We start from the raw sequence: 125,289 nt of genomic DNA on the forward strand, positions 1-125,289 counted from the left end.
AAGCTGCTTAACAGACCTTATGTTTCAAGATTCAATAAAAATATCTCAGCACAAGACTATAAGGAATAGCATTCAAGTCATAAGTCATAAAGTCAAACCTCAACCACATTGACATAATAGGAGAATAACCAAATAACAACAGTGATAACATCTATATCAGCTAAATGGAAGCAGAACACCTGTTTGTGTATGGGTGTGGGGAAGATATGATTTTTCTTATTATTTATCTATCAAGAATGATACAACCAGAGTTCATGTATGTATGTATGTATGAATGGATGGATGCATTTTCTTACTCCATTTGCTATAATGGGAACTCTCCTCATTCGAGGTAATAGAGTTTAATTTACTCTAATATTGGTGATAATTTGATTCAGACTGTTATTGAAGATTTGAAGCAGATCCAAAAAAAAAAAAAAAAAAGTAAAAAAAAATGTAATTTCTATAAAGAATTAGATTTGTTTCTGTGAGTGACTTTTTAATACTGTTCAAAAATATACATTTGAAAGTACTGTATATTGCTTTTTCTGTTTTTTCAAGAAACAGATGAATAATAAGAAGAATAAGAATCAAAATAACATCACAAAATTGTACACAAATCCAGGAATGAAACTGTAAACCTTACATAATTTGTCTTTGGGGTGACTATGTGAGGTCCAGAACTATTTCAAGAGATATTCCCTTTCTTTCAAATAATTCTCTGAGTAAATAAACAAATAAAAAAAAGCATAGCCGAGTAATATAGATGTTATAAATAGTAATAACTGTGGAGCAGAGGAGATGGTGAGGGAACAATATCACAATATGAGAGATACAACCAGTGATGACTAGATGACTAACCCTGCTTGTTGCAGTAGATGTATTTATTTTTCTAACCCGGTCAGACTGTTCCCTCCAACTCAAACTCTCATCTGCAATAATTCCCAGGAATTTTAGACTTAATACTAGAGGCATCTCAATAAGACTCGATTGAAATTTTAAATAAAGCCTTGGTTTGATTTGTTGCTATTGTAAATGAAAGAGAGAATTTCTTTTTTTTCTCGCAATTCCTAATGATATTTTCACCTGAATGCATTCTGAGAGCACCTGTAGAGATCACAAACAACCCAAAAAAAAATAAACAATAGTACATGATATAATTGAAATATCAACAATAAACAGTTATTCATAACATTTATTATTATACTTATGATATTGTTCTCACTCTATTTATATTTCTTTTAACCCTTGTATGGTTTTAGGGTCTTTAGGACCCGTTTTCACTTTTGTGTGTGTGTGTGTGTGTGTGTGTGTGTGTGTGTGTGTGTGTGTGTGTGTGTGTATGTGTGTGTGTGTGCGCGTGTGTGTGTGTGTGTGTGTGTGTGTGTGTGTGTGTGTTTGTGTGTGTGTGTGTGTGTGTGTGTGTGTGTGAGTGTGAGCCCACAGACCCGAACACCACACCAGGGTTAATAACATGTCTGTAATATTGAGTTATTTCCTTTGGTACATGTCACTGCTTTGAGGATTTATCAAAATATTCTGGTGTTTCTTTGTATGCAAGTTTTTTTGGTCCTGTTTGTGTTATTATGTTAACCCTTTTTGATTATTTTAACCTATTTCTAAAAAACCTTGTATTCCTGAGTTGCAATGTAATGTTTTTAGTGTTCAAAGCAGTTAAGTTTGTTTTACTTTTTGAAAACTTCTCCTTCATGGAGTGAGTTTGGTTTGAAGGCAACGAGGGGTGTGTCCTCTGCAAGCTTATTGAAGACAAGATATTTGAGGTATATTTAATTAAAATGATGGTTACACAATGGAGCCCCGAGGAACTCCAAATTTAAAGAAAATTCTCAAAATGAAAGTACCACAAAATCAGGCAGAACCTGCTGTCAAATGAAAACAAATAATCAAAAATATTGTGGAAATCATTTCAACCAGGGAGATGACCTTGCTACCTAGAGGTCCTTTAGATTTTCTGATTGTATGTAGCCTTTAACCGTCACGTAAAATATCACTTTTCAATGTACACATTGTTGAACAATTAAAAGTCAATTTTTTTTTCAAGCCTTGTTCAAGTGTTCAGGTGGAGGCTTTTTTTAACCGCGTCAAAAACAATTATGAATTTGAAGTGACATGATTCTTCACAAGGTTTCAAAAAAAATCTGCTTTTTTTATTTCGTAAAAAGAAGAGGCAAAAGCAGATGGACCATTAAAACAATGAAAATCAACCACATACAACAATCTAATAACTTAATCTGACATTATATTATATTATATTATCTTGGTAAAGTAGATGATGATATTAACACGATAAAGATGTGTATTAATTAGGTAATTATTTTGTTGTGTTATTACAGAGTAGTTGAAACTAATTTCCTTATTGTATATGTAATTCATTTTATTTCCTTTTTAATTCCTCTTCCCTCAGCCGCAGGCAATCTTCAATCTTTGTAGTTACTGCTAACAGTTAAGACAATTCATTTCATTATATTTCTTATTCTTCCTCCTTTCTACTTTTATCTATTACTGTTATGTTTTTTACTTGAAACTCTGGCACAACAATTTCCTTCGGGATTAATAAAGTTGTTCTCATCTCATCTCACGTATGTATGTATGTATGTATGCATAGATAGATAGATGCATTATCAAACATATTCTAGTCATAGCTAGCCATTAAAAAGAATGCGTTTAACGCCTGAACATCTTGCAGCCAAGCTGCAAGATGTTCAGGCGTGTTTAATGACAAATCATGATCTATATTAATTTTATGGAAGCTTCATCCTCACACTCATGAACAGAAAATGGAAAAGTCTTGCTGCATCCTGCTGACCCCGGATGACCTTGGAGATGCCGCGATGCGTTTTATTTTGAAAGGGCTCGAAATCATCACACAGATGCTGCGCAGAACGATGTTACAGCATCCACGGCTGAAGGGGAGGCCCGCGTGCGTGCGTGTGCGCGCCACAGTCGTCTCTTTTGCTCTCTGTTGCACACGCACACACACACACACTGAACTTTTTCCTACACACGAAACCACGTGTAGGGTTTCAACCCCGGCGGTGACGGACAGCAGTTTGGACCAATCACAATGCGGGAATCCCTCCGTCCTCCGCGGGTCAAGGTTTCAGCAAGCCAATGGGAGAGGAAGAGCGGGGCGGGCGCGCAACGCGGAGGCGTGCCCTACGCCACAAAATCACCACAGCCCGGATCCAGGGTAACTTGTGAAAAGTTGCGGCAAAGAGGCGGCGTATCTTCACGACGCGCTGCGGTCTCTCACACCAACGAACCCCCGCCTCCTCCGGCTGCTGCTCGGCTTCAGGATGCAGGAGAGCCGTGTCCCCCGTCTGCTGCTGGCGCTGCTCTGCACCGGACTGACGGGTGAGTCCCGACCCCGACCCCGCAGCTTTGTCTCCCGCAGATGTAGGTCAGCCCAAGTCCCCCGGTGCGAGACTCAAACCGGCTGCGGGGGGTGGGGGTGGGGGATCCGGAGCACCGGTACCGCCGCCCTCCTCGGAACTTTTCTTCCCACCCTTTCTCTCCCGGAGTTGCAGCGGCTCCGACGCAGACGGGTCGCACCCTCCTCCTGTCCCTCCCCGCTCCCGTCCCACCTTTTGACCCCCGGTTGTCCCCCCTCTTCCAGCCCAGTCCGCGATGGAGACGGACGAAGTGGTCCCCCTGCTGCTGTCCGGCCAGGAGGCGCACCTGCCCCGCCGGCTGCGGCGCCGCGCCCCGGGGGAAGGGACCCCCGACCCCCCGCGGTACATCGTTCTGTCACTTCCCGCGTTCGGGGGGGAGCTGTACCTGAATGTGACGCGGGACGACGCGTTCCTGTCGCGGAACTTCGCGGTGGAGGAGCGGCGCGGCGAGGTGCGGCGCCCGGGCCCGCACCGGGACCCGGACCGGCGCTGCTTCTTCTCCGGATCCGTCCTCAACCACACCGACTCGCTGGCGTCCCTGAACACCTGCGGTGGCCTGGTAACACCCCCTTTCCCACCCCCCTTCACACACACACACACACACACACACACACACACACACACACACACGCACACGCACACGCATACCCTCCCCTTCATGGTTTCATGTGTTTCAGGATCCCAACCCGGCCTGTCAGATAAGCCCAGAGAGTTAATCTCTTTAAAGTTAGCGGGTTAATCCTGGTTCTCTCAAACCCCACTCCTGCTCCGGACCCCCTGGTCGAAGCCCACTAATCTGCAAAGCCACCTCCTCAAGTCACTCTCACGTCCAGGTATATTATATCCCCGAACTGCCATGAAACACGAGAGAAAACACATTCAGATCAAACTTGGTGAATACTTTTTTGGAAAGTTTGAAACTTATATTTTTACCTTTTTCACACGCAGACACCCAAACTGCTTTCAAAAAGGGGTCTCTTTGTATGAAACATCTTAGAGTTCTCTATCTGGTCCCATTTTGATGTATCAAGGGCTTTTTTTTTTTAAGGACCTCCAATTGTTTTGGCAGTTGTTCAGCAAAAGCAATAGAGCATGAGAAGACAATATGGCTTTGGTAAAACCAGGGAGAAGAATTCTCCCTCCACGTACTGACATATTTTTAATGGCCACAGAGATCAGCACTGTCAACTGTGTGGCCTCTGTTAGAAGGTACCTTATCACCAGCTCCTCCACAGTGCCTTTGTATGTTATTATCTGAAACAGCACTTGGAAGTGCCTCTGAACTCTGCGCTGCTCTCTAGTGGATGATTGCTTAACAACCACGACAACGTAAAGTATTTGTGGGAAGTATGTGGGCACTTTGACCAAGTTTAAAACACACGGACCCATTAGCATGAGCATAAATGAACACTACAGAGATGATTGACTGTGATCCGGCGATTTATTCAGATGACGGAGCAACTTAATGTACCCCATTTTCTGCACTATAAGGCGCACCGGATTATAAGGCGCACCTTCAATGAATGGCCTGTTTTAAAACTGTTTTCATATATAGGACGCACTGCATTATAAGGTGCATAGAATAGAAACCACTGTAGTGGCTGGGGTTGCGTTATGCATCCACTAGATGAAGCTGCACCAAAGGGAATGTCAGCAAAATAGTCAGATAAGTCAGTCAAACTTTATTAATAGAGTACAAACCAACGTTCTTACAACTCTGTTCACTCTTAAAATAAGTTGGTGCATTCACAGTAAGGTACTGTACGTAACGGTTGCTCTTTTCGGTATTAGCGCTGTTGCCTTCATTGAAAACAATGTTTTTCCATCGTCATTTTTTACAGTTCAAAGCTTTTCATTAAACCGAAAGTACCAAGAAGGCCCGCCTCTAAATTCATTGATGTTCATCTCGCTAGCTAGCGCTGTTGCCGTCATTCGAATAGTGACTGTAGAGATGCTTCTACTTGCTACTCTCTGTTCAACAAGTTAGAGTTTGTCCTCCAACTGTGGCCATCTCACTTTGTTTCCTCTGAAACTCTGTTTAGTCTTCCTTACTTGGTCATCCTGTTGCTTCCTCGTCTTCAGTGCCTTTGATTCATTAATGTTGAATTTTCTCGCTGCTGCTCTATTCCTGTGTTCTACTGCGTGACTGATCGCCTTTTAGTTTGAATTCTGCGTCATAAGAGTGTCTCTCAAAAGGTGCCATTTTGGGGTCTTTATACACACACAAGTGGTGTGGGACTGGAATTCCCCTTTACCGTTTTTACTGTTGCTACTTCGGCGACGCCCCCTGACTACGGTAACCATAATTAAATTATATAAGGCGCATCGGATTATAAGGCGCACTATCATTTTTTGAGAAAATGATAGGCTTTAGGTGCGCCTTATAGTGCGGAAAATACGGAAACACATTTTCTGCAGTTTGTACTGTGAAGAAGCTCCTTGTCAAGTACCTCCAGATCCTTTCTTCATATGGTTTTTACAGCTGGGGATGGGGGGGGTTATCTGTCTCTTACCGTCTCATGATCCCTGTGTCCTCATATTCGGACATTGTTCAGTCCTTCTGTATCTGCTCAATGCTCCAGTAAGTGTGTGTGTGTGTGTGTGTATGTGTGTGTGTGTGTGCGTGTATATATATGTGTGTACAACAAACTAATAACTTCTTCTGATATTACATTAACATGATAAAGTAGAAAAATGTGTATTATTAGGGTAATTATTCTGTCATGTTATTACATGACAGTGGTTGAAAGTGGTTGAAACTAATTTCCTTATTGTATATGTGTGTGTGTGTGTGTGTGTGTGTGTGTGTGTGTGTGTGTGTGTGTGTGTGTGTGTGTGTGTGTGTGTGTGTGTGTGACATAATTTGATAAGAAGCTTTGACCCACCAAAATTCATGTACCCATTTGGGATATAATCACATTGGTGCTTAAATTTCCAGGTAATCATGTGTGATGCTACATATTCCTGCTGGATGGGGCTGAGACAGAGATGAAGATTTTGAAAGCTTAGAATTAATCTTAATTGCCCGGAGAACTTTGCAAGTACAAACAGAACTAAAGTTCAGGAGGCGGAGGGGAGACGGGTCCCATCCTTTGAAATATCAAATGAAATGGGAACAATTCTTTTGAAATACCTTTGAAAAGGTGTCTGGGCTCAAGTTTGCGCGAATCAGTGTAAATTACTCTGTTCAGACTCTTAAAAGGACAATTGAAATTACACCCACCCCCACCCCACCTCACAGGCCTGTAGGGCCCTTTAACTATCCAGATGTGAGCTGTATCCCTTACGGGAAATATGGACCAGTTAGTGGAGACAATCTGCAGACATGCTCGTGTGCATTTTTAGGAGGGACTACTTTCTTTAGACAACAGAGTCAGATGATCATCTTCAGTAATCTGGCAACGGTTTCTGGAAGGAGACCTTTTTTGGCACTTTGGGTCTTCTGTAAGACAAGCTCCAGAGTCTGTTGTTAGGGAAGGGGTGTGTGAAATTTAAGTGTGAATGGATCTGTTGCAACAGGGTGGATGATGCCTTCAAAGAGCCAGATCAGACTCAGTTGATATTAACTCAAATACCGTCCATTCATTCTTCACTTGTGGCTTTAGGTTGGGTTCCTTTTGTCTCCAGCCATCAAGAACCAAAACCCTTTCAGTTTTTTTCATCCGTTCAGTCAATCAACCAATTTAGCAAGCAACTTTTCATGCAACATAAGGCAGCAAAGGGAACACAAACAGTTCCAACTTTCAGTTAAATAATGAAAACAGTTAGAATAACAACAGGATATTAATAACAGGAACTGAGGAAACGCTTCTGTAAGTCATACATTTACAATGAGGAAACACCGGAGGCAGGATAAAAAAAGAAAATAATGGAAAAGAGCGAGTTAAGAAACAAACAAAAGATACGTATTTAAAAAAAACAGGGGGATTAATATGTCTGACAACACAGCATTGGAATAAAACCCAATAAAACACCAGATGGAAAGTGTGTCCTCACAGTGCACCCCCTGACCTCTGACCCCCAGCCCCAGAAACAAACTACAGAAAGTATGTCTCTTTTTGCTGCCAGGGAGGATGTCCGTCATGGGCTAGGTTATTTGGATGATGTAAAACGGCAACCTGAGAAGAAGTTCCCGCCCTTATCATAGGCTGCACGGTGATGCAGGGTTACCGAAACTGACTGAAAACTAAAAAAGCTTTTAAAAAGTCTGATAAAATGTCAAGAATCCAGTTCGACTGAGCAAGAGACGAACGATAAATGTGCAGCTGCTTGGCTTCAAAGAAGTTTAAAATTAGCGCTAAGTGGTTTAAAAATATGCTTATGTTTGCCTTCAGATGAGCATATAATTCACATGGCACAGGCTAGACTTTGTTAAGATTAGCAAACATTAGGTTTAAATAAGCAATTCAATGATATTGAAAAAGAAAACCTATTTAATTGGCTTATAATTGGTGAAACCATCCAGTCTTCAACCCAGTATGAATATTCCTGATAATAAGAATAAGATCAGTAAATGTAAGAAAATTTGAAACAATTGTTAAATTGGCAGAATATTGAAAATAAAGTTTGAATTCTTCCTGAGGGCGACGTTGGCAGGTTGTTTGCAAACCCCGGAATGGTTGTGGAAACCATCCAGTTAATTTGTTGATGTTTAATTAAAAAGCAGCATGAGGTCACAGTTGGAGGAGCTGCCATCCCCTAGAGGTTGGGGGTCCCGGGCCACAATCCAGCCATCCCGCTGCTTAATCTGTCCCCTGCTCATTAAAGGGGAGCCTGACTACGTACCAGCTGAAAGCACATGAGCTCTGTAATGGAGTGCTGACATTATGGTGGAGATGACAGCAATGCGTTGCTCTGGCAGGAAATGATGCAAACGTGCGACGTCAGCGGCCACGGCCTCAGCCAGTTTCAAAACGAACCAGACCAAAAAAAAAAAAACAACCCAAAAGCAAATAGAAAGGCCCCTTGAGCCTCACATGCCTCTGTCTGCGTTTTGTCTCCACCTTCTGCAGCTGCAGGAAGTCTTTCTGTCTGAGTCTGGGGTCTTTGGGGGGTCCGGGGCAAAATGTTGAAATTTTAATCAGAAATACCCAACTGCATCGCTGTGAAATAATAGGTTAAATACTGTGAGTATTTTAAAATATATTTATTTGTTTCTTAATTTAAAAAAATATTCATCACTGTTTTATTTGCTATCATATTTAAGACCGTAAGATTTTTTTTTTTGTAAGTTTTTAAATAATAATTCATTTCAGGTATAAAAGTTTATATTTGTCTCAGGATCTTTGAAACCAGTTACAAAAATGTATGTTTTTAAAAGATTCATTAAATAGCTGTATCTTTCTCTCTCTCTCTTTCTCTATATTTATTTATAAAAAATATATATATATACATCTATTTTTATATCGATAAAGTCTGACTTCATCTGTATAACTTCACATACCTGTTTAACACATGATAAACACTTTACATCACACTTTAATCTTTAATGTGCTTTTCCTTTTTCCTTTCTTGCTTATATCACTGTACAGTATAGTACAGTAAAATTAATACATGCTTTTGTCATATTTTGCTGCTCTCTGATATTCCAGTATGTGTACACTGGATTTCCACAGTCAGTGTTCAATATGCTATGTTAATCTGGTAAATTTAGATAGATAAATAAATTAATAAATAAATAAATACTCATGTTGCTGGTCTCATGTAGTGGGAGATTTTCTCAAGCTCGGTCCTAAATGGTCTTGCGTTTCTAATGTAGTTCCCCCCTGAGAGATGATAACGAGGAACAAACAGAAGTAAGGTACTTGAGGGGTTAATAGAGATGGAAGCAAGACGTGTGATATGTATATGTTTGTCCAAGGCTACTGTTTGTGTAGGATCAACGGTCCTTTTGCAGCATATATGAGATGTCAGACACTGAAGGACAAACACAAGGACATCAAATCAATGTTGTTAATGAACAGTGTTTGTGTTCTGTGCTAGATCAATGATGATGATGATGATTATTATTTTTAATATCATCATTATTATTATTATTGTTATTGTTAATTCAGAAATTATAACCTCTGGCTGGTGACATTGGGGCTCTCACATAAAAAATCTATTTTTGTAAATGAATTAAAAAGTAAATTTCTTATCCTTTTTTTTTCTTCATTTTTTCAAATGAAATTCAAGTTGTTACCAGTCATTTAAGTTTATCTCATATTTTCATTTAGCTTGTTTATTTTTATATTTATTTTCCCTGTAACTTTAGCAGTTTTTCAATGCAGTAATTTTTTTCTTTGAACAGCTTCTTTCTCTGGATACTGAAAATCTCTATCTATCTATCTATCTATCTATCTATCTATCTATCTATCTATCTATCTATCTATCTATCTATCTATCTATCTATCTATCTGTCTGTCTGTCTGTCTGTCTGTCTGTCTGTCTGTCTGTCTGTCTGTCTGTCTGTCTGTCTGTCTGTCTGTCTGTCTGTCTATTCTTGTTTTTGCCTTTGTGAATATCCAAAATGTTAATTGAAGAAGCCTGGATTTGACCAGTGTTTATTGATTTAGGTTTTCTCCAACTGTGTGTTTTCACTGTGTGTGTGTGTGTGTGTGTGTGTGTGTGTGTGTGTGTGTGTGTGTGTGTGTATTTTTAGACTGTGTTCCTGTGAGCTGTGGCTCTCTGGTAGCGTGGGCCTTGCTGGTTTTATGGTTTTGCACTGGTGCCTGCCAGCTTTTAGCACCGGCACTGGTTTTTAGTGACGTATTGAAGTATTGGTGGTCGGAGGCTGAGATCAACCTGGAGAATGTCGGAGTGATCCGTTGACCCTGTGTCCAGGCGTCGGTTATTCCGTCCTCCCAGAATTTCCGACCCCCCCCCCCCACACACACACACACACACACTCACACACACACACACACACACACAAACACCCACAGACACACACGCCCACTTATGTTTGATCTAAAGTCTGACACAAGGTGTGACCCGTCTGTATTTGCCCAGCCTTAATTAACACACTCAAACCTCACACACACACACACACACACACACACACACACATATGCATACACTGCAAGGCGCCTTTAGGCTCAGTGTAAAAGTATGTCTGGCTGTGAGCCAGACATTCTTTCAATCTTTTTATTTTGACCTCGGTGTATTGTTCTGCCCATAAAAGTCAAATGGTTTAAATTCGTGCCGCCTGATTTGAGGAACCCAGCGCACCCCGGGTGAGGGAATGAAAATCTACTACAGTGATTATTACTCATCTATTACGTGAAAAGTGCTTTCAGCTTCAATGAAGATGATAACAAAAGCTTCAAGTGTATATATTGTAACATATCTTATTGGCTAGTGAAGAAGCTGCGTTTTTCCTCAGCCCAACATTTGAGTTTAGCTCAAAAGCCACCTTCCCTCTCCTGGTTACGGATAACATCACCGTTCCAATGATTGTTTTTTTTTTGTGGGGGGGGGGTTATTGCTCCAAGTTTGCAAACAGAAAGACTTGCTCCAACGCAGGTGCAAAGAGAGTATCAATTCTAGGACCTCAGATTGTAGTTTCAACAGGGAAGGAACGTTTTACACACACACACACACACACACACGAACAAATACACACACACACACACTTTCACACGTTTTCACAAACTCTGGCTAACTGTCAAATCTCCCCCCATGTAACTGGATCAAGTCACATTTTTTTGTCCTGTGCCCCAGGGTTTTCGCACCCCACGCTGTGACCACACGTTGCGATCCTAAACCTGAAAATCCCCATGATTTACATCGGCGAGCCTCGCTCTCACAGATTTCCATGTGTCTTCTTCAGTTAACTGCCGGCGCCTCCTCCTCTTCCTTCTCCTCCTCCTCGAGGTCGCGCACCGACACTTCCATTCGCTTTTAATGGACTTGTTAAATTAGCAGCTTGTGTTTGGCTTCGGCTCAACCGCCAGCACCTGCTTGGCGCTGGCAGAGCTCTCTCCCTCCAGGTTCAATCGGCGCTGCCGTTGTTTTTCGGGAGGAAAGCCTGGAAGCACCCTTCCTTGTTTCGGGTCTTCACACCGACGTCTCGCACCTGGATGCAACTAAACCATTTCTTGTTTCAGCGCCATCATATTTTAGAGAAGGAGGAGGTTTCTGAAAACCTCTGTTATCTAGATGGAGTGTCATCATTGTATAAATTTACAAAGTTTTAAAGTTCAACATACCTTTTCTACTCAATGGGGAGTTTGTCATAATTAGATAATTTTCCTAAGGGTCCTAAAGGATTAATAAAGACAATAATAAAGCACATTATGAACGTGGTGTGACTTAGTCAAGGATTCTGATGCAATTCAGTGTGTGAATCTAGAAAGGTCGACCGCAAAAAATTGACATGTAAGCAGTTCGTTATAGCTATTACACACTAAAATAAGCACATTGACCTCATACAAGGACATTATATTTCAGATCCTTATGGAAAGCAAATAACACCAATTGTAAATCTGCCGAGACACTGAACAGTCGTATCTTTAACCCCTTAACTTTTTCAATTTGCCGATTTTGCTAAACAGAAGTGCTTCTACGCACTAAAATAAACCCACTCTCCTCACATAAGGCTACTTTAGGATGGTTGGGTTTTTCAGACTTGAATAGTGAGCAAACCTTAAAATAGTGAGCAAACCTTAAAATGCCTTTTTTTTTTTCCGTCGCCGATATAAACCTGCCGCTCGGAGCTGGTAACCCTTCCGCAAGGACAGCAGCTCCATGCCGCAGCATCCTGTCGGCTGCACATGCTTTATAAATAGCCTCAGTGAAACCGTGAAACTTCCTGTACCCGTTGTGTGGCATGACCCTGCGAAAAGGCGGCGTCTCATCTCAAAAGGCACGAGAAAAACGGCAGTGAACGCGGAGAAAGTGGGTCATTCCGGCAGCGGGCGTTCTTCACCGCAGCAGGATCTCATCATGAAACTATTCAATTTAATTCCTAATGAAGTCAGATGGAAAAAATGGCAATGCAATTGAAGTGAAAGATTTTTAGTCTGAAAGGGAAAGAGGAAAATGAACCTTAAGGTTACGGCTTTCAAAACTATTTCGGCCTCGTCCTGCATCCTCCCTTCACGTGAGGAGTGAAGCGGAGTCTTTCCTGAATTTTACCGTTGCAATCGTTAAAAGATAAAGGAATTCTTGTTTTTTGATATTAATTATTATTGTGATTTTTCCATTTTACCGGTCACTTTCTTGGAACTGGATCCTTTTTTTGATGATACAGTTTCTCAATTATTAATTCCACACTTAATTGCCGTGTATTCAAGGTACTTCCTAGATGTTGAGTTACTGCGCGCTCCTTTCCACAAACACCAAGATGTTTGAATCAAACTGAGAATCATGTTTATTTCTAAGTTTTGTGTTTTTAAAACTTTTTAAGGCATGAAACACAGGCGGCCAGCAAGTTTGTGAATCACTGCCACGAAATGAAGGAAAAAAAAACAAGTGGTCTTGGTTGAAAGACCTACAATCCCGGAATACTTTGCAAACTGCTCCACTAAACAACCAGGCAGGGCAGCGTCATGCAATGGGATGTAGTTTCACTTATGATAATGTTAAGAAATGTTAGCTGGTCAACACAATCACCACCGTCACCCCTCAGAGGTGCTGTTCTTCTTTAGGATTGTGGGTGATGTAGTACTCCTCCAATTTCTTCAATAGAATAGATTTCTGTCTTGGGATAGAGGAACCTTTGGCTCCTGCAGGGTAAAATACCATTGTTTGATGGTGGGGAAACCCGTGAAGCGTCTGACGTGGATAGGTTGGACTTTAAGGCTCACAACAAGCATCCCGATGGAGAAGAAGGGGAATTTTTTTTATTTCCCTGCCAGAGTTAGAGTTCAGCTGCATGACAGTAACATTTCCCCCTGATGTAACTAAGAAATACTCAGTAAAAGTGCTATTCATGTCAGTAGATTGAGATTCCTCAGTTGAGGAAACTCCAGGAGTTTATTGGAATGAATAATAACTGGCTTTTTATTATATGACAGTTCAATCCTGAAAGAAAAACCCCACAGGAAGTAAGAGAACCCCTTCCTCTAATTAACGATGACAAACAGCCAACATGCCAGCAGGACGGACGTCAACCAGATCCCCGTCTGTCAGCAGGAAGAACAGCTGCCTGTGTCGACCTGCTGCAGGGGGTGAAACCCCACCGATGCCAAACACACACACACATACACACAAGTGTGCGCGCACACCTTGCTTCCAGTTATTACGGGTGTATTTATATGTGCTTCAGTTTCTGAAGTTCACAGTTGTGATTAGTGGATAGAGTTGAAACTGTTCATTATGACCGATATTCCTACTGCGTCATTTCGGTAACTTCTTGGTTTTCTCCACAAAACTATTTTGTTCCAGTGATGGAAAGAGTTGTTTTTTGCAGCTCACATTGCAAGTAAGGTGTGTCACAAGATTCATGAAATAAAGTCATAATTTCATATCAGTCCAGTAGCTATTACGAGGGTGAAGTCATTGCTTTATTTCCCTTGTATTTTGACTTTATTCTAATGATACGATTTTATTTTGTTGATACTGTGACATTTTTCATTTAATATTATGATTTTATTCTCGTAATATTATCACATTATTATCATGCTATTATGACATTGATTCTGGTTACAGTTTATGGTAACGGTTCTTCTTATGGGCCTTTTATTATGACCTTATTCTATTTGATAAAGAAGAATATATGTATATATTGGTCTCTTTGTGTGAACCTGAAACTAATAGACTGCTATCAATAAGGAGAAAACCTTGTTGATATGATGTATCACCAAGCTGGCTCTTTGACTTTAACTTTCAGTGTTTTATTAAACTATAAGAGATATTTTGGAAGGTGCTTCTTCCAGTGAAAAACTCAAATGACGCAGTGACGGAGTAACCCGATCGCTGCTCTGTCAGTTGACAACATTCGGCTGCTTTTTTTTCCGCACTGGTTGGCGAACTGGAGCTAAAGAAAGGCCAACTGTCGCCCCACGTCTCCTGTGTCAGGAACGTATACTTGAACACAACGCAGACGCTTAATTCCCCCAAATAGGTGCAACTCTACGTACCAAGTGGCGCTAACAAGGGATTTAATCATCATTCCTTTCTTCACATTTATTCTGATATCATCTGCATGTTACTATCACTTCTTGAAGTACTGGGGTGTTACTTCTGAAAATTATTTCTTGAGGATACTCAATATTAATTTCACAATCTATATGTACCTATATATATATTTATATGAATGTGTATATATATATATATATATATTATTATATTTATAAAATATGTCAATTTTTTTTTTTTTAGGTTTTCATTTCTTTCCCACATATTGTGCAGCTTTTAGCCAATTTTAAGATATTTTCTTGTAATTTTATTCAAAGTGTGTGTGTGTATATGTGTTTATGTGTGTAGTTCAGCTGATGTGTCCGTGTGTGCTCAGTTGCTCTGGTGTGAAAATCGTTCCCATGAATGACAGTCCTCATTTTCCTCCTCATCGGCTCGGTTGGAGGGGAAGATTACTTTCAACAAAGGGCAACTTAACGTTGCCACGGTGACATTCTCTTGTCCCAGAAAGTGCGTACAGTGATGTGTTTGCTGAGGTGCTGTGAATCACTTTTTTGATGACAGGAGGATGCTGCAGAGTCGCACACACACACACACACACACACACACACACACACCTCTCAGTCTCTTTTGTCAGGAGTGTCTCTCTGTCTCCCCTCATCGCACCTCCATCTGTCTCTGGTCTTTCTCAGACCGGCCTGATCCAGATCGGAGAGCACAACCTGTTCATCCACCCGCTGGAGGAGCATCCCCTGTCACAGTCTTTTTCCGGACTCAAGCACCGGCTGCTCCGTCAGCGCCGCTCCGCCGAGGGTGGTCCTGCCCTGCCGGACACAGACCGGCCCAGATACTGCGGGACAGCGCAAGGTGAGTAGAGTTACATGACTCCACCCTCAGGGCAGATGGTGTTAAATGATGCTGACTGTTTGAATGGACTGATGCTATCAATTCTACACGCCATGCTACAGTTGGCGCTGGACTATGAATGCACTACTGTCGTGTAACTCCATACAGTGACGAAAAGAGGGCAAAGCTTGAGCAGTTCACAGAAGTGCTTTTGGAAAGCCACCAGCACATTGCTCATGAAATGACCTTCACGCGGTCTCCTCAGAGCTGATGGGGTTTCTCTTTGTTTCCGTGGCAATGGAAAATTATCAGGGTAAAAGATGATTTGTTTCCAGTTTAGTCCTCCCCCCTGTCCTTGTTTTGCGTCTATCATTAGTATTAGCAATATGTTATCTTCCAATGGTATACTTTATGCTTGCTGCTGCACCCCCCCCCCACCTCCAGCTGGAAGACCATACTGCCAGTAGGTGTGGTGATGTGGAAACACAAGTTCTCATTTTTTTTTTCACATCAGAGCAACAACAGTGGCAACCGGGGGAATGGGAGCTCGGCAGGCGGAGCTCAGGCCTGGGGTTTTGAAATCCTACCCTCAGGTTAGAACCACGTGAAACCAATGATCCCTGATCCTGTTTTATTCAACTCAGTGCTTTCCTTAAAGGTCACCTCGAAGTACAGGCCGTATTGCGTGTACTCGCCCCGGTCCAGAAGGCATTGGCTCCATATGCGCTCTAAGACCAGGAAATATAGTTGAGTCAGCAACCTTTTTAGATTTATACCTTTTTTATTTTTTTTCTTCGTGCCTCCATTCATTTTTTTGGTGTGCCCTTGTAAGGCCTGGAGGGGAATTCCTTCAAATTTGGCACACACGGGGGGTGGTGAGGTTGGGAATGCCTCTCTTGCTCCCTCTCACACTCTCCCTACTGCACCCTCCATACAATAATCTAAGGGACAGGAGATAATCCATCCACTGATTTTATGTTGAGCAGAAAAAAACGATAACCGAGTGTCTTACGCGGTGATGAAATTCATGAGGTTAAAGGACAACCTATGTGCGACAGCGTAATGTCGAGAAAAGTTGCGCACACTTATTTTAACAGGAGGCGAGGACAGGTGGAAAGACTGAATGATGCAAGGGTGCAATGGAAGATGAGTCTTATTTAGTCAGAGGTCAGAAACCTCCTTTAAATATTCTTTATTTAATATAGATTTTTGATCGTTTTCATTTAAATCCATCATTGATATTTTCAGCTGATCCTTACACAACAAAGCCTTAACTGTCGACATTCAGTATTTTCCCGACATTCATTCACTACATGTTAGTTTGAAAGGATACGGTGGTGCAGTGTTTAGCGCTTCTACCTCACAGAAGGCAAAGACGGTCACTGGTTTGGTTCCAGCAGGTGTGGAATTTGCATGTTCTCTCCGTGTCTGTGTGGGTTTCCTCCTGGGTTTACCGGTTTCCTCCCACACTCCAGAAACATTCAGTAGGTTCATTGTAGACTCTAAATTGCCCATTGACAGCTGGGATAGGCTCCCGCACCCCTGCGGACCCTGACTGCAGGATAAGTGGTTTAAAGATATTGAATGAATGACCCACTATCAACATGCTCAGAATGAACCCGAGTGGTATTACGGCGGACAGATCGTCGCATGTAGTTGCACCGTTCCAGGTATGAATAGTCGCACCATCCCCTCGCCTCCCACTTGAATGGAACAGTCCAACTGAGCCGAGTAAATCACAGGTCTGCGCGCTTTACACTGCAGCATTTTACTGCAATGTGGCCCGCTTTCATCTTCATTCAGCCCCAGTGTGTAGGAATGCAGATGTTTCCTTATTTAATGTGTATCTCCCCTCTGCACTACTCTTGTTGGAACCTGCTGAGTCTCTCACTGTAAAAAAAAAAAAAAAGGAAAGAAATCCAGCCAACCACCTCTCTGCTCTTTTACATTAATAATGTGCATATTTTCCCGACCGACGGAGCGTCTTTGCCAAGATTATAGATTTTTGAAGTGGAAGGAATTCGCAGCGAGGCTTTTCTTTTCTTTTCTTTTTACTTTCTTAAAGCTGGTCATCAAAATCTTAACAGAATAGCTTCTGAGACACTCGGGAGGAAGGTCAGAGAGCAGCGTCCTATTAGCATTTAGTAAAGAAGCCGCATACGAGACGTGGATATAAACTGACTGCAGAGATGGGGGTTCAAAATGGAAAAAAAAAGAAAACCCCATCCTGTACAGTGACCAGTCTTGACACCTCCAGTGATCATTTGGTCTGGCGGCTGATCTTTTGGCGTGAGAAAAATCAGACACGCAATCACCGACTTGGTTAGTTCATTTTGGCTGATCTGATGGGCGGCGCCGAATCCTCCTGATCACGGTCAACGAAACCCTCGCCTGTGTAACACATATATGTATATTAACGTCTCCTGATGCTCGAATGGTGTTCTGGTGCCTATAGGCTCTTACTCCCGGGCCATAACCGCTGTTGCCACTAGATGGCATTTATCTCTGATTGCACGGATGTGCTCGTTCGTCTTAGGAGGACCAGAGTAAAAAAAAAAAAGTTTTGGGTATTAAATGTAATCTTGTGGACAAACAGTGGGATGAAAACACGTCCCTCCGCCGCGATGCGTTCAGGCTCAGGTTAGCCGTGAGTACAGCTGACAGTAAGTCGGCGGCGATTGTTGAGTCGTTCTGATCGTAGTTGCAAATCTAGAAGCCGCCGGCGCGCCAGGAAGATGTCGGCCCGCTGCCTAGAAGGACAGCGTCAGCAGCAAACTGTTGCCAGATCACCCCCCTCCTCCGCCCGCTCCCCCGATGTCGGGGACCCCGCCTTGTGGTATCAATTCAAGCCGTCTCGCACATTGCATGTACTTCCCCCACGCGGTCATTAACTGGAGCTGCTTGACCTTGAGACGGAGCTGCGTCCCTGAAAGTTACATAACACGGGGGCCGGCTGAAGACCACCAGCACTTTACCGACCTGTATAAATAAATTCCTTCCATATGTTCATAACTGGGTCATACGCATAATTGAAACCTCTTCTTTGGAAGGGAAAAAGGGGAAACTGTCTGAGTGCGTGTTGCCTTTCCCTCCTGCCTTCTCTCCTCGCAGCCGTTAAACAAAAGGTTTAACAGTTTTTTTTTCTTTCGAGATTTTTTTTTCCTCCCAAACACTCTCTTGTAGTATTTGTACCTTAAACCCCGGACACGTTCTTTATCTCAATTCTGCAAAAAGGAGTTGGCTCAGCTCTTCTTCAGTTCTACAGGAGGATGGGGTGTCCACTTTCAGGATGAGGGTGGGGCATGTTACTAACCGGTAATAAGTATTTAACAACGCAGCCAATGAGTGGCGAAAATACTTCGGATTGGGATTGATAATTAATCAACCGTGTAGATTTGAGGACACCGTCGTAACGTCCGATGCACTGCTCTGGGTCCATTTATTTGGTCTTTCTTTGCCGGTCGAGGCAGTCCAGTGGGTGAGTGTGAGGGTCAGCAACATGGAAGCACTGAGATGCGTCGCCATCTTTGACATCATGTGACCTCCTGCTGGTTTACGATGAAATCCCAGATTCTGATTCGGACTCCCGTCTTCACGCTGTCTCACTTGGCGGCGACCATCACCACTCGGTTTGTCCCTTGCGTGTGTTCGGACGAAGAAGCAGTCAATGTGTAGGTAGGAAGGAAGGAAGGAAGGAAGGAAGGAAGGAAGGAAGGAAGGAAGGAAGGTGTCACCTGATGTCCTGCGGAAAGAAGCAGGCGGGAAATAGACAGATTTACTACATTCTTTCCTCTGGACTCACGTCTGTCCCCTTCAGCCAAACCTCCTCTCCTCCTCTTCCTCTCTCCTCTGCTCTCTATATCTCTCTCTCCACTCCTGCTAACCCTCTCCTCTCTTCTTTGTCTAATTTTTCACTCCTTTTTCTCTCCTTCCCTCTCTCTCTCTCTCTCCCTCCTCTTCCTCCATCTCCCTCCCATTTCCTCCCTCCAACCGCAGGCTCTCAGGAGAGGGATGCGGACCCAGGCAGACTTTATATCCATTTAGAATCGGCGTCACGTTCCAGAGGAATTCACAACATGACAATCCCTCCCTCCTACATTCTTGCAGCAGCAGCAGCAGCAGCAGCAGCAACAGCATCAGTGGCGGCGGCGTTGGCTCCTCCGTCTGCCCAGATGGACGGATGTGTGTCAGATTGCATAGGAGGAAGAGCGGGACGCTCCTATGTGTGTCACCCAGTGACCTTCCACTGCATTTTCATAGAAAAGGCCACAGCTTGGCGCGAGCGGATTTCATGGAAAAAAAACAACAAAAAAATAAAAATCTGGTCTCGTCACTAGATTTCGTTGTAGACGCTTTGTGTTTGCTGTCACAGCAGGTGGACAGATGGACTTGGGGAACTGCATTCATGTATTATTGCACTTTATTAACAGAGAAAAACACTGACTTCACGTAAGAAATTGCTAATTTATGTGAAGTCATTAAATTGATTGTATGTGTGTGTGTGTCTGCTGTACAGAAGGGCTTACCCCGGCGCACACTCAATTAAAAGTTCTGATTTTGTATAAGCAGGTGCCTCCAGCCAATCTTAATACGGGCGTTGAAATAGTCTGTCACCTCTGACGGAGCAGTGTTTATTACTACATAATTAATGCTTGATTAATGAAAGCCGGCCAATGCAGGGCTCGCTGAGGGGAAATTTCCAAGATTCCTGGGCAACGGATGGGTTCACCAGCCCTCTCAGTTTCGACAACGGGCATTGTGAAGATGAACATTAATTTCTGTTTAATTTAGGTAGGATTCAACTTAACACATGTTCTTGGATGGCAAAAAAATGTGTTTATCAGTGCACCTCGCTTAGAGATAGACACCTAGCAAGTATCCTAGTTCGTAATTGTAATTACATAGTATTCAGAATCTAATACAGGGTTCCACTCTGTGCATAAGTGTGTTGCTCATAAAGAGAGTCCTCCAAATATGTAATAAAGTGTTTAGAAGTGGTAACCCATCGAAAACAAACAGCAGGCCGAGTTTTCTGATAGGAAAGGTGTTAAAATGTATTTTTTTTATTTTTTTATAAATGTATCTAATTTTGTTTCATAATCATCAATTTTTTTGGGAGATGCTTTGATAGAATATCTTTAAGGCCTGTTTGATGGGCAAGACATACGAAGTACTCGTTCTTCTGTCAAAAAACAAAGGTAACTGAAGGCAATTGTAACGTTCCAAAATACATTTCTAACATCAGGATGGAATCCGGCAGGTGGGCGACAGACGCCACCTTGTGGAGGAAATGTGAAAGACAAATAAAAGACGGCAAAAGAAAAACGTCAGTTGCTATAGTTGTGTTGTAAATACATGAAATAATAAATCTTTGTTGTGCAGCTATACTGGTGTAGCTATAAACCATCCATCGTCTACTGCTTATCCTACACCGGGTTGTGAGAAATGCTTGAGCCTATCCCAGCTGTCATTGGGCAAGAGGTGGGGTACACCCTGACCCCGTCAGCCATTCGTTGCACGGCCACATATAGAGACATGCAACAACTCGCTCTTTCCCACTATTTTAGGGTCTGCATGTTCTGCTGTATGTTTTTGGATTGTGGGAGGAACACATGCAGACACAGGGGAGGACAGGCAAACTCCTTAGAAAGGCTACCTGGCGGAATTGAACCAGGGACCTTCTTACTTTGATGCGGAAGTGCTAACCACTGCGCCACCGTACCGCTTGCTTCTTAATATTTTCCCTCAGATTTCCCCCTCCCCTCCCCTCCCACACACTTCCTTCACGTCCAAGTAGCATTTATTCGTGATGAGCTTCAGTAACATTTGCTCGAACATTTCCCGACAGCCGATGGCCAAAAAAGTTTAGCCGGGACCGCGGCAGGCGGGCTGGCGGGGTTGGAACCGTCATCAAAACTGGTTAAAATTTGAAATCTGCCGAAGATGCGGGCCACATTGAGGGAGAGTGGATGGTTGTATTCCGGTGTGTTTGCTTCCCAGCATTTGGCGGCAGCTGCGGCAGCAGCGAGAGCCCCAGATGACGGTATAACATCGGTCCTGCAGAGAGCTCTGGCAGGACTCAGGCATGTGGTCCGACCTGAAAACGATGGAGCAGATTCTCTGTGAAGGCTCGCCATGCACTGTTCTCTTCCCTCCAAAGAATTCTGACGTTTTTCGTCTCCGCTCGGCGGTCCGAGCGGAGTGTGAGGCGCGGCCTGACTAAGCTTTACAAAACTACCGCTTGTGCGAAAAGAATGCAGCCACCAGAGACTTTTAGATGATCGTTTGGACTGCGCTGGCCGGCTGACCTGCCGTTTTGCTTCTGCTAATGAAATTCTTGCCGCTTGAAAGGAGCCCGAGTCTCTTGCTAGGTTGTGCATTATAACTACATTATTACCATCATTCATATAATAAATTTTATATTCATTTTCAGCAACTACTTTCCACTTATAAAGCACATGCAAATTAAACTCAACATATATCAGTTGTGATACTGTGTTTCAAAAGTAAATGCCTCTCACACACTGGAGTGGATGCTCTCCAATGCACATTATCTACTAAAAGGATAAATGATTGGGAGGAATGTTCATGTCATGGTTTCATTAGAAACCGTTTGTGAATATAAATTTGTCGTCAGAGCTGCTGCTGGTGAGTTTCCTTATTTAAATCTTTTTCATCTGTAATTGGCTTGTCAGACTCCAACAGCGAGAGAGGGCTGGTTTATTTGAAGCCGTCGTGTTTCCCCATCAGGTCCGCTGACCTGCCACTACGCTAGGTTTTGCGCAGCTATGTTTGTCTCTTCGTGCTTTCAGCTTGGCATTTTGACACGGCCCGATTTAAATGGCTTGACTTGTTGGAAAGACTCCGAGCACCAGAGTGAAGGCATTTCACTAACACCCATCATAAATGGATGTTACTAAAAATATAGTTTTTGTACTTTTAATTCTTTCCTCGCTTCCCCAGATTCAGAAATGAGCCAATACCCGAAGACAGGCCAGTATGTACTGCATATTTATTAGAAAATGTTGCAAATTAGAAGGTCACTGGTTGACTTCCCATAGGGGGCCTTTATGTGTGGAATTTGCATGTCCTCCCTATGTCTGCGTAGGTTTCCTCCAGGTTCTCCTTCCACAATCAAAATCATTTTAGGAGGTTCATTGGAGACCTTCAATTTCTCAGAGGTGTGACTAAATGAGTGTATGGTTTCTCTGTCTCTATATGACGTGTAAATGACAGGGTGAATGTTTGTATGTTACTCTATGCAGCCCTGAGATGAATGGGCTCTCTGGTTTCCTCCCACAGTCCAAAAACATGCAAAAGGTTCATAGGAGACCCATATTTGCCCAGGTGTGTGAATGAGAGAGAGAAAGGTTGTATGTCTCTATATGACTTTGGAATGAGAGATTGACTAGTTGACTTGTGAATAAAAAGAGTGAGAAGTTGTATGTCTCTATATGTGTCCCTGCTTGACTGGCCGCTGGTCCGGGGTGAACCCTGCCTCTTAGCAGACGACAGCTAAGATAAGCTCCAGCAATGAATGTTGCAAATTTTGACTCAAAATCCACCCTCGTATGTCCCTGAATTACAAAGTAATGTTTCGAATGGACAGTAAAGTGTCTGCATAATTCATGATAATAATTATTAGTAATTGTCCGTGTTAAAAATGCAGCAAATCTATGGCAAAGCGTAGCCCCACGGGCTACACGTGTGACTGAAATACTCCAAATCCACATGTACCTCTAGTCAGTATCCATTATTACATGTGCTCTGCTCATTCTAGGATGTAACCTGGACCGGGACATCTGACTCAGGGCGGTCGAAACCAAGCGACCTTACATCCCTCCTCGGGCACCGAGGTACTGAAAGTGTCCTGGGCAGATAGACGGAGACACTGAGATTATGGCTTCATACATGTGTCTGAGGAACAGCACCACCTCTGGTGGCTCTGAGTGGCACCCACAGATGCGTGGACCCTCTTTCTCAAAGCGCTGAGCAGGCAGAGCGATTGTTCCCCCGCTGTGCTGCCGTTGGTTCTGCAGCTCAAAGGCCCATGTTATTTGTCTCGCTGTGACTCGAATCCACTCCTCCCTCTATTCGCAAGTTTTCCTCCTGCAAACATAGAGCTGCTCTCTGATCCCTGCAGGAGGAGCCTAGCGCCTCACCACCCCCACCATCCCCTATCCCAGCAGAGGGGAAAATCTACCAGCCATTAGTCAACAGGCCTTCCATTGTCCTCGCTTAACGTTTGCCTTTAAGTCATCAAAGTGTCTTCCCTGAAAATGATTTGAAGGCACTGAACAGCTGATACTAAAAACATGCTGCTCAAAGTGAGCAAGAAATTTTCTTGAAAACCGTCCTGAAGTGTCCAACTTCCATGCTGCAGTACTGCCACTACTTTGGCAGGACACAGTACTCTGTGAAGTACGCGGCTGGCTTTATTTTAGGCTGACCCCCACTGCTGGAATCTACATATGGTGAGACGATATAGGAATCCCCAATCATGTTTGTTTTTAAGTGAAATGGCCGTCAGTATAGCTTCCATAGCAGATAGGGCTCAGAGTTCCAGCACTCCTTGCACCCTCCACCAGAATGTGGAGACTCTCGGGCCGGCTCCGGCGTAAGGAATCAGGTTTGAAATGTAAGGTTTCCATAAGACATATTGGCAACAGTGTCTGGATTATTATGTCTGTTTGGCTTCCAAAGCACGGGGGGCCCCCCTTCCTGCTCCTTGATCGGGAGTTGGTGTCTCAGGCCAGACGTTGCCTTCCCTATAACAGAACCTCTATCAGTGGCTTTTGTTTGGGAACAAGGTGAATGTACATGCAGACCTAATGGATCCTCAGAGCAGTGACTTGTGGGCAAAGCCCGAGGCAGATAAATAAGAGGACTACAGGTAAGAACAATGGTGACGGTAAAAACCTCAATCCAATCCTTAAATGACCTGGATGTGGTTACCCATTCTATCCGACGTCTTCTCCCTATGTGGTGCAGTCCAACATGAGCAGTTAGTCTACTTGTGTTTTGACTCAGTGTGGGGTGTGTCACCGCTTCTTGCTGCTTCTCCTCCATGACCGGGAGAAAGGAGAAAAAAAAAGAAAAAGCTGAGAACATGTTTTGTTTTCACTTCAATCAGGGAAAAAAATAAATGGTTGTCAGTCATGGCTTCTATATCAGTAAATCCTTATAATAACATATTGGCCCATCTGTAATATCACAGCTCCTCACATACACAAAGCCCTCTGTCAGTGGGCTGCGGTGGGTAAAAGGGCATGTTAGGCTGCCGAGAAAGGAACACACGTGTCTTTGGAGGAGGCGATGACTGAAGTTAAGGAGGGAGGTTCCTGCTTTTTGTTTTTCAGACTGTAGAAACTAGCTCCTTTCGTTAAAAAGAAATGTTGCATTTGTTGCCGATTGCATACTGTTGCCGATTGCTTACACTAGGATGCTGTTGCAGTGTCTGAAAATGGAACAAAACGGAAACGGACTCCCCAAGATTTGAAAATGCCTCTATGTAGACAGTGAAAACTGAAACACTCTGAAAACAGGCACACACACAAAGGTTGCAGTCAATCGCAATGGAGAATGGATCGACCATAATAACAATGACGGAAACCACTGGCATTACTCCCAGTCTACAAGCTCTCTGAATTTACTCGTCCTTGTAGTTTATTCCACCTCATTATTGGCCCATTGAGACTCATGTTTGCTCGCACTTGTTGATGTTTACTCTTCCTATAGTAGCCTACTTGGTCTTTTATTGCACCGAGAATAGAAGAGTCCCTAAGAATGTGCGTGTTTTAATTCCTCACAAAATCACACCACCAACAACTTGCCTGGTGTGTGTAATAAAGGATTCCCGGTGTTCACTTGGACCTTGTGTGCTAAGATCATTTTCAAAATATTGCCATCTGAAGGAGACAGCATTTGAGATGGATGACTAAAATCAAAATGGAACATTGTCATGTAAACAGGGCCTTTATTTATGATGCAAGGCGACAAGATCCGGTGGCTACAGATGGTCCAGTTTCTCCAAATGTGAAATATTATGGGAGAAAAGTCAGACAAAGGCTGGTTGTTTCTTTCTGGCAAATAAGCTTCAATCAGATAACAAATCTACAAAGACAGAACACGCTAAAATGTCTTCAGAAGTATATATTCGGTGATGTTTCAAAGAATTTCCAAAGCGTGCTTGAGGTCATGTTTGCCTTGTTACAGTTTCAGGAGCGAGCTGGATGGTTGGCCATCTATCGGTCGTCAGGATTGTGTGTCCATCAGGTAGAAACCCAGGGAATACCACCATAGTTTGGCAACCGGCTAACGTTCACATCAACACCCAACATGGGTCCATCATAGTTCCACCCAAACTGAATGCAGTGTAATTCATTTTTTCTACCCAGGGGGGTATGGTGGTGACATCTAACCAACCTCATCATTTCAGCCCAAGACCCAAAGGGGTAAAGATCTGTGATAGTCATGTTCCATTTGTTATTTCCCTTCCTTGGTAGATCGGTCGTCCAAATGATCTGTAGAGCCCCTTGCCGACGGTCAGAGGTCAGACAATATCAGAGCATGGATTTGAATACGTTTGAGGAGCTAAAATAAGATAAGATAAGAACCCAACATCAGGGATAATACTAGACAACATAAAAGACCAATAAGGTTGAAAAATACACAACCAGAATGAAAGGACAATATAAATAGGGTGAGAACAGCAACGAATAAAAAAGAATAAAATAAATTAACAAAAATAGGCAGGATGTGTACCGGCTGGGACCAACAATGATAAAAAAGATAGCAGAGTTAGGGCAAGACATGTGGATGGGGGAAGTAGTTAATGGTGTAAGGTAGTGAGATTGTGGAAGCAGCATAGTTGCATCTCAGGCCGGTCAGAGTTGTGTGCCGTCCAGACTGCTGTTGTACAGTCTGATGGTCATGGGCACAAAAGAGCGTCTGAAACATTCAGTTCTGCACTGCGGTGGATGAACTGTTGGCTGGAAGAGCTGCCCATAAGCCACAGCTCATCATGCAGGGGGTGGGAAGTATTGTCCAGCATAGCTCCCAGTTGGTCCTTCACCCTCCCCACTGCCGCCGAAGATTAAGATTGTTCAGGTTCATTCCCACCACCAAGTGAGCTTTCCTCACTGTCTTGTTGAACCTATTGACCTCACCAGTCCTGGTGCCGCCCAACCATACCACCATACCTTTTGTGCTGGCTACCATAGACTGGTAGAAGGCCTTGCAGAGCCTGCAACAGATGCCAAATGACCTCAGTCTCATCAGGAAGAACATCCTGCTCTGATCCTTCCAGAGCAGGATCTAGAGTGCATCAGTGTTGTGTGAACAGTCCAATTTATTGTTAATGTGGACCCCAAGGTACTTGTAGGAGTCCACTATCTCCACCTCTTCACCCTGGATGGTGACTGGTACCTGTCTCCTCCCATTCTCCTTCTCACACAACCACCTCCTTGGTCTGGGCGATGTTGAGTAGGAGGTGGTTCTGGTTGCTCCACTCAACAAAACTCGTGATCAGACCTCTGTACTCCTCCTTGTAATCTTTGTTGATGCATCCACTGATGGAAGAGTCATCGGAGAACTTCCGAGGTGGCAGGAAGCGGAGTTGTACCGGAAGTTGGATGCGAAGAGGGTGAAGAGGAATGGAGACAGGACAGTACTTTGGGGCACTCCTGTGCTGCACGCCATGGCCTTGGAAACACAGCCATCCACCCTAACATATTGCGGCCGTCCTGTGAGTCTGTCCAGGATCCAGGCAGTGATGTCAGGGTGAAGTTGCATACTCAACAGCTTGTCCTTGAGGAGGATGGGTAGGACGCTGGGTTGGAGGAAGATGATTGCATCTGCCACACCCATGTGCTTCCTGTACACAAACTGCAGAGAGGCCAGGGAAGCAGGTAGCCAGTCTTTCAGGTGATGGACTACTGATCCTCAGTAGTGGCCATGTCTGTGCTTGGGGGGAAGGGATGGTGGTGGGGGGGGGGGGTGTCCGTGGCACTTGCAGATGGGCAGGGGAAGGGGGGACAGGTATTGGTTGCGTCCGCATTTGAGGTGATAGTGAGGCAGGGTGAGCAGGGGCTGTCCTTAGAAGCTGCTGCTGGTGGGGGCCGAGGATACAGCGGAGGTGTAAGGGGGTGAGGAAGAGGGGGGTGGGGGCGCAGAGCTCATTGGGGTGTCAAACCTATCGAAGATAAGGTTTAGCGCCACAGCAAAATCAGGGCCACCTTTGGCTCCAGGCATGGTTTTCCCACAGCCTGACATCTTCTTCACCTTCCTCTAAACCTCCCCTGTTTTAGCCTGCTCCATCTTCGACTCAACTTTCTCCTGATATTTCAGTTTTGCCTCCTTCATTTTCCTCTTCAGCTCCTTCTGGACAGCCCTGAGGGTCTGGTTGTCCTTAGCCATGAAGGCTGTCTTCTTGTTAAGAAGGCCTTGAATGTCCTTGATGATCCATGGCTTGTGGTTATTGAAACAACAGAACTTTTTTGATGGGGCTACGTGGTCCTCACAGAACTTGAAGTAGCCTGTTATGCAACGGGAGAGGCCCCAATGTCGTCACCAAAGTCCTTTTCAAAAAGGCTCCAATCGGTGACATCGAAGCACTCCTGCAATGCCTCCTCTGTGGCTTTGGACCACAGACAGGTGCTGGCCACCTGCAGCTTCACCACTGGTATGTAGGCAGTGTCCGAGAGTACCAGGTTTTGATCAGAGTTACCCAGAGGCGGAGACTTGTATGCATCCCTTAAGTTGGTATGCAGGAGGTCCAGGGTTTTCCCTCTTGTTGCACAGTCTACGTGGAGAAAACGGGAGTGAGTGGGGCGTGTTTGAAGTCCCTGCTGATCAGGATGAAAGCTCTGGGGTGGTGCGTCTGCACATCCCCGAACGCCGAGTGAATGATGTCACCGCTGCTGGCTGCGGCCGCAGACACAGGAACGTAGGTGAGCACCAGGAAGGAGTGTGAAAACTCACACAGGAGGTAGTAGGGGTAAAGTCCTACCACCAAAAGCTCCACATCATGGGTGCACCTTCATGGTGATATGACCGGAGTTGCACCATTTCCTGTTAACGTAGACGGCATTCCCTCCTCCTCTCTTCTTGCCGTGCCGCCCCCCCCCCGGTTTTCACCTGTACCCAGGTCTCAATGAAGCACAGCATGCTACAGTCCCTGTAGACACGTTGGCTGTCGATGAGGGCTGCCATTCCGTCGGTTTTGTTGGAGAGTGACCTCACATTCCCCGTGATGACCGAGGGCAGGAAGGGCTCACCTTCGCGACGGATTTTCTCCCCTGGCAGGTGCTCTGCCATAGCTCCTCTGGGATGTGCTCTGTGGGGAGTCTGGCTCCTTTTCTCATTTGGAGGAGTTCCTCTCGGGTGTATTTTATCATATTCCTCAGTGTTGGCAGGGGGGAACAGTGTGGCAAATAACACAGTGCACCGGAGAAACAGTATGTAGTCCCACCCATGGAAGAAGAGTGGACAGGTATTTAATAACTCGAGAAACTAAGGAAATAATAGGAGAGTAAAAAAATAATAGGAGCTGTTGTGCCATCTTCCAGTGCCATGAATAAATAAAATTAGTGGCCATGTTAAAAGACCAACAACCAGTTCCACTGAAAAGAGCAGACTGTGAAATTCTTTGTTGTGAAGCAACAGCAGAAGATCATGTGTTCTGCTTTAACCCACCAGCAATATATTTGAGTGACACTGCTGAACCTTGTCCTTCGTTGACCTCATGTTATCTAAGGAGATGCAGACTTTAGAAATAAAACTTTTATTTTTTTTCCCCCCTGAAAATCTGGAAGCTGCTTCTTGACAAACGGCCGAGGACCCGGCAGAAGTGGACTGAGTTGTTTACCTCGCATTCTTGGCCGGTTGTGATAAAGCGGTGTCAGTGGGAGACCACGCCGAGGGATATGGAATCCCTGCCACTTTCACCTTTTCTGACATTTTTATTTATCCAGTCCTTGCTATTTTCGATATGTGATCAATTTGATTCGCCTTTGTGTCTCCCTGCTTGCTCCGGCTGAGGTGTTGCTGCCACCCGTTTAAAGCCGGCTGTGGTTCTGTCCCATCCGGCCTCAGGGTTTGGATTTCAGCTAGTTAAATCTGCCTCACCGTAATTTACTTTTAAATACATATTTACTTCCAGCTGCTGAAATGCTACTGTCGTGAGCGACGAACGATGGCTTCCTTACTCCGAGATCCAAAAATCTAGATGCATTATTTGTTTTTGTTTTGTTTCATGGTCAAATGTCTCATTCCGTCTGCATATGTTTGATTGACGGATGAGGGAGGTGAGATGAGATAATTTTGATAGTAAATTGGGGGAAATGAGGGCAGAAGCCGCTATCTGACGTCTTCGTCGCCCTCCATGCTCGGCAGGAAAGAAGAAGGAGTGGAGGTTGAGAGTGGCTGACGAGGGCCGCGGGAAAAGAAATGTCATCCGCCTGCACGAGGCCTACACCGTGGAGACGGTGGTGGTGGCCGACTCCAACATGGTGCAGTACCATGGCGCCGAGGCGGCGCAGAGGTTCCTGCTGACCGTCATGAACATGGTAAGAACCTTCCGGATGTAATGACTTGTCAAAGTCCAGCTGTGAATAATACCATTTGCTCCATGCCACTGAGCCATGTGATCGGCCAGTTGGCGCCATCTTTTTTTTTTTTTTTTTCAGACAGAGATTTATTTGTTTTATTTCCCAGCTCCCGCCGTGTCTCTGATGAAGAAAATCTAAATGGATGTTCCCCGAGGCCGTTTTTGTGAAACGGCAGCGCATCCTGTTCGTCCTAAAGCCTAAACACTTCTGGCTGTTCTTAATTTTCCATATGACGTGAATTTTTCAAAGACCGTCATGCTGTCACGCACGGTTGAAACAATTACAGTTGCGCTTCACGCCAGATGTAACTTGTGCAGCGGAGCCCTCGATTAATAACAGCTTACATTTTCTTTCACGCATGTTCTGCTTTCTAACAGTGTTGTTACATGGCAACTGGTATCAAAGGCATTAGAGTGTGGTGACATGGACTTTCTTTATTTCACTCAGGGCTCTGTGCTGGAAATAACCCATAGCGGGGTGGGGGGGGCAAAGAAAATCACAAAATGCACCAATGAACTGTGACTGAAAGGGCAGAATTTCCCCCAGACCACGACGGCTTTATTCACATTTTCTCGGTTTCCACGGCACCAGGTGAAAGATGTCAACTGCAAGGGCGAAAGGGTCAAGCTAGTTAGTATCGACACGATCAGATCTGGGTTGGCTCCGTATTCGCCGCGTTGGATTAGCTAGCTGGATTACAGTAGGTCACAAGATCAGCCCACCACCTTAAATCAGCAAATCTGATTTACAGCTCGCACTACCATACACAATTATCGAGATGGATTACAATATTAGTCCGAAACTGCAGATCATCGCATGGGATTATCACGCCAGATTACCACTATAGGTCATAACACCATGTGACAGATTACCAATTAAGTAGTAGATCACCTAATCAGGCAGCCGCTCCACATCAGATCAACCAATCGAAATTACCACGCGGTACTGGACTCGCGACATAGATTAAGATAAGATAAGATAAGAACAACTTTATTAATCCCGAAGGAAATTGTTGTGCCAGAGTTACAGAAAATATATCAGTAATAAATAATAAAAAGAAAAAGGCAGAATTAGAAATAAAAATAAACTATAAAGTGTCTCAGTGAAACTATAAAGTGTCTTAGTAAACAAGTGATAAAACTATAAGTGTCTTAGTAACAAGTGAGGTAAGGAGTGCACAATAGTATGATAAAAGGAAAAATTGTAGTGTAGCTATTATGAAATGAAATATTGCACAGTTCTGAATATTGCACAGTGAAATGAAATATTGCACAGTTTTTGTTTTTTTTAGGTTAAAGATAGGTTTTTATGGTTTATGGTACGCCGCATAGCACAGCATAGCATTGTCAGATTATCAGTTTTCGGACCTTTTTTTTTTTAATTCACTCAAACGTTTGTTTTCAATCTAAACAAGCTCTGAATGAAAACCGTCTCTCTCTTTCTCTCTCAGGTCTACAACATGTTCCACCATCGTAGTCTTGGTGTCCGGATCAACATCCGCGTTACCAAGCTGGTGCTGCTTCACAGCCGCCCTGTAAGCTTGACGCCCACACTAACACACACACACACACATATGTACACACTTGTGCGCATGCACACACACACACACGCACACACACAGCCAGCTTGTGAGCCAGGTCACACTCTTCCACGTGGGGAGAAAGTCCATAAATATGCTCTGCCCTCAAGCAAACTCAATTTTTCATGATAAAATGATAAAGACACAATAAATTGAGTGAGATTAGAAAGGAATGATGCTTGATCATTATTGGTATTGATTTGTATAAAATGGGAAATCAAAAATCCTTAGCGGAATAGGTAAATGCTAATGCAGCTTCCTCCTGTTGGTTTTTAATATTCCTTGGAATTCAGGTTTGTAAAGCCAAACGCTGATGTCGTTCAGCCTCACCAGGGGGATGCAGACGGGAAAGGAGCAATTTTTAAAATCTATTAAAATCTAAAATCAGATTGCCTGTTGAAGCGCTCAGTGTGTATCTAGGACGCGTGGCTTCGAATGACGCACTTCCTGTGATCATTTCAGAACAAAGTCTACAAAGTTAAGGGATATTTTTTTGTATTTCTCAGCCAGGGTAGGAGGTCAAAGTCAGCTGTGCCTTAGCGAAGGCTGACATCCAGCAAACATGTTCAGCATCGTTCGGTTTTCTATGGGGACAGTTCACGTTCCAATGCACTGAGTGTGACAGCAGTCACAGGACCATGACATCGCCTTGGTTACAAAACTTGAATTTTTTTTTCCTCAAGGTTTCTTTAAATTCCAGACAGATTTGTCTTTTCTGGATGGTTTCAACCCAAACACTCACCCTCGGGCACCCGCTGTTGTCCTCTGCCCCCTTAGGAGAAGCTGAAGGTGGGCCACCAAGGCGAGCGCTCCCTGGAGTCCTTCTGTCAGTGGCAGTACCAGGAGTTCGGGGGGCCGCGCTACCTGGGGACAAACCATGTCCCCGGAGGAAGAGACGACATCCCGCCCGTGGACACGGCTGTGCTGGTCACCAGGTACCGAGCCCTATTCTGTGATTGATAGCTGAACGCTCCATGTTAGACCCCGCATCTCAACCATTGGCTTCATGTGATTGATTACCTTCCAGGGAATGGGTTTCTTTTCCCAAATACTAACCAGATACGCGGTAATTCATACGATTTTCCTCTGGATGAGATTTCCTTGGTGCAAGGATATGTACGGGGCCGGGGCGCTGAGTTGCGCGACCGTCCTCCAAACAGCTGGAAGCATTATCACGATGTTCAGCTTGTCTCGATTGGAGATGCGAATGAATGGTGAACTGTGCTGGCGGCGGCCACAGAAAAAAAAAAACTATGGCGCGTGATGCAAGGGGCCTTGCAATGTGAGCCTGATGGACCTGATGGTCCCCTGCCAGTGGGGCAGGTCAGACCGGGCCAGCTTCAGGTGAAGACACCTGAAATAATCTCTACTTTGTGCATTCTCCTACTGTAGACATGTAATTCTCTTTATCTGCTTTGATTTATGAATCCATCTCCCTTTATTTCTTAATGTCCCGTGGAGTTTTAAGTTGTAACGCCACCGTTACAACGACAGGAATTCCCCCTCTGGGGTTAATAAACTCTTATCTTATTAATTGGAGCTATCAATAACACTTCCCAAGATCATCGTCCAACCCCACTGGTGAACAACATCCGACACTGGTTGGATTTTTACATTTTTCATTTTCCCTTTTTGTAGCATGCTCATAAAGTTTATTGTTAAATTTTTACAAGCGGCTAACCGGCGCGGCTAAAGTTACGCTCTCCATCTTCTCTGCCATTCTCTCTTACGTGCATTTGTGCACTCTGGTACTCCTGAGGTACTGCAGCCGCAGGACCCTGCTTACTTGTCCATCCTCATGCTTCAGTTCCGACGAAGCAGCGTCGGACAGAGTGTATCACACTCTTAATATGGGACTAGTTATTATTATCTGGCGTACCTTAAGGTGGGGGGGGGCGGGCTGTGGACTGTGTGCTTGTTTGTTTGTGTGTGCGTTTGTGTGTGCGTAGGTGAAAGCAGTCCTTTCGTCCAAAGGAGTTGTCGTGTCAGTTGTCAGATTTTCCTGGTTGGAGAAGTGTGTTTCTACAATGGCCTATTTTGCTTCTGATGGTTATTCTGAACCTGATCCCCGGCCCACCCGCAACCCACGAATACACATTCACACATGCTCACTCAGTGCCCTGTGACCTTTAGCGTCCTGCGATCGATGTCCATCATCACCACTTGGTGAAGAGCATTTTCTTCGCTCCTCCCACCAGCAGGGGGCGATAGTCTGCGCTCCCACAGGAGGAAGGTAGCTGACTGTTGCGGGCAGCTCGTTGTCACAGGATGTTTAAAAGGAAAAAAAAAAAAAAACTACTTGAGCTTGTGCGTGGGTGTGTATTTGTGTGTGTGTGTGTGTTTTTGTGGATGGAGTTGGCAGACACGCTGATTTGGACCAGTTGAAAAACAACAGCGCCGGAGAGATGAGTCATCGGCTTCGAACTGGTCCTGGAACTCGGACTCGGACTGTTATCACACACTGTTATCACATACACACACACCCATGGGTGTGCGCGTGTGCGTGTGTGTGCATGCGTGCGTGTGTGTGTGTGTGTGTGAGAGCGAGAGAGAGAGAGAAAGAGAGAGAGAGAGATCCCTGCAGTCTGTCCCGTACAGCTGCTTCACAGCCTCTCAGGAACAGATAAGAAGATATTTGATCTGGGTCTCTGGATGATCTCACGACACACACACACACACACACACACACACACACACACAATGAAAGAGGTGCAGTGTTGGTTTTGATGAAAGCTATATTTTTTTTCGAAATTAACAAGAATCAGAGATCGTCACTTAGCTTCAAGGTGTTATGTAATCCCTCGCTGCCTCTCTAGCTGTCTCCCCTGCGCAGATTATTATTATAAAATCAATTTATTTTGAATTTCTTCCCGATTCTCTGTGAATTCCTGCCAACTTTGTAGGCAGTTTCAAAAGCTGTTGATTCAGAATTTGAGATGATCTCTTGAAGTCACAAAAGTACACAGTTTTATTGCACAGACACTTTGACTGTTCCTCACTGGAACACCCCTCCTTAATTTGGTTTAATTAAATTTGATTATTTTATTTATTTATGTTTGTTGGCTAGATAATGCATTATATTTCTATATATCCATATTATATATATCATTATTTTATTGTATTTACTAATAACAATAAAAATATCAACAACAACAATAATAGGACTAATCATTGTTGGAATAGATATTTAAATTATATTTCACTTCTGGCCATATAAGCCACTTTTTATGTCTTTTTTTTTTACTTCTCACTCATTTTTACTTTTGCTTTCTATGGAAATTCTTTCCTAATGTTCATTAAAATTTCTGGCCTTTATTTATTTGCTTGTTTGTTTGTTTGTCATTTTTGGGATCATTTCCAGATATGTTGTTGAAAATTTATTTATTATGCGCCTATTCACTTTTTATTGATTTTCTTTTTTTTCCCTTGGTTTTGTTCATGTCTCGCTACGTTTTGTAGGTCATTTCTGCAGCTTTGTAGGTCAGCAGACGCCAAGTGAGAGAAATGCAGACAAAGGGGAAGCAAAGGAGGACACAGTCACTTTGCAGCTTCTTCTGGGTTGAACACTTTGTAGGTCAAAACATAAATTCATATCTCGAATTTTTTAAAATCTCACTGTACATCATCCCTCCCTTCGTGTCCTTTCCTGGCGCCAGTTTCCAGTGCTGGGGCCAGGTCACGGACAGACTCTTGTCCTTCCAAAAGCCCATGACACACACTTTGCAGAGCACATTTCATCCGACGCAAACACACTCACTGACAAGCCAGTGCTGAGGAGGTCTGGCTCCCAGATGGAGCTATGCAGCTGTTTGCAGCTGAGCGCCGCCACATGTTGGGAGAGGGCGGAGCGCTCCCTTGGCTGTTGTCGCTGCAGCGCTATCTCATGCCGCATTGCTCGCGCTCATAAAGGGGTACTGCCGTAAATGTTACTAACCTCAGACACCCCCTCCTCCAAAGCCCCCCCACACCTGGCCTTTTTAGACCATTATCTAACAGGAATCCTTTCTTCTTCCTGGGTGTGGAGCGCGGACGCTGTTTACATCAGTCACCGACGCTCGGTTGGAAAGTGGCGGTGCTTGTCGGGGCGTCGGACAGACGGACGGACGGACCGACAGATGCTTCCTGCGGGATGATAAATCCTGATCCCAACGATTCGCCATCCTTCTGTTTGTTGTTTTTATTCCCAAGTCCTTCTTCATGTCTGGCCTTTTTAATGATCCAAGTCGCTGAGTGAGAGGAATCGCCATTATTTCAAGCTCTTTCTCCTGTTTTTCTAAATGACTACCTTTATCGGGGAATCAGCAAGTTCCCGATAATTAACAAAAAAATGACTCGATAAATTGATGAGAACATTGCAAGAAATGTATAGGATTGACCCAAATAAGCACAGAATTAAGAAAAGCCAAGGAAAAAGTCCATTAAAATGACATTACATTGTAGCAAGACACTGATCAGGATTTATTTAACAATTTTAATGGCTCAGACAGGAAGTGGATGTTGATTGGTTATGGCATCTTTAAATTAAAATCCGGTTGTGGGTAAATTGTGTGTGTTGTAAAATAGAAAACACCTTTTTTTGTGTGTGTCTTCCAGGACAGACTTCTGCGTCCACAAAGATGAACCCTGCGATACCGTTGGTGAGTACAGCGTCATAGCTTTAGCTCCACAGTGTGTGTGTGTGTGTGTGTGTGTGTGTGTGTGTGTGTGTGTGGTGAGTGTTTCTGTGTGTGTGTTTGTGTGTGTGTGTGTGTGTGTTTGTGCGTGCATGAGTGCATGTTCATGCCGCTTTGTGTAAATGAAGAACCCATTGTGGCTCGTGTGACTTCAGCAATTTGAAGTGCTACTTTATTGGACTTAAGGGTTTTAATACAGATCAGCAAGTCTACAGTTTATGGGAAAAAAACACACATTAAATTTTCTGAAAAAAACAACAACAAATAAATAAATGACAATTAAAAAGGAGTTGGTTGAAAGCATATGAAGAATGGATTTGAAAAACAAATCACTTGTCACACATAACTTGGTAATTATGGACAAACCAAAAGAAAGACTTCTCTGTAATTCCACAGTAATAAAGAAATAATAGAGATAAACATCATCAGCTCAGTCAAACAGTTACAATGATGAAAAGACAGGAGGCAGAGCTGGAGGTCGCAGAGATGAAGATGTTGAGTTTCTCTTTGGGAGTGACCAGGATGGATAGGATCAGGAATGAGTCTATCGAAGGAACTGCACATATAAGATATTTTGGAGAGAAGGTCTGAGAAGCCAGACTGAGATGGTTTGGTCATGTACAGAGGGGGGATAGTGAAAAATTGGTAGACGGATGCTGGAATTGGAGCTGCCAGGCAGGAGGTCTTGTGGAAGACCAAAGAGAGGATTTATGGACGTAGTAAAAGAGGATATGAAGGTAGTTGGTGTGAAAGTGGAGGATACAGAGAATAGGGTTAGATGGAGAGGGTTGATTCGCTGTGGTGACCCCTGAAGGAAAAAGCCAAAAGGAGAAGAAGGAGAAGCCCAGTCAACCCATGGCATGACGGCACACTGTGTTTCTCACCCACAGCCATGCCGTGTTGTTTTATCAGCTGATAAAATGTGAAATTCTGACAGAGAGGGTGGAAAGGGGGGGCAGGTTAAATTAATGATTGTGGGCTGTTATTAGAAACAAGCCAGAGCGGTTGAGGAGCATCATATTACAGCCAAGCATCACAATAAATCTGGGTCCGCAGCATAAACCCAACATTACCATCCTCATAAAGAAGGATTTATGGCCATGCGCTTCTATGAGACTGCATTACTTTGATATAAGAGCTAATAAATTGGGAAGTGAGTGTGCGTCCAAGGCTTCGCTGGTCGCCACAAATCAATCTGGTATAGCTATGGTAATTTTTTCTTTCTGTAAGAAATGACGGTTCATTTAGTAAGAGGTGGGAAAAAAATACATCTACCTTTCAGGCAGACAAATTATTCTTCCCATATTTTGGTCTGAGGATGTTCTGGTTAACGTCCACCCGAAAATTAGAATTTACTCCACTTACAATTGCAAATGGCTTGCCACAGTCATACACACTCTGACTCGGGGTAAATTGTTTATGAGAGTCCTTGTATTCAATATTATGTATAATATGATATATATTACAGATCAATTACACTATTATAAATATGTCGACTCGATACTTTTAAAACCACGATTTTATCAACACTGTTCTTCTGCGACAAAATCACTTGCTATTTAGTCTTTCTTAATTTTCTGGTTAGCAAAATAAACAAAAACACAAATAAATAGCTAATATTTGCTGGGCAATGTGGATTTTTTTTCTGGTAAAGTCCTGTTTAATTTTCCAGATAATAATGCAAAAAAAATCACTGCACTTTCAATCAATTTTAAAGGGTTAAACCACCATTGTCTTTTTTTTGAAGAGAATGTTAGATTAGTGTCATATGCACATATGGTATCCTCCATGTAACAGGTTAGCATTTTGCTAACCTGCCATGTTTTGCCATCCTTTCAATGTCTCGGTATCTCTGGATTACGACGTTTTCTGGCTTCTATTGCACACTGAGGTTAGTTTTGCTATCAGTCAGGGCTTCATACAAGCGACAGACCTGTCCACTTCCATCTTTTCTGGATGATGGCCATGGACGATTGCCACGGCCCCGACCTGGTGGTGTCCAAACTGCTTGATCTGCCTGGTGCTGCTACCTGGTGGACGTCTGGAATACATATACAGACAATCGTCTCGTCTGTTATGGTGGAGACACCCTAAAGAATTACCAAGCCCAAAATCCATTTGAACAAGTTCTTGATTCCAGTTGGAGCGATCATGTCTGAAATCCAATCAGAAGAATATTTACTTTTTTGAGGTTCCTGGTTTGATTTCAACCATTTTCTCTCTGTTTGGAATCTCCATGTTCCCCCTGTCCTGCCTGGGTTCCGTCCAGGTTTTTCGCTTTCCTCCCACAGTCTAAAAAGAGTCACTATGTTCAACTGATGACTGATAGAATGAGAGCGAATGGTCGGACGTCTCTATATGTGGACCTGTTATTGACACATAAACTGTTTTAAATGCACCACTTTTTATGTTGAGTGGAAAATAACAAATGGGTTGTATAGGGTTGAATGTATAGACCCCTGGAGGAATTTGTTGTGGTTTACTTCTTGGACCCATGCAAAACAGAAAAATCCATACCAAACAGGGAGAGGATTGAGAAAACTTTACTGATGGTTACACTTCAGCTTTGAGTTGCTGGGATCCCCAGGAGAGGTTCTGGTTCTAGCAGTAGGCAAACAGCTTGTCGTTGGCGCTGGTTTTCCGGTAGCAGACGAACCGCTTGTTGATACAGTGTGGCATTGGCGATGGGAGAACACTGGTGTCTGCATTCGCTAAGGTTCAGGCAGCAGGTGAGTGAGTGCTGGCCTGGTGGAGGGTCTGTAGCAGGTGGGCTGGGTGCCAGGCAGAAGGACACTGGCACCCAAAACTTAAGGAAGGTAGTGGGAGCGTCGGCAACGAAAACAAAACTTGAGGAAGGGTCTGAAGGCCAGATAGAAGGGCGCTGGACTGGACCAACCTGGGAGGCCAGGCAGACGGATGCTGGCAAGGAAGGTAGTGGGATGGAACCGGGAGGCCACGTGGGGAGTGCTGGCAATCAAAATTTGAATCTTGGGGAGGAGGTCCGGTTGGGTAAAAGGTGTCCAGGCGGGAGATGCGAGCATTCTATAATGTGCAAGGGAGGAAACAGAGAACAAGAGATGTAGACCCAGTGCAGAACTTGGGAAATTAGACAGAAACAAGAAAGCCTAAGTGAGCAGGGGGGATTGCATGTGAGACAGAGAGTGTGAATAGGGATGGGTAGGGAAGACCCGACAACCAGTGGGACCGAGGCTATCGCTTTTAAGTCTTTATTGATTTCATGTAATGACAGCAGCGGCGCATCCCTTTATGAGAGGCAGCTGCGATCTTCAGGGGGTTCCTCAGGCTGAGACGGAACAAGAACCTTTACTAGGAAAGTTATTTTTCAGGTTTCATTCAGGGTCACGGGGGTGATGGATCCCATCCCAGCTCTCATTGGCTGAATGGCAGGGTTAACCTCGGACCGGTCGCCTCTCGATCACAAAGCCACATACAGAGATATACAAACATTCACTGTCTCATTCACAGTTCCAAAGAACCTCTTACATGCTTTCAGACTGTGGAAAACTGGAGAACCTCGAGGAAACCCACACGGCCACGGGGCAACATGTAAATTCCTCAGAAAGGAAGGGCCCCTGTGGGAATCGAACCAGAAAACTCATTGTTTCACCACCGTGCCGCTGCTTTCTAGAGGCTTATGCGAAGACATTTTTTGCTCTGTGTTGGGAAGACGATGGTTCCATTCAAGTCAAGAATTACAGGAAATGTTCAATAACCAATCAGAGGCAGGTATCCCTCTCTTTTGCCCTGCTGCAGTGATTCTGAGCTTTTTTTTTTTAAAATGAACACCAGACACAAAACTTTCTCCGAAAATGCGACTCGCGGCTGAAAATGGCGCCTTTAAGCGCAGCAGCCTGCTCTGTTCAAACCGGAGCCCTTGGTACATTCCCACGTCCCGGGGGCCTCGCGGCGTCGAGGGGATCTCAGGAGATCATTTCAATCAAGGCGAGTTTTTCTTCATTCCTGCATGAAGTTTGACGCAACATCCAAAGCACTACACAGAGATGTAAGGATGGTGAGACCACAAGAGATGTAGATGCCGAAAGCTTTGTTTGGCAAAAGCCGTCGTTTCAGATAGTGACTTTACCAATTGGAGCCGTTGCCAAGACTGATTGAGCGAGCTGCACAGCATCCAAAATGACGGTGTAATCTCCCCGCCACGCCGCCAGCTCACACAGCTGCCTCCAATTTGTTCAGGCGGCCCATTATTTTAAAAACTGTCATGGCTACATCCGGCCTAGTGTTTGCGGCTGGCCCTCCGGAGACCCCCCCACTGGGAGCGTCCCCCGCACGGGAAAAAAAAAAATCACTGAAAATGACCTCCGGAGGAAAAACAAAATAAAAAAAAATCAAAATGTAACAGATACTGAATCATAGTAGATCTCAATCTATTCTAATATCAACATCACGTCATCTCTGGCAAAGATCTGCATGGACACCAGATGTATTCAAATGGAAACATATGACATATTCAGACATATGAACAAGTGATTGATGCTTGTTTTTGTGGAGACAATCTCCCCTTCGCCTTCCCCGCCCCCCATCACCCTTGGGGACACAAATAATTTTCTTATCTCCCCTCTTATCCCTTCACGGCCCATTTAACAAACTAACCCGCATTTAAAATGGCAAACGTCAGTGAGGTCATCGCAATCGGTTTCTTTCTCCATTGGACGGGAAGTGTGTTCGTGTTCGTGGTTGACCCACCTGAACTCTGATATTCATTCACCTGCCTTCTAACTGACCAATAGCCAGTGTTCTCCTCCTCCAAAGATCGGTGATTTCCGGACTTCAATTTTAATTTTTAGCATCTGGATGATTGACAGATGGGACCCTTTATGCCGGGCGGAGAGTGGTGGTGGTTAGGAAGAGGGGGATCGTGTGTGTGTGTGTGTGTGGGGGGGGGGGTCATCATTTATGGAGTAATGGGTGACCTGTTTGTTGTGAGTCCCAAACCACCTAAGGGGATTAAATTCTTAAATATATAGCGCCTCCCAGTTTGACGGCTCCTATCCTGAGCCCTCTGGAAGGAGATGAAAGGGGTACAGAATGCCTGAAGTTCATATTCAAGTCTGGATGGTACCTTTTTACCTGCTTTATGTTCGTAAAAGAGCGTAATTCTCATTAAGGAATTGATTATACTGTGGGTGCTCTGTGCAGTCAGAGCTCATTAATTAAAAAGAAAAATGGATCTGGGTCCGATTTACCGTCGCAGTTGCAACTTCTCATGACGCGTCTCGAAATAAGTTCTAATAAATCTCTATACCTGCTCCACAACCAGGAGAAAAATAATATCTCTGTCGCCAGAAATATGCTCCATATGAATGCCCCCTGTTTGTCAATAATCGGCTCATGTCTCTTAAGGCTTTTCTTCTTCTTTCGGCTTTTCCCTTCAGGGGTCGCCACGGCAAATCAACTTCCTCCATCTAACTCTATTCTCCGTATCCTCCTCTCTAACACCAACTACCTTCATATCCTCTCTCACTATGTCCATAAATCTTTTCTTTGGTCTTCCCCAAGACCTCTTGCCTGGAACCTCCAATTCCAGCATCCGTCTACCAATATATTCACTATCCCTCCTCTGAACATGACCGAACCATCTCAGTCTGGCTTCTCTTACCTTCTCTCCAAAACATCTAACATGTGATGTTCCTCTGATAGACTCATTCCTGATCCTATCCATCCTGGTCACTCCCAAAGAGAACCTCAACATCTTCATCTCTGCAACCTCTCGTTCTGCCTCCTTTCTTTTCGTCATTGTAACAGTTTCAAGGCCATTCAGCATTGTTGGTCTCACCACTGTTTTGTACACCTTTCCTTTCATTCATGTCCCTGAGGATTTTACTATTTTAAAAATAGGACCTTGTATTTCTTCGAGCAAGTTTGGAGAAGCCTTCCCACATGACTCCCTTGTCACCACCGATCCAATCAGGAGCTTAATACAGGTGATACACATGAAAGCAGATTCCCAGAGGGTTAGAATACGTTTCTTTCACCTTTTTTAGTGTCTTCCTTCAGATTTCAAACCGTTCAACCCGGCTTGTTTGATAATGTCACACTTCCTGGACTGGAAAAAAAAACATTAGGGGCAAATGCGATCCAGGCAGCAGTGATGTTTCCACTGAGGATCTTGGCCCAGCCTGTCAGGAGTACATAAACATATTTTGTCTCAGAAAGAGTTCTTAGTAATTGATGAACTGCCCCATGTAGTTTTTCTCCTCTCTTCGCACTAGATCCATTTCTTCTGCCCCTCCAACCTCTCTGTTTCTCTATTATGTAATGCTGGAAGCGCTCCATTGCCATTGTAATTTATGACCTTGGAAGTCATGGATTTGGCTGTGGTCCATCAACATTTTTTTATTTGACCGCATGAACCCGAAGTGCCGCCTTTTCTTTTGTATGTGTGTGTATGTTCACGCAGTTTAAGGAGTGTAAGTAAGGAGTAGTAAGGAGCTGACATTGTTTGGCGTGAAGCTGGAGAGCTGCATTCTGATGTAATCCGAGAGGGGACATTGGAGATCTTCAGAAAGAGTGTTTGCAGAGGGGAAACCTTCAAACAGATTGCAGTGAGAGGAGGAATTCCCCGTTCCAGACGTCCTGCAAAAGTGTGAATGTTCTGCTAGTGGAACGCAAACTCAATGTCTTTCAGTGGGGAGAATTCCCAAAGAATGCCCCCCCCCCCCCGCATCTCGAAGAACTCCTGGGATTGAATCCCTTTTGCCGAGAGGCCTTTTCAGGAAAAAGCCCCCGGAGCACATCAGTCATCGAGAAATTTACAATTTCATGATTTACAGGTTTAAATGCGAGTCATAATTCAGTACACTGTAACTGTTTTGGTGCAGAAACCGCAGTCATTGCATCACTTCCTGGCTTCCTCTGAGTGGACGAAAGCTGCGTTGACTGTCTGCTCACGGATTTCAAACAGGAACCAAAACTGTTGGTTCTTAGCCAAGGTTTCTGAATCCGACGCACAAGTGTTTGCTTTAAAAAGCCCAGGTCTGCGATATCTCGTGGGTTCGGTCATGTGACTCGGAGCCTCTGACCCTGGGTCAGCACTTTCATGGCGATTTCATGGCGAAACCTCGACCGCAGATGTTTTTTTTAGCATCGAAAACTTGTTTATTTTCAGTCACTAAACAAATGAAATAAATTTTTCATTTTATCGTGTACAAGAGGTGGAACCCGAAGTGCTTCAAACGATCGATGTTTTGGACGACCGTTAAGCGCGCAAACTCTGCTGCCCGATCCAACGACAGTAAAGAAAGCAGGGAAATCCTTTTCACAGTGGGAGCTGTCAATCAAACTCAGGGGCAGGGGGTCAAATGCCGGTCGACATGTCGCCGTCTTTGCTGACTTCACGACACCCGATGGAGGGAGCTGGAGTTGCCGCCAACCTGCGAGCCAAACGTTACGCAGATCTTGGCAGGATAAGACGGAGACTACCTCAAAGAGAATGAAAACGAAGCCGTAACAAAGACGGAGGCTGTTCACTCGCCTGGAGTTCGCTGTCAGAGTGATTTATCCTTCTCACAGAGGAAGGAAGAAGGTCCTGAAGCAATGCTGAGTGAAACAAACAAACAAAAAAAACCTCCAGGCGCCAGTAATCTGCGGATGCTTTTTTTGTGCTAAAGATGATTGACAGACAGACGAGGTGGCCGTGATAACTGGTGAATAACACACAGTGTAGAGACACACTCTGAAAAGTCGTGAGGGTGTAATAGAACAGTGACTGGGGTTTCAGACTAATAGACAGAGCACCTTGTCTCTCGTGTTGTCCTGTGCGGACTAAATGTCCGTTGGATTTGTTACCAGGCTTTCTGACCGATTCTTTGTCCACAGCTGAGCTGTTGTGTTTTGGCTCCTGTTGAACATGGTTGCTGTCTGTCACAGGGTTTTTCATTAGTCCGGTTTGTTTGAGGCACTCAGTGATGCTATCATGGCTCCTCTATGGTGTGGGCTACAATAACTACCCCTCCAAAAATGGGTTAATGGATGAAATTTACTTCACCGATTTCAATTTCTACACAGTAATACCGTCACCTACGAGTTTAGTTCATTCTGTAATGGAGCTCGTAAGTCACTGTGCTCATGTATCAAATTCAATTTCCCCATTGAAATGAATCGAAACACATATAATCCGTTCCAGCCACCCCTCTTGTTTCGTGTTTTAAATTAGAAAATGTATTTTAATAATAACAAATAACTCATTAAAAATAGTGACACATAATAAAAGAGAATGTAAAGAAATAAAACAGGTTTTTTATTGAGTTTATTTAACTTGAGGTCAGAAAAGATGCTGGTAGCGGGGGGAACAGATCGATAGGGTAAGTTAAGATTTTCAGTTCATGCTTTATCCTTTAACTTAACTTATATGCTACACGCTTAATGCTACAAGTTATCGATAAATTTAACTTGAACACTATGCTACAATATGCACACTTACGCAATGCTGAATTGCTTTTCCAATGGGCTCGTCCATTGATGTTCCTGCAGTCTGCTACATTATATCTCCGTAAATATATTGTGTCTTCTCATAGATGACGCTCCCAGTCATGGTATTTCACCAACAATAACTTTGCCATCTATTCTTGGACAAGTCGACAACACTCACTCCTCGCTCTTGCTTTTCAATGATCGTCACTGGGTTACCAAGTTGCGGCTTAAGCTCGCTTGCTTGTAACTCAAGCTCATCTTGCATCATGGGGCAAAAAGTTGACTGAGGGAAGGCTCGTATCTTGGAAAATTGATAAGGTCATTCACTCGTAGGACAAGGTTTTAGTGTACGTCTACATTTCTATGTTCTTTTCCAGAAGATATTATGAGGTATGGAAAAGGAAGTTGCTACAAGCACTTTCATATCGATATGTCAAGCCACATGTCCTTACCCATCCCCTCTGATCTGCCACCTCTCGGCGACTGTCCACCCCATCACTCCGAGCTCCTGGCTGCCAATTGAACCGGTCTTGGCTCTTCTCTGTCTTGGCTCCTCAGTGGTGGAATGAACTCCTGGAAAAGGTCAGAACAGCAGGCTCGCTGACCATCTTTCTTGAGCTGAAAACATACCTCTTCACCAAGCACTACCCCACTAATTGCACTTAGCCCCCTCCCCCAAAAAAGAAGAAATTAATGTATGTATGTATGTATGTATGTATGTATACGGTTTTGAGATGGCTATTTGGTAGAGTGGGGACTTCTGAATAACGACTACTGGTACTCTGGATCTTCGGTTATTGAATTGCAATTTTTGTGAGTCGCTTTGGATAAAAGCGTCTGCTAAATGACTGTAATGTAATGTAATGTAATGTGGAGGAGTTCTAGTGTTTACTGCTAACCTGATGTGATGCAGCACTTTATTGAGACTCTGAATGGTCTGTGGATGTGAATGACAGAAGCGGTTTTATGTAACCCTCTGACTGACAGTTTACTGCACAGTGTTAAACCCCACCGTCCACAGCTGGACTTTGTATCTCATTATACGAACACCAAGGACGATTCCAAAAGTATCTGTAGAAAAAATGAAACACTGAGCTGAGTCCACTACAGATCCAGTGGCTGTTGAGAAAATGCCGGAACAAAAACCACAACACTGGTTTACCTCCTGGTTAGATTATCTGCAAATATAGGGGTATTATAAATAGTCTTCTTCTGACCCAATGGGAACATTGCGCTGGATGCCAATTCTGGATTGATGGAAAAAGTCCCAAAATCTTGATTGACATCTTGACAAAGCTTGGTTTAAATTTCATTTAAAAAGATTAGCATTAGGGTTTATTTCAGCAAGACATTTTTCATGGAAACAATGTAGAAATTTCCATCAAAAGCTACTCACCCACAGTATTCACCATGTTTGTTAGAGTTGGGTAGAGATTGAGTATCTACTAACCGTTAAACATACCTGCAGCTCACTTCGTTTTTGATAAAAGCTGTGAAAAATACACTTTTGTGTACGACTGCCCTGAGCTCTAGTTGTCCGTACGCTCAGAGATCTTCGATTGATAAAATACTCACCAGCGATTTTGGCAGACCTAATTTCAACTTTTGAAATCGAAGGAGCCATAAATCCCTCCAAAATTAATTTATATGATGCTGCGTAAAGTTTTCTGTCATCGTTTAAAAGTCCCTTGTTTCGCAATTGCAAATGGCTCAGACGGGCAGCGCAAACATACAATTTGCGAAAAAGGGGTTTAAAGATATTGACATTGGGACCATATGTGATGGATGAACGTGTGATTCAGACATTGCGGCCGTTAATCCGCCGCTTTGAAAGGCTCCGCTCTGCTGGTTTGATTCGGTCCACCCTGATTTGGAACCGGACTGCAGGGATTTACTCCCATTCAGCCTCAAGAGTAATAGCAAGGTCCAACACTGATGTGGAGCGATAAGGCCTCGCTCTGAGTTGATCCCAAAGAGGTCAGACTGGTTGCAGCTTTGGCCAGGCCATTCATTCTTTATTTCCAATATCAAACTATGACTCATTGTCTTGACTTTTTCCCAATCTTTTTTTCTATACTTTTTTTATTGCTGTCTCCAAACTGGCTGCGGCCTTCTCTCAAGCTGCACAATTTCAAAAAGTCAGTTGGACTAACAGAACATGGTATAAACCCCTGTTTGCTTTATTGTGAGACCATGATTCTGAAAGACACTGGGTTTCTGACTTTCAGTGACACTTTTTTCAAATCACTCCATCCCATAAAGGAAGAAAAAGGCGTGGGGATTGGATGTAGGAGGGTATGTGACCTCTGAGTGTCAACTAGAACAGTTGACTTGGTGGTGGATGTTTCTCAGATCATGCCCGTTCTCACCATATTGGGGGGGCTTGCAATTTAAAAAGTGACATGATGGCCACTTTGTTTGTGACCCGCTCAAGAAAAACATTATCTAATCGTCGTGCTTTAATGGTACATACAGTATTTGGTACACATTATACGTAGGTACACATGGTACACATTATACGTAGTATACCTGGTATCAGAGACCTCATAGCTAGACCATACATCACCAAGAATCAGAATCAAAATACTTTATTGATCCCCAAAAAGCAATTACCCCCCTGGAGATCAACAAAGTATTCTGATTGTAATTTTAATTGATTCTGATTCTGACTAGCTTACACCAACAGTTGACATATGACGGCCCTGAAACATTGGGATTCCTGATGAGTGTTATTTGGAAACTCCCAACGTCATATGGCCACGTAGGAAAGTGACTTTATTGGGTGTAGCTATGAGGGATAAGCCCTCCAGAAGCCCATAGGGGAAAACAGTCTAGCAGGTGGATATAATAAAGCCCAGAGCATCAGGTGGTTGGAGTTTGGGGGGTTGGCAGCAGAAGCCTTGGGAAGAAAAGTTTGTCAACACCCAGGTAAGCAGGAAGAGATCCTTGTTGACAACCTATTGTAGCCAATGAGGAGATACACACATTAGAGTGCAATTACAACAGGAAAACGCAACCAGGGAAATTATTTTTTGTGTCATTTGTCACTTATTAACAGCTAACCCCGGCCCCCAGATGGCATTACAGCAGTGTGACAATTTGTTTTTTTTAACCGTACTGCTCTTAGAAGACAGCCTTGACAAATTCTTAGCTGGAGTCATATTTACTATACAATGAGGCAGTCAAATGTAGTTGATGTAGCATTAGCTCCTCTGCCGGTTACCTGAATGTTCAATATCAAGAGACACCTAAATTGACCAAATGTATGTTATCACACATGTATTAAAGCCTTTATTACCTCTATAATTGCACAGCCACTGAACACTTTTGCTGCTCACCAGGACTTCCATGAAATGTGGCTATGGTGCTCGAGGGAAACCAGCTGAGAATTGATGGAAGATTGATGGCTGGGATTGTTGGCTTGGAATCAAATGCATCTTCGGGGGCTACTGACTGAAGGACAAAGGAGGCCTGGAAACCATCTGGCTGGGCCTCAGATATGAAGGCTGTCGAATGGAAACAATCTGACTCGGCCTCAGAGGTGGAGGATTATAGCAGGACAGCCTGGGGCTGGGCCTCGGAGATAGAGTCAGACAGCGGGATACTTGAGGGCTGGATGATTGATGCTCAGAAAACAACCGAGCTGACGTACCATTCGACCCGCGACCAACAGGGTTCGTGTCAGTATGGACTGCCGATGGCTTGGAAAAAAAAAAAAAAAGCCCAGAATTGGAGAACAGATGGTTTGGCTTTCCAAGGGATGGCAGACGACCGGGGCTCAATGGCACTGGAAAGCAAAGAAGGTTGGATACCAAAAAAGCTTTGGAGACCACGCCTCCTTGTCGACACGCCCAGAGTAGGACCTCTGCAAATTGTTACATAAAAAGCCACTAAACTGGCCGTTCTGATTGCAAACCTTTAAAGCAACAGAAAATGTAGTCTTCGTCCCCTCTTCGAACCCTCACTGGGTTTTATCCGCTGGTGAAGCATCCAAACCAAATCCGAGTGACCAACTGGACAACCATGGCCTTAGATTCGCAGAGAAACCGCCTGAGGCCTCGTAAGGGGGAGAACTGGCTAAGAGCAACCATGAGTAGGATGGAGAAACCCAGCGGTGTCATAACCTATTCTGAGAAGCCTGGAGAGATTCACAGAAGCCTCAACATCTCAGGAAAACTGGTCAACCCTGGCGGCATTTGCTCGGGCCAGGTCACCTGGAGAAATGACTGAAACAGCAAGAGACAGGAAAAACTGGTTAATAAGGCAAAACACATTAAAAAAAGATATGAGCAGTTTAACCTGCCAGTCAGAACTCATTTGCAGGATCTGAGGCATGAACCAAACCATCCTTGGCATAGGTACCGATATCACAGAAAAAAGGAGAACCTCATTAATTCCCTCCGGGCAGCAGATACAAAGGGGCAAGAGAGGAACAGCTTTGACATTAAGCTTATGTGGAAACAACTAGTCTGTCTCTCCAGATTTAACAGTATTCTGGAGTTGGTCCTGAATACACACAGACACACACACACACACATACGCACATACACGCACACACACATGCCATAATACACTTGGTTGCCGTTTTAATAGCATGGTCGTTCCGCATTTAATAGATGATTTGCTTTCCAAATGTAAAGATGACATGTTCAGGTCCCGTAAGAATTCACACCCCTGCTCTCTCTCTCTCTCTCTCTCTCTCTTTTTGGCCGGCTTTTCATAAACAGGGTGACAGTTCATTTAGTCGAGTGAGTCGGTGCTCCGAGAGAATTGATGGTAGTGTTACCCAACTGATTCCCAGTGAACCATGTCGCCCCAGCCTCAATGACCCACAGGAGTGAGAAAAGAGCTTTTCTTCCTTTTTTTCCTTTTTTTTTCTTCTTCTCGCTAATCTGCTCCTTGTCTCGCTGCAGGTCTGGACACAGCCTGGCTGTCTGTTGTCACACTCGGTAGCTCCTTCCCTGCCAACATATCCAGTTCATCAAAGCCCTTTTGCTCTGTTATTGTATCACTCTCCATCTCTCAGACTGGTTTGAGAGAATTGACAACAATCCCAAATTGCAGGAGTTTGACTTTTCTACCCCGGGGGAGGAAAAAGTGACCTTTATTAACTCGAGTGCTTAAACATGAAACGCGATGTTTTGGCTGTTCTCAGATGTAGGCTCGCTGGCCCTGCTCCAATTTGTGGAAACGCCCAGTGGTCCAGTCACTCTATTGGATGCACTCCATCCACTAGCTTGTGCTGAGTTCAGTGAGGGCATAGGATAATAATTCTTAACAGTACTTTCACACACAGACTGCGCCAAACTGACCACAAATCATTGACTTCCTATAAGAACTGGTGTTTGCACGCATATATAGTTAGTTGTGGTAACATAGACGTTGCGCAGAACCCTGGCAACCAAATGAAATCTGGACGTGCTCGGCCCTAACGAATCAGAACACGGCCTTTTAACTCCCATGATTCTTTTTCATCTGCTTATAAAGTACCCACTTAGTGGTCAGTCGGTTGGCAGGTCAGCCGCAGCAGGTTTTGGCAGTCCCGTTCCCTGCGCCAACGTACAACCGAGTCACTTAAACGGAAAGAGTGCTGACTTTGGACAGTGTTACGATTCAGAACCCAAAGTCATAAAAGTCCAGTAAGCCAAACCTCAGCAACAATGCACCCCATCTAGAGAGACCTCGCTTTCGAAATTTGTTTTTGGGTCTTTTTCCATCAAGCACTTTTGGATGGAAAACAAGAGATGCAAACAGGCTTTGACTGAGAAGTAGTTTGTCACTGTGTATTCCAAAAAAATATGTGTCTATCAGACACAAGTTCAGACTCACCAGCCGCTCAGTTGCCAGTGTTAGGGTTTCTAATCTGCCAATGACCTTCAGTTACACCATCATTTCCTTGTTGATCAATGTTGGCTTCATATTCCTGTTCCAAAGATCCTGCCACTAGTCCCGCCAACGGAACACTGGATGCCTGTGTGGGTCCGGAGATTTGATTACCATTATATCGAACACTGTAATAGGTGCAACTGTGAAAAGATCACTGACCGGGGGTCATGGGGTCTACAATTCCCAAAGAGGTGCACACGGGCTAGGTACCAGGGGTCTGGAGATACCGTCAAAGACATCCCCATCTGAATCCTGTGCGAAAATACTAAACTGCACCTTTCAACGCAGAAACCAATCAATTTCAAAAACTTCCGCATGGTTTTCCATGATTTTACATGGAGATGATTTTAATGTAAGTAACTGAAATCGACCCGTTTGCGTTGGGGCATTAGCATTGCTCTGTAACTGAAAAAAAAAAGAACTCGTGATGGAGAATTTTTCTAAATCAATTTTTAAAGATTTTGCAGAATGTTTGGCCACCCGGCAGACGGCGATATGCGTGCAGAAATGGAGAGAAAGGAGTCTAGCTGCAGTCGCAACGGGTTGCAGGGCCGTCCTTGTTTGGTAAAGTTTCTCTGCCGTTCGTGTCTGAGTGGGTTTTGTGTTGTTGACCGGGTTGCCAAGAAACCCAAGAGTTTATGACCACACATGCCAACTGCACATGTGTGGGACACATCTGTTCGTGAAGACAACTAACCTAGTAGGTACAGAACCATATGGAGATCCACCCTCCACACTGCTCTGTACTGGGGTCCTCAGGCAGGGTATAGTATTCCAAGTGTCATTTAGCATTTGCCTGATGCATTAGGTACCATGACAGTTATTCCTTGCCTGAATAATGTTCCTCTGCTTGTATCCTGGCACTCACAGGATAATTTCTGGCACAGCGTTCTCACATTGATCTACTGGCGTCCCACTTCGCAATGACAGCAGCTCCTCCTACGTAATGTCAGCATTTGAATGTAATGGCATTTTCAAAATTTAAATGAGACACAGAGAAAAGGTCATTGGCTTGATTATTGATGTGTCACAGAAAAGAAGGCATACATTTTCTTACTCCCATATAAAGGTATTTTTTGAAATGGCTAAAGGGATTCTCGCCAGACCCCAAACAAAAACGGGAATTGAAATAATGGCGCTTTCGAGTAAACATTGTCGGGATTAATAATTCTTTGCATATATACACTCGTCAGCACCTGTCGGAGGAGGCGGGTTTCGAATAATAGAGGCCATTGTAGTCCTTTGAATTCCCTTCAGGCTGCACTGCCCTGTAGTGTCTTGCCTCAGTACGAAGTAGGTGCTGGGCGTAAAGTAAAATGTTTCAGCAGGACAGAGCCTTTCCCTCTCTTCTTTATCGCTTTGCCCCAGTGAGTTGTTTATTGTGCACGTGCAAATTCGCTCAACACGGATCCCAACAGCAGATCTCAATGTGGAAGAGCATTAAATATAAAAGATTGCAGTGGCAGTTACCTCGACATGCGTGCTCACACAACACACCGACCACATCCTCCTATTTCCATATTTTCACGTCACATTATAACATGCAAGTCAGCTCTCATGTACAATAAAACATTCAGTGAAGTGCAAAAACCGCAGAGGAACATCCTGTTTGCTTGTCATCTACCAGACCATAATAACACTTCTTACCTTGACAGCAATATGAATAAAGAATGCATCATAGATATATCTGCAGTCACTGGTGTCCTTGACATCTTTCTGACTGTAAGTGCAAATCTGCACGTCAAATGGGATTATTTATCCAAAATGGAAATAAAACAGTTGTCATTGTTCATCTGAAACTGTCCCCATGCCCCTCCAGCCACCACCAACCATGTACCAGTAACCAACCAGAGAAAGCCTATCTTTGTAGCCACCTAGCTTTTGGATAAATCTGTGTCTGTATATGTTAGCACCGGCACTGTAACTGTTCTCGATTTTGAAGATAGCAGTTCATCTGCTTTCCCTAGATTTTTGACTGGTCTACGCCCAAACTTAAAGGAATCACTCACGCAACATTGTAAAACTCAAATAATAATGTTAAAAGAGTTCATGGCTTTTTAATGTCAGAGAGCCTGACATATGTGCCTAAGAAAAAAAAAGACGTCTTTGATCAGATTGTCACCTGCGCCGTTGTTTCCACTAAAACCTTTTCATTATTCACTTGATCTAAACCACACCTTTTCAAAGCCCCATATCCGATTTGGACAAAAATATATGGAAGAAAAAAATGGGTCAAATGATTTTTTTTTCTATAGTCCAAAAAAATATAGAATGCTAAAGAGCCACATTGCAGTTCAAACTGGAACCGCTGTAAATTTTATTAACAATCTGCCATATTGGCTTTAAACTACCCATCGAGGTCAAACTGGGTTGCTGATCTCTATTTAAGTGTTTTATTGCTGTTAAACTAAATGATATGGCACTAAAAAGTTTTATGGTAATCCAAGCGATGCCAACACTGTAAAGCACGGGGAAAAAAGCAAGTTGCAGTGCAAAACAGAGGGTTGTTGCAAATCTTCCCAACAATCTGTTCCGTTAGCGTTAAACTCATGTGTCTCTCATTGCCTGTTGAGAGCAGAATTCGGCACTGGCTGCCCTCCAAGCACCCTCCACCCCACCCCAGAAAGAAAATTGAGCAATATTGAAGCCATATTTTTTGTTTTTTTATTTTTTGTGGGGGGGGTCAGAAAAACCCTTAAGTAGCTTCATGAACACACTTGTGCTTGTTTTGGCAAAACCTATTGGCTCTGCCGCTGCCGCCGTTGCTGCTAGGCGGCGGTCTCCGCCTCGCGCAGCCTCTCTACAAAGTTGTGTGTTCAACAAGCACGCAATGATGAATGCGCTTCAGTAGCTCTTGTGCCGTTTTAATTGATCGCAAAGCTAACAAGAAGAAATGGCTCGGTGTGAAAGCTGGAGTGCGCAGACATTACGATCCCTAATCTATGGAAGTATGACGCTGCTTCCCATGCATTATCACACTTTTATCAGCACACACACACACACACACGCACTCACAGGACTATGAGGTAATGGAAGTGGACGCAGACAGAGGCTGGGCTGTGTGTTGGCGGTGTTGCAGCAGCTCCTGGCCATGCCTGGCCCTGCACAGCTCTGCCCAGCCATAATACTCTCAACCTGCTAATCTTCCTGCACAATGAGAACACTCCTGTTCTTTGTGCTGGCGAGCCCAAAGTGTGTGACCCTCTTTGAGCCTCACAGTAATCACGGAAAGCATAAAAGGTCCCGCTTCAGAACCGCCGCTCCCCCTCCCCCTATCCCCTTTCCCCGCCACCCACCCTCCCCCCTCCTCCTCAAACAGCTTTTTCTTTTTTTTGTATCAGAACCGTATGCAGTGAAATGAGGCCACAGAGCGGAGTTTGATACCATTCCAAGAAGAAGAAGAAGATGAAGACAAAGCAAATCTAAATAGGGCTGGGGAGTGGAGGGTGGGGGGACTTAAATTTAGTCTCATCAGAGCAGCATTAAATCCAATTTTGCACAGGGCGGAATCACGCGTTAACTTACCTGTGAAAGTGGCTCGTAACTGGGAGCAGCGTTTTCACGGCCTGGTGAGCGGCATCCCCAGGCAAAGCTGTTATTTAGAGTCACTTCAGGGCTGGGGTAATATGACGAGACGGCGAAGATGACCGCCTGACACGTTAGTTTAGTTTCTGACCCATTAGCAAATCAAACATCAGCAGAGCTGCATATCCCCTAATGCCTTCCAATGACTCCTGACCAATCTCAGATCCTTAAATAATGATGGCACCTTTCCAAGAGGCGATGCGCTCCATGATCCAATTGAGTCTATACTAATCGAATAATGAGGGACATTTGAAACAATGTGTGGGCTGTTTCATTTTTACTTCCCTTTAACATGCCCCCCACATAGGGAAGACTTTTGGAGCAAAATCACAGACATGGCTACAATTGCACCGTTTGGCCACTAGGAGCACTGACATCCCAGCCCAACTCTTCCTGTGTCCCGTTGTGCTCACGTTAAATCTTGAAAGCAGCTGTTTCAGGCTTCTAACCAAGCACGTGCACTAACGCCCAGGCAGGATGGGGAGGCGAACGGGGTGAAAGAAGTATTCCTGGTATCATAGCCTTAACACTAAGGGCTGATTACATTACATTACATTACATTACATTGCATTTGGCAGACGCTTTTATCCAAAGCGACTTACAATAGAGCACATAGGGACTGCAAATACACTTCCAAATACACGATGCACAGGAAATATACAGAACAGTAAGCTTGGGTTAGTGAGTTTGTTTTTTTTTTTGACAAAGACATACACAAATGTACACACACACACACACACACACACACACACACACACACACTGCATAGCCTAACTTGCTGCCTAACCTGATCTGGGGCATCAGCGCACTAAATAGTCCTGAAAGAGAAAAGTTTTTACCTGTTTCTTGAAGGTTGAGAGAGAGATGATGCTAGTCTTGTTGCTTCTGGAAGTTTGTTCCACCACTGAGGTAGTAGAACTGAGAACAGTTTTGCCTGAGATCGCTTAGAGCGAGCAAAAGGTACTGCTAGTAGGTTTGTATTAGAGGAACGCAGCTCTCGGCCGGGAGCACAAGGTCTTATCATAAGGTCTGATTCACCAGCTGCTCATTTCTACACCAATAGACAACTTGTATCATCCGCTTTTTATTAGCGTCGGCCGACGGATCCGCCACTGTTTGTCCTGCTGTCGTTGACCGAAGAATGTAGAGACCTTTTCCACAATGTTTCCTTCCACCTGTCTGAGAGCAGTAATAGAGTAATAAATCCGGTGTAGGAGATATCTGACACCTTTAACTGACCTGATGTTCAGACTCCTGCTTGGCAGAAAGGAAACCATCAGGTGCCATTGAGGACATGGACCGAAAATAAGCGCTTTGTTTACTTTCGCTGTCATCTGCATCCAATATGATCAGCCTAGCTTAGCTTTTGATTAACATCCAGTCATATAAAGGAGGGGTTTATACATATGACATATAGTCAGTGGATCAGAACCAGACCAGAAATTGGAAGCTAATATCTGATTTAAAGTGCGCTCCTCTTTGCCGCCACTTCCTGTCGCCACGAGGCGAAATGCCATGCCGGGTGCGTAGGTGCGGTTTGGAGCAAAGTAAGGGCGCCAACGTGTTGATTTAGAAGCCGGGGCTAAATATTCTGGAGCTTCTTAATCTCTGCACGCAAAACCTGCAGCAGCAGTGCACACACACACAAATGCTCGCATGAGGGGCGCCAGCCAGTTGGTAATTAGTTTCATGCACATTGTGTGTTGTTTTATTGTCTTGAACGCATCCCAGAAATCTGGGAAATGTAAAAAATCTGGGAGCGCCGCGATTTTTCCAGAGCCTCCTCTGTAGTTTAAAATTTTTATTTTTTTATTTTAGCACGTTCACTATGAAAAAAAAATACCCCGGGACGATAGCGGTTCAGAGAGAGAGGGAGAGAGAGAGAGAAAACTAAAAAAATATAATGTAAATGGATGACTTCTGGTGTCATCGTTTCTTTTAAAGCCATGAGAAGTGATGGAAGCCTGAAAAGGCAGGATGGAGCGGAGCAGGACGGGAGGCCGTGTTGTTGGGACGGTGGGTGGGATAACAGTAATATTTGTAACAGTATCCTATTTCCTGTGTTTACTTTCCCGGAGCAGAGATGTAACTGTGAGATTAGAGGCTCGGCTGGATGTTGATGTTGAACGAGGCCCGGATGACTGGAGACTCATGGTTGACTTTGCGGTGAAGCTGCTGGCAGGGAGATGACTCTGAACAAATCAGCTGATTCACACCGCGCGTGCACGCGCATATGAGTGTGCGCTTGTTTGCGCTCCAGTGTGTTTGAGGACGGACGGCAAATCCCCGTGACTTAAATTATTTCATTATAGTTTGAAGATTTGTTTTAAAGGCAGGTTTAATAGGGGGAAGAGAAAGTCTCAAGGAAATGAATGTAAGTTAGGGTAATGATCTGGTTGTGCACGTACATGTTTGTGTGTGTGTGTGTGTGTGTATTTGACAGCAAGGAAGAGTTAAACTTACTTACACAAATTCCCTTTCCATTTCCGTATACATGACTATTAAGAATTTTCAAACAGAAATTAATGCTGTCAGGACTAATAATAGACATACATTAGACATAAGCAAGATTGTATTAATGCAGATTCCTGAATTATATAAAAATAAATGAATCAATGAAATTCAACATAATAAACATGAGCATGTCCGGATTCGGGGGCTCGCATTTCCTAGAACTCCATGACACAAAATTACAAATTACATGTTCCCCCAACATATAACAACATAAATTGCTTAAAAATTATGAGAAAGAAAAAACAACAAAAATATACAATAACAGAATGCCACAAAAATCTGCAAGATCTGTTGTCTGGGAGTGAAAACTAATTCAAAACCTGAAATGGTGAGCCTTGCTTTGAAGGGTTCGGACTCCCTCTCAATTCCCAAAATGTTCCTGTTTGTTGGCATCGTCATACTGTAGGATTAAAGAACATGGTACAATCCATGGGGCTGGAATTATTGATCATTGCGGTAAAAAAGATGATGGTGTGTTGATCGGTCGATGTCATGGTCGGGATCTCAATTGCCACTGTTTCCACAGCACGAATTTGACTCCGGGCCTGTGTACGCTGAAATATTCGAGTACCACGGAGCCTATATTTGTATATTTGGAGCTTTTTTTTTTACTGTGAGGGTTTTGATGTGTCTTGTAACGCTATAAATGAGAGAGCCCTGTCAACAGACAGAAATATGTTTTCACCATATGTTTAGGGCATAAAAGTATATAAATCAGGCTTCAGGCTTGTTATAATATCTTTATAAACCCTTCCATAAAAAGCCTTCAGACTATAGGAAGGGAAACAAGAGACTGTAATGTCTGGCTAGGAGGAAATTATAAACTTTTTTAGAGAAAAAGGAATGCATGTGTTTTTCATCTGTTATTTCACACAAACTTTCAAAAATCTGCTTGTTTTTGTTGTTCATTTTTTGCGTAATTATAGAGGATAGCTATTAAATGCATTTTGTCAGTAATTTCAACAGCTTTCATTCATGTATATGTTACTTTTACAAATGTTTAGTTTTGGGTTGCTTTTTTTGGAAACTAAATGTTAAATTGAATCCAGTTGTCAATTTTTCAGGTAATTTAGTTCAAATGAATGCATCAATATCATGGTGTATTACATGATAATATAGGTACTTTTTGGACTCGCTTTAAGTAGCTTTTTCGGTTTCCAGTCTTTCCTGTTTCTCATCATTTTAGAGGCACCACATTGACAGAGAAACCGTCACAATTTTGTCTCATATTGTGGATGAAATATGTTTTTTGCGGATGATAGTGTGACTGAGAACGCAGAGGGGTCAGTCTGAGGTGTGTTCAGTGTGCAAGTGTGTGTGTGCGTGTGCGTGTGCATGCGTGTGTGTGTGTGTGTGTGTGTGTGAGTGTGAGACCGAGTAGGCAAACAAAGCGTCTCTTCCAGGCTGAGTCAGGCTTGTGTTGTCAGCACCGGGATCCTCGACCGCCTGGGATTCAGCAGCTCAACGGAAAGCCCTTCATGTTGTAACGGCTAATTAGCGCAAAAGCAACTGGCCAGGCGAACTTGCTTGTGGGCGGCGCGGCGCTGTTGGTGCAGAGGCCTGATGAGGCTTTGTGGCCTTTTAGGGACTGTCTCACTGGATGTACCGCCAGCTCTGTGAGTCGCCACAGCGCCGTTTGATCAGCCGCCGCGACCCAAAAACCAGGTCAAAACCCCAGAGCTGATAACCGCCGCACTGCGGATCACTGCCCTTTGTCAGGGGGCTTTAGCTTCAGAAGTGCTGGCTTCAACGGATCTTTGATGCTGCCTGAAATCTGGTCCTCCGCCCCTGACCTCACCGGGCAGCTTCACCCCTCAGCTTTATTGGATTCACATGGGCTTTACAGGCCAGAGTGTCCAACTTGTGTCATTTTGAGGGAATTTAGACCACTAAATTCACGGATCAAACATGACCACTGGTGGTACCAATGGAAGATGCACCGTCAGCAGTGGAGCCGCAAATTACACTGTCATTATCACACTGTCAGTGTGTGTGTGTGTGTGTGTGTGCGTGTGTGTTTCTGTCCCCGCAGACATGAATGATGCCACAACAATGTGCATGACAGCTTAACGACAAGAATGTTTACCTCATTCTGTAATAAGAATACCTGCCACTGTGGCAGAGAAGCTTCGTTGAAATAGTATAATAAAAATAACCTTAAAAACTAAATTTAAATCATATTTGCCCCAGAAAGGTCAATATAAATAACCCCCCAAAAAAACGTATTATTCACTTGTACAATAATTTCTTTATGAAATAATCATTGGACCGTCATGAAGGAACCGCCAGGACATTAGCAGAAAAAATTGTGAAACTGTGATATTAAACTGCGAGCCTTGCGCGTTTAGATCGGTGTTGGACTTTTGCGGTTCCAAAATGACGCATCCGCATTCCAAACGTTGACCTTCCCCACTGAGCTGGTGCCGTTCCATTTAGAAGAAAGGGGGGGGGGTTTGAGGCCTGTGTCGGAGGACCAGCCCATCGGTCGTCTTCCTCGCGCACACCAGATACGCTCAGAGGCTCAACCTGCCTGAGTGAAAACTTCTGCACTGCACTCAGCCCGGGTAATTCTCCTCCTCACTCCGACGCTCCATTGAAACACTGCTGTGTTGCATTAAAATACCAGCGTGGAGGCCAGACTCCAAATATTCAATTTGATTTCGCATTAGCAGGATAAGCTGAATCAGGTCTTAGAGGCAGAGATCAGTCCAAACCGTGCAGCTGATTTAGGATCGGCGTGGGGCTTTTCTTTTTTTTTTTTCAAAAGATAGCTGAAGTTCGCTTAGCATGAACGGCATGACGAGACACCATCTGTCTCCGCTTGTCAGTTTCCATCGACGGCGAATTCACAGTTTTTAAATATCAAACCCAAAATTAGCACGTCTCGGCACAGTAAAAACATCAAGGATGCGTCCGCTGACCAGATTACAGACGTCGTCCACGCGTAATTGCAGCCCGCGCCTGAGCGCGAGTGCTCGTAAAACACAAAAGCAGCAAAAAAGGGGGAAAAAAAAACACGCATGTGTCCGGCTAGCATCTGTTTCCATTGGCCCCTGAATGTTTACAGTGAAAAAAGGGGCCTCGGCCTGCTTCCAAACCCACCGGTGTTTGGATTTTTTTTCTTTCTTTTTCTTTTTCACAACACATCTCACTGCAAAGACGCAGGGAAAGCTGTTCTATTCAAACTGCATCTTTAACCTGGTTAGCAGAGGCGTTGACATGAAAAGCGTCTCATGAAAATGCCGGAAAGAGGAGAAAATGAAGATTCAAGTGTTATATGCTTATGGAAGCTGATACAGCTCCTTGAATACTGATCATTTAACTTGATAAGTGATTCTGTTGATCAATGATCAATGCACTGATAGCTCATCCATTTATATATACTGTATTTTTTGGATTATAAGTCGCAGTTTTTTTCATAGTTTGGCCTGGGGTGCGACTTATACTCTGGAGCGACTTATGTGTGAAATTATTGAGCTCTCTTGCTCTGATGTGTGTCTGTCTGTGTCTGCGTGTGTGTCTTTAATATATCAGCGATCGTCACACACACACGCCAACCAATCAAAATTCAGCGGGGGCGGGTCATGGCAGAAGTGCGTTGTGAGAAAAAGATGCTACCTGCTAAACAATTCTATTTTTATTTTTAATTGCCTTTCAAGATGAAATGTCTATTCTTGTTGTTGAATTTTATCAAATAAATTTCCCCCCAAAAATGCGACTTATACTCCAGTGCGACTTATACATGTTTTTTTCGTTATTTATTATGCATTTTTGGCTGGTGTGACTTATAATCCGGAGCGATGTATGGTCCGAAAAATATGGTAATAGAATATAATACCATGCGCGTTTGATTGCCCCACTCTTGGGACATTTCAATAACTATATAAAAATTCTAATATATTTTACTCTGTAGTCACATATGATTTCTACGTTATTCCTACGGGCAGCAGCTCAATTGGTACCCCCTCTCTACATGCTCCATTGTCCTTGGGCAAGACACTGTACCCCAACTTGCTACTGTAGCCTGGCTGGGGCCTTGCATGGCAGCCATCAGTGTGTTCATGCGAGTGTGTGTGTGTGTGTGTGTGTGTGTGTATAGGTGAATGCAATCTAGTGTAAAGCTTTGAAACCGCAAATGTGTGAAAGTGCTATATAAGTGGAAACCATTTAGTGCTTAGCGTTTTCCAAAAATGACCCTTGTGAAAAGTCTAAAAATAAAATGCTTGGAGTCTCATTATGAGTCCTTATGATTCGTTTGGAGCTGCGTTTGCAGTGACCGGGTCTCGATGCTGCGCCTGACGGGGCTTTTCTCTTTTTATATCCTACATGTTGCGCAAATGACTAGCCGGTGCTAAAATAGCAGCGGCAGTGACCCTGACTGTGACCCCGCTCAGTTGCCACGGACACCTGCGGCTGTTAGGGTTCACGCGACCGCTCCCAACTGGTTCCTCCAAACCGCTGCCTGAAATCAGTTCTGACATGTTTGTTTGTGGCACATGGAAAAAAGAAACATGTCTGGCTAACTTGGAGCTCCATTCTGAACGGTCTGCCCTCGCCGCTCCCCGTCCAGGAATTTTATGGATCTAAAAAGAGCAGTTTGCGGCGACTTCCTGCAGCCTGCCTGAAAGGATGTCGGCAATGTCGCTTTCTCAAAACCTCCATCCTGGCAGCCGTGGGGGGGACCAGAGCGAAGAATCGCTTCTAATCACTTCCAGAGTGTCTGATCCATCGGATGGCCCCACCTCAGGATCAATCCCCTTCCCTTTCCCCCCGCTGGCATGTTCTTTTTGCAGTAAACACTGGCTTTATGTGGTCGTGAACAAACGTCAAATTCATGGATTGTGAAAATGTAAATTTCCAAGGACTTGAGAAGTTTTGGAAAATAAGCAGCGCCAAGAAATCTTCTGGAAAAGGCGGAGTTGACTTGGAAATTGGACGTTGGTTCGTCTTCAAGTAGCTTTCTAGATATTTATCCCATATTAAACCACGTGTCATTAGCTTTGAATGTTGTTACAGGGTTGTCTCCTCTCACGGCCCATTACTTGTGTAATTAGAGTAAAACGAGTATTTTCTGCTCAGGCCTCTAACCAACCAATGATTTTGCAGATTGATGCTCTTACAGACACGATCAGGATGTTGCTGAAAGGAGCATTTTCCTATTTTTGGTCAGAAATATCGCACTTTGGCCCTGGCGAGCATGTTGGGGCGACGGCTGAAACTATATTTCCAATTTACCTCGGGAAGTATGAGTCACAAAAAGATACAGCTAAATTACCAAATATAGATCTCATGTGGATGAAAAAAAAAGATTCAATTTTGACAATGATTGACAGCTGCGTTTGGCTATCGAAGTCATTTATTTAGCTTCAAAAGGCATCCCGTTAAGGGTCATGAAGTACTTTAAGTCAAGTGTTTTGTAGACTGACTGACCAAAATGTGAGTGCGGCCATGTTGACACTGAACCGCGGCCCATCTCACTTCAACCCACTTCTACGGAATTTAAAAACAACTGTCGCTGCCTTAAGCCGAGTGGACAAGCTAACTAATTGGCGTCTTAACCGCCACACGTTGGGGTTACCTGCCTCTGACTTCCTGTTCAATTCCTGTGTGGTCCTTTCCACTCCAGTGCTGCTGCTAACAAGACACTTCACATCGCCGGCAAGTTCACGACGCTGCGTCGTCCTCTGACCGGGAGATTACCCCACAGATGCCAAGCCGCCGAGTCGACCAGTTCACGTCACGACCCCGAACCTTTTGTTCAGAAATAACCGCTCCCCATTTAACCGCTCCTTCCTGCCTCACACTGTTCCACCTCCCTGCCCCATTCCTGTTTCTCCAGCGTGCACCCCTGACGAACAGTCGGAGACCTTCTCTCCTCACCGATACGTTTTTCTGCCCACGTTACCCCGGGTCGACGGGATACGCGTTGGAAATATACTGCTCAAAAAAATAAAGGGAACACTTGAACAACACAATGTAACTCCAAGTCAATCACACTTCTGTGAAATCATAGTGTCCACTCAGGAAGCAACACAGATTCATTTTGACTTGTTTTAAGGACATTACATCAAAGTTGGATCAGCCTGGAGTTTGTTTTTACACTTTAATTTTGAGTGTGATTCCTAATCCAGACCTCCATGGGTTGATACAATTGATTTCCATTGATCATTTTTGTGTGATTTTGTTGTCAGCACATTCAACTGTGTAAAGAGAATAAGAATATTTCATTCATTTAGATCTAGGATGTGTTTTTTAAGTGTTCCCTTTATTTTTTTGAGCAGTGTATAATCGACGGGATCAAAAAAAAAAAAAAAAATCAAATGGGATGGCTGCCATTGGGTTGCACAACCGGCACAACCGGCACAAAGAAATGCGAACAGACTTTCATGTAATAGCCACGTCCTGTTTTCATTCCAGGCTGTTAATCCTGAAAATAGCTGTTCTGTCTTCCATTTTAGGGAAAATCAGAAACCCCTAAATAAGGACCATCGTCTGATGGGAAGGATCCAGTGTCTCCTGGTGGGTTACCAGGCTGTATAGAACAGATGTGCGGACAGTTGCAGCTCAAAAAAAAAACAAAAAACATCAGACATCTAACAAACACAAATGCAGTGTAAGAATTATGTAATATGGAACTCATGTAGTATCATTTACTGAGAAAGGCAGTAAAAATAGCTGATGTCGACGGTGCATAATAAACATATGCACAGCTAAGGAGACATTTGCGGAGGGAATGATTAGATGTGACATTTTTAAAAAAGTCTGAGCGGGATTATTGGCTTTTATGCATCCGTGAGTTAAATTTGGTCTTTACTTAATCCTGGTTTTATTCTTTCCCCCCGGCCTGGTTACACCAGATGTCACTGTTACTGCTCTGCCACTGTGACAGCAAGTGTCTCAGATATATTTTTAGGTTCGATCTGGGTCGAACTGCTATACCGTTATGACTTTGTGAGTGGCTTGCAGCGCAAGTCCCGCCTCTTCCAACACCTGAATGCATGTCACGCCGCGTTCTCACCAATCAGATGGAAGCTCTCATCCGTGTGATGACTTCGCCTCTCCCTCTAGCGACATCTGGGAATAATTCTCCCATCCTTGTCAATTATTTCATTTATGCCTGTCTGGATTCACATAAGCTTCCATGGCGCGTGTGTATGTTTGTTTGTGCGTTAGTGTCAGAGAAAGCGTGAGCAGCTGCCAGCGGGGGCCCGAGAGCGGCGATGAGTGGAGATGTTGCAGACTCCCTGGGTCTTTGAATGCAATGTTTTTCCCACTCACACTCATTACCCCGGTGTCGGGGTAACCAGCACACAAACAATGACAAAAAAAAAAAAAACAAATCAAAAACATGAGTTATATCACACAGAGACATGGAATATTCACTCGTCTAGGTGATTTAGGGTCTCCGCTGAACCTCCTGCGTGTCTTTGGACTGTCGGAGGAAAGTGGAGAGCATGAAAACTCCTCAAGGAAGGGTTCAGAATTGAACCAGGGATCTCCTCAATGTGAGGCTAACCGCCACCTGCCCAATTTGGCGATATTTTCAACTAAAATGCTTTTCTTATTGACAGCTAACAGGGTTTGAATTTATGAGTAAATGTATGACTGAATGAGGTAGATCAATTTCTTAATTATGCAGTGTGTGTGTGTGTGTGTGTGTGTGTGTGTGTGTGTGTGTGTACGTTTGTGTGTCTCTGTCCAAAAAAAAAGAAAAAAAACCCTCACTAACCCAAGCTTACTGTTCTGTACATTTCCTGTGTATCGTGTATTTGCAAGTGTATTTGCAGTCCCTATGTCCTCTATTGTAAGTCGCTTTGGATAAAAGTGTCTGCCAAATGCAATGTAATGTAATGTAATGTAATGTAATGTAACCAAAGCTGAGGAAAAATGCAGGTTTTCATCGTGAATTTTATCACAAGTTTACAATTCAGCTTCAACCAGGGAGGAGTAAAACTTCATCACTACTTAAATTAACTGTTCCATTTGTATCCAGGTTTAATCGTTCAGAAAATAAAATAAATAAACAAATACCGGTACTAATACATTTTCCATTAGTCTTAAGGGGATTTTTCCACTGAAGCCAAACAGCGCCCTCTGGCTGCTGGAGGCTGCCAGCTAGCCTTGTGATCCAGGACTGAGTGCCACGCTGGGTTTAAGCAGCTCCGTCTTGAGCCCAGTCTATTAACTATACTTATTATTTGAATCATATTAGGAAACGCCAGATGATGTCCATTATTCGACTATATCAGGCATTTTCGCCGATTCGTCAGGGTTGTGCCAAGTAACAGAGCCATGCCATGTTATTCTCATGTATATATACTGCTCAAAAAAGATAAAGGGAACACTTGAACAACACAATGTAACTCCAAGTCAATCACACTTCTGTGAAATCATAGTGTCCACTCAGGAACCAACACAGATTCATTTTGACTTGTTTTAAGGACATTACATCAAAGTTGGATCAGCCTGGAGTTTGTTTTTACACTTTAATTTTGAGTGTGATTCCTAATCAGACCTCCATGGGTTGATACAATTAATTTCCATTGATCATTTTTGTGTGATTTTGTTGTCAGCACATTCAACTGTGTAAAGAGCAAAGTCTTTTATAAGAATATTTCATTCATTTAGATCTAGGATGTGTTTTTTAAGTGTTCCCTTTATTTTTTTGAGCAGTGTATATGTCCCTGCAGACCCCCTCAGGTTTAGAGCAACACTTTTGGCACCGAAACAAACATGTATGCTTGATTGGCAAGTGTAATCAGATTCTCTTGGGACGTCCCGCTCAGGGACAGAGATGGGAAGGGTGTTGAGCTTAAATGGCGAGGTCTGAAAGTAAACGGTTCTGAGGCTTGAAAGGGATTCAGGCCAAAGAGTCTAAATGTGAACCAGGGGGTTCACCTGAGGTAAGTCAAAATCAGAAAGCCCAGTAAAAAAGCCCAAATGAGACGGCTAGCTGGGCAGAGGGCAGAGGACGATCATTAAATAGTGAAAATACGTCACTGTTACAGTCACACTCACACACACATATACATAAATAAATGTAATAATGGATTCTGTTGCTCGGAAAAGGAACCCTCAACTCCAGGAGAGGATCGTTAAGATCACCGCCGCCAAATTTGAAATACATCACCCGTCTTATTCAGGATATTGTGTTTGTGTGATGCAGGTATCGCTTATCTGGGTGGGGCCTGCAGTGCCAAGAGGAAGTGTGTGTTGGCGGAGGACAATGGACTGAACCTGGCCTTCACCATCGCCCACGAGCTCGGACACAAGTATGTCTCTGAGTTTCTGTCTGGTTCCAGTGTCTTATTTTGAAAGTCTTTATCCTGTTTCCGTTGTTTTGCTTCGTGCCAGTTGACGGGGCTTCAAACAGGGAAGTCCTTGGGATCAGAAGGTGATGATAGTCTTTAAAGCCCAACCAGGTGCACTGTGTGCACTTTATCCCCACCTACTGCTCATGTCAAGATGATGATATTTTGGTAGCATCCTAGTGACAAGCACGAACCTTGAGCGACAGACCACTAAAATGGTTGATTTCCAGTTGTAGTCTATGCAGCTCAAAAGCACATTCCCACAAAAGCACATTCAAAAAAATCCAGAAAAAGTTTCACCCTCCCCCCCCCCTTATTTTACAATTTAAAATATCAATTCCCCTGTGGATTATTTGTCATCTGCTGTGACGACATATACAGGAAAACCCGCATTTGATTAGCCACCACGCGTGAGTGGTAGTGCTGAAACAACCCCGCGGTGGAGGGTCTGTGCCGAGTCGAAGGCTGAATGGACCGATGACGGCGAGGTACACGGCCGATGATGTGTCCTCAATAACATCAGCCGGGGGTCTAATGGTGATGAGGGTGATTACTCCATCTCAACTGTAGCCCGCCCCCCTGTTTCCTTTTCCTGAGCAGAAGACCTTCCACAGGCATGAGCGATAATGAGATCACCTCTTGTGTTTCCAATAAAGCTTGTTGCTATATGAACGAAAAACAGCGTGAGGTTCAAACCCGCTGCTGCCTCTGCGTGCAACACGACGGAGATGAAGCACAGACTTGTTGGTTCTCCCAGGCTCGCTGTGAGGGGAAAAAAAAAAAAAAGGCAGATTATTTCCTCTCTCGGTGTGGCATCTTTGCTGGGATCTTATCTCTGCCTCTCACAAAGCCCCCACCTTCCATTTCGCCTTCATCCACAAACTGCCGCAGTCTGAGCCGGGTCCAAATTTCACCTGAAAGCCGTGCCAGTGTGTGTGTGTGTGTGTGTGTGTGCGTGTGTGCGTGTGTGTGTGCTCTGCCTTGCTCTGCGGCCTAGCCAGACCCCTAAGGAGTTATCTCACTTTTCATCAGCAACTCTGCCACAGCTCGGGGGGGCCAGGACAGGTTGGTGAAGCTGGCACACACACACACACACACACAAACGCCCTGTACAGGATTACAGGTTACATAAGCATACACACTTGCACAACAAAATACACATCGGACAGGCATTGACTGGTGGGTTATAAAGTATGAAGGTGCCGGTACTGAGCGCGTGCCAAGGCTGGTGCTGTATTGTATTGGGGGGTTAGTGGGAGTAACTGTCAGAGGCAGAACTCTGCAAAAGATAAAAACTGCAATATATGCACGGTTTCAACTGATCCCATGGCTCCCCCCTTTCAAACACTTTTTTTCAGCTCTGCCTGCTCAATCTTGTGTCTCCTTGTGCTTTCACTCGGTATATTTGAACCCCCGAGCGGAGCTGTGCAGAGAAGATGGCAGCGGGAAGAATTTAGTGCCATTTCCGTGGAGATTTATGTTGCTTACAATGTTAAAGCGACAAAATGCGCATTTGGCGTGTTATCGGTATGAACAAACCCATGACACAGTTACCCAGGCAGAGGGAATACAAGGATTTAGTCAAATCCAGATTGTAAACTGGGAGATTGTAGCCCCTTTTCCTCGGTGGTAATGTTTTGCAAGAAAGTTTTTTTTTTCTGTGCATTCGACCGGCGCAGGAGTTATGGACCTCACCTCCTAGAATAATTTTAGCTTCTATTCCAAGGCAGCGCCCATAGGCATTCATATGACATAGGTGCTTGGTGATTGGTTGAACTCTTCAGCTACACATTTCTACCATATTTAAAAACTATGTGGTCAAAGTCAGCCTTCTCCTTGCAACCTCTTCGGCGGTCCAGCGAGAACTGGGCCAATGAAGAGGTCCAAGCTCTTGTAGCCTGCCAGGCCACAGGGGGGGTTTCCAGGGCTTGCAGCAGAACATTAACATTTTGGGTCCCAACGGTGGGGTTTTCACACGGTGAAGCAGTGCAGGAAGAAAATAAAAACACTTCAACTCCATCTGATAGTCCATGGTTATTATTCCTGCCATGTGTCACGCCTGTCCCTACTTTGATCTCTCACTGTCTGTGCCAATGCAAAAGTAAAAGGTGGAGGAGGGTTGGTCCCTGGAACCAAATGTAAGCTGGACATTTGTTCTGAGAACTTTTCTGTCCGAAAGCAGCCAATGTCTGCATTGGGTCACAAGCATCTAGCACAAAATAGAAATGATTGGATTAGCTCCAGTAACAAGGGGGACTCACTTGTCAATTCAAGATCAGCCGATGTCCCTTAAGGTGCAGTGTTTCTTATTTCTTTATATTGTGCTGTAAATGAATTGCCATAAATAGTCCAGATCCACAGATTGGTCTGTGGATCAATTGGTACCGGGCCGCACAAGAAATAAAAAAATCTTTTATTTTGAAAAACAATCGGAATCTCTTGGTTACATCTCAGTCGCTTGAGTGCCAAAAATTCAACCTACAAGCTAGCAAAATGGGTAAAAAACAGACATCAGACGGAAAGTTTCTTTTCGAAGGGGAAATAAAGTGGATTCCAAGTGGATTCATGTTTATTTTATTATAGTCGCAATATAGCGATCCCTCGCTATAACGCGGTTTACTTTTCACGGTTTCGCTACTTCACGGATTTGCATCGTGCATTGTGTTCTGCATTCTGATTGGCTAAAAAGCTACTCTGCTTATTCTCTACCTGTGCGTCAATAACGTTGCAGTTTAATATGTACACGTACGTAAAACAGCTTGCCAAATTTACATTACGTACGTGCAAATTCTCTTGCAATTTCGAGTTTCCCTAAAACCCATTATGTTGACAAAACACTCTGGACCGACAAAAGCACCTGCGGCAGGGTCCAAAGATGCTATCTATCGCAGATAAAGTTAAACTTCTGGACATGCTAAGGGAAGGTAAAAGCTATGCAGCTGTAGGTCGGCATTACAGACTTAATGAATCTTCCGTTTGTTCCATAAAGAAGAAAGAAAAAAACATAAGGACGACAGCAGCAATGTATAACAGAGTATTTAATTGTATAATAATTGTAAAAAAAAAATAAAGGTTTCTACTTCACGGATTTTGCCTATCACAGGTTCTTTTTGGAACGTAACCCCCACGAAAAACAAGGGTTTACTGTATAAACAATCTATTTGTACTGCACCTCCACCCCCCCGGTCCATGGTAAAATCTTCAAGCACTGACCGGTCCACAGTGATAAAGAGGTTGGGGACTACTGCTCTAACCCACCAACTCTTGTCTCTGCACAGTAAGCATGTCTCTTAAGAGGTACCATTTTTGAGTCTTAATACACACACACGCTTCACGCAGTCATACAACCCAGAATGCACAGTGCGCTACTTCTACGGGAGAAAATGCAGTCAATGGCTGCTTCCCGTAGTTGCAAGACCTCTTGCAGCTCAATATTGATCCAAGTATAAGGCGCACCGGATTAAAAGGCGCACTGTTGGTTTTTGAGAAGATTAAAGGCTTTTAGGTGCGCCTTATAGTGCGGAAAATGCGGTAATGAGGGAAATTGTTATAAACTAGTTGAAATCAATTGGATTTCAACGTTAGACATGAGAAAAATGAAAGGTATTTTCGTTTGATGAATGACTTAATATTAAAGAGTTAAACTTAAGAATCTTGTTTATTTTCCCATCAGTCTACCATACAGAACAATAGATAAATGCAGAAAACTCATCTGTGGCTCTTTTCCACTCGGCCTGTTTCAGTTCCCCTCCATCCTTATACAGCAGCTTGTCTTTCTGAACAACAGTTTGTAATTCTTATCAGCTAAATTAATCTGCAGCGCCTCTTGCAACCCCCTTATTTTGAACCTCGGAGAAGAAAGTAGTCCACAGAGATCCATCTTGCCAATGGGTCGGTCGATTTTTCCAACACGAACTTAATTTGAGCCCCACCATGTAGTCCATTGTTGACTGGGGACAACGCTGCTAACTTGCTGTTGGCAATGCTGTTATCTTCTGCCTGCAAAGTTAATGTTATGACCTGTGCGCTTGTATAAAGCTAACATTACCAACCAGCATAGTTGTAATAAGGGTACATTACTGACTTGCGTGCTTGGACAATGCACACATTAACAACCTGCATGTTTGGTTAAAACTAACATTACCAACCTCTAGGCTAGCTTCAACATGTTCGGCGTTGAGGTGGTAACGGAGGGTGGAGTTGCTCCTGTGAGACGCAAAATACTTGCAACATAGAGTGCAAAGGACAGCATTTTTTTACACTTCCATTTGGAGGTTTCTTCCAAATTTTCCCTTCAACCGGTGGCGACTCGTCCGCCTCGTCCTTCATCCTATCACTTTGTGCACTGGTGTAATCTGTCCCCCTGGAACTCATGCAATGACAACTGTTCCACTGTGCAAATTAAAAACTGTCAGCTTTCCCAATGTGTTGTTTATTCAGGAATTGATTAATATAAAAAGTTAAAGTCCAGACCTACCCTTTTCCATTGAAAATATCAGTGGTGGTATATCTAAAAGTCATGGATTCACTGACATGCAGTCCCTTTAGCACCGTAGAGAAACACACAAAAAAAGATGAGGGCTACTATGCTTTCAGAGCACTGGCGTCAAACTCGGTGCTAGAGGGCTGCTTCTTATGTGTGAAAGACGAGACGAACAATACGAGTGTTTTCAGATAATCCGGTCCAGCTCCAGCCGTCCGGCCCCGTTTTGGATTCCCAGACACTCATCCGCTGCCTTTGAAGAGCGCGAGGACAAGAGTCCCAACATGAAACTCTATATTGCTTTCTCTTTAAACAATGGAAAAGAGTCTGCTCTTGTAATTTATTAGTTTGTGAGTCTCTGCTTGGATTTCGGTGCAGCTTGTTGTTTTTAATTTGCTAAATGTAGGTCATGGCTTTGGGAGGAAACGCACACCGAGTGACTGTTTGAACACGTGTCTCCAACACAGTCGTGCATTGTGCGATTGTGAGTGTGTATGTTTTTGTGTGTGTGTGTGTATGTGTGTGTGTGTGTGCATACAGGTACGAGATGGTTCCTGACAGAGGTTCCCTCGGGCTTCAACTCCTCTGTCGGTGTGTTACAAACGTGTTACTGTGGAAGGGAATTTACCACTCTGCTGCTTCTCGGCTGTGCTGGCAGCGTATGTGTTGTAACTGCGGGTTTGTCTCAGTGGCTTTGGCCCAATCCTCAAATCAAAAGCATGATTTTTCCTATTTCCCCCCTCGATGTAGCGCATGTAGACAGTGCAGTCGTATTTATTTGACCCGACGATGCACTGAACTGACTGACACCGCCACCTGATTATGTAAATTTGTAGAATATGTAGAATATGAAACCTTACTGTCCCAATTTTTGTTTTTAAATGGATCCAGATGCCAAGATTTCAGAGTGAAATAACTACATCTCGATATATAGGCTAATATTACAAAATCGAGTCTTAAAAGACATTCTGTGTAACGTCACTGTGTATGTGTGTGTGTGTGTGTGTGTGTGTGTGTGTGTGTGTGTGTGTGTGTGTGTGTGTGTGTGTGTGTGTGTTCCTCAGCATGGGGATGAGCCACGACGATGATCACGCCACCTGCACCGGCCACTCCCACATCATGTCAGGAGAATGGGTGAAGGGAAGGAATCCCAGTGACTTGTCCTGGTCGTCCTGTAGCCGTGACGACCTGGAAAACTTCCTCAGGTAAGACTAGGATTGGTACCCTTGTGTGGGCGGGTTTCTGCAGTCATGGGACATATGACTGCAGAAAGTGTCAAAGCAAGAAAGAAAATAACAAACCATCCATCAATCCAAGTGCGAACCCAAATGTCAGTGTTTGACCCTTGACCTTCTCTGGCCAGGACCCCTGACACCAGTGTGTTTGTAGCCACAACAATGTCTCATGTGTATGATAGTGACAGTTTTGCTGCGGATACCTCAGTGTGTGTGTGTGTGTGTGTGTGTGTGTGTGTGCGCGCACACACGCGTGTGTGTGTGTTTCTAACAGAGCACAGATGTAGTGGTATCACCTCACAATCTGCACATCACTAAATAATACTAAATAAAGACTATCCAGCTGGTAAACTATTCAATGTGTTTAAAATCAAACTTGACGAATGGCACTTACACATGTATTTATTTTTTTAATTTATTTAGAATAATATTGTTATTATTTATTATTTATCTATTTATTTATTTTATTTGTTTTTATTTTTCTAATTATTTTTATTTTATTTTTTATTTATTTTGTAGGTTGCTTTGAATAAAAGCGTCTACCAAATGACTGTAATGTAAAATTTAATGTATTACATCCCAGTCAATCCTTTTAGCACTTTTGTGGCGAAAAAGCACCATAACAATTATAATGATAATAATAATAATAATAATAATGATATGAGCAGTTGTAGTTGCAATAATAAGAACAATAATGATAATAATCATAACCATATTATCAATGAATAATTGATTTATGTCAGGGTTCACACCTGATCCCCATTGTAATCGGCGCCAGCTGCAGCAGATGCCGCCAATCAAGATCCCTATAAAGGGCAGCGGCGCTCTCTGCCTGGCGCCGGGGGATTGTGGTCCTCACAGACTACTGTGAAGCCCTGCCACGACCATACCCATACCCATACCCATACCCATACCCATACCCATACCCATATCCACACCCACACCCACACCCGGACCTCATTCCTTGCCAGCACTGGACCCCATTCCTTGCCACGACCGGACCCCAGGTGTGACCTCTGTTCCCTTCCCGAGTCACGGCTGGGCCCAGTAGGCCGGCGTGACCTCTGTTCTCTCCCGCAACCCGTCCAGTCTGCATCTCGTACCGTCCAGTCTGCAACTCGTCCAGTCTGCATCTCGTACCGTCCAGTCTGCAACCCGTACTGGTGAGGCCCAGCCTCTGCAGTTCTGTCTGCAACCCGTCCTGTTTGCATCCCGTCCAGTCTGCAACTCGTCCCGTCTATAACCCGTACTGCTCCGTCTGCAACCCATCCCGTTCTGCCACTTCAACCAAATAAAAGCGCTTTCAACCCATCTCTGCCCCGAAGTGTGGTTCCCTGCTCGAGTCCGCCCCAGCACTTCGTGACAATTTAAAAGGCACTATCCCTATCACGAGTGCATTTTGCTCACTGCTCTGGCGGATTGTTTCAGTCCTGGGGAGAGAGAGAAAAATCTCAACAGGACGAAGATGTCATCACACAAACAAACACCAAAACACTTTTAATCTCTCTCTATCCTTGGCAAACACTCCGCCATGTCTTTGCAGCTGCTGGGGGTGAAAAAAGAAAACAAAACAAAAACAGTGGAGCCTGAGGCCTCCCGTCACTAGAGGGCTCTACCTTAACACTTGTAAATTAACTTTGCTTGGCTTGACTGAAGTAGACGCACTGCACTTAAGCATTGAAACAAGTGAAGCTAACATTGCGACCCTGCTCTAAACCTTCAATGAAAAAAATTATATACCGTTATTTTAAGACTATAAGTCGCTACTTTATTTGCACACGCTTTGAACACTGGCGGCTTCAACAATGATGTTGCGAATTGATGGATTTTTTTGGGCTAACAAGATTGTGCTGCCAAACATTTAGCCTTGTCACATCGGAAATTACCATGAAATTCTGAGACCATTCAATTCCGACCCCGAAGAAGAAGTCTTTAACGGTTTTAGTGCGCAAGAGGTAGACGAAGATAGCGATCAGCTGGAGTAGGACAAAGCGGGAATAAAAATGCATTGATGGATGGACTTTTCCTTGTATTATTTATTATTAATCTTTTTCATCAGCCGTGTTACAGGCACTGTTCGGAAAAAAGCATTTCCATTTGAAAAAAGCATTTGTGGATGTTATCGGAAGGTAATTAATTAAAAGTTTAAGAAAATGTTTCTGTTTAAATATCTCATGTTAGAACGTGGACACGTTGCTTACAGACAAGAGCGGCCTATATATGTAACACGTATATTTCTGTAATGATTTTGTTATTTTTAGCCAGTTATTTTTAGTCTTATATTCAGGTGCGCTCAATAGTCCGGAAATTACGGTATAACATTTATTTATTTCTTCTTCTTCTCCTTTCAGCTTTTTCCTTGAGGGGTCGCCACAGCTAATTAACCTTCTCCATCCAATCCTAGTCTCTTTATCCTCCTCTCTCACACCAACTACCTTCATATCCTGTCTCACGACTTCAGTAAACCTTTTCTTTGGTCTTCCTTGAGACCTCCAGCCTGGCAGCAATATATTCACTATCCTTCCTCTGTACATGACCGAACCATCTCAGTCTGGCCTCTCTGACCTTCTTTCCAAAACATTTAACATATGCGGTTCCATAGATAGACTCATTCCTGATCCTATCCATCCTCATCACTCCCAAAGAGAACCTTAGCATCTTCATCTCTGCAACCTCTACTTTTGCCTTCTGTTTTTTCGGTTACTGTTTCTTGGCCACACAGCATCGCTGGTCTCACCACTGTCCTGTACACTTTCCCTTTCATTCTGCCGATTGACTTCTATCGCATAGTACCCCTGACACTTTTCTCAACCCATTCCAACCTGCTTGAACCCGTCTCTTCACCTCTCTTCCACATTCTCCATTGCTCTGGACTGTTGTCCCCAAGCACCTGAAATCCTCCAACTTCTTGATCCCCACTCCCTACAGCCTCACCATTCAGCCCGGGTTCCTCTCTCACACACACATATGCTCTGTCTTGCTGCAACTAACCTTCATTCCTCTCCTTTCCAGTGCATACCTCCGCCTCTCAAGATTTTCCTGTTTTCCTCTGCTTTCACTGCAGATCACAATGTCATCTGCAAACATCATAGTCCATGGAGATTCCTGTCTAACTGTCTAATCTGTCAGCCTGTCTATCACCACTGCAAACAAGAAGGGGCTCAGACCTGATCCCTGATGGAGTCCCACCTACACCTTGAACTTCTCTGTTTACCCGACAGCACACCTCACCACTATCTCATAGCTAGCATACCTGTCCTGCACCAACATACTTCTCTGTCACTCCAGACTTCTCATACAATATTAGAGTTTCTCTCTTGGCACCATGTCATATGATTTTTCTAGGTCTACAAAAACGCACTGCACCTCCCTCTGGCCTTCTCTGTGCTTCTCTGTTAGTATTCTCTAAGCAAATACTGCATTTCTAGTACTCTTTCTAGGTATGAGGCCATACTTCTGCACACAAATGCTGACCTCAGCTCTCAGTCTTGTTTCCACTACTCTTTCCCAACTTCCCAACTCTTTCTACAACTTCATTGTATGACTCATCAACTTTATCCCTCATTAGTTGCCGTAATTCTGCACATCCCCCTTATTCTTAAAAATTGGCACCATCACACTTCGTCTCCATTCCTCAGCCATCCTCTCACTATCTAAGATCCTGTTGAATAATCTAGTCAGAAAGTCTACTGCTGCCTCTCCCAGACACTTCCATACCTCCACAGGCATGTCATCAACTGCCATTCCACTCTTCATCCTCTTCAGTGCCATCCTCATTTCACTTTTACTAATCTCTGCTACTTTGTGGTCTATGATAGTCACCTCCTCCACCCTCGCCTTTCTTTCATTTTCCTCATTCATCAGCTCTTCAAAGTACTCTTTCCATCTTCCCATCACTCTTTAAGCATCTGTCATTACATCCCCCTCTCTATCCTTAATCATCCAGACCTGCTGTATATCCTTTTCCATCTCTATCTCTCTGTTTTCGCCAACCTGTATAGATCAGTCTCTTCCCCCCTTACTGTCCAACTGAGCATACAAGTCATCGTATGAACATGTTTTGCCTTCGCTTCCTCTATATTTACCTTACGCTATATCTTCCTGTACTCCTGTCTGCTCTCTTCAGTCCCCTTAGTGTCCCACTTCTTTGCTAACTGCTTTCACTGTATATCCTCCTGCACTTCCTCATTCCACCACCAGGACTCCTTTTACTCCATTTACGTTCCTTACAGATGATACATTAAGTACTCTCCTACCTGTCTCCCTGCTACCATAACCTGTTTTTGTCCAGTCATCTGGAAGCTCTCCCGACCATTCAGAGCCTTTCTTTCAACACTCCCTTTTCAGCTTCAACCACTTTGTCCTCTGCGCTGTCTTTGTCCTCTTTATCTTCCTTGTTACCAGACTCATCCTACAATCCACTATCCTGTGCTGTCGGGCTACACTCTCACTTACAACTACTTTGCAGTTGCTGATGTCTTTCAGGTTACCTTGTCTATACAAGATGTAGTCTACATGCGTGCTCCTACCTCAGCTCTTATAAGTTACCCTATGTTCCTGTCTTTTCTGGAAAAAGAGTGTTCACTACAGCCATTTCCAACCCTTTTGTCAAAGTCTACCACCATCTGTTCCTCTGCGTTCCTATCCTGTACGCCAAATCTGCACATCACTTCTTCATCCCCTCTATTGCCTCCACTAACATGCCCATTGAAGCTGCACCAATTCATCTCTGAGGATATTCTGCATCACTTCATATAATTCATTCCAGTGCTTCTCCTTCTCCTCAATTTCATATCCCACCTTTGGGGCATAGCCACTAACAACATTGAGCATCACACCTTCAATTTCCAGTTTCAGACCCATAAGTCTATCTGACATTCTTTTCACTTCCAGAACGTTCCTAACAAATTCCTCCTTCAAGATAACTCTTACTCCATTTCTCTTCTTGTCAGTACCATGGTAGTATAACTTAAAGCAGATGTTCCCAATACGTCAATTGCGATCTACAGTTTGATCGCAAAGGTAGTGTGGGTAGATTGCATGGCATTAAACGAAGACGTAAGCCTATCCTCCTCACTATGCAATTTGTCACTTGACTGACAGACATTCTGTCCAAACTGACCTTTTCTGACGCAGGAGTCACTGCACATGTGCACATAACGGCACGTTCTAGAAAGCTAGCGAGTTAGCCTCCAATTTATGTCTTCTAAACTTATGGGTTATAAAAATGAGTGGGGGAGCTGGACCAAGTAAAAAGACTAACACGTTTTACTTCCATACGGAATGGGAGGTGGCCTTTTTTTTTTTACTATGTAATTTTCAAAGTGCGTTTACCTCATCTGCCAGTCTGCCATTGCTATACTGAAAATGGGAAATGTGGAGCGGCATTTTCAGACTGTTCATAAAAATAACAGCACTGACTTCCCTCCGAAAAGTGAGTTGAGAAGGAGAAAGGTGAAGGAACTAAAATCCCAGCTGTTAGGGCAGCAGTCATTTTTCTCACAGCTAACTTAAACTATGCTGCTGGTTCCATTCAAGTCATTAGAGAAAGGTATTTACCAAATTAAGTACTCTGTTTTAGTGTGCCATAAGGGTTCATGCAGTTATGCAAGATCCAAAAACATTTATTGTGTTAAGTATTCTCAGTAGACATATAAGTAAATCTATACTCAGCATTTTTAGTGGAGGTAGATCATTTTCACATGGTCATTTGAAAAGTAGCTCACAAGGCAGAAACTTGTGGACTTAAAACCTGCTCCTAAGCTTCTAGCCTTACCACCTTTCCACCTGGTCTCCTGGACACACAGTATATCTACCTTCCTTCTCTGCATCATGTCGACCAACACTCTACCTTTTCCTGTCATAGTTCCGATATTCAAAGTCCGTGCTCTCAATCCCAAACTCTTGCCTTTCCTCTTCTCTCTCTGTTTCCGAACACACCTTCCTCTTCTCCTTATTTATTTATTCAATTTACACAAAAATATTAACATTGTTCAAAAAATTGTTTATATTTGTTTTGGTAGTGACCAAATATACTGCTCAAAAAAATAAAGGGAATACTTGAACAACACAATGTAACTCCAAGTCAATCACACTTCTGTGAAATCATAGTGTCCACTCAGGAAGCAACACAGATTCATTTTGACTTGTTTTAAGGACATTACATCAAAGTTGGATCAGCCTGGAGTGTGTTTTTACACTTTAATTTTGAGTGTGATTCCTAATCCAGACCTCCATGGGTTAATACATTTGATTTCCATTGATCATTTTTGTGTGATTTTGTTGTCAGCACATTCAACTGTGTAAAGAGCAAAGCATTTCATAAGAATATTTCATTCATTTAGATCTAGAATGTGTTTTTTAAGTGTTCCCTTTATTTTTTTGCGCAGTGTATAAGGAGGAATGTGTTTTTTTTTCTCATTTATACTTGTTGATATCCCACTGAAGTGAATAATTGGGGAGGGGTCATTTTATTTATTTATCTTCATGAAAATGTATAGAATAATGTATGATGTTTTTCAAGGAAATTATAATTATATTTAAGTGAATTCAGGGAAAATAATTGGTTAAGGTTATATGTGAAGTCCCATGTAAAGTGTTTGAAGTGTTTGGTTCTTGCTGACTCAGTGTCTAAAGTGAGCAACGCAGCTCCTCCTCATTCTTAAGAAGTATTGAAGCCTGCAGAGAAACAAAAAGAAACTCGGATGAATATCTCTTGCTGGACATGAAGTCGATGCTGGAAAAGATCCCGCAGGCATTGCGTTGAATAGAGGGTTTGAAGATCACCCCCTCTCCCCCCCCGCCCCAGATCCAAAGCCAGCGGCTGCCTGCTGCACACCGACCCCAGGAGTCGATACCAGGTCCGCCTGCCCCCCAAACTGCCCGGAATGCATTACAGTGTGGACGAACAGTGCCAGATCCTGTTTGGGACCAACGCCACCTTCTGCACTGACATGGAGGTACAGATGTCTACCTATCTATCTAAGTTTGGTTTGTTTTTTTCCTAGTAAAAAAAGGCCACATCCTTTTCATATACTTCACACACAGATAGATAAGGTATTGCGCATTCAATGCACTAGTCAGTGTGTGTGTGTCTGTTGCACAGTTAACACATACAAATGGATTCAATTTAATTTATTCTTAACTTTTGCTACATTTCGGGGCCATATTTTGGTAGAAAACAGCAAAAAAAAAAAAAAGGACCCAAAGGAACACATATGGTAACCAGTACCGTGTTACCATGAGACATTTGTGAAGTATTTCAGGACTGGGTGCTTCACCAGAAGGTCACAGAATAATTCGAAAAATGTCCCTGTTAAAACAAAAACAGGTGGTTTAAAAACGAAACATTTGCGCTTCAGAGCAGGAAATGAACACGTGTCAGAGAACCATCTTGTTCTAAATGTTCCACGCGTCGCTGCGAATAGGTCTTGAGAAGCTCAGGTATTCTGAAATTTTTCCCCCTTTCCCAGGGTCCTCACTGGTCACATGACCAGAAGCAATAGTCTGGCTGGTTTATGGTAGAAAAAACAAATGCAAAAATAGTCATATTCATTGTTCTCACAATACTGCCTTTCATTGTGACTTTTGGCCCACATTATCAGTAGCATTCAGAAAAATGGCTTTTCAATTGAAATGACAACTAAATTAAACTAAATGATGGTTACAACCTTGTTACAACACAGGTACAACATTGAGTCAGTATGGATAAATATGGATTTAGCATACAGGAGGGTGACCTTGCCCATCGGCCCTGGGAGTTCAGTACTAGCTCTCGGACCAGTGGTGCCTTCATTAGTGTAAGCTTAATTCCAACCACCATGTAGTTCATTATATGTTAGCAAGCAGAGCATGTGACTTGTGACCCCTTTCAACCCAACTTTGATCGGCTCAAAAGGACCGTTGACTGGATAATTGATTGACTCCTGGCTGATCTCTCCTTCTCATCCTCCTCATCCTCTTGCTCCTCCTCCTCCTCTTCCTCCTCCAGTTCCCCTTCCTCCTCTTTGCCACTCTCCTCATCTCCTTGGAGACATTTTGTCAAGGCTGAGTGTCAGGTCTGGGTCACAGTTTGATAAAGCAGCTTTTGAGCTGCTTATCAAGTTATGATGGCCGCCAAGTAAAATCATGTTAATTGATTTTAGGATCTATCTATCTATCTATCTATCTATCTATCTATCTATCTATCTATCTATCTATCTATCTATCTATCTATCTATCTATCTATCTATCTATCTATCTATCTATCTATCTATCTATCCATCTATCCATCCATCCATCCATCCATCCATCCATCCATCCATCCATCCATCCATCCATCCATGTACAACACGGTTATAACCAGTGTGCAATTTTTCTTTTATTTTTTTCTATTTCTCAAACTGTCTGTGCTCCCTGCGCTCCCTCAGCGGTGCATATATGACTAATCTATGACTCACCTTGACAGTGATTTATTTCACTGTTTGATTCCTCAAGTGCAATCATTTCCTTTTTGGCACAGATGTTTAGACCCCGATCCCCTCCACCCCCTCTGCAGTTTATTTGTCTTACTTTATCTGGATGCATCGTCTGTAATCGGTAATTAATAGTGATCTGTAATCCACAGGACACCACTGCTGTTAATGGCCCTGTGTCCCCCCTAACAGTTGAATCAAGGCTTATATTGTATAATCTTAATTCCTCCCTTCTTTAATAAAACACACAAAGGCTTTATGAGATTCCCAACCTTCCAGCGGTCTAATCCTCCAATGTTTCCTTGGGGCAAGGGAGGGTCTGACGTTTCCTCAAATCTCTTAAATCTGTCTATAGAAGTGTTTGGACCATCCAGAAAAAACAGGACCTGCTGGAAAATCCTAAAAACGCTTGAAAGGCTGCTAGCATGTCCATAGATCAGCATGCTCAATATCACTAATTTATTGTTTCATGTCGGCCGAGCGTGGCTGGACGCACATCAGTCACAGTGAGTTTGAATGCGTCCGTCTTGGTCCGATTACTAATCCGCCCGCCGACTCCACCCGCCGAGGTCAGCCCTGACGTGGGCCAATAGGGCGTCCTGCCCAAGAAACATTTGTCCGTCAGTAAACGGATATTAATTTGCGGGGCAGCCGGGGTTTTTCCAATATGCACTGTACTTTGAGTGTTGGACCTCCACACAGGGTACTGAGGGGCTTCACAACAATACCTCACTATGACTCCATATGGATATTTGTCAATGCTAGAAACACTTACAGGTGCTTGAAAAAAAAAAAAGAATTTAAATGTCTTGGTTCCCACACTATAAAAAAAAAAAATCAACTCACTTTTTTTTTCTCTTGATTGAGTTCTTTTGAGCTCTTTCCAATTTCAGTTTTGATTGTGTTTCCATTGAAAGAGAAAAAAAATGAAAGCAAAAAAGGCACACAACAGTAGCAGCAAACACTCAGGAGCTTGATCTGAGGGGGTTAATGTCATCAGGGTTCACACAGGTCTGATCTTAATTTGAGCTGGATGCTGATTTGCCTTTTGTGTAATGTTTTTCTCCTATGTGTGTGTGTTTGTGTGTGTGTGTGTGCGTGCGCAGCATCTGATGTGCGCCGGCCTCTGGTGTCTGGTGGAAGGAGACTCTTCCTGTAAAACCAAACTGGACCCACCACTGGACGGAACTGAGTGCGGGGTCGACAAGGTAGGACGTTATTCCACCACTGGCAGCCAAATCATTTCACAGACCACACTAGTCACTTTTGATGTTGGACAAAATGTAGTCCCACCACTCCCATGCTGCTATGGAGTGACCCTGACATATTTTAGGGTGTCAAGTTGCCAGTCGGACTGTTAACAAGGTCCCGTGCAGGAAGTGGATTGCAAGAATGGCATCAAAAAATCTGGACACATACAGAACCAGACAAATGTTCTTAGTGGCCAAACAGTGTCATTGCGGGAATTGCCTCAGTCCCGAAAACCAATTGCAAAGATAAAGCGACACATTTAAATGTCGTGATTTCATTTGTTTGGGCTGATAACAGTTTAATGGTCCAGAGGAGAAGCAAGACCAAATAAACTTATCAGCGCTGAAGTATTTCAACACTAAGTGATACTAAGTGAATGTTAGTACTGGAAGTCTGCTCTTGATTTTTGGCATCAGGTATTTTGGGGATTGATTATCTCTTCTATGAAGAGATAATCAATCCCCAAATTACTGGCACCGGAGGTTAAATGTCCCTGCAACCAGAGCTCATCAAACAACGAGGCTGTTTTCACTTATTTCGTCAATTTGTGTTATTCAGATTTGGGGGGAAACCGATCGCCGTGGGGCTTCTCCGGTTTGTTTTCATTCACATGTCGACACTCAACAGGTCAAAAGTTGCTAACAGCAACCTTCCCTTGTTTTGTTGGGGAAAAAAAAGAGAGAGAGAGAAAGCGAGGGAGCCTCATCAGGGAACCAACATTCATTAACAGAACAAAATTTCCAGAGAGAATCCAAAGTAGAACACTGTGTCCTGGTGCTCCAATGATGCAGATCCACTCACAACTACCACACAGACATGTTTTTTTTTCCAAAAGGTTTATGTATTCTACGCAGTATTTCTGCCTCTTCTACTTTGAGGTTAGGGTCTAGTTTCCGAGGAGTGTCCTTTACTTCATTGCAGTGAAATCACATGTTCCCGGCTGGAATGGAAACCTTAAAATCAGCTGAAATCTGGTGAGTTCGAAGGAGCAGAGGGGCTGATGTTGATTGAAGGATGGACAAACGGCAAACAAGCAATGACAAGATAATGAAGGTTTAGAAATAAAAGGAATTATGATATTGTGCAAGACATGAGATCATCAAAATAAGAGCTGAAAGTGAAATGAAGGAAAAGAAGCAGCAACCATTTTTTGTCTTGATACTTAAAGAGTTTACCTCAGGGAGACTAACTGAGGGATCCCAGGCTATTTAAGGTGCCCCAGATCACCCGAGGGACCACAAAACACCCTACAGGCCCAAGACCACCTAAGGGGTGCCAGACTACCTGAGGAGTTGTAGAATACCTGAGGGGCCCAAGACTACGTGAGATGCCCCAGACTACCTAAGGTGTCTCAGACTTCTTGAGATGCCCCAGACCACATGAAGGGTCCCAGATCGCCTGAGGTTTTCCAGACTACCTGAAGGGTCATAGAATACTTGAGTGGACCCACACTGCTTGGAGGGTCTTCAATGACCTCAAAGGTCTCAAGACTATTTAAGGGTTTCCGGACCACCTGATTGGTCTAACTCCACCTGAGCTGCCCAGGACCATCTGGTTCTTGATCTTCTGAGTGGTCTAAATGACAGGAAAGGAAGCAGCAGGTCAAAACTTGATTAAAATGAGACTTTCTCTCACTTCTGGTGTGTTTGTGTCAGTGGTGCAGGGCCGGTGAGTGCGTCAGTAAGACCCCAATCCCTCAGCATGTGGACGGAGACTGGAGTTCCTGGAGTCCATGGAGCATGTGCAGCCGGACCTGCGGCACCGGAGTCCAGTTCAGACAGAGGAAGTGTGACAACCCTCCGTATGTCGCCCATTTGTATGTGTGTCCACATGCGTCTTAGTTCATAAATATAATCCTCCCTTTATATGTGTTACTGTTAGTCTCAGCATTTTTTTAATATTAGTTATATATATAAGATATATATTTGAAGATGTGAAACATGTAGACCCCTTTCCTTGTTATCGAATCATAATATCATAATAATGAAGCGCCACGAAGTTTGTATCGTGTCTGAACGCCTATGTTGCAAAACTTGTAAACTACTCCTTTGCCCTCATTAGATTTAAAATCAATCTCCAAATGTCCATGGTAAGTGATAGGCAATTTATGTAGAACTGTGTAAAACTGGTGGTGTTGCAGAGAGTGATTCATTAAAGTGGCCTACTGGGCGGCATGAATAAACATTTAATTATTCCTGATAACTTATAAAAGTAATTGAGCTCACAGAACAATGCTTCATTTGTTAGTGCGTGTGTGTGTGTTTGGGGGGGCTCTAACAATGACGTATTTTCACTATTAATTATCATCATCTCACCCTCTCTACAGCAGACTCGCATGAAAAATGGCACATCTGCCGGTTGGTAACAGAATATTCCCAAACAAATTAGTCCTTAGAGCACCAGGGCTGCCAGGAAAAAGATTCAAGTCTAAGTTATAGAAAAATTTGAATTAAGTAATACTGTAATTCTGCTTCTTCTCCTTCTTCTTCTTCTTCTTCTTCTTCTTCTTCTTCTTCTTCTTCTTCTGTTTTGTCTTCTTCTGTTTTGTCTTCTTCTGTTTCTTCTTCTTCTTCTTCTTCTTCTTCTTTCAGCTTTTACCGTCAGGGGTCGCCACAGCGAATCAACATTTTCCATCTAACCCTATTCTCTGTATCCTCCTCTCTTACCCCAACTAATTTCATATCCTCTCTCACTATGTCCATAAGTCTTCTCCTTGGTCTTCCTCGAGACCTCCTGCCTGGCAGCTCCAATTCCTGTGTCCATCTCCCAATATATTCACTATCCCTCCTTTGTACATGACCGAACATCTGGCTTTTCAGACATACTCTCCAAAACATCTAACATGTGCTGATCTTCTGATAAACTAATTCCTGATCCTATCCATCCTGGTCACTCCCAAAGAGAATCTCAACATCTTCATCTCAGCGACCTCTATCTGTGCCTCCTGCCTTTTTGGTTACTGTTTCTAAAGCAATGCACCATTGCCGGGCTCACCTCTGTCCTGCACACTTTTCCTTTCATTCTGGCCGATAGTCTTCTATCATATAGTACCCCTGACACTTTTCTTTTCCCATTCCAACCTGCTTGGACCCATCTCTTCACCTCTTTTCCACACTATCCATTGCTCTGGACTGTTGACCACAAGTACCTGATGTCCTTCAACTTCTTGATCTCCACTCCCTAGAGCCTCCCCCTTCCACCCGAATTCCTCTCATTCACACACAGATACTCTGTCTTGCTGCGACTAACTTTCATGCCTCTCCTTATCAGAGCATACCTCCGCCTCTCAAGATTTTCCCCAACCTGTTCTCTGCTCTTACTGCAGATCACAATGTTATCTGCAAACATCATGGTCCATGGAGATTCCTGTCTAACCTAATCTGTCAACCTATCCATCACCACTGTAAACAAGAAGGGGCTCAGAGCTAATCCCTAATGGGTTCCCACCTCCACCATGAACTTCTCTGTTACCCCTACACCACACTGCACCACTGTCTCACAGCAAGCATACATGTCCTGCCCCAGTCCTGCACCAACATACATCTCTGCTACTCCAGACTTCCTCATACAATACCAGAGTTTCTCTCTTGGCACTCTGTCATAACACTGTAATTGTCTACTCTAAATTGCCCAGACGTAAATGCATGAATGGTCTGAAGTCTCTATATGATGTGTAAATGAGAGCTTGAAAGATTGGTTGTCTCCACATTTGGCCCCAACATATCAATACTTTAGGTACCCTTTTATGACAGCTATGATTGACTCTGACCCGACAGCAACCCTGAGGGTAGAATAAATAGTATAGATGATGAATGAATAAATGAATGAACTCACATTCAAGGAAAATGTTCATAGTTTTTCTTGTCTTTATAATTTACTACTGTACCTATTGTTTACACACGCAAACACTTCTGTCTTACTTCGTGTGTGTCTGTGTGTGTGCACATCCAGGCCTGGTCCCGGGGGACGTCATTGTCAAAACACCAGCGTGGAGCACAAAGCCTGTGAAGGTGCTCCCTGCCCCAAGGGGGCGCCAAGCTTCAGAGACCTGCAGTGTTTGTCTTACGACCAGCACAACAGCAAGAAGAAGGGCAATATGTTAACCGCAATCATCAATGATGGTTAGTCACACACACATACCACACACTTTGATTGATACTATTTTGTACTTGTCACCTGGATGATGGCCAGCCTTACAATAAAGATACAAAGACTGATGCGGAACCACCTCAGTCATCTAGGAAAAAGCACGAAGCCAATTGAACCGTTTCAACCAATCAGCACAGGCCCTCCAGGTGGCCAAGTTATTTTTAGTTGTAAATACATATAAATGAGGTCTTATAACAAGCACGCCAGTGTATTAAGCCAGAAAAACAGTATATTTTTTTGGCATTTCCAGACCAGACTAGGAAACTTTTGAGGTCAAATTTTAAATATGAGTCTGGACATTGAATTGATGTTTATTGATTTGATATAGACACAGGATTTTACAGAAACACACAGCAAGGTGTTTATAAGGATTTTAAACCAGTAAAGACAGTTGAGGAAAAAGGAAAAAGCAGTGTGTGTGTGTGTGTGTGTGTGTGTGTGCGCGCGTATGCGTATGTGTGTGCGTGTGTTTGTGTGCGCGCGCGTGTGTGCTTGCTTGCTTGCACAGAGAAGCCCTGTGTGTTGTTCTGCAGCCCGGTGGGTCGAGATGTCCCGGTCCTGGTGGCTGACAGAGTGATGGATGGGACAACATGTGGACCCTACGATGCTGACCTGTGTGTCAATGGGAAGTGTCAGGTATGACACAGGCACATGTGTTTGCGTGCGCACACACACACACACACACACACACACACACACACCAAAGCAAAAAAAAAAAGCTTTTTTAGAGTTCAGAGGTTAAACCTAAAACCTTGTTCCCACCCACAAACTGAAAGTTTGTCCAAAATGTTCTAAGTTGGTGGTTTACAACTCACTCAGACACACACACACACCCACACATATGCATGCATGCACTCACACGTACACACTCCCACGTGCATGCACAAAGTCCTTGAAAAGTTTGAAAATGAAAACCATGTGTTGGAATGTGTGAAGTGAGATTACCAGACCACCGTTATCATCGTTAACAATATCGTCGTGTCCCAGGTGCTTCTGGGAAATGTAGGCAGTTGGAATGGAGCACGGAAGAAAACACAGAAAACTGGGAAGCTGATCCAAAAGTATCTAATAGAGAAGTGTTTGGGGTTTTTATGACATTTGAGGTCTTTGGATGGAGGCGGCACAAAAACATAACATCCAATTATAAAACAGAAAAGTGAATGCCAGCAATGAATTACTTGAACCTGATGAGAAATAACCCCCCCCTCCAAAAAAAAACTGAAATAAAAATAAACTCCCCATATCTGGAAGAAATTATCAAAGGCTGATTCATGTGAAGGCGTGAGATTAACAGCGGCTCGGGGTTCGGCTCAGTGAAAGCCTCTGGATGCGGAATAACTGAACACAACATGTGTTAACAGACAGGGTTCCCATGCATCCTGGAAATCCTGGAGAGCAGTTATAAACAATTGTACCGCCTCAGAAAAACACAGAGCGACTGCCCGATCCAGCTTCTCCTGTTGTGAGCATGCATGCCTATTTCCCTTGCAGTCCTTTCTGCCGCTAAAAAAGTCTTTTTGTAGAAATGTGTCACTGCGAGACAGGCGGAAAAGGCTTCATGTCGATGTGTCACGACATTAAACTCCCACCCCAATTATGAATGAATTAAAAAAAAAAGCAGAAAACTAAAAAGAAAAAACTGCAATTCCTTTAAAAGAAAGCGCATCCTCGAAGATGTCTCCTTGGGAGAGAAGAAATCAGAATCAATTCCAGAATTTCTATGTTTATTTGTTTTAGATAATAGTTTTCCTGTCAGGTTCAGGCTGCCACCAGCTGCCTCTCAGGACCTTCCGGGTCAGACGCAGCTTTTTTCCGCAGTCGTAAAGCGGGCAGCGCTGCAAGGTGTCTGACCACTGGGTCCTCACGGTGCTCCCCGGGGGAGGGTTGTGGAGTTTATTTGGACATCTGCATCCCAACTACAGTCCATTTTTTGTGTTTATTTGCAAATGTTGGATGGTGTTGGGTTTGGGAGGAATTCCCCCTCGTCCTGGCAGCCGGCGAGACGGACGTGGGCCAGGATGTAAAATGTGGATGTAATTATCGCGATGCACATGTGCATTTCGGCGGTGACTCACAGATCCTTTACCGTGCAGCATCCCTGAGGATTGAACCGCACGTGCTTTCATGCCCTCCTATCATTTTCCTGGGCACAGGCCCCCGCAGGCCTGACCTGCCTTGTAAACATGCTTCACTGGCACAGCAGTGGTGATAGCAGGGTTGCCGCATGAAAGAAGGGGTTGTCTCGGGGCCCCTCTGTTGTCCTAGCCCGAAAAACAAGCGGCCTTTTGTGTTCGCATGAGTACGAGCAGGGCTTCTGTCGGAAATAAAGATTTAAATAATAATAACATGAATTTTAAAAGGTACTTGTTTCTGAGATCTTCAAAGAACACCTTGGATTTCCTTTTAAACTTAACTTCAGATTAATTTTTTTTGGTGATTACCAGGACGTAGATGTGTAACAAAGGTTCAATGAGCTGTTTTTTTTAAAAAAAAAAAAAAAAAAAAAAAAAGCAATTCAAATATACCCTCAGGGATTTGTTTTTTTTTTCCCACAATTTTTTTCTTCTTCTTTTCCTTTTTTCAGACATTTCTTCTTGATTTGTAGATAATGTCTGTTTTTTTCTTCCGTGAGATCCTTGTCCAGTCATCTCTCGCCTCTCAGTTCCTTTCTTCTCCCCATCAAAAAAATTCCCACGCTTATTTATTTGCCGGGCAAGAGAGAGGAAGACGTCCTTCTCTTTTGGCTTGAACTTGTGAGATAGGGGCAACAGAAGGGTCGGGGGATTGTTTTGGACACCTCCAGCTCCAGAGAGCACATATAGAGAGGATGAGCCAACCTTTGACCTCTGAGAGTGAAGGATCAACTGTTGTCCAGATCTCCTCCATCGAGGGGCTTCTTGAGCATCTCAGATATGAACCATGATTCACCGCGGTCTTCCTCTTGCGTGTCCTCCTGGACTTCCGAAGTTTAGTTGTTTTTTGTTTTCCTGTGGTCGTCTGTCACCTGAGTAGAGAAAGGAGAAGGAGAACGAGATTGGGGGGTTTCTAAGGCAAACATGAGAATCACAGACACGTACAGAAAACATTGGCAGAGAGAGGGAGAGAGAGGGAATAATATATGGAGCAAAGCTGCAAAAACAGAGGTTTTGAAAGCTCAATGCCTTTTCAATCACAGAGAAGGAGCGGGAGGCACACACACAAATGGGCTTTCTAATCAATCACAATGTCTGAGTCGAGTTTTTTCAAGTACTCCGACACATACTTTGACCAGTATCATGCATAGGTTTGTTTGCTTGTTGTCGTGAAAACGGCATTGGGGGGGTTCAGACAGAGCTGAAAATTATGGGCCCGCACCATGTTGATGTGAGTGCGTTGGCACTTAATACATCAGTGGTCTGATGCACTTTATTTGTTACACTTGCCAGATACTTAGAAGTCAAATTTCTTTAAAAAAAAACCCAAAACAAGCGGACTGATGAAACCACACATCTTTGCTCAATTTCCTTAAAAGCTGTCTATTTTTCATTCCAGCTCGAAAGAATAGCCTGTAAGAAAAGAAAGAGAAATCAGCCAGATTACATAACGAAATAGCAATGCATTAGCTAATAATGACTGTGTAATTACCCCAAACTGTCTAGAATCAAAGAAGGAGTAGTAAGAACATGTTTTGGGGGGGAAAGTAGCAGCTGTTATCTATCTATCCATCTATCTATCTATCTATCTATTGAATGTAATATTAATTTATAAAAAAAGGATGGATTTTTTTTTTTTTTATATTAATTAATTAATTTATTTATCTTAATTTTAATTATCCATCCATCCATCCATCCATCTTCTCTCCTCTCTGTGGAGCACTAGTCCGAGCTCCTCTCAGATGACCAAATTTCTTACCCTATCTCTAAGGGAGAGTCCAGCCACCCTGCGGAGGAAACTTATTTTGGCCGTGATCTTTCTTTCGGTCACTACCCACAGCTCGGGACCATGAGTGAGGGTAGGAACGTAGATCAACGGGTAAATTGAGAGCGACGCCTTTTGGTTCAGCTCCCTCTTCACCACGACAGACCGGTACAGAGTCCATATCGTTGCAGACACCACACCGATCCGCCTGTCGATCTCTCACTCCATCCTTCCCTCACCTGTGATCAAGACCCCAAGATAATTGAACTCCTCCACTTGGGACAGGACCTCTTCCCTGACCCAGAGTGGGCCTTCCACCCGTTTTCGGTTGAGCACTATGGTCTTGGATTTGGAGGTACTTATCCTCATCCCGGCTTCACAGTCGGCTGCGAACTGTTCTAGTTAGAGCTTAAGATCATGGCCTGATGAAGCCAACAGAACCACATCATCTGCAAAACCAGAGACTCAATCCTGCGCTGCCTGCGCTTAAAAATTCTGTCCAAGTTATGAACAGAATTGGTGAGAAAGAGCAGCCCTTGCAGAGTCCACCTCTCACTGGAAACGGTTCCGATTTACAACCAGCAATGCGGACCAAGCATACAGGGACCAAACAGCCAGTATCTTGGGATTCGGCACCCCATACACCCCCCACAGGATTCCCAAGGGACACAGTGGAATGCCTTCTCCAGATCCACAAAACACATGTAGACTGGTTGGGCACACTGCCATGCCCCCTCGAGAACCCTGCAGAGGGTATATAGCTGGTCCACTGTTACACGACCAGGATGGAAAACACACTGCTCCCCCTGAATCCCAGGTTCAGCAACTTGGTGGACCCTCATCTCCAGCACCGCTGAAAGACCTAACCAACAACTACAGGGGTATGATCCCCCTGTAGTAGTTGCACACCCTCCCCTATTTAAATCCACCTTTTTAAAAAGGGGTGTCACCACCCTGGTCTGCAAGTCCAGTGGTACTGTCCCCAACATCCAAGCAATGCAGCAGAGGCGTGTCAGCCAGGACAGCCCTACAGCATCCAGAGCCTTGAGGAACCAAGGGCGGATATCATCCACCCCTGGGGCCCCGCCACTGAAGAGCTTTTTAACTGTTTCAGAAACTTCAGTCCCAGAAATAAGTGTGTCCACTCCAGAGTCACCCGGCTCTGCTTCCTAATTGGAAGGCATTTCACTCTGGTTGATGAGGTCTCTGAAGTATTCCTTCCACCGATCTTGAACGCCTCAAGATGAGGTCAGCAGCACCCCGCTCCAACTGTACACAGTGTTGACGGAGCACTGCTTCCCCCTCCTGGGCCGCTGGAAACTCCTCGACGCCCACCAGAAGTATTTCTACATGGTCTCCCAAAACTCTTCCCATGCCCGAGTTTTTGCCTCAGCAACCACTGAAGCTTCATGCCGCCTGGCCTGCCCATACCTGTCAGCCAGAAATGCCCAATAGGACTCTTTCTTCAGTTTGACGGCATCCCTCACCGCTGGAGTCTACCATCAGGTTTGAGGGTTGCGGCCCGACTGGCGCCCGACCGCCTTACAGCCGCAGCTTTAGTCTCCTGCCTCGACAATGGAAACATGGAACAAAGCCCATTCGGACTCAATGCCCCCCACCTCCTTTTGGACATGGTTGTAGTTCTGCCAGAGGTGGGACTTGAAACTCCTTCTGACAGAGGACTCTGCTAGACGTTTCCAGCAGACCCTTACATTATGTTTGGGTCTGCCAGGTCTGATCAGTTGACAGCTCCGCCCCTCTCTTCACCCGAGTGTCCAGGATATGCGGCTACAAGTCCAACGATACGACCACAAGGTCGATCAAAGAACTGTAGCCTAAGTGTTGGTGCCAAGTGCACATATGGACACCTTTATGCCTGAACATGGTGTTTGTTATGGACAATCCGTGACAAGCACACAAGTCCAATAACAGAACACCACTCGGGTTCAGATCAGGGGAGCTGCTCCTCTGAATCACGTCCTTCCAAGTTGCCCTGTTGTTGCCCTTGTGAGCGTTGTAGTCTCCCAGTGTAACAAGGGAGTCCCCGGAAGGAGCACTCTTGAGCAGCCCCTGTAGGGACACCAAGAAGTGTGGATAAACTGAACTGTTGTTGGGTGCATAGCCACAAAAAACAGTCAGAACCCGTCCCCCCCACCTGAAGGCAGAGGGAGGCTACCCTCTCGTCCACAGGGTTGAACCCCAACATGCAGGCGCCAAGACAGGTGCAATCGATATATGCTCACACCTGCCCGGCGCCTCTCACCAGGGGCAACTCCAGAATAAAAAAAGAGTCCAGCCCCTCTCGAGAGACCTGGTTCCAGACCCAACGTTTTGAATCGAGATGAGTCTGACTATATCTAGTCAGAATCCCTCAGCGTTGTGCACCACCTCAGGCTCCTTCCCCCACCAGAGAGGTGACATTCCATGTTCCAAGAGCCAGCTTCTGTAGCCGAGGATAAGATTGCCAAGGTCCCCCACTCTGGCTACCACCCAGCTCACACTGCACCCGATCCTCTTGGCCCTTCCTGTGGGTGGTGAGCCCAAGGGAAGAGGGACCCATGTCGTTCCTTCAGGCTGTGCCCAGCCAAGTCCCATGGGGAAAGACCTGGCCACCAGGCGCGCACCACCAAGCCCTATCCCTGGGCCTGGCTCCGGGGGGGGGCGGCCCGGTGACCCGAATCCGGGCAAGGGAAAACTAGGTCCAATGATTTTCTTCTTCATGGGAAGTCTTCTGACCCACAATTTGTCTGGTCACTCACCTGGGACCTGTTTGCCTTGGGTGACCCTTTGAGGTGAATAGAGCCCCTAACAACATAGCTCCCTGGATCACTGGGACATGCAAACCCCTCCAACACGGTAAGGTGATAGCTCACAGAGGGGTTAATTTTAATTAATTGATTTAAATATTGATATATTTATTTATATTTTTATTGTCAAGGTAAAGGTCCTTAGCAAATCCCAAAATAACACATTCCTAAATCAAAACAATCACTGGAGTTTTACCACTTATAAATCTGCCTCTCCGAGGGTCTCGTCTGCTCTTCATCAACCCTCTTTACACCTGGGAGCCTCTTGTTTTGTCTATAGTTTAGCGGATTATCACCTCTCTTTTGTAGTTTTTGGTCATTATTGTAGTTTATTTATTGTTATCATTCTATTTATTTACACCAGAGTGCCTGACAACCCTCCTGCTTTGTGCTTTATTTTGGCAGGTTTTGACTATACGGAATTCCCCTTAATCCTGTTTTCTTAATTTGCCATCATTGTTTATCTCCTTTTTATTTATTCACTCTGTCTCATTTATTTCAAACTTCTTTTTCTTTCCTGCTTCTATTTCTGTGGTGTAATTGAAGAGTTGCTGCGCCATGCAGCCTGTGATACTTTGATTTGAAATAAAATTTCTGTGCACTGAAGATATAAAAGATTGACAGCTCAGACACACACTCACACACACTTGCAACCACATACACACATACACACAGACATGCACTGCTCAAAAAAATAAAGGGAACACTTAAAAAACACATCCTAGATCTAAATAAATGAAATATTCTTATGAAATACTTTGCTCTTTACACAGTTGAATGTGCTGACAACAAAATCACACAAAAATGATCAATGGAAATCAATTGTATCAACCCATGGAGGTCTGGATAAGAATCACACTCAAAATTAAAGTGTAAAAACAAACTCCAGGCTGATCCAACTTTGATGTAATGTCCTTAAAACAAGTCAAAATGAATCTGTGTTGCTTCCTGAGTGGACACTATGATTTCACAGAAGTGTGATTGACTTGGAGTTACATTGTGTTGTTCAAGTGTTCCCTTTATTTGTTTGAGCAGTATACATACACACCGAGTGTATGTGAGTGCCCGTTTTCACCCTCTACTTTCACCGCCCGCAGAAAATTGGCTGCGACGGCACCATCGGCTCCTTGGCCAAAGAGGACCGCTGTGGGGTTTGCAATGGGGACGGACGCTCTTGCAAGATTGTCCGGGGAGACTTCAACCACACCAAAGGAATGGGTTAGTGGGTTTGTTATTGTGTGTGTGTGTGTGTGTGTGTGTGTGTGTGTGTGTGTGTGTGTGTGTGTGTGTTTATTTGTGTGTGTATTTGTGTGTGTCGTGGAGTGCGTATGTTTGTGTGCGTGTATGTGTATTTGGGTGTGTGTGTGTATGTGTGTGTGTGTGTGTGTGTGTGTGTGTGTGTGTGTGTCTGGATGTGTCGTTGCCCCTCATTGTGATTCTTTTGGATAGTCTGAAGAAGAAGAAAGACACCTGCTGTCACGTGAGAAACTGAAATCAAGCTGAATCCCCTGCTGGCTGGATGCCGCTATACACCCTGGCACTAATACACTGTGATTTATCAGTGTAAATGTCTTTTATCTACGTTTGTGTGTGTGTGTGTGTGCGTGTGTGTGTGCGTGTGTGTGCGTGTGTGTGTGCGTGTGTGTGTGTGTGTGTGTGTGTGTGTGTGTGTTTGTGTGCGTGTGTATTTTGTAGTATCTTCTCGAGCATTTCTCTTTGAGTCATTTCTTTTCTGTCCATTGGTTCATTTTAACAAACTAATCCACTGAATAAATCTAATACACAGGGTTAAGCATGTGTTTGCACCGCAGTGCGACCTCTCACAAGGATACACAACTAGTCACTTACCTGCTTTCTGGAAATCCTGGACATCCAATGATCGAGTCTTGAGTATTGCCTTAAAAAACAGAAAAATGCGATTTAGGAATTCAGTTTCTTACGCCTGAAGCAAAGACGACTAGAGAGTTATGTCTGTCACCTCTTACATTTACGCATTTTGATTAGAAATACGCATGAACGGGTGATAACATGCAAAAAAATTTGAATACGACAGGTGTGTGTAAAGACCGAAATCCCGTATATTTTTGATGATGAGGGGATCCTTCACCATCTGTGAACAGCATTATGTCCAATCCTCAGCCTTTTGTCTGCCTGATTTTGCTAACTTATATATTGTGCTCCTTAGAATAATCCAATTTGAGACAGGCGCAAAAAAATAGTGATCTCTTTTAACCCCTTATTCCCCAGTCAGTTTTGTTCCCTGTTGCAACCAGCTGCCCTCCATTTGCTCAGTGTCTCTGTGTCTCGGGGAACAAATGTGACACAAGCTGTTACAGGAGGGGATGATAACGGCGACACTTGCGTGTGTATTAGTGTGCACATGCACGCACATGCCCGTGTGTTCCTCAGTACATGTGACCTCCCCTCCCTTGTCTTGTCCTCCAGTCCCCACCACGCAGTGTAAGAGGGTTTCTACCTGTGTGATGGCCAGGGCCCTGCCCAAGTGTTTCTCATGTAAGAAGCATGCATTGTGTGTATGTGTGTGTGTGTGTGTGCGTGCTCGTGTGTGTGTGTGTATGTGTGTGTTTTGCACTGCCAGTAGTGTGTAACCGCAGGTAGACGCAGTCTTATGTGAGCTCTCCTGCGGGATGTAGACCAGTTTGAACACCAGCCTTTGGACCAGGTTCCCTCCTCCTCGCCATCCAAGTGAGCTGGTTGTCGACACCAAAAAACTTCTCAAGCAACAGCAGTCCAACGTAATAATGTATTTATATACTTTTTTAATGTTTTACGTTCCATTTATTAAATGACAAAAATAAATGTCAACATTTACTCTTTGGTCAACATTTAGAAAGAGAAAAGAGTATGATAAATGGCATGTATGAGGTGGTCTGGAGTCTCAAGTAAGTGAGTCTGGTGCAGGACATGTATGCTGTGAGACAGTGGTTAGGTGTGGTTTAGGTGTGACATAGAAGTTCAAGATGGAGCTGGGACTACATTTGGGATCAATACTGATAAAGAATAAGTCCATCAAAGAGACAGCACATGTTAGAAGTTTGGGAGATAAGGGTAGACTAAAATGGTTTGGACATTGACAGAGGTGGGATTGTGAGCATATTGGTTGAGGGATGCAGAGGTTTGAGACAACAGGTAAAAGGACAAAGGGGAGACCAAAGAGGACATTTATGGATTGAGTGAAAAATGACATGGAATTAGTTGGTGTGGGCTGCAGAAGAGGCTGCAGAGAGCTGAGTTACATAGTGAAAGAAGATTCACTGTGGCGACCCTGTAGCAGCCAAAAGAAAACAAAGAGGAAGAGAAGGAATGAATTTAAGCTAAAGCTATTAACCCTCATATTATGTTAAGGGTCAGTTTGACCCATTGGGTCAATGGGTGAAATGGGTCAAGTTGACCCTTAACATAATATGAGGGTTAAACATGGCAAGGCACGATGAAAACTTAGCAGGAGTTGCCTGAAAGTCAGCAGAGCACCAGGAAGTTATTGGACTAAAACCGTATTTTCCGGACTATAGGCCGCTACAGTTTTCCCACGCTTTAAACCCTGTGGCTTATATATGGATTTTTCTTCTGTAACAGCCATCAGGAGGCGTTCTATCAGGGAGTGCAAAAATAAGACAGATGAAAGAGGTCAATGCACAGAGGAGGAAGACGCTACACTCAATGCAAAACGCAGCATGACACACAAAATATTTTCCACACCCTGATCATAGAAAGAATACAAAGAAATGCAAATGATGCAGCTTTTAAGTTGAAAGTAATCAGTCTGTCAATCCAGGAAGGAAAAAGACCTGCTGCACGTAAGTTTGGCATGAACTCCAACACTGAAGAAGACCTCAGTGGTTTCAGTGCACAGGAGGAGGATGAATAAAGCCATCATTGACTTTTCTGTTTTGTTTGATCAGCTGTTTTACTGCCATGTTACAGTCACCATTTGGAAACAATCAAGTAAGGTATGTAATTAAACATTTTCAAAATCTTTCAGAGTAAATATGTCATTTTACAACATTGTTATCTGCGGCTTATAGTCCAGTTCAGTTAATATATATAAAAATATTTTTTTCTTTAAAAATTTAGTGGGTGCAGCTTATATTCCAGTCCAGCAAATACGGTAAATGCAATGGAAATAAGGCTTGAATTTAAAGCCCAAAAAAACATTGTTTGAGGGGGAGGAAACCAGCCCTACCAGACTCACTTGGATATTTAGCCGATCACCAGTCACATTTTTACAGAAGCTTCTTTGATGTGTAGGTACTTTATAATTATACCTTCATGTATATATAAACCCAGGAGAGTCACGGCTGCGTCTCACCGGAGCTGGACAGGCGGGATGGTGGACGGTGGAAGGGTACATTTGTGTGGTTCTTAGTAGGGAGGGGTGTGTGTTTGTGTGTGTGTGTGTGTGTGTGTGTGTGTACATGTTCATGGTGAATACAAGGTGCTAAACCTCTGGGAAGCAACCTGCACAGGCTTTCTTTCTGCCTGGGTGTCCAAGCTTTTTGTGATTTGAATTCAGGCCGGTGAAATGCAAATTCATGGTGGTCTGGAAAAGCAGAACGTCCATCCCCTTCTTCCTCACCTGAGATTTCCCGAACAGCTGTGAAAAAAGCTTGTACCCCGAGTTATTTTAAGGTAGGACTCAGCTTGGAAAAAAAATTATGTTCACGAAAAGCAAGGTGCTGGCTGTCCCTCATTCATTACTGTGTAATAACTATCTTATAACCATGAGGTCAAGAGAAGGAAGTTGAAATTCAAATTTGTCCAATTTGCATTTCATCTGCTGTGTGCATTTGACAAAACGTCGGGCTGTGTCTCGTCATGGGTGTGTTGAGTGAAGACATGCAGATTCACCTGTCCTTGTGCTATGTAGCATGTCGCGTGTGTTTTTTGTGTGTCTGTGTCTGTGTGTGTGTTTGTGGGTCCTGAAGCTCCAAGGTACGTATAGAAACACACCGTCTGGCAGACAAGGAGCCAAATAGGGTATAGGGAACTTAATTACGATGGTAGAATTATTTGTCTTGTTTTTTCTTTTCCAGTATAATAGTGACACCTCTAATTTAACACCCAGAATTTTTCATTTTCCATCGCACGTGTCTCAAGTGTCTCACTGAGGTGAAAATAAGCAGCAGTTTTTTGAGGTCACCAAACTCATTTGTTGCAATAGGAATACTACCTTGTATTTAACATGTCGTAGACAATTATTATGGATTTATGGCCCAGCATCAGGTGATTTTGAATTTGGATGTGATTTTGTTTATTTTATCAGTCCTGGCATCCTGTTGATTTGAACTCCACGTGACTATAGATGGAGTATGTGATATTACTGGATGGAGGTTGGGGCTCCCTCTGCCCCTCCCCCCACTTCCACGTCCACACCTTCCTCCCAGAGAGGGGTTTTCACAGTGTGTACGTGTGTCTCCGTCAGGCTACATCGAGGCTGTGGTCATACCGGCGGGAGCTCGAAGGATCAAGGTGGTGGAGGACAAACCCTCACACAGCTTTCTGGGTAAGAATGCTCCATGGGTAAGAATGTTCCAATACCTACCATACCGACCCCCCAAAATGGTATGTGGGAATGGGCTACATGAGCAGACAGAATAAAGGACTTTAAGTGACCAGAAAATAGAAAAGCTCTTGGAAAAAGTTGCTAAGCCTTTTCACATTCATCGTTGTACACATAATTATAATGTAATGACAATTTTCATAACATCATAACAATCATGACAGGCATAACACTGTCTCTCAGTGGGGATCCGTCAGCTGGACACCAATGTTTTTTAGGTGTCGAATGTAGATTTCAAAGTAATGTCTACACTTAAATTTGCGGTCATTAAAATAAATGCAGTTTTGCTTTTTTCTCTCTTTTTTTTTTCTAAATTGTTTTTTAATTGTTAGACGGATATTCCTGTTGGATCCTTGTTTAGATCCCAAGTGAAAGCATGACCTTCGATGTCAGCAAGTGCGGTCCAACTTGATTCAGCCACGAACGAAAGCTAGCCACTGATTGTGTCGTTATTCGTATCTCGTTGGATAAGATGACAAATGCAATATTATTCAACATTGAAATGTTACATTTGTGGTCCAATGTTAAGGTGGGAAGGTTAACAAATGTCACTGTCTAGCTAAATATGTCAAATTTGTCTAACTTTTTTGGATATGTAACCCTATTTAATGTCTGCACAACATTGGACTGCAGTCTGTCTGAGGTGAAATCCCTTTTGCATTAGCTTGACTTTTCTCTGCTTTTAATTTTCATTTGAAGCCTTAATCGGCGTCTTTTCAACGTTAAACTGTCATCCGTTGATGCCGGTTGTTGACAACGTTACATAGGAGCTCTGCCGCGATGAACTAAAACTGCCACTCTGGATTCATTAGTCAGAAATACATACAATCCATGTGTCCATAACTACTTTTATGTTTCTATGATTTTCAATAGTATTATTGTCGTCTTCCTTCCTTATCTCCTGGCAGCCTTGAAAGACGCCAGCAAAAGGTCCATCAATAGCGACTGGAAGATCGAGCTGCCAGGGGAGTTTGAACTGGCCGGTACCACCGTGCGCTACGTCAGACGGGGGCTATGGGAGAAGATGTCGGCAAAGGGCCCCACCAAGACCCCCCTCCACCTGATGGTACAGAACATCCCACACTGGACCCGATACATTTACTGAAGTAGCTGGCAACAGAAGCAAGTACTTTTGCTTTTTTTTAGCAGTCCTTCAAGTACATGTTACTCTGCACCTCTGAGGAACCACGGTCATAGCGAGCCAAATATTCATAGCAAACTAAGTAGCCAAAGATAAAAAATAGTCAAATAGCCAAATAGCCAAATAGCCAAATAGTTATACTTCAAAAATATTCAAAGCTGAAAAACAATGTATTTTACATTGTTTAGAATTAATAGTTAGTTAAAATACTTCTAGTTTTAAATAGTTAGTGCTCAATATTCGCCAGAGCTTAAAAAGATCTTCTTTGCAATGACAGGACTGGTGTGACTTACCTGCGGCTCTCAGGAGTAAATGATAGTGAATACCGTAATTTCTGGATGATAAGCCGTGACTTTTTTCACTTAAACAACGGTGCGGCTGATATATGGATTTTTGGGGGGGGGGGGGGGGGGGGGGGGGCTAATGAGCTTCACGCCGCTAAAACATTTATCCTCGTCACATTGGACCAATGAAATGACCGAGTCTGTTCAACTCTGACACCGAAGAAGACGGCTTTTTTGTTTTTGTTGGTTTTAGTGCGCAGGAGGAAGCCCAAGATAGCGATCAGCTAGCCGGTGCGGCTTGTATTGAGGTGCGCTCAATAGTCCAGAAATGATGGTATTTGGATTCAGAATGAAGTGAATCCCCGAGATTCCCAGCAGGAGGCCAATCTGACCTCCATGGAAGGTCTCCTTCACAGTTGAACAGCTGGTTGCACTGGAGTCAAATAGGGGTCAGGGGTCATTTGGCACTCCGATCCCACAGGAGGTCTGCATGGACCAGTAAATCCCGTGGAGAACAGCGGAACTTCTAGAGTTCTTCTACAGAACTGCCCAACATCGGCTTAGCCGGAATCTCCAAGGCCATCTCTCTTCTTCTTCTTCTTCTTCTTCTTCCTCTTTCGGCTTTTCCCTTCAGGGGTCGCCACAGCGAATCAACTTTCTCCATCTAACCCTATTCTCTGTATCCTCCCCGCTCACACCAACTACATTCATATCCTCTCTCACTACGTCCATAAATCTCCGTGCCCCCCCCAGAGGCTGGATCAGGGAGACACCGGCCAGACCCGCACTGAGGCCGCATTTCCAAGGCCATCTCTGTTTTTTCAAAAAACTAACCCAGCACATTGCTCACACGTCAACACATTCGCATGCACTAAGTCAGTTCCTCATTAATCACCCAATCATTCAGTTACGCATTCAGTCAGTCACTGCTTAGTAGCTCACTCATTAACTCCCTCATTCACTCACTCACTCATTAACATTTCCTGTTACTGGTTTCTGTTGTTTATCTGATATATTTAGTTAACAGATCACTTATTATCCTTCCTTACTACTTGCTAATGCAACAGCATTGGTGATGACTCACTTACATACACACTCGCTCACTGACAGTTCACTGGCTCACTCAGTCACTCACACATATTAAAATGATACAGGACTGTGATTCTAGTCTTCACAGCTTTTATCCTGATGAACGAGTTTAAATAGTCAGAATCGTTTTATTGATGTTTATTTTATCAGCGCATGATTTGCGCCAAACGGTCAGTATTTATCGGACTGGATATTTTATTTTGCAACTTATTCTTAATATATCGGACGCTGATAGTAAATATTCATCACAGGGTTATGTTTGTATATTCAGGTGCTGCTGTTCCACGACCAAAGTTATGGGATTCACTATGAGTACACCGTATCCCTGAACACCTCCAAGGACCGGGGCGATGAGGAGCCGCGGGAGCCAGAGCATCTCTACATCTGGACCCACAGCAGTTGGCAGGACTGCACTGTCCAGTGTGGAGGAGGTGACCACCAGCACACACACATACACACACACACACGAGCGGGGACTAGAATAGATTTTCACAATAGAAAAGAGGTTTTCTTTTTACTCCAGTACCCCCTTATAAAGCATTTAACCCTCAAAATGCTGCGGTTCTGAAAAAAAAGCATCTTAACCAAGTATAAACTAGTGTAGCATAAACCCTCTATGTCCAGCTGTGATCGACTCTCAACACAGGCACATTTTTCCTAAACAGTGTTATTTATTGACTTTTGGCTGTTCAATCCACCCCAGTTACGGCAGGGCTCAGAAATGTTCTGCTCCTGAACTGCACTCCTGCTGCCAAAATGTTTCATTGTCAGCCATAATTTAGGTGTCTATGAATGTCTAAGACTTGTTTACTGCCCTGCAGCCATAGCTTTGATGCTGCCGCCCGAAGCCGAATTGTGCTTACTGTAAATTAAAGATGGACGCCATCCCAGACATGGAATCTGACAATTTAGTTACTTTAAAGATTGAAACGAATTGGAGAAAAAACAATTTTTTTTCCTGAAAAAACGAGTTTCGTAGATATCAGTGATCCAGGCGATCATCGCGAATGGTTTGGTCCGTGGCTGTTGTTAAGTTCTCCTGAAGTTCAGAAATGAGGTGAGGAAGCAAAACAATCAGACTTAGATCCTGTTGGGATCCGGTGTTACCAGTCTTTGCAGTTCTTGACCAGAAGCTCTTGTCAAGCAGCAGCCGTGCAGGAGGGTGGACTGCAACAGGTGTGCAGTGCTGAGGCTAAGAGGAGCCTGCTTCCAGCGCCTTCAGTTCCAGCTAGCCAACCGTCCCCGACGGGGCTTCCCCCAAGCCCAGTATTCTCCATCTCACCTTTCCTCGCAAGTTCCTTATACCCGCGGCCAGAATTCCACGTTTGACCATTCCTCACTAGTTCCTGAAACTCCTGCGATTCTGATTGCCTTTCTTCACAAGTTCCTAGTTCCTGAGACTACGGTCGCTCCCAAGCCCAGAAATCTACATCTCACCTTTACTCACAAGCTCCTGAAACCCCTGTGACGTGGCCCAGATGCAACATGGATCCAGCCCAGTCATCTGTTCACTTTCTTTGTAAATAACCCCCTTAAAAAGCCTTCCCTCCTCAGACTGTTCTTGCATTTGGGTCAGGTACCCGCCGTAATCAATCTGGCTATTCTGACCCAGCAGACACTCTAGGGAGAGCCCTAGGAGTAGCTCCCAGTCCTGTAGCTATTCCCGTTCCAGAAGCCCAGCTACGTGCCCATCCAGAAACCGGTCCTCCCCAGCACCCTTTGCTAGCCACCCACTCCCGACCGGGCTTCCATGTCCCACCTTTCCTAGCAAGTTCATCGTTCCTGAGACTCAACCCCAGATCCAGCACAGTCATCCGTCAACTTCCTCTGTAAATAAATGCCTTACCTCTTCAGAGTTCTTGCATTTGGGTCAGGTGCCCTCCATAATCATAACATATCCCTGTGCAGGAAGAAATTACTTGTCCTCTTTTTCTTTCCAAAGTGGTTTGTTCCCAACGGATATCGGGTTTATATGTTTGTGTCAGAGTTTTATACCTTAGAAATAAGTGTATCACCTTTGAGACTCATATCTAAATCCACTTGTACCTGTAGGCAAAATGGTATATATACTGTAAACATTTAACAGAAATGCACGTTTATCACACTGCCTCCAACATGACCCGCTTTCATTGTTCCATGATGAATATCTGCACCAAGTTCAAAACGAGCTGCTCCGTCCAGAGAAATTTTGGTTTCATTTGGGAAATGAACCTTTAAATTTGGAGAAGTCCAACGGGTGTAGGGATGAAGATGCTGAGGGGAGAGCGACTGGCTAATCCAGGTTAGCGATCAGCATCACACAGTCAGAACAGCGGTCCTAATTATCCAGAACCCCCACAGTTGAGCCCCTTTATCCGCTTACTGCTTTGTAATATTGGTATCTAGCGCTCAAAATATTCCCGTCTGCATGTATGTGAGAAGAGAACTTTGAAGTTGCAGTTGACTGCTTTTATCCGGGAGAAGAGGTCAGGTGCTTCTGGATTAGTTGCCAGCGAAGCAGCCGGAGGCCGACCCACCATGGCCCGGCTTATCTCTTTTTAATGGCGGATTAGAGTTTGTCTGCGCACTTGAGAGCCTAGCGAGATGTGTGATTTGACGTCTAGAGCGCACATACACACACAATGCAGCCTCTAATATCAAACTCTTGAGCTTGCATTTTCACACAGCTCACCTCACCGCTCTGGAGGAGAGCCTTCTCACACACGCCGGGGGAGTGTCGTTCATCGCCTTGCTCAAGAGCGCTTCGGTTGTGAATGTCAGAGGAGGGTCATTACTTGATGTCAAAGACCCCAGACAACTATAAGCCAAACGTGTCGATACTCACCACCTGCTTACACACTGGTTATTTTTACTCACTCGTTCATTTGATCATTCACTTATTTACCCAGCCACATTCGTTGTGACACAGTAATTCGTTCCCCTACTCATTTACTTATCCAAACTCTCCACTAACCCAACAACTAGTGGTCACTCACGTACTGAGTCAGATATTGACTCATCTGCCGAATCTCTTATTTACTCATTTAAGATCTTATGAACTCAGTCGTCAATTTTATCACAACCTCACCTATTTATCAAGTCATTAACTAACGTACCTGTGTCTGCTTGATCACTGACTTCTTCATTTTGTCACCTATTGACTCACTTACACACTGACTGACTTGCTCATTCGTTTACATTACATTTATTTACTCACATTTGTCTCATCCGTTAACTGACATGAAACGTACTCTATTCCTTCTCAGTCGCTTAATCACTCTCACTCATCCACGAAAAATTCATAGACTTACCCAGTCACCGTGTCTTTTACTTCCTCGTATTCACTGCCTTGTTCGCTTGAAAGTTAGTCGCAGCAAGACAGAATATATGTGTGTGAATGAGAGGAACTCGGGTGGGACGGTGAGGCTACAGGGAGTGGCGATCAAGAAGCTGGAGGATTTCAGGTACTTAAGGTCAACAGTCTAGAGCAACGGAGAGTGTGGAAAAGAGGTGAAGAGACGGGTCCAAGCAGGTTGGAATGGGTGGAGAAAAGTGTCAGGGGTACTATGTGATAGAAGACTATCAGCCAGAATAAAAGGAAAGGTTTACAAGACAGTGGTGAGACCAGCGATGCTGTATGGACTAGAAACTGTTACAATGACCAAAAGACAGCAGCCAGAACCCGAGGTTGCAGAGATGAAGATGTTGAGGTTCTCTTTGGGAGTGACCAGGATGGATAGGATCAGGAATGAGTCTATCAGAGGAACAGCACATGTTAGATGTTTTGGAGAGAAGGTCAGAGAAGCCAGACTGAGATGGTTTGGTCATGTACAGATGAGGGATAGTGAATATATTGGTAGGATACTGGAATTGGAGCTGCCAGGCAGGAGGTCTCGAGGAAGACCAAGGAGAAGATTTATGGACGTAGTGAGAGAGGATAGGAAGGTAGTTGGTGTGAGAGAGGGGGATACAGAGAATAGGGCTAGATGGAGAAAGTTGACTCGCTGTGGCGGGAAAAGCCAAAAGAAGAAGTGCGCTTATTAATTCACTTGTGCAAACTCTTACTTAATTACATATTAATTCACTCGAATAGTCCCTCTCATCACAAAATTGCTCACTCGGTCATTCAGGCTGTGAGGAAGATACTTTTTTTTTTTTTTTTTTTTTAGTCAATATAATGCCTCTTGGCTTTAGAGACACAATGTTTATTAGAACAAAGAAACTTAGTTTGCTTCCAAGGTGAAGTTACACTGTGTGTTTTTGTTGTTATAATGTGTGTGTGTGTGTGTGTGTCTCACACAGGTGAGAGGAGAACAGTCGTTTCGTGTATGAGAATCGCCAACAAAACCATGGATGTGGTCAACGACAGCTACTGTCAACCCGAGAACCGGCCGCAGCCCCAAGTACGAGCCTGCAACTCCCACCCGTGCCAGTACAGGTGAGGCAAGCGCAAGCAAGCGTGCACTAACACACACACACACAGCAGCAAATGTGATAGCAGCTTTTTGTCACCAGGAAATAATCCTCACATCTAGATTGACATGAGCAAATTCAGAAAATCCTATGAACCTTGAACTGTGTTGTATTTATTTAGATTTTTGAAATGAAAATGAATTAAAATCACTGTGCAGTCTTAAAGAGGTGGCTGAGATGATAATGGGGGTTCACTGACTCTCCAGGTGGGTGACGGGGGAGTGGGGGTCCTGCTCGGTGACCTGTGGGAAAGGCTTCCAGCAGAGAGAGGTAGTTTGCATGTACCAGCTCCAGAACGGCTCCCTCATCCACACCAGGGACCTGTACTGCCAGGGTGGGAGACCCCCGGTCCTGCAGGGGTGCGATGGCCGCCTCTGCCTAACTGTGTGGGAGGCGTCCGAGTGGTCCAAGGTACGCAGCTATTCCTGTTTTCAAACAAGTTTTGAGCAGGAGTTTGAACACAAGTTTCATTTACTGCATAAAATCATGACGAGCAAAGAAAGGCTAAATTCATAATTCACAGGCAAAAGACCAATGAGCCAAAAGCACCTCATTCGTTCCAAATAAGGGCTGTTTGAACATCTTGGCCATCAAAGTTTATTGCCGACAGTTTAAAATTACATTTTGCACATTAATGCAAACTGAATTATTCTGAAAAACACTGGCGCGTTATTAGCTCCGCCTCCACCTTAGTTGCCAGAGATCTCAAATATGCAACTTTCCAAAGCATAATGGATGTTGGAAATGGCATTCTTTTTTTATATTTAAATCACATGAATGTGTTCAGCCAATCGCGTCAAGCCGTCAGTGAAAATAGGAAAGTAGCAGGATTCAGATTAACGGTGCAATACATGTGAATTTCGATTACCTGACAGCAATAAAAACAATATCATGTTTCAAGTGAATGGATGTAATGTTATTCTAAATTGCGAGCAGCTCTTTTATAGAATAGCATTTGTCCCAGTTTCACATAGGCGTCACTGAGATTTCACTTGTGTAAAAGAGCCTGTTACCAATATTTAACAGAAGATCCAGTGCTTTAAAAATTGTAATTAAAATAACTCAGTAGAATATTCCCCTCCTCACCGAGATGCGTCATCATCATCGTTTTTCTCATCATCTCGAGAGCCAAGGGGCGTAATGGTTGAGAATATGTGGTCATTCTCTTCAGACCAGATCAGCAATGGAGTAGAGCGTCTATTCTTTCAACGCTAAGTAAAACGCAAAACCATTAAGTCTGTGTTATATCCTGTTCTTGAGTCTGGTTCAACTAATCCTCAAAGGCCTTTGAAATAAAGACCTACAAGATATAAGACCCATGAAATGGCACTTCCTGCTTAGTTGGAGCTTGAAGAATAAGGCCCCCATTCTGTTACACTATGCCAGTGGGTATTAAAACTGTAAAATTTACAACCAAATACCCAGCCAGATACAGCAAACCCAGCTGGACCCACTAAACTACTTCATATTTCCATTATTTCTGTTTTTAAAGAAGCCTAGATATTAGCTACTAGCTACTACCTAAAGAAATAGCTGAAGGATATGGACACGCACTGATGCCGGTTCGGTTGTAGTTTAGGTAGGTCGGTTTCGACGTGGTTTAACACCTGTCGCTTTTGCAGTGTTCATCGGACTGCGGTCAAGGAGTTCGCAGGAGGAGAGTCTCGTGCACGAACCCGAAGGGTCTGTGCGACCCTCTGTCCCAGCCCACCCAAGAGGAGCCCTGCGAGGACCACTCCAAGTGCTACGAGTGGAAGACAGGGGACTGGTCCAAGGTAAGCATGGCGGTCCTTCGTGTCTCCGGATTAGGAATAATAAAAAAAAAGGAGAAAGATGGGGGAATATCACCTGCTTCTAGTGGCACCCTCAGAATATGCTCCAACATCATCGGAACAAAAAACGAATTCCTTCTATAACCGGCTAATCCTCTGGAAGTCGACATCCACTCTCGGCTACTCCTGACCAGGAAAATGAATCCTTTCATTTTTGCTTGTTTGTAAAAACCGAAGCGATTCCAAACTTTTTTTTTCCCCTTTTCTATTCATCTTATAAATTGTACTTGGTTCCCCTTAACGGTCTCTTCTTCCATCTCTGCCCCTCAGGCCAGCAACACCTTCCAAACTCTTTTGATGGGGGCGACATTGGGCCAGTAATGGCCTAAAATAATGTAATAATAAAGTGATTCGAAACAGGTGGGCGTAATCATGACTGGGTCGAAAGCGAAGGATCCGGGAAGCATGAGCTAAGGCTTCGCAGGCGGATGGAGAAATATTCGAAAGCAAAGTTTTCCGAGGCGCATAAAGATATGCAGGTTTAAAGAAATGCGTCACGATTGAATTTTTAAGAAGTCACGCGCATTCCGATTGAGAACCTAAATTGGCAAAATGAACCTTCAACTGGAATTCATCCTGTCTAGTTATTTATTCATCCCTCATTTAAGTCTTCATTCAGCTTTTAAAATTTCCTCGCATTAGCGGTTCAGCGCTGTGCCAAATTTATTTTTGAAAAGCACAAACGCTACCCCATTAATCTCATTTATTCATTCATTTAGGCATTCGTTTCTTCTCCATACAGCTCATCCTGCTCATTAGGTTGCAGGGGTGGTGCAGTCAATCCCAGCTGGCAGGGTTAGTGTGATCGCCTGCAATCACAGAACTTTTTGCAGTTCCTAGGACCTTTTCAGGAACTGGGCCTTTTCCTCCTGCATTCAGACGGTATAAGAACCAGAACCATGGAACTCAGTTCCTCGAACCATAGCTCCTACTCCGAGGCGCAGTCTTCTTAGGGTTCCAAGGGAACTCATATGATATAGGTGCTTGGTAATTGATAGAATTCATAAGCCGTGTCAATTACTAAATACTTCTCGCGGACTGCTCTTTGCCATTTTGAAAATCTATTGCGGTCACTGTTCAACCGTTCTCTTGCAACAATATGGACAGAATTAGCGAGAATTGGAGTGACAAAGAGGTCCAAGCTCTTCTGGCCTACTACGTCAGAGGGGTTTCCGGGGCTAGCAAAGGAACATCAACATTTTGGTCAAAATAAGTACAGAGTTACAAAATAGCAGGGGCTTTCACATGGTGAAGCAGTCCAGGGAGAAAATAAAAGCACTTGAATTTATCTGATTGTCCATGGTTATTATTCCCGCATCTGAACATGAATCCTGTGGTAGATCCTTCGTCTTCCTTCTTCGTGTGGCATAACCAGGGTATCAATGTAACCCTTTTATCTTAATTTATGTTGCGGCGTTTTAGTCAGAGGAAACACCTAGTTGACGGTAAAAACGTCAGTTTAAAAAGCAATAGCTGTTGTCGGCCACAGCCACGCCACACAAGCCTGCAATACAACTAACTATTCCTGCTCAATTCTTGGTAAAAAAAAACAACAGAATTTCCAAACTACATCCACAAAATTCCCAGCAGCCCCGAAATCACACAGCAACAAGCATCAACATAAACCCCAACATTCGTGACTCACTACACTATCAACAATGCCACCAAAGGGAGATACAGTATACCCCTTAGGAAAGGAGATCAACCCACTAATGCAAGGTACACAGGCGCGAACAACAATGGACAGAGACAGGGTTTAGGGGAACCTTGACAACCTTTTATTGATTTATTCAGTAAGTAGTCGAAAATAGCTCAAAACACTGGCTGGGGGGGATATATAGGTGGATGGACCACCACACTGATGACAGGAGAGGGGCTCACCACAGGAGGGCAGCCAGGAGGAGGGCAAGGAGAGAGAGAGAGGGAGAGAGACACACACACATGAAGTGCACAAGCACACACACACACGTAATGGACAACTACCATTGGTGTGAGTCAGGTATGCAGATACCCCACCACCAGGTCTTGGGCCTCCCGACTAGCTTCCCCCACTCCTTTTCTATTAAAAAGACTAGCAGTGAGCAAAAGAGCAGCCTGCCAGCAGCAGACAGCCCCACGTATTGGAGGTCACTCAGGTCAGCAGACTACCTGTGCAAACAGAGGATACCGGAGACAGATGAGTTACAAAAATTTCGCTGAGTAATCCGGGACAGAGATAGGAAGGACGGCGACATACCACAAACTGGATGCACATAATCTCCGTCAGCTGTAGGGAGAACACTCGACAAGCCGATAAAAAAAAAAAGAGAAACCGCTGCAGCAGTCCCGCTGGAAACCCTGACGTCGGCTAAGCTCACAGCCAAGAAAAGCCACACAGCCCGTAACTCAGACGAGACTCCCCACAAACTTCCACTTTTCCATGAAGGGCAGATCCCTACACACTCAGACTCCTAAGGGACAACAGAACATACGGCTGGTGATTGTAACAAACAACCAGATATGCCATACACCTTGTAGTAGTTGGTGCCATGTTTTTTTTAAAACTCAACACAGGCATTTGGCGCCAAGCAGTCGCATGCGATGATGACGATACTGTGGCTTAAAGACACTGGCACCCAATATCCACTAAATTCACAGAAATTTGTTTTTGAGTTTAGACTTAAGCCGCACGTCACATTGATCCCTAGCATTGTCTCTTAGTGCCTGTGCCAATGTAATTCCAGCAAGGCAAGAACCCCAAAAAAGGGTCCCCTGGAGGAGGTGAGTTGGAACCTAACTGGAGCTGGCCAGTACTCCTGGCCAGTACTCCTTGGTTCTGACAAGGGAGTCTTTTTATATGGAGTTTGCATGTGGCCTGTGTGTGTTTCCCCCGGTTGGTAACCTCAGTTCACCAAAATGATCAATGCTAAGTGTTTTTGCACTTTCAAATCATTCATTATCTACTGGTTATTCCACACTTATGGTAGCCTATCCCAGCTGTCATTGGGTGAGAGGCAGGATTAACCCTGGACTTTTTTTTCCACTAACCATTACCATAAAGATGTCATTTTGTCAAGGGTTGAATATGAGTGACAAACCATCATGAGCATACATTTAAAAACATTGAATGTGGTGAGATGGATGATCCAATCCACGTAATCTGTTCATTATTGTGCGTGTATGTGTCTCCCCATGCGGCTGTGTATGTACAAAACCAGAACAGGAAGTGTAAATGGTATGAGGGCTGAGATAGTGAAGTAACTGGCTCCAGCTGAGGGGCTCTGAACGCTGAGCACGAGCGCCATCTGTGGCGGTTGAGTAAACACATCTCTAGTCGGCTCCCGTCCTTCCAGTCTCAGCTCGCTGCTCCAGGTTAATGAGGGTCCCCTTGTCTCCCTCCTACTTCCATCTCGCCATTCCTTGGTGCTGCGACAGAGAGCTAATTCCAACTGAACCCTGGTAGCTTTTAGCAAAGCAAACCGCACCTGGCGCTTAACTTGCATTTAAATACACTTTTGTCTTCATTAACTGATGGGACTAGTGATGTCACATCCACCTGGGACTTTCAACACCTCTCCCCTATGCTAGACACCCATCTATCATGGTGAAATGGATAGATATCATCAAAAGAAATCAACCCCAGAGACCGTGTCAAAGAATTATGCTGATATTTGCATTATCCTGTTGGCTCTCAAACATGGTTGAGCCTGCCGACGGATACATAAACACTAACCCACTAACTAGTCCGAACCTCAAGTCTGAGTTTATCTTCAGCGTGGTTGTTACTGGAGAAACAGAGCTTGTGTGTTGATGATCCAGTTGCACCTTCCTTTTCGTCATGATTTTCTCAGCCCCTTAAGGTTGGCGCTTTACTCACAAACTGAGAATCAACAAAAGGGAGAGCCTCACTCCTGCTCCAGTGATGAGGGGTTCAGGGCAAAACCAGCTTCTACATGTCCAAATGATTAGCGACGGTCACTGTTTATAATATAAGATGTGTCAATATTAAACATGGCAAATTCAATCCGCTTCCTTCATCTTTTGGGAGTGAAATGAAACAGTTTGCTTATATTATTGTTTTAACCCTCTCAGGCTCAAATTAAGTTGTGGCGTAATTAGCTAAGTAGCATTTAGCTGTCGCAAATCTGCAACATCTGCCTGGAGAGGGTTAATTTCTTATTTTGTGAATTGATCTTCCCAATCAAACATCTGCATCTGTACCCAGTATTTGTCCCATCATGGGCTCTTTCTCCTTCGTGGTTTCCCCCAGTGCTCGTCATCCTGCGGGAAGGGCCTTCAGTCCCGTGTGGTCCAGTGCATGCACCGCGTGACCGGACGCCATGGCAATGACTGCTCAGTGCCTCTGAGGCCACCTACCTACCGACCCTGTCACCACGGTGCCTGCAACGAGAAGATCAACGTGAACACCATCACGTCCCCCAGGCTTGGTGAGACTCCCATTTCAGCCCGACATCGCCAGAATTATATTTTTCTTAGCAACATTTTATTTTTCAGTGATTTCTAGCCCATTATTTGTTTATTTCGGGTGATTTTGTGTTTATTTTCATTAGATGTCCGTCATTTTCCTCATGTGCGCTTTTGCGTGATTTAAAAAGAAAAGGATTACGTTGATTTACCGTGTACCGTTACCGAAAACAACGCAACCTTCTTGTCGAACGCCTGTTTTGACCACTCCGTCCAAAAAGCAATGTAGTTCTGCATGCTAACCTAAGCCCTGCTTGTCGTCCCCCTACTCTACAGCTGCTCTGACCTACAAATGCCTGGGCGACCAGTGGACGGTGTACTGCCGTGTGATCCGGGAGAAGAACCTGTGTCAGGACATGCGGTGGTACCAGCGCTGCTGCCAAACATGTAGGGACTTTTATGCTAAGAAGACTTTGCACAAGAGCTAATGACCAAATGCACCTTCCTCTGTGTAGCGCCCCCACCCCCTTTTTTTCTTTTTTTTTTTTTAAATGCTTTTTAATATTGTTAAATGTTATAGGAAACGGTTTCTATTAATGGTTGAACTTTTTTTGTACTTTACAACAGGAAACACGGACGTGTATTTTTATTTTTAGTTTTCTTATTGGTCTCATAAGCTTCCAAGTGTCAATGAGAAGAGGATCCTATCCGGTTTATCTTTTGCTGTACGCCAAAAAAAACAAAATAAGAAATGAAAAAAAAAAGAAAAATTCCAGTCCAGGTGGAATAATTGCACAGAGAGATTTTAGATGAGTGCTTGATTTTGAAGTTCAGTTTTTCCTGAAAGAGATAATGATTTCTAGCCCAAGCTCCAGCCTGTTACCCTACTGTGCTGGTTTTCAGAGCAACTTGTTGCCAATTCATTACCTAGAAAACTGTTTCCATTTATAAAATAAGACTGAAATATTTCTTTATTCAAAAATGAAAATAGTAATGATAAAAAAAAAAAAAAAAAATCAAACAATATCAATATACTGTATAAGACAGATTTAGCCGGTGTGAGGTCTTTAAGACACTTTGAATCTAGGGGTCAAGCGGCAGATGGCCATCGGGTCAGAAGACCCGGACCCCTTCATCATGTCCTCTGAGGGGCTGATTACAATCAGTCAAAATGACTCAGAACATCATGATGGGATGCAGTTTATTGAGTTGAAAGAAATTTTACGAAAGGCGATAGTTTACAGATTTCTTATGTGACAGACAGGCCTATTTTCCTCTTAAAGCTGCATCTCCTGCTGGGCATTGGGAAAAGTGCAGGGTTAAGAAACCCCGCAACCAGCTGCAGTTTTTAGATGCTCTTGTTGGAACTTTCAGTTCCACCGCTAAAACAAAGAAGCAAATGATAATTAGAATGACGACTTTAAAAAAAATCAATCACATATCACTCAAACTTTCTGTCAGTCTTCAAAATTAGTGTGGCTATTGTGTAGTTTGTAATGAGGGTGGGAAATACAAAAAAAAAAATATCTATATTGCTCTTCTTTTTTTTTTTCTCCAATAAACCAATGATTTTTGTATTTCCACCGTAATGCTCTTAGTCCCAGAAAGAAATAAGTCAATAATCCAAACTGACTGGGATTCAGCCCACTGATGCCCATCATGACAGTAACATGAGATGAAAATTAGTTATTTCTTTTTATTCAGTGATTTCATTTTATTTGCCATAATCCCACAACAGATCTGATACCATCTTGATCTGGACTTTATTGGCATTGGAGACCAGATGGCATCCTGGTCAATACCAATAATACCAATATCATTCTCTGACATAAAACCTGCGTATGAGATTAAATTTCATCCTCAAAGTTACACATCAATAGCCCCTCATTTGCAGCCCCTTAGTACAGGTGACTAAATCTAACAAACTTCTGTTTTTTCCCAAGCTGATCATCTTCTTAGCAGTTTGTTTTTCCGGACAAGCGTCACACACAACCTCTCATATCGGCCATTTCCAGCTTTTTTCTTAAAAAAAATTCTATTATGCATCCGCAGTTGCTAACTGTTCTTTAATTTCACAAGCTAAACGTCTCGCATCTGGGTTGAAAATGTTCTGACCCGGCGCCACTGACTTTATCACACTGCTGTGTTCTAGTTTGTGTTCGTTGCGCGTTTTTTGTTTTTTTTTAAATCTAGTTGGATGCTGCGGTGCAAACTGGCAGACACAGACTCGCTTTGTGTTTCTGCTGTGGAAGCCACCTGCTCTGCGTTGCCCATGGAAACCAGGGCTCAGTCGTCGTTGTCCTCAATACCGTAATTATTGAATCTATAAAATGACATGGAAGTGAAAAATATAGATGTATAATTCCCAAATGCCTTATTTAGCCAAACATTTGGGACTGAACAAGGAAACAGGCAAGGTGCGTTCACTGTGATCAGCAACTTTGCAGCAGTTACTATAAAGAGACATGTAGGGATGGGATAGCAGCATCATGCCAGGTTTAATTTTTGTAATCTGATTGGATCATAGAGATGTGATCAGTGTGTCTGGGAGAAAGGTGTTAACATGGCTACATGCAGGCTTGACTTTTCAGTGCAGGTAAAAGTAATATTTCTAGCAGTGAAGATCCAAAAGCAAATCCATCTCATCAGAGTTTGCCTTTTCCCTTGAATGCCGCAGTGATCGCTAAGTGAGGACACACCCTATCTTTTTCTTTGCCTAAACGGACAAATCTAAATCGCTAAACTCAAAGATGCATAAGGGTTTTTTAAATTATATTTTAAATGGAAAAAATAATGTACATTTTTGTAAAGTAAAATTCAACTAAGGCTAAAAATCTATGTAAATGTTTAATGTCAGCTTGAACAAATTCAGTATTAAAAGTTGAGCCTTTTAAAAAGACCTTTACATTTGCGTATCCGGTACGGCACATTTGCTTCCTGTCCCAACTTTAATGTCCAGCAGCTCCAGAAATATCACAGCCTTTCATTTCAACCCTTTTCACATGCATTTTATTCTATGTGTGTGTGTGTGTGTGTATGTGTGTGTGTGTGTGTGTGTGTGTGTGTGTGTGTGTGTGTGTGTTGACTAAAGAGTCCTCAATCTTCCAAAGGGTTGAGCTATATATCCCTCTCAACAACCTGCGTACAAATAACAGCTTTCCACTTTCACTTCTCCCAATACAAACATCGCTCCTCCATCTCTGCAATTATAAAAACACCGGCAGGCCCAGTTGCGCCGACATTTGCGCCATACATACAACCGACATAAAGGATCCACTAGAGGGCAGATCAGAGTAAAACATCCTGGAATCGTCTCCTCTTGACTATATAGAGTAATATGCTCATAGCTAAAGCTATGATGCAGATGCAGCCGTATCATTTCGAACCTTCATCGTACACCATCCTTGGTGCCTCTTTCTGGTCTCCGTTGTTCCCCACAGGCGTGAACAATGTAAAATGGATGTATTTGTTTATAACAAGCTTTTAGATGTTGTTCGTTCATAGTCTAAAAAAAAAAGAGTTGAAAGGTGAACTTGTGTAAAGCTTGATATGGGGGAGCCACTGATACTGATGTGCCTGATGAGCGAGTCATAGAAAAGCAAGTATGGTGTCAGTCACTGAGCCAGAAAAAGACCCAACCCCCACAGACGAACGCCGAACGGTCATGGAAGAAGTCACAACCTTCGATACGACTCATTAAATCCACTAATTGGATTCGTATTTAGAACCTTGAGATGAAATGATCACGTCCCCATGCCCGTAGCCTGACAGTTGGCGGCTGAAGTCGTGCGCAGACAGCAGCTTTTCAGATGGAGGGACGGCACGTGTTGACGCTGCATCAGCAAATATCCCTAATTTCTCTTTAATAAGTTGGAACACCGTCGGGTTCCATGTGGAAAATGAAGTGGAAAGTAGAGCTACTTGTACGCAGACGGATGATTTGGGGTTGAATGGTGCTATCTTACGACCTGTTTCACAAATGTGAAATTCAGCTTTTCAACAGTGGTCCTATATTGTCATTTTTAACAGTTATCTGTTTTTTTTTTGTATGTTGTAGGGTTTTATTTAATAACAATTAACTTTTTATTGATGAGAATTTTTCTGATGTAGTGCAAACATGCTTAATTATGATTGTACTGTACCTTTTTTTTGTTGCACATTCAGTATGTTTGGTACATTAACAGCCATGTTATGTATTTTATGGTGCTGATTTGGAATGGAGTAAATAATCTGTTTATACAGGGACTTAACCATTTCTCTTCTTATTAGTCACTCCGTGTTTGTACTGTCATCCACTAAGTGCCCAATATTCATAGAATCATTCTGAGAACCTGAGTGATAGGATAAAAACTATATTTCAAGTTGACTGTAACGTGATTGTCTTTTCTTTCTGAAATTAAAAAATGATGAGGTTTTTTTTTTTTTAATCCATTGATGAAACGGGAACTAGAAGCCTTTTAAGTAGTAAAATGAATAAAAATCTAAAATAGATTTGAATTGGAAGCACTGCACGTACCATCATTTATCTGCACTTTTGCAGATAATGTGTTTTTGTTTACTTGAAACTAATGTCAGTAAGAGGCAGAGGCTCCTTGCTTGGACATTTGAAATTCTTCATGTGTATTCCCAACTCTCCAAAGTACCAAAGTTCATCTTTCATTGTCAGAAGTACTGTTTTTATTAAATGCATAAAAAAGCAGTAAAAACATCACTGTAAACGTGCTACTAATCATGGTTTTATTCCCTAGGTGACTGAAACAGGAAGTGTTAAACCGTCCAGACTGCTTTGGACCAACCCGAGTCATGGAGGAACACTTTCCTCATCCCACTTGATTTATTTACCAGATTAACATCCCAAAAACAACAGCATTGCAATTGACCCCGTAGGTGATCTATTAGACCTTGAACCGGCTCATGTGGGGAACCCCCAGTCCAGAGCGGTTATCGTGGGCTCACTTGTCCTGCATCCCATATTAGACCTCAAATAGTGGGTGTGGCTTCCTGGACTGTGACCAGCCCAAGTGCAGTCATGGATCCATGGAAACAATCGCCAGCCTGAGCCCACCGGCGTGGGTCTGTCTGGATCCGTCTACCGTCAAGCCGAGTCAGGGGTATACAAGCTCTTCAGTCACCAAGGTAAATATGGTAAAAATGGCAAAATCACAATGAGTTAGCGTAGCTGTTAGCGTAGCTGTTTTAGCAATATAGCTGGCCACTAACAGCTACTGACACAGATTGAGGCCATCGTTGGGATCCCCAAAGGCCTTGGGTGTTTGGGTGGAGTTGCAAAGTGATGTAAGGTAGAAAAGCCCTGTTTGCAGCAGCTGCTCATGGTGACCGCTGGGTCCATCACCAAGCCAGGAGGTGAGAGCGAAAAACTAGCCCAAAGGGCTCACTGTTAGCCATTATTTCTTTTTTTTCTTCCTTTTAAAAGCTTTCATCTGCACCAAGACAGTGTAACCGTGTACCCAACAGTACAGGTTCCGGTTCAGCCAATAGTAAAAATGATCCTCTTTCAATGTAACCAAAGCAAAAAGTAGTAGTGCATATGGGATGCTTTATGGAAGCGATGACTTGTAGTGTTGATCCTCCTCCACTAGAGGGCACCCTACATTCTCCTGCCTCTAGAACGGGCAGGTTAGAACCTACATCTTTTCATTCATTTTAGATTGTTACTCCTGATTTCATGCTGTACGGTGTAATAGTTTTTACACTTACTCATGTAAATTCGTAATTTACCTTGGAAATAATTGACATGTGCAACTACGTCGACAAATTCCTGACAGAGATGTCACAAGTCAATTGACACATTTAGCTTCCTCGCCAACTCAGCCGCTTCTGAAATAAATAGCCTTGGATCTCTATTTCAGCAGTTTAGCCCCTGTGGCCAGACCTTGTTATTTCCTTGAAAGGGAAACTCTGGTCTCAGTTTGTTGCGTTATCTCACCTCCCTGTGTTATTCGGCTGAAATCTCTGAGCCCCAAGTGCGTAAAAGGATCACCGGTGGGGAGCCATCTGCCTTCTGGTGCATACACGGGCATCACCTGTGGTTGTGTGACTGCATCCAGCACAAGCAGGAAGAAGATTAATAAAATGCAGCATGACCAGGTGCTCTGTCTTAAATGTAATCACCTCCAGTGTCTCTTTCAGTTCATGTTTAAATGGGACCACCCCTGTACTGTGTGTGTGTGTGTGTGTGTGTGTGTGTGTTTCGAGTCCTGCCACAAGGCAGTGTGCCTAATGAGCCACAGATACCAGGGAGATTATATCAGAAGTTTTTCAGACTCATATTCTGACTTTGGGACGCCACTCCTTTTGCCGCCCCATAGCCACGATATTAACACCTGAATGAAAATGGCCATTCCCTCTTCCGTGGTTGTCCTCTATATCACCACCATATAGAGCCATGGTAAAAAGTAGAGATCATTCATTCATTCATCATCTATACTGCTTATCCTGCTGTCAAAGTCATGATTGGAGGCTGGAGCCTATCCAACTGTCATTTTAGCGAGAGGCAGTGTTCATCCTGGACCAGCCGCTAGTCAATTATAGGGCCACATATAGCCATACAACCATTCACTCTCCCATTCACTCACTCCAATGTGATATTACTCCAAATTATCAATTATGGTAAATTCCTTTTTTTTTGAGAAGTTTAGATTCATCCTAACCTCTGTGGAGAACGTGTGATGCTTTGATTAATTGATTGATTCATGTATTTATTTATCTATTTTTTTTTTCTTACTATATCATTCATTTAATTGACCCAGCAGTTGGATGGTACTCCATCCAATGTCTAATTTTGTACTGTCCTCTATGGCAGTGTTTCCCAACCGCTTAACCACACATTAGTGTGCCATGAGAGATCATCAGGTGCGCCGTGGAAAAATTTCCACTTTCACCTGATTGGTCCGAAAATTATTTATCCAACGCAAATAATGTGTCTTCCTATGTCTATGTGGGCAGCGCGCCCATTCGATGGCAAGGGGTAGTGAATTAACCTGTGCATCTGTGTATCAGAGTGATTAGTGACGCTTTCCGTGATACATTTTTACAATAAAAAGTACTTGTATCTGCGTAAACAAACAGGCAGCATTGTTGAAAAGTACCAAGACGAGTGAGAAAGCAGTGAAAGCTTGCTACAAAGTTGCTGAACTCATCTCTAAATCCAAACAGCCACACACCGTAGCAAAACATTAGCACTACCTGCCGGCAAAATCATTGTAGAAGAAATCCTCTGCTCTGGCGTTGATGAAGAAATAGCCAGAGTTCTCTCAAATAATACAATTTTCAGACATATTGATGACATGTCTTCAGACATTGAAAAAAGTGTTCTGGAAAAGTTGCACATTAGTGGGAAATTTGCATTGCAACTTGACGAATCTACAGATATTAGATATGTTAGATTTCACACCAAGTAAATTGAGACTACGGTTTCATTCTAATTCGTTAAAAAATGTTTTTGACATATTTATTTGGTGGTGTGCTGTGTGATTTTTCTAATGTGAAATATGTGCCGTGGCTCAAAAAAGGTTGGGAAACACTGCTCTATGGAAACAGCTCTGCTTGCTGATTCTGCTACCATCTTTGTCTGGCAGTGATGTTTGCCGCCACACGTGACTTTCTTGGGTGACGAGCAGTGTCTGTGCATAACTGCCACCTAGTGGAAAGGGTGTGTGTGCTGAAACGCAAGGCGCATGCCTGCCGACGTTGCTGGTTGTGTGTTAGGATTTCCACCAGTGTTTGGCAAGGAGTTATGTCAGATATTTCAGTTGACCTTCAGTCTGGAGAACCCTGGTCTTGAGAAAGTTCTCCCTGGTCCACCCATATGCCACTGTTAATAACCCCTATTTCCTTCACTCTCCTCTGGTTCCCGGGTCTGCACCCACATCCCCTGTGGAGAAAATGCAGTAAATTTTACGTGAAAATATAAAGATGACAGAAATATACTGCAGATCAAAAGGAGCATTCAGTGAAAGTGTGGGATGCTGATCAATGCAGGTCAATGGACTGAATCAAATCCGCAGTGCAGGCTCCTGATTGCACACACACAAACACACACACACAATTGAACGGAGAAACCCCTTGAGCCAGACAAACACCCTTGCACGGACTAATACTGTTTCAGTCTCGTGCCCCCTCTTACTCTACAACTCGGCAAAAAGTTAGAGTCAAAGTCTGGTCAAATCCTGATCTAGCCGACGTTGGCAGACCCGCCTCGCCACCTGGTGGGTATGACAGATTAATATATATATTTGGTTTGTTTTTCTTCTTGCAGAAAATTGATGTGCACCGTTCTCTTCAAAAGCTTGCTTTAACAGAATATGGTAATTAATCATTCCGGCCAGGTATGGCGTAGGACGAATGGGTTCAGCGCCGTGGCAGCGGCGTAAACTCTCATCACAGATGGTCCAACAACAAGTGTCTTTGTGTGTCTGCGTCCAATGCTAAGACAAATAAACAGGCAGAGTGCCGGGCTGTTTACCTACCCAGTCAGTAACATGGCCTTGCCATCCCATGGTTGTTTCTAAACAACGCATCATCTTTATGACGCTTGTGATGTACCGTCATCACCTCGCATTTGTATTGTCAAATTTCTCATTTGAGAAAGGAGTTAGTGACCTCCAATGTCCACAGGAGGAGCTGCATAAATGCATTCATAGGCCCCACCCATCATGATTTACCTCAAATCTGACTTGTTTTATTTGAACTTATCACACTGTGGTGAACCAGATTATACAATTTGAAAAATCTGAATTCTTTAAAAATATATGAAAGTATCATGTGATTTCACCTATTTTAATTGAAGTCTTTTTGATTGATTGGGTGATTGACTGATTGACTGCACTCAGCTGAATTTGGTCTTTGTATGTCATTTGATTCTTTTGATTCTCATTTTGATTTTTTTTTTTTTTGTTATTCAGCTCTTAATTTAGTATTACCTCATGGTAGCGTGTAATTTTTTTCAACCCATTGATCTTAGCTAACAATGCTAATGTAAGTCATGTATAATCACAATATCAACAACAACACACCAGGGGACGCTTCTGATTGGCTGTCATACCAGCTGTTTTTATTCTGCTTTGTACTGGATATTAAGGGGATGGGGAGTTGACATATCAATGAGTGGCGGGATTTTACCTGGACTGGTTGCCTAGCAATGACGAGGTCAATCACAGACTTCAATGAACCCACAGACTGACTTTGACTGTAGAAAGAAGACAGAGAACGTAGAGAAAACAAACAGAAGGAACCCAATCAAACTAAGAACCTTCTTGCTGTGATGTGTGAATGCTCACCTCTGCACAGCCATATGCTACACTCAATAAATTAGAATTTATTCTGATGTTTCGTCATAAACGCCTAATTACTTTGTTGTTAATTTTTGCTATGATGAAGACAGATTTATTTCCAGTCTTCTAAACTGGACCTAAGACAGACACCTTAAACACAGAATCAGGCAAATGTTGTAGCCGCCGGTCCCCCATCCATCCCTCCAGTTATAATTTTATCGCTTAATTGTTTGACCCTCAAACCCTGAACAGGAATGGTTTTTTTTTCTATCGCCACTTTGGGTCTCCATTTCCACTCAGAAATGTTAAACGAGTCAGGAATTTGTCTTTGCGGTGTGGTGGAGGATTAAACGCTCCGTAGTGACTCATGGCAAAGCAACACACCACCTACACACTGATGTCTCCATCAAAGCAGTTGGTTTAATTTGACATGAATCAAAACCGGAAAGGAGATTGACCGACTAAAAAGAAGATGTCGACTTATTGAAAAAAATAATCCCTTTAAAAGAAGCAAAAACATTGCCTATAAATAGATGATGGTAACATTTTCAGGCAAATTACTGGAATATCTGAAATCCAAAAAAATGACAAAAACTGAAAAGATATGAATTTATGCAAAAAAAAATTACATCCAGACTTATTCAATTATTATTATTTTTAGTAGTCGTAGTAGAATAACGAAAAAGTTGTAGAATAGCAGTAGTAGATACAAATGCTGAGGAGGGGAATCTGATTTGAATCTCTTGATCCTGGAATGATTTTTATTCAGGTTTGATATGGGATACATTTGTTGTTGTGTGGATTTAGATTTTGGTTTGCGTATTGGAAACTTTTCTAAGAAATAAATAAATTGATAAAGTGCATGTGTGTGTGTGTGTGTGTGTACGTGTGTGTGCATGTGTGTGTGTGTGTGAATAATCCAATTAGGGACGAGCGGTGCTGGAGCCAGAGCAGCAGTGTTAGCGATATCTCATCCAGACAGGAGGACTGTGACTGTACAGGAGTGTGCATGTGTGTGTGTCTGTGCATGCATACTGTTATGTTACACCTCCCGTCAATCAGACTGATAGAACTAGGCCACTCCGACCTGAATGTGTCGTCACTCATGTCGTGTTTGTCACAACGACGAGGACGCTTCGCCCTCAGGGTTGAATACCCCTTTAAGCCTTTTCCACCTCCAGCAGGTTCACGTGTATCTGTGTGTGTGTGTGTGTGTGTGTGTGTGTGTGTGTGTGTGTGTTTCAGCCCAGCAGGGGTCTCCGGGTCCATCTGGCCAATTCAGTCAGTAAGAGTCAGTTCTTAATTTCCGATGCAGCAACAAACTGCCAACACCCAACTGAACATGACTCTACGGAAGAAAATTATTACCAAACTAACAGGAGTACAACAAATAAGTGGCGCAGTACATAACAAAAACACAGATGTGACAGATTTGTATCATTAGTGTGTTCATGTGTATCATCACAGAATTTGTTTTGATTTAACATTTAATTTTTTACAGGATAAACCAATGAATTGATACTTGGCTCCATCTGACTAGCCTCTGTGCATTATCTGATCCAACGATTATTCCAGATGAAGTAATGTTTTGGAGCGGTTTCTATCTACCATCATTACCTGTGTTAGCTTTGTACATTTTAAGGTGCTGATGTATGATTTCTGTTTTCTGCTTGTGTAGCCGTCCCAGTCACTGGATAACTTTGTGACTCCTAATCTAAAACCAGAGTCCTACGTTTTGCTAAAGTCGAGGCTCCATTGTTTCTTTGCAAACTTTTCTTTTAAATTTTTGGTAGAATTTTTTTTCGGAATTAGTCAGAGGTGTTGTTATATAGCTACCCTTTCAAACTGCTCCCATTGTCATTGCATTAATTCTTCCCCCTGGGTTAAAACTGAACCATTTCCATTCATCAAGGTTATTCTTTATATTCTGAAGCAGGGGTAACATATTGGATTATATAATCCATAATCCCCGAATGGATCCCTCTTGAATCGGAATGATTTTGTGGCAGCTGGATGGGCCCTGTCAAATGCTTACAGTGTAGACGGCAAAGACCAGGACATTTCCATGGCGACTCAGCCGAGCTGGAAGAAAAAATTGTCCAAGGGCAAGCCCAAGCCCTTCATTTAAGGGTTCTATTATTGATTATAAATCATACAACTGCGTATTAATAAGGAACAAAGTTTTGATTGTTTAATAAATAAATAAGAAATGAGAAATAATTGATTACAAAAATGATCACAGTTGGTTAATTTGGGAAATTTAACGCATTTCTGTTCAGGCGTCATTTTTTATCTGTGTTGTTACATTTCTTGTCATATGATTAGATAAAAATGAATTGTATGAGTTAAGCACTAAAGGACATTTATGTGAAGTTAAATAAATAGGACAGAAATAAATATGCAAATAATGACAAAAGTAAAATTCAGTAGCAGTAAGTGAAACCATTTATTTGTATGCATTGAAATACATTTTATGAGGCGCGGTTAGTTTGGTCAGCATTTGTTCACCATGTTTAGATGGATGTTGGCAGTATTGTTGCTGTATTGGAAATTAAGAAGTGACTCCAATGGACCAAATCATCCAGATGGACCCGGAGCCTCCTGCTGGGCTATAACACACACACACACGCACACACACACACACACACACACACAGGGATTTCTAGATTTAAGAAAAAACATCTTCAAGAAAGGAGAAAACTGCACCTTATGTTTTCTGAAAGCATCCCCCCATTATTGAAATTATCAACTGAAAATAAGAAGCACATTCCTTCACTCACAATAAACCAATACACTGTGTATTGTTGAGTAGGATGCAAGTTGATTATATTGTTAATTGCATGTTTATATGATAAATCAAATTAATTTGACACGTTACTGGTAATGTTCTTTTTTCGACATTTTTAAATGAATTTGGAATATTCCTGTAATCATTTACAAAGAGTAGACTGTTGACTAGCTCTGAATCTATAGTGGCTTTTGTGACATACACACACACACACAAACACACACACAAACACACATACAAACATGTACACACGCACACACACACACAAATACAAAGCTGTCACAGAGGCTGCTAATGAATTGCAGCTGGTCAGAATGATGGGCTAACCATTTGAATCCCAATGAATCTTAGACACACCGTGGCTTCAGAGAAGTGTGTGTCCTGCACACAGACCCTCAGACCCTCCGTCTCCATCTCTCCCTCACACACACACACACACATATACACACACACAAGGCCAGGCAAGGCGCTTCCTGCCTCTGAGCATGATCAGGGATGTGGATCCTGACAATCCCCTGGCTCCGGCAGGGACGTAGAAAGTTCCGACAGACGCCTTGAAAGTGGGTCGGTGGAGGAATGTGGGACTTGTTCGGTCCGAAAGAAAGAAACCGCATAAATAAAAAGTTTGTCTTCAAGAGTTTTTTACAAAATTGAGTTAAACTCCCAGGAGACTTCGACCAGAGAGGCCGCTTTTCACACATTTCTAACACTTACTTTTTGAGCGTGTGTGAGTGTGTGTGTGTGCGTGTGTGTGTGTGTGTGTGTGTGTGTGTGTGTGTGTGTGTGTGTGTGTGAATGTGATTGACAGGTTGTCATGCTGCCATCAGAAGTTTTCTCAGGGACGCAAATGTAACCTTTGAATACAAAATTGCCATTTTTTTTCTTACCTTTTGTTGTATCAACCAGAAAAATCATTTAGCAAAAGAAATAACAATAAACATAGACCTGATTTAATTCAATTTCTTCCAGAACAGAGACCCAAACTCGCCTGCTATATCAGATATAATAGATATAAGAAGTATACAAAAAAAATAAATTGATTCAAATTAAATTGCTAGTGTAATTTGGTGATTAATCATTTGACACTTCCCGTTTCCTATATGAGAAGATTTGAACCAGGAGACTAGAGGTCTACTTGTCCCCAATTAAATCACGAAGCATCTCAGCATTTGGACACATCACCGGATCCGTTAACCTCGTGCTAAGATACCTTATAATACCCCTTCATAATACCTACCATAATACCTTTAATACCTACCATTTAAATGCCATCTCCGCCTGGTGGATGCAGGTCAGTTGAAGCAGCCTTGTTGCCAGGTTGGCTTCACCCTCCAGGAATATTTTATTTTTAGTGGTGGAGGTTAAACCGCTGTAGCTGTAAGAAAGTCTGCCCTTCAAAATAAAGGAGCTTTGGGTCTTCCTGCTTTTTTTTTTTGTTTCTTGCAGTCTATTTTGTTTTCTGGCTCCACTTTGAAGTTTGCAGTCCTGTCATCCACACTGTCTGCACTGTCTGAAGGAAGCCCAGTCCAGTGTGTTTTTTTCTTTACATAATTATAGCCTAAGAGCCGACATGTTTTCATTTTTCTGTAGTCTTTCTGTCAAACCTGAGCTGAAGAGCATCTTTCACACAGCGCTTAAAGGAAAAGAGTGTTTGGATCCATACAACTAGGACCCTTTCTTTTCTTCTGTCAAAGAGAATGTTTGTACATCCCTGTTAAAAGACTCGCTTTTTCCCAATTCTTTGCATTCTGTAACACGCTCCCCCTCCAAACTGCATACAAATGCTTTTATTTTTAAGATTCTGCTTACTTTTTCACTTCCTGTCCTGTGATTCTCACAAAGCTGCTGCAGCAAATCACATCCCTATTGAGGTGTCTAAAAAAAAATCCTAATGAAAATTATCAAAACGTTAGTTGTAAAACTATTGATAATTTTAACGCTTAAAAATCAGCGAAATAATGCAGAAAATATGAAACTTTCAATCCGAAAGCTTTGTGGTGTTTGTGAACATTTTACCTATCACTGAATAACAACACATAGATACGTAAATTTACATGGAAAGAAAAAAAAAGAAAAATAAGAAGTTGCCTCGAAATAGTTTGACGGAGGAAAAATATGCCCTTGCCATTTCGTCTCTTTTTTAAACGATAAATATCAAATTAAAAATGGTAACAGATGACACTGTTCGGTTTGGCAGTGTCGCGTGTTCGTGGGGTGCGTGTGTGTGTGCACAGGCAACTTTG

General features: G+C 43.5%; 1 protein-coding gene across 1 annotated transcript; it reads left to right on the plus strand.

The window, feature by feature from the left end:
- The first annotated feature begins 3,186 nt into the window (after positions 1-3,186).
- Positions 3,187-111,989, plus strand: adamts17 (ADAM metallopeptidase with thrombospondin type 1 motif, 17). Its single transcript, XM_086143722.1, has 23 exons — positions 3,187-3,354; positions 3,617-3,951; positions 15,146-15,320; positions 29,694-29,866; positions 31,359-31,442; positions 32,265-32,422; positions 36,081-36,124; positions 65,763-65,868; positions 71,455-71,595; positions 78,434-78,584; positions 81,185-81,286; positions 82,985-83,130; positions 85,281-85,450; positions 85,987-86,114; positions 93,280-93,400; positions 97,626-97,706; positions 98,672-98,829; positions 100,549-100,708; positions 104,559-104,694; positions 104,936-105,140; positions 106,352-106,504; positions 110,811-110,988; positions 111,302-111,989. Exons 1-23 carry the CDS (start codon positions 3,297-3,299, stop codon positions 111,451-111,453), a joined length of 3,315 nt encoding a protein of 1,104 aa, XP_085999848.1. The 5' UTR covers positions 3,187-3,296; the 3' UTR covers positions 111,454-111,989.
- Positions 111,990-125,289: the final 13,300 nt, after the last annotated feature.

The sequence above is a fragment of the Fistularia commersonii genome, chromosome 3 (genome assembly GCF_037954325.1).
Source record: "Fistularia commersonii isolate RoL2024-O1a breed Wild chromosome 3, RoL_Fcom_v1.0, whole genome shotgun sequence".
NCBI lineage: Eukaryota > Metazoa > Chordata > Actinopteri > Syngnathiformes > Fistulariidae > Fistularia > Fistularia commersonii.

Bases quoted from the DNA above. Each gene is read 5' to 3' on its own strand.
- adamts17 (XM_086143722.1), top strand. From the start codon at position 3,297: ATGCAGGAGAGCCGTGTCCCCCGTCTGCTGCTGGCGCTGCTCTGCACC. The intron at 100,709-104,558 runs GTGACCACCAGC...TGTCTCACACAG, and splicing joins CACTGTCCAGTGTGGAGGAG to GTGAGAGGAGAACAGTCGTT. The intron at 106,505-110,810 runs GTAAGCATGGCG...GGTTTCCCCCAG, and splicing joins AGACAGGGGACTGGTCCAAG to TGCTCGTCATCCTGCGGGAA.